The sequence below is a fragment of the Salminus brasiliensis genome, chromosome 1 (genome assembly GCF_030463535.1).
Source record: "Salminus brasiliensis chromosome 1, fSalBra1.hap2, whole genome shotgun sequence".
In the NCBI taxonomy this organism is placed as follows: domain Eukaryota; kingdom Metazoa; phylum Chordata; class Actinopteri; order Characiformes; family Bryconidae; genus Salminus; species Salminus brasiliensis.
The window spans coordinates 21,251,741-21,395,919 of NC_132878.1; the positions used below are offsets into that span (position 1 = coordinate 21,251,741).

General features: G+C 38.3%; 1 protein-coding gene across 2 annotated transcripts; it reads right to left on the minus strand.

Annotated features, from left to right (window-relative positions):
- Positions 1–53,624: 53,624 nt before the first annotated feature.
- drd2b (dopamine receptor D2b) lies at positions 53,625–108,282 on the minus strand. Of its 2 annotated transcripts, none has more exons than XM_072674372.1 (8): positions 108,008–108,282; positions 77,209–77,515; positions 65,715–65,824; positions 65,064–65,200; positions 63,549–63,748; positions 58,826–58,912; positions 58,148–58,493; positions 53,625–57,450 (listed from the first exon to the last, which is right to left on the minus strand). In XM_072674372.1, exons 2-8 carry the CDS (start codon positions 77,485–77,487, stop codon positions 57,254–57,256), a joined length of 1,356 nt encoding a protein of 451 aa, XP_072530473.1. In that variant the 5' UTR covers positions 77,488–77,515; positions 108,008–108,282; the 3' UTR covers positions 53,625–57,253. The 2 variants fall into 2 exon arrangements, with proteins under 2 accessions (XP_072530473.1, XP_072530471.1); XM_072674370.1 differs by having other exon boundaries at positions 58,148–58,496.
- Positions 108,283–144,179: the final 35,897 nt, after the last annotated feature.

Here is a 144,179-nt window from a genome sequence, read left to right on the forward strand (position 1 = left end):
TCACTTGTCATGTTAATACATTCATTGTCTAATACATAATAACTTAACGCAATTAAGTTTCAGGAACAACCACACAGAATTAAATGATAAATCATATACTACAACTGATGTTACAGAAACATTTGCAAATGTTGTGCTTTGTGATTTCTTAATAACTTTGAAATAAGAGTTACTCTGATTATTATTTGATTTAACTTCATTCTTCATGCTGTACATTTTATTATTTATTAATCCTCTTTTTGTTTTGTTTTGATTCCAAACCTTTGAACTGTAGTAGGTTTGGCAGGACAATGAAATGCTTTCTTGGTATGTTTGATCATTTACACAATGATCTCAAAATAGTGGAAATCCTTTTGGTGCTATATAGAACCATTAATGACAAGATTTATTTTATCATAGAGGAGAATAATTTAACCAAATAACCATAGTATTGTTCACTTTTTTTTTGAGTGTTCATGATTCTATATATAACCATTGCTTTTACTAAAATATAGGATAAAAGTTTGACCCTGTCCTGTTGTGATAATTGCATATTATATATTATATTCAAATCTGTCTGAACATTCAGAATAATGAAGGGTTTATTGCTTGTTAAAAGGGTGTAATTGCATTAGTGTGTTATTACATTATTATTATTTTAGAGGTGTAAAATTAAAATGACAATGTTGTATCACAATTATTGTAAATATCACACAGCAGTTCAGGTAAATGTTATAACATTTCTTGGGGTGCACTTTGGTAATGTATGTACAATTTCTATAAGATCTTGTTGCACACGTGATTATTCGGACCGAAGTTGTTGTTATCTTTTGTCATCTCACGACTTGACTACTGCAACTCCCTTTTGGCTAGTCTTCCTTTGCAGACCCTCAGGCCCTTGATACAGAACGTGGTGGCACGACTTGTGGCCAGCATTACCTGCCTAACTGACTGGCGCCCGGTTTCTTTAATCCCTGTCATAAGCAAGTGCTTTGAGAGGCTGGTTAGAGACTTCATATGCTCCTCATATTACCTGCCACCCTGGACCCACTGCAATTTGCATACAGGCGGAACAGATCCACTGATTATGCTATTGCCCTGACTCTGCATACTGCCCTCTCCCACCTGGACAAGAAGAACATGTATGTGAGGATGCTGTTTGTGGACTACAGTTCAGCATTCAACACCATCACCAAGCTCCGGGATCTGGGTCTGAACAGTTCTCTGTGCAGCTGGATTCTGAACTACTTGATGGGACGACAGCAGGTGGTAAGGATGGGCAGCATCACATCCTCCTCACTGACCCTCAACACTGGAGCCCCCCAGGGATGTGTGCTTGGAAAACATCCTGTACTCCCTCTACTCTTATGACTGCACAGCCAGACACAGCTCCTATAGTGGGGCAGTGGTGGCTCAGCGGTTAGAGCTCCGGGCTGTCGATAACAGGGTTGTGGGTTCGATTCCCGGGCTCGGCAAGCTGCCACTGTTGGGCCCTTGAGCAAGGCCCTTTACCCTCTCTGCTCCCCGGGCGCTGGAGTTGGCTGCCCACCGCTCTGGGTGTGTGTGTGTACTCACTGCCCCTAACACATGTGTGTGTGTGAGTGTGTTCACTACCAGATGGGTTAAATGCGGAGGACACATTTCGCTGTACACTGTACAGTGACAAATATGTGCACCTTAACCTTATTTGCTGATGACACAACTATCGTGGGCCTGATCGTGGTGTTAATCTCCATGATGGATAGAAGAGAGGCTACTTTCAGCTGTCCTCACTATTCTCTGGAGGGTCTTGCGGTCAGAGACGGTGTAGTTCCCAAACCAGGCAGTGATGCAGCTGCTCAGGATGCTTTCTTTGGTGCCTCTGTAGAAGATGGTGAGAATGAGTGGAGGAAGATGGGCCTCTCTCAGCTTCCGGAGGAAGTAGAGACACTACTGGGCTTTCTTGGCTGTAGAGCTGGTGTTCAGGCTCTCTGATGTGCTTTTAGCTGTGTTTTGCTGCACAGTCATGAGTCAACAGGGTGAACAGCAGAGGACTCAGAACACTGCCCTGGGGGGCCCCAGTGTGATGGGGTTGGAGATGCTGTTCCCAACCCTCCAGACTGACTGGGGCCTCTCAGTCAGGAAGTCCAGTACCCAGTTGCAGAGAGAGGTGTTGAGGCCCAGCAGCTTAGCTTTCAGATGAGGTTCTGTGGGACGATGGTGTTGAATGCTGAGCTAAAGTCAATGAACAGCATTCTGGCATAAGTGACCATCTTCTCCAGGTGAGAGAGAGAGAGATGAAGGGTAGTGGTGATGGCACCATCAGTGGAGCAGTTGGGACGATATGCAAATTGCAGTGAAGGGGGCAGTTAAGTCTTGATGTTCCTCAAGACTAGCCTCTGGAAGCATTTCATGATGATGGGAGTGAGTGCAACAGGACGGTAGTCATTAAGGCAGGACACAGTGGACTTCTTTGGTACTGGGATGATGGTGGTGGTTTTGAGGCACGTTGGGACAGTGGAGCTGCTCAGAGAAATGTTGAAAAATGTCTGTGAGAACATCCATCAGCCGTTCTGCACATTTCCGGAGCACTCTGCCGGGAATGTTGTCCGGTCCTGCAGCTTTCCATGGGTTGACTCTGTGCACAGTTTTTCTCACATCCACTGCAGTAAGACACAACAATTGCTCGTCTGGCTTGGGTGTGGTCTTCCTCTTCGACGTGTCATTTTGTGCCACAAACCGTGTATAGATGTCGTTCAGGGCAGCCGGGAGGGAGGCATCACTGTCACAGGACGGTGGCATTGTCCTGTAATTGGTGATTGCCTGGATGCCTTGCCATATGCGCCACATGTCAACTGTGTCCTTGAAATGGCCATTGATTCTCTTAGCGTGTGCGCGCTTTGCCTCTCTGATGGCTCGCGACAATTTTGCTCTTGCTTTTCTCAGGGCTACCTTGTCACCCGTGGGTTCTCAGCAGCGCACGTACCTCAGCAGTCATCCACGGCTTCTGGTTTGGGCGTGAGATGATGGTCCTGAAGATGTACACTTGCTGATGTTGCCAGTCACTGATGCTGTATACTCCTCCAGGTTAACTGTGTCACTGAGAGTTGCAGCCTCCCTGAACATGTCCCATGCGGTGCACTCGAAACAGTCCTGAAGGGCAGAGATGGCTCCTGCCGGCCAGGTTTTCACCTGCTTCTGAACTGCTTTGGAGCACCTGATGAGAGGCCTGTATGCTGGAGTCAGCCACACAGACATGTGATCCGAAAATGCGAGGTGGGGAAGGGGCTCCGCCAGGTACTCGCTGGGGATGTTTGTGTAAAGAAGATCCAGCGCGTTCGCTCCTTTCGTTGCGAAGTCCACATGCTGGTGGAATTTGGGGAGAACTAATTTGAGATTTGCATGGTTGAAATCTCTGGGGATAATGAACAGTCCGTCCTGGTGTTTGTTCTGCAGCTCGCTGATGGCCCCGTACAGTTCGCATAGTGTCTCCTTAGCATTAGCACTAGCGCTAGGTTAGCCTTCCATCTTAAACATTCAACTGCTTTTACCAGTGCAATATTGTAAATAGAGAGTATGTATAATGTTTGTATATAAACAAATCAAAAGCTTCCAAAGACATGACATCATCATATGTTTTAAGGCATAGTAATCTTAGTGTATTTAAACTTTTGACTTTGAAGAAAGTACTACAAATTGCCTTAAAAAATTCCCTCTCTCATTATTGTGGCATTTAGCAAATAGAAATAATTTTGGGAATCCTAAATGCCCTAAGACGGGAAAATTTTATTATACTTCATGTCAGACAGTGAGAAAAAAATGCATATGCACAAGCTTCCAGTCTTTTTCTGTCCTGGCACAGAACTTCTGACACAGAAGACGAACTTCGTTTGGGTGTCCGAACGACAGAGTCGCTTGCTGTCTTTAAACACTGACCCATCTCTTCTTCTTAAATCAGCACTTATCTTGCACTTATTAAGGCTTATGATTGCACTCCTGTCTTACTTGATTTTTTAGATAATTAGGCAAAGTGTAGTGTATGTTGAGGATTGTGTATCTAGGTATCCACACTGAGCAAAGCACTTTGTAAGTCGCTCTGGATAAGAGCGTCTGCTAAATGCTGTAAATGTAAATGTAAATGTAATCTTTAGATTTTGCAGCATCTAGCTTGAGGTATCATTTAGATTCAAGCCTATAAAGAATAGAAAATGTTCTGAGTGAAGCACTTTTGTAAGTCGCTCTGGATAAGACTATCTGCTACATGCCTTGTTGTACCCATGACCACTAGTGCAAAGTGTCAGTACACTGTCAGTCTATAGCCCCTGAGCCATTTCAAGGCATGTATGCCATGGAAGATCTAAAATGTTTAATAATGAAATTTCTGTTGCACGATAAAGGCTGGCAAACCAAATGCAAAATGGTCCGGCATGTCTCCTCTGATAATGCATTAGAAATCATTTCGGCAGATATTGCCAAGCATTCTTTACAGATGAGGAACAGGGAGATATGTTTGACAGGAAAGACCCTTCTATCACAGACCAGAATAGCTTGGAATGAAATGTCAGGTCTGTCAGCGGAAAGCTCTTGAGAAAACGAATAAAGAAGTACTTTCAGTCACTCTGGTTCATCTGGAGTTTATACGCTAAGGGGCTTAAATGAAGGCTCAAGAGCGATCTAGTATCACTTAGCTTTTCTATCACTCAATTCTAATGAGTCTTTCTCTGGTAAGAGAGCGCGAGAGCAAAACACAAACACTCCCTTTTCTTTCTGGAACATGTCCTTAAGCTGCCATTTGTGCTTGATCATACTAAGATTGTGCTGATATCAAGAAGCTGGAATCTTCAACCCCATGTGAATCATTTGTCTATGATCACTTTTAATTGGCTCCACTAATTGTTCCTTTAAAAGCTCCTACAGGTTAATTCTACCCAATGTCTCTGCGGAATCGCTGTGCTAGCAAAAGAGGTAAACAACGACTCAGGGCACAGACAAGGACACACACACACACACACACACACAAGCATCCTCTGCTCCATGCTGATCTCAGGGCTGTTTCTCAGGAGAGAGATTCGGTGTGTGTCTGTAGATGAAAGGTAAGGTTCACTGTGGGGCAAACTCTTGCTTGGTGGACGGTTAAAGATGCAGTGGCTAGCTTGTTTTTCATTTTGGTTGAGTGAACTGCATCTTTAGTGCTAAGGTCGTAACGAACCAAATCACACCAAACCATTCCCATCAGCAATGGAACCAGGCTTTGACCCAGCTGGATGTGTTCAACCAGTGTGGAGACTCTGCATTTTCACTGTCCATCGATCTCTAATTATAGCGCAGCTATTCTCCTTTCAGCTCCTTGATTTGTGCAGGTGTGAGATGGAGCCTTGACGTCCACTGGGTGCACCACTCCTCTAGAGCAAAGGAGAAGCTGCGGGTCAGTCCACTGTCATCAATCACAAATACCATTACAGGAGCTTTTGTAATTTGCTGTTACAAGGACAATATGGTTTTTTTTACGACAGTGAAAATCATGAGGACAGGGTTGAGGGCAAGAATAACATATTGGGAAAGTGTCAAGTGGAGACAACTTGCAATGCAATTTGCTCCTCTGTTACTTGGTTAACACAAAAACAATACTCAAAGGCTTAGGGAGTGTGTGTGACTGTGAGTATCGGTTGAGTAGAAATTAATGAGTGGTCCCAAAGTATGACTTTGTTGCTCATTTCTCAATTAAAAGCAGGACACTGTAAGTCAGCCAACACGGAAGAACACGGCAAAAGTCAGAGACTGGCTTTCATTCATTTTAAAGTAAGTAAATAAGTAAAAAATGTGTTTTAAAAGATGTAATAAAGTGATAGTTTTAATTTTCAAAGAAAAAAATGCAATACTCACAATTGAGCAAGACCTGGTAGACCAACAAAACTGTCCCCATTAGTAAACAGCACTTTCAAACTCCACTCTTGCCACAGATGTTTCTGTCCATCTGTCTATTTGCTGTAAGATTATGACAATACTGTGGTATCCTGGTGAGAGAAAACTTTACACATGTGACTAAAATACAATGTGTACTAAAGTGCAAAATAGACGTGCAGAAATCAAACAATTTGAACAGAGAAGAATACAAAGCAGCCAGTGAAATTGTATTACCTGAACCTACACCTCAAACTAAATGACTACAACTAAATTTCATTCTAACCTTAATGTAGGCTAAATTTAGGAATGTGTTGCTCAACACTAAGGTTTTTAAAGCAGAATCATTTTGGCTCCAAATGTGCTACTCCTTCAAAAGCCTCATTCGGCCCCTCCCCAGCTAAACATAACCCTACCTTTTACCCTAATCCTAACCCCAAACATAACCATTGTAGAATGTGAATTGACCATTTCTGCAGGAATTTATGTCCATTTATTTATATTTAAAAGCTCCATAACAGAGAAAAGCAGAATGCTGTGGCACCGCTGATTTCTCAGTTCTTCTTCAAGTATGTGACAGATTGGGTTGTTTGTATTTGGCAAAACAGTGCCACCAGAGCTCCTTGTGACTAGTAAAATATGTACACAATATCAGACAGGAGCTCATTGTGAAGCATAAAATATGTCCTAATATGAATTTATTGGGCTGCTTAGAGCTATTTATACTAAGTTTATGCAATCTTGTTGACTGTGATCCTAATCATATGGATGTGGAGATGATCAAGAAGCTCTTACTGAGAAAAAGAAACAAAACTAAAACATTTTATCAAATCAAACTGTTGAAAATGCTGCTGCTGTTTGAACAATGGACTGCATTCCCATTCAGTCCAGACCTCAATATCATGATGTTTGGGATGACTTGGATAGTGAGAAGCAGAAAATGCCCTTTTTTTGCCAGGAGTCATAGATCATGCTGTCTAAAACATATGTATGTTATGTTTGAAAAGGCATAAAAGCCTAAACAAGCAGATTATGCAGCATATACATCATGCATTTGATGGAGGATCCTTTAAAATGTGTAAAGATCTCGCAAAGAATGACTGGAGCTATCAGAAATGTACATATTCTGTTTAGTATGCAAAGGTTTCAGCAGCTAGTTTTGCATGAAGTTTCTCCAGCTCAGTGAAAATTAGTGGCATTGTCGCAAAAACATCTTACAGCAGTGACAGTGGGGTCATAACAGCTAGACAGAGATGTGGTAAAAGGAAAAACTGCATTTTAACCAGCTTGTTAATGGTTCCACTATTTCACTGCACTTTTTGAACCCTGCTCCTCACAAGCATAGTAGGTGGTCCTACTAGGGTGGTCCGCATTGTGTAGGAGTAGCTTAAGTCTTACTACGTGAAATGTTAAGTTCAAACGCTCTAAAGAAGCATATTTTCTCCTCACACACACACATACACATATGAAGATATATATATATATATATATATATATATATATACCTTCGTATACATATATACCTTCCCAATATATATATATATATATATATATATATATATATATATATATATATATATATATATATATATTTATTTTATTTTTTTTTTTTTGGAAGGTATTGGCAAAATGTCAGCACTCTTCCAGCACTCGTCCAGACATTACCTTTTCATCTTGATTGCTATGCCAGGATTAGCTGGGCTTACCTTGACTTCAGCCCAGAAACAATAACCCTTCGACCTAACAAAGGGGTTAATCCAAGCCTTTAAATTGATAATGAATTGTGCCATATCTGCAGAAAGATAATTGTGTTTGGATGGGGAAGGAGTTAGGTGATCATTAAGGATAATTGGCAATGGAGTACCCAATCCTATTCAAAATTTCAGTGAAGCAACTGAGCTGAAACACATCAATAAATGCCACCAGTTGAACAGAACTGAAGAGAACGATAATTCCTGACTGCCAAAAGTGACTGACACAGCAACCCCCACTTCTGCTAAGCCTTCTGTTGCTGGTTCCACTGCAGTGAAACCCTAAGCAATAAAGGATTGTACATTTTATACATGCTTCTCAGAGCGATCCTGCTCCAAGTGGACCCATGCTAACGTGATGTTGATCGCTTAAGACATGCCCATCAGTGATAGCCAGGGAGCTGAAAGGTGCCTCTGAGAAAGTGCACCTAATCTGTTTTCAACTATTGCATTGTTGCTGCCAGAAAAAATATATATTTGCAGGGTTACTAAGAGGAAGCTTCTCCCTGATGAAATTATGTGACAAAATGTAATCTTTACATGTTTGCTTGACTGGCCATGGTCTAATTCATTCTGAAAGTTTCTCTGGATATCTTGGGAGTTTTCCCTGTGAAAGGAAAAAATTAGGGGTAGCTGATGTAATTTTCTGCCATTCAGTAGTTTTTTTGCATTTGGTCAAGTTTTGACATCACATCTAGTATGAAGACCTGAAACAATTAAGAGTGACAGATGTACAAAATACGAGAAATTATGCTTTGCCATCAGCAACCAGAGTCTGAGACCATGCTCTCTCAGGGTGGGTAGATGGTGCTCTCTCCCCTCATCACTCTTAAGCAATGTTGACTGCCATTGGCGTCTGCTAGCTGTGGTGGTGGAGCTGGGGACCTGTCGCTGATATATAATAGAAGACTGAACTTCTTACCCCAGTCATCAGGTTATTTTTCCTAAATTATTTCCTTTTTTAAGGTTTTCTTTGTTTTTGTGCTACAATGGTTAAACTGCCTGCTGTTCTGGTTTATTTAGTTTGTGTAGATCCATGCATCATCATCACCATCCTCCTTTACACACTAAGCTTATACACACATAAGAAACCTGTTCTTAATAGGCCATCCCCCTACTTAGCACCATTGTACAGTTGTGTATTTACAGCATCTGTAGTAAAAATGATGGCAGAGAGATGCTGCAGTGTTTGTGCCCATATGAAATGTGCAGAAAAAACTCTCAAGCATTTACTGCTGCACTTGCCATCAACTTCAAAGGGGTGAAGGAATGTGCTTTACAAGCATAAAATGTCATAGTTGGATTTTCTTGCCTTCAAGAGTCCTCAGTGCTATTGCTACATCAATGGAAGAAAAAAAACACCATATGCTTTGTGATTTACCCCCCCCCTCTCTCTATTTCTCTCTCTATCTCTCTCACTCTCTCTCATACACACACACACACACACACAAGCACACATTTAGAAATGTCATTGCAACATCAGTTTTTAGGCCAGCAGCAGCCGTCTGGAGTGGTTATGAAAGCTTTGCTGTCAACAGCAATCCGACAAATGGCACCTCAATAATGAGGCCACTGAAAAATGGCTCCATTTTATGAGCAATCAACTTTACCTGACCCGAGGCATACAGCAAACATTTGCCTCTGCTTCAACTGTTCCATCAGAAGCATAACAACTACAGCTAGAAACTTTCTGTATGGAGTCGGAACTGGCTGTTCAATTACAATAAAAACATCCCCTAATCAGGAGCCGCCAGAGCCTAGCTCTGCTATTTTACAAACCTACTTTCACTCAAACATGAAATAAATGACTGAGAGCTGGTATTGGGACCTGATCGGGCTTTGAGAGCAGCGATAGATAATTATGTAACAGCAATTATCTGTAATCATCTCCTGTTCTTTTGAAGTTAATAATAATAATGCATACACCACTCACCTCTGAAATGAATAACTATATAAACAATAATAAATAAATAAATCAGGGAAATGAAGGAATACAGTGTATACAAAGTTAATTGGAGCAATGTGCCATCCTGCTGAAAAATAGGCACTGTGCACACTCTGTGCTTCGCACTAATCACTGTAATCACATTTCATGCAAACTAAAAAAAAAACCTTGCTTAATGCCTCTTTTGGGAAATCTCCACTGTTAATTAACCCACTTTGCAGAACACTGCAGTGTTGTAGCACTTCAGTCCAATCTTTGTCTCAAGGTTGCAAATGGATGGTTTTGGTTGTGTCTGGGTCTCTAGGTCTCTTGCATTATTTTGGTTTGGGGGAAGAAGACTTAAAAATGTACTTCACACCAGTCAAGTCAAGTGCTCATCTTTTTTGGACTGCCCTTTAAAAAATAAAAGTACATCCACAAGCACCTGGTTAGTTTACCCAGTGTTACGTTGGTTTCTGCTGTCCTCAGTCAGCATCAAATCAAGAAAGATAATAGTAATAATAATAATAATAATAATAACAAGTTGTTTTATATATTTTTATATTTATATAATACCTTTCTCAAAGGTAGGAGGCAGAGGGAAAAAGTCCCCACACCGTGGCCGTGAAGTCCTGAGTTGGCCCAGATACAGTTCTTATGAATGAAGAAAGGCGTCAGAGCAGCAATCCGAGAGCTGCAGAGAGGCCTCAGAGCTGCAATGCAGCCTTCCTCCAGTAACAGGCCAGGAAATAGCTCAGGAACACGATGTACAGTTACTTGCTCCAGCATCGGCCAGCAGGGAAACATCAAAATAAACAAACAAACAACAGACGACAGCACAAAAACAAAACAAACAAAAAACAATATAAAGCAGCAGCCCATTTGCATCAGAACAGACATGCATCAAAACACACACACACACACACAGACATACCAGAAATGTTCTTCGGGTCCTGTTTGATTTTATACAGTTGAACATTAACACAGAGGTATATTTTGTCATTTGCTGCTTGGTGTAGCACAACAGCTAACACCACTACCTGCCAGTGAGCTACCACACCACGTGGGAGACTGGGGTTTAATTCCCGGTCTGGGTGACTATGCCACGCTACGCCAATAAGAGTCCTTGGGCAAGACTCCTAACACTTGGTTGGCCCTCCTCTGTAATATGAGTAACCTTGTAAGTTGCTCTGCATAAGAGTGTCAGCTAAATGCCATAAATGTAAATTTGCTAAGTCAGAATATAACACTGAATTAAGACAGGTATATATGTTTTTTAATTACAATAATGAACATACAATTTGCTACCAGTAAATTTCAGTTATTGGTCGGTAATCAGTTTCACCTCTAATGGTCATGAATGCACCACTACGTCTTTGTTTGTATCTGGATATACTGGATAGACCAGTTTCTGTTTACACTTTTCATTAAAATACAGCCCCGGTTTATTTTTCAGTGTAAAAAACACACCAACGCATCTGTCATTTCGTTTTACCTGTAAACAGGTTCTACAACATCATGGAACAATAGATGGTTCTTGCATTCCTGTAACAGCTCTATCAGACATTAGTATCAAACTGTAATAATCTCATCTACCAGGAAATATGTAGAGCATGAACGCGTCAACACACACATAGCAAAATAGAGAGAAAAAAGGGGGAAAAGGCCAAGATCCACAGTAATAGTTAATATTAAAGTTTTTTTTTGACAGAGGTATTTCTGCTTGCCTGATAGAATCCAATCACACAAAATGCATTCCGTTTACACTTAAATGTGTTAAATGTTAATGTTAAATGTGGACGAGATTCGACCGAATGTGATTTAAGAGATTCGGTTGCAATCCATTCACAATGCGGCTTGTGGGTGTTTACATCTGCCTTTTCATGTGGACAAATGGAATCTGAATCTGTTCTGCGCACCAAAAACACACGTTAATGCCAGGTGTAAACAAGCTCTATGATTGTTTGTGTGAGGCAGCAGCACTGAAGGCACTTTCATTCTCATGTTTGCCTATTTTATATCATCTGTCATCCTCCACATGCAACAAATTACAGCCTTAAAACTGTCATAATATGGACAATCCTTTTTAATATGTTGTTTTTAAATAAAAGTTTGATGTGGTAGGCAAACATTTTAAGGGTTTGTAATGTGCCGTTCCTTTCACAGACTAAACAGTCCATTTTGAATTCATTGTTTTTATGATCACAAAACATTTATCCTACAGCAGTTAAGTTACAAGTTTAGATCTTGCAATGGAGCTATGATGCTAATGTAGATAACGAGTTATGAGAGCGTCGTACAGTCTGCATGTCTAAATCATCATATGCTTATGTAAAACCATGTCCAGACTCAAGCATGTGGTTTCTGACACTATGGGACATATTGTTATTTATACAAAAAGATCAAATTACATAGCATCACTAAATGCCAGATAATGCTCACTTTAAATGCAAGTAATGCTCACTTTAACTGAGTACAATAAGAGGTCTATAAACAACTTCAATAACACCAATATGCAAGTCTATTTGAGATTACCTAACAATTTCATGTGGTTTGAGGCAAGAGTGTGATGATTTTTGGCATACAGTCTGCACACTGCTAACTTGCTAACTGCTAACTTCTTCCATTACTCTTCAGTTACATTATCCTACGTAAGCTCCCCAAGGAAAAAACTAAACTCAGCAAGCATACCTTGGCCGATCGACTGCTTTTGACCTATGGCTGTAAATTTGATGTTTCACTGAACTATCCCTTTAAGCATGACAAAAAGAACCCTGGGAAAACTGGTTTCAGATCAGCAGCAGAGAGCAATTGTTACTTGCATTTCTCCCCATAGCCCTTAATCAGCCACAGAATGCAAGGAGCATGTGTTCATCCTTTAATACACTAAAATACATTCTGTTCACACAAATCATTAGCGCTCACAGCCAGGGCGTATATAGCTGCTGAAAATTCCCTTAGGAAAATGTCAGCTCAACAAGGTGGATGAAAGACTTAATTCCTGTAAGGGTTTTATAACCAAATTATAACCAGTAGGGGGTAGGACTTTTATGTTTAAAAAAAACAGCAGGAAACCATCATAACAAATGAGTCAATCTTCTATTGTATTTGAGTAGCATTTCTTTCCTTTTTTAACTAATGTCCAAAAACTTCTCGATACAAATATTCTTTAATGGCGGTGCTGTACTGTCTTTCATAGCAAGTGTCTGATAAACTCTATATTTTATATTTAATTCACTCCCCAGTGCTTGCCTGAAAAAAGGCCTACATCAATCATTTATGGAGATTATTTGGTGAACATGTCTCACTACAATTTTTTTACTGTATGCAAATTCATGTCTCAGAAGTTCTGCCAATCATTGTGTGAAATGAACAGTGGCCAGAGATTCTCACTCAAACATTTTATAACACCTCCTAAAACACCTGTAAGCACATATTCGCAGGTTGGGGTTCTGCCTTCAGGTTGCTCCCTAGTGAACAGATGATTACTGCAATCCATGGCCATTGACCCATTTCTGTATAGTCCTTTATCCTTTAATTATTGTAAAGAACTCCAAGGTTAATGGGACTGTCTGCTTATTTTGCTTTTTAACCATAGGCTCCTGCATGAATGTATTATTGACTGTCACAGACAGAACATCTCAAAAAATAAAATCCCAAATAACAGTGGTAAATCTACGCAAGAAGACATTTCGTCTTATGACTGGTTGGTGAATAAAGCCCATTGTTGGTCATTTTAATTAAGATTTTGGCCCTTTTTGTTGGCTCTGTTGGATTTAAGTTGGGAACGATGATACTGAAAGAGGTCAAACAATCACCACAGTTCTGCCCTTTAGTTGCAGACTAGTCATTGAACATAGTCACAGTTTTTTTTTCTAGCAGGCCAGTTGCTTTTACCTGTCCCTATATACACTATATGATATAGTCTATTTGTATGTGTGCTGATTTTTAATAGGTCTTCTGAGCTGCAGCAACATGGCAGGTGCATTCCATGAAAACAGGTTGCAGTTGCCATCATAATGAAAAGTAATGTTGTGCTCAATACTATTCAAAAGGGACTGCAAGTTTTTACTGCAAGTCATGCTTTATTTTTTAGCTGTTTTCAGGGCACAGGCACACTTTATAAAGGAGGGGCTTCTCTAACAACTTGACAATCTCACTGGCTTACATCCATTTCTTTATCCTCTGTAGTCTCCACACACAGACACAAACACCCAATCTGAATCTATACACAAATGAACCAAAGGAATAAAAACTGAAAAACATGCGCTGAACTAACATGGCAAACATTTTTGGAACACCCTATAGTATCTAGGATGCCAACACTCATTAAAAGTATTTAGCAGTCATTGCTGACAAAGATAGAAAGAGAAAACATGGCTGTCAGTGCAGAGAAGGTGCACAAAAGAAAGAAAATGGCTAGGTTGACATTGCAAAGTGTGCTAATATAATGGATTTATAAAAGCAGTCTAAAGAACATCCCCTACCCCACCCTCTCTATAGTTGTATATGGTCAACTACCTGTTTGCAAGCTAGCTAGCATTTAAAAATACCCTTGGCCATAGTAAAATAACTAACACACAGGTTAAAAACTGTATGTGTATACAGTGCCTACTTTATAAAAGATCAGTCCTAATTTCACTTTTACTAAGAGAATCTGGGCTTTGGAGAGCAGTTTGTTGGCAAAGCTGTACAGTTCCTTTTTTTTCTGCAATGTCAAGATCTTGGAGCTGCTATTATTTATTATATAAATGTATATTCTTCATAGTTTCTTGGCTTGCCAGACCTAACAAACACATGCTAATATTGCCTGAATGGTTTGCCACCTAGCCACAATGCTATATGCTAGCAACTGCTAACAGTGTTTGGATGATAAACCCTGTCACAAGAATTGCAATATAACTCCCAGTTAAGTGTCCACAATCTGATATCTCACACAAAAGCTTGAAAAAAATTAGATTAATAAGTGCTAGCTTAATTTACCGATAAGACTCAAGAAAGCCAAACCTAGGGATGCAAGTGGGGGCATGGCTAAAAGCTAACTGGCTACAATCTTACCAGGCTTGCTCAAAGCACATCATGCTAAAAGGATGATGGAACAGTAACACTATTTGAAGGACTCAGCAATTATTACAGTGCTTTGTTACAGTGTTAAAACAATGGTATAATATCCGGGTTTAGCAAGCTTTGCCAGTGCCATTAAAATAACAGTGTTGTAAACAGGCTTGTTAAATGTCAGTGGGTCATTCTTTGCTCCAACTGCTCCAATTGTTATTTATATGTCAAAGAACAACTAAAAATACTTAATAAACACATTCTGTGACACTTTTAAATAACAGAGAGTCAAATAGTGACAAAGTTTTGGTGTTTAAGATGATTTGGCTTTTCATGTTGGCATTCTGCTGGACATCAAATGTTGCTCTTAACCAATAATGGCCAACAGTTAGCACTATGCAAATAACATAATTCTAACTGATGGCTACTACCTTCCATTCAGTCGATTTATGGGGATTTATTCTCCTCACCTAAACATGTGCCTTTAAGCGTATTCCCTTGTCCTTCCTTGGTGAACAATGGCCAGATGATTACTGCAGTTAATTACCATTGACCCACTTCAGTACAGTCCTGTATTTATAATCAAGAGGACTAAAGTTAAGTACCATAGGTGACACCACATGGTGAGACAGTAGTGGTCTTATCAGTACTACAGTGTCATATATTGATATAGCAGTGGTCTGATATTAAGTACTAGAGAATCATATTAAGCATGGCCATCCATTTTTACTGTATGGCTGTATGTGTCACATGAGGTACCATGGGGCCTTTGGGAAGGGCAGAATTACCTGCAAACGGCTCTCCAGTGGAAGCAGTCATTACTCCTCCTCTATAGCCACATTTAGTTTGCTTATGAAGCCTGCGGAGAACTTGAGGAGCCGGTAGGTGTCTGGCTGTTACTCAGCCGACTGTCAGAAGGCGCCGGCACCATCATTAGTCACCGGCTGGTGATGAACGAGTGTGCACACTGTGTTCAACACCACTGCAAACGCTTAGGCCTAAGCCTAGAGGCCATGAACAAAGCGATAGAGGATTTCCACTCTGTGGTAGGGACCTGTCTCTGAAGTGTAGCTCACCTCAGTAGAATATACTGCACTGGGAATGTAGTGGATGTCTTCTGCTACTAAGTGTTTTGTAGTTAGGAGACCATGTGTGTTTATTTCTTTGAGTTTCTGTCTTTCTTTATGTTTGCTACCATAAGTATGTTTATAGTTAAGAGACAAGGTTTATGTTTTATGTTCCTGTCTGATTATGATCAAAGTTGTTATTTAGCAATATGTGTGCATGGTATGCAAGAGATGATTTGGTTTTGCTGTTTGACTCCCCATTCTATAGTTCCTGGAATTTCAAACCATTGGACAAAATCGGCAGAATGTCACTAGCAAACAAACAAGTAAATGCGGCCTAATATTGTATGTCAAAATTTAAACAGGTAACGTAATAAAGAACTAACCCGGACAAATAGCCAAAATATTCTAAATCCACCCTTTTGTTTCATCTCAGGACGTGGTCTGCAGTGACAGATGTATGGTCATTGATAATGCATGTGTGAATACTGCAGTGCTCAGCTAGCATAGTCACACTGAGTAGCACAGGCAATAGTAACTTGTTCTTACAGCCTTCAACACTGAGGCCTGGCAGTCAACCATTACATACAGTGGGGAAAAAGTATTTAGTCAGTCACCAATTGTGCAAGTTCTCCCACTTAAAAAGATGAGAGAGGCCTGAAATTGACATCATAGGTAGACCTCAACTATGAGAGACAAAATGAGAAAAAAAATCACATTGTCTGATTTTTAAAGAATTTATTTGCAAATAATGGTGGAAAATAAGTATTTGGTCACCTACAAACAAGCAAGATTTCTGGCTGTCACAGACCTGTAACTTTTTCTTTAAGAGGCTTCTCTGTCCTCCACTCATTACCTGTATTAATAGCACCTGTTTGAACTCGTTAACAGCATAAAAGACACCTGCCCACAACCTCAAACAGTCACACTCCAAACTCCACTATGGTGAAGACCAAAGAGCTGTTGAAGGACACCAGAAACAAAATAGTAGACCTGCACCAGGCTGGGAAGACTGAATCTGCAATAGGCAAGCAGCTTGGTGTGAAGAAATCTACTGTGGGAACTGCTAATCTCCCTCGATCAGGGGCTCCACGCAAGATCTCAGCCCGTGGGGTCAAAATGATCACAAGAACGGTGAACAAAAATCCCAAAGGCTACCGTCAGTAACACACTACACTGCCAGGGACTCAGATCTTGCAGTGCCAGACGTCTTCCCCTGCTTAAGCCAGTACATATCCGGGCGCGTCTAAAGTTTGCTAGAGAGCATTTGGATGTTCCGGAAGAGTATTGGGAGAATGTCTTATGGTCAGATGAAACCAAAGTAGAACTGTTCTGGTCCGTGTACATGAAAGAATGAATGGGGCCATGTATTGTGAGATTTTGAGTGCAAACCTCCTTCCATCAGCAAGGGCATTGAAGATGAAACATGGCTGGGTCTTTCAGCATGACAATGATCCCAAGCACACTGCCAGGGCAACAAAGGAGTGGCTTTGTAAGAAGCATTTCAAGGTCCTGGAGTGGCCTAGCCAGTCTCTAGATCTCAACCCCATAGAAAACCTTTGGAGGGAGTTGAAAGTCTGTGTTGCCTGCCGACAGCCCCAAAACATCACTGCTCTAGAGGAGATCTGCATGGAGGAATGGGCCAACATACCAGCAACGGTGTGTGCCAACCTTGTGAAGACTTACAGAAAATGTTTGACCTCTGTCATTGCCAACAAAGGATATATAACAAAGTATTGAGATGAACTTTTGTTATTGACCAAATACTTATTTTCCACCATTATTTGCAAATAAATTCTTTAAAAATCAGACAGTGTGTTTTTCTGATTTTTTTTTTCTCATTTTGTCTCTCATAGTTGAGGTCTACCTATGATGTCAATAACATACAACTCCATGCCTAAGAGAAGGCAGCTTGGGGGAATGACTACACTCTGACTGTGAGTAAAGGAGTGCGGAGACACAACCAATATGCAAATGCCAGGAGCCAATGGGAAAGTTTCAGGAACTGTATGTTGGAGCACTGTTTAAATCTCCTGGTGTGCAAAACTGAAATCCCTGATGCATCCGTCCATGTGCTTTAGTATGCATGTACAAAAGTTTAATCAACCAGCTATGTTGTGTAACATAAAATTGCATGTTCAGGTAAGAGAGAATCTTGTTGGCACAATATCCAAGAGAATGAAACAACGTTGCTTTTTTTACAGTATACATGCCCTGAACTGAGTGCCCTGAGTGCCTGTCCTTGCATGTAGTTTGCTATGTGTGCTACCTATGTGTGCTGACTTCACAACTTCCATTGTAAATATGAGCAACTTGAAGTGAGCACAGGGAAAAGTGCCATGCTTACCATGCTAATATTAAACTGAGGAAGGAATGCTTTTAAATGTTTTATATTTTATGCATAAATATTTTAAATGTAGCTGCTTTTGAAGAAAGTATGTGAACACTAAATGATGTTTATGGCGATAAACCAGCACTTTGTAAATAATAAAGTAATAAAAGCAGTGCTAGTTTCTGTTTGGGCAGTTTTGGCTTAGGCCAACCCACTTTTATCATAGGTCAATCAAAAATGACTGTTCAATTTACCTTAATCATTAAAATTGTTAGGAAAAACAAAAACATAACTCACTAAATGTATGACAATGAAATTTCATTTTTTGACCTATCGAAGTACCATTTTAACCAATTTCCAACTACATCACTCCCACCTCAGCCACCAACACACTCTCAACCTCAAAACTCTAGGCACATCTTATCATGGTGGTTTGAAGTATCTGAGTCCTGTTCTTTTAGCATTTTACTGGGAATTCCATTGGATTTTCCAGAGTCAGAATTGTTTACAGTTGTGGTGAATGGAAACAGATGTCCAAAGAGTTGAATTCCTCTTATGTGAAAGTGTAATGAATACACTGCCTGATGTCTGCAATATTCATTGTGGTAGTTTTGAGAAGGTTTATTCTTAACATCTTTTTGTTTAAAATCCATTTGTTGCAGAGTACATGTAGGCCAATGTAAGGTAAATATAGGGCTGTTTTACCATAATCAACAAAGACGTTTGTATAAATGCAAACTGAAATAAAACTTAGGAACCGTAGGTTCATTGGTGGTTTTTTATAGTAAACATATTGGACATTGCAACCTCTGGTTCCTATTACCACCACTGGCACACTTTTCAGCTTTTAGATCTGTATGTGTGTGTCCAGCTGTTTGCTTAAGTTGGAAGCTTTTGGAAACATTTCCAGTTTGCAAATATTGCAGAGAGGGTTGTCTACATCAGGTATCAGATAAAAAATGTAAGCATACTTGAGATCGCTTTTGGCTTGTCATTGCCTTGACTGTATGTTACGCTGGAAGCAAAATTTGGCACCGATTGATCTGAAGGGAGTCTGTACTCGGTAATACTGACATAATTTGGTCAGTACCCTTAAAATACCAACTTCCCCAGTCGCAGATGCCAGTCCAGAGTGTTTAAATCACTGAAAGCTGTTGACGGAAACTTTTTTTTGTGGAAGTTGTTTTGGAGGGGAATGAGGAGTCATTAAAATGCATGAGAAATGGCAGTGTGACGTAAGAGTGTGAGATTAGAGCTAATTGTGTGAGTTTCATGGCCACTTCCCATTTCATGACTTAAATGTTTAATACATCACAACGAGGATCTGCTTCCACATCTTTGTATGCTTCTAGTGTCGACTCTCATAAGCACTTTTCAGCAACAAGATGAACACGTCTCATTTCCTTTTCAATGTGCTTAATTAAAAGAAGCGATATGATTAGGAGTATCATGTGAAAAATGAGAATGTTCTTCTTAGCAAATGACTGCGTAATCACAGGGCGGATTTTTCTAAATATATCCGGCTTTTGTTTTATTTATTTCTTTATTTATTTTTTACAGAAGGCACCTTGTCAAGCTAGTTGAAGAGCCCTTCAGTAATTATTCCTTACTCTGTTTTTAATGCAGCTACTGCTGATTAGAGGAATAAAGCATGCAGAGTCTGCAATTACTCAAGCAAATAGAGATTCTGAAAGTGTTTTTTATGGCCTGTATCAGTGCTAAGTAATTTCCTGCTTCCCTCCGTTATTAATGTTGATCTCTACTGATCTGTGAAGCGGTGAGAGAGGAAGAGATGTGGGCAGAGGGAATGATGGGGGGGGGGGTTCTCTTCTAGCTAGATACAGAGGTTCCACCATCTCTCTGAGCTTGCCATCACTATCCTTCAGTCTTTGTTAGAAGAAAGGTTAGCCTCCGACACTCAATCCGACCAGAGTTTCACTCTGAGTGAGACATGCTTGATTTGATTCCAGGCGTTTCATTTCTTTTCGCTTCGACTCATCACAACTCTCCTTCCCCTTCTGACTTCCCTCTCATCCCCAAGATCACGTTTTGATCCTTTGATTCTTTTGGCTTGTTAATAACTATTCTTCTTCTTTCACAGTTCTGAGTCATTCAATGAAAGACCTGTGGCTTCCAAGGATTCCAGTGACGTTTTTCATATAAGGCCCATTATAGCGTCTTTCTCTGTGGTTTGGTGTCAAATGATTAATTGTAGAGAAATTTACCCATTTGGATTTCTTTAGAGTGGTAGTGATATAAGCTGGAACAAAATATAGCCATTTTATTTACCTCTCAAAACCACCAGTTAACCTTCACATGTTTTTTGACTTTTCATCTGTAATAATGATAAAACTGAAATAGAGGTAAAGGTGTGTGGGGCACTATTTTTCCAGTGAATGTTTGTTTAAAAATATATGTTTGGCCAAAAACTCACCACAACCTTATTATGGGTGTCTCAGGAATCAGACAACATACTTATCCCCATTTTCCTTCAGGAGCATTAAACATTCCAGATGTCTGGTTCGATTCACCATTACTGTAATATTTGAGCATAGAAGACGTCTGAGGTGTTCAATGAGTTATAATGTTAGCACTGGTTGGTGACCGTAAGTTGCATTTTAAGTACATTAACCTTGTTACTCTAGTGAAAGCAAACTTCTTAGACACTTCCTAGCTAATTGACTATGTTTGAAGCAGAGATGAAGACGTAAAGTGTACTTGACAAAGTATGGGTACTGTATTCATTAAAAAGAGGAAGTATGGATTATTTATCTAATATAAAATTTAAGTTGAGTTCATAGAGCAGATGTACTCAAATTATTAAAATTCAATAATAGGCAAGTAAACTTGAACTATGAAGTCAGAAATCCCTTTATATGGGATTTTCATATTTTCAAAAACGAATACAAAAGGCTGATAGCAAAATGTAAATACTAATATTAAGCAAGAAATCTCCCAATGAGGTAAGAAAATTCTGTTTAGTAAGATTTCTTAAAATAAGCAATACTATCTAGGCCTTTGTTTTACACTTTTATCTAGTAGACGAATATTTAAATAAAGCACTTAAAATATAACATAAGCATAAATAATTCAGTTTCCATGCACAATAATAAGACATATGGACTCAATATAAGTCTGTTCACTAAGATTTAGTTTTTTGCAGTGTAAACCAAAACGGCCGCTAAACATGAGTTAATCAGTGTATTCTACTCTTGTACTGTAAGAGAATGTAGCTCATCTACTGATGGACAATTTGTGTTACTCATGCTTTAGGCTTTAAAACTGGACAATTTCTGACCACAGAGCTACTCTTTACTTATTTTTGGGTGGTGGGCCCACTTTTAGAAGAACCTTAGAAGAACTTCCAACCATAGAAAACTTTTAGTGTATACCAAGAACCATGTTTGTAATAGAGATGTGTCAGTGTGAATAACCTTTACATTGGTAAAGAATGTTTATATCAATAAGGTGAAGGTTCTGCAGACCTATAAAATGTTCTCTACAGACACATCTCTATTATAAACATGGTTCGTTATTTATCCCCACTAGTATGTCAATTGTGAACACTCCACCACCCAAATAAAATCTGGGCAGTAACTGTTCTGTGGTCAGAGAAATGGCTAATTATTAATTGACATATTGTACATGATAACTAAGTAAGTAGTCTACAACTGTAATCCTCCAAAGAGGACCTATAAAGTAAGGGTAGATTATATAGTGGCCAGTGAATACAAGTACTAAGTAGATGACAAAGTGAGGTTGGCTGTTTTGTTAGCACTGACTCTCTACAGATCCTTAGTATAATGTTAACAACAGAATTAAAATAAGGAGGGGTGGGGGTTAATTAAACTCATTATCTGCTGTATTTTCCTTTGAGAAATCCTGGGCTAAAGACATTTTTAGCCTATTAACCTCCTAGAAGCAAGTAGCAAAGTATCTAGAAGCAAATGAGCCCAGTTATGCTTGCCCATTGTCTGATGACCATCCTAAGATGTAGCTGTGTTCTGAGGCAGAAAGAAAACCACTAATGATGTCATGTTAATGATGCTTTGGGCCAGCCCAGTAACTTAGACTAGTGAGGCAACTGGGAAATATTAAGTTTAACCCGTTCATGTCCACATAAGAAATGAATGATGGCGAAGGAATATGCCAAAGAACTTGTTCTGATTGATTTAAAGAAATTTCCTAAAATGTTCTAAAGCTTTACTTTGGATAATCGGCTGAAAGTATTTATCTACATACATGGAAATTTCATACCTTTTGTCACAGTCAAATAAATGTTTTCTGCTGTTTTGTTAAAAAATAGAATTCCGTATGACCAAAAGACTGACTTTAATGATGCATTCTGTGATACAAGTCCATCTTTTTAGCCATACAAAACAAGTTGATGAACCTTAACCCTTATTACCCTTTTGCAATGCTTTTGAAATGTCATTATGGAATGAATGATATAATTACATTTTGTGGTAAGTTATGCAGTAAGTTACATGCAATGTATATTTTGTATTAACAAGTCTGTCACTGCACTTTACTGTTTTTCCAATTGTTTTGATATCAAGTGATGATAAAAATGTCTCTAAAATGTATTTGCAAACACAGCAGTCATACTGATTGCAGGTTTAGAGTCCTTTAACAGAAGTCCTTTGCCTGTTTCAAGGAACTATAAGTGAGATTATAATTAGTATGCGCTACACTATGCTTTTGTTATTGCTAGTAATACCGCTGTCATCTTATTATTATGAGGCACCTTTAACACTGTCTTCTATTACACACATTATAACCCATAATGTGAAGCATACATATAAAACCTGAACATTGCCCCAGGCATAATCAAGCACTCTATCTATTCTAAGCTATTGTGCATGGGTGTTTTTCTCACCCGCGGTCTCTCCATTATGAAACAAAAATGCTGTAAGTATGAACACCCATCTTAAAAAAACACAGACCATATGATTGCTGCTAGATCTTGATTTCTAGCTTATTTTCACAGTCATCGTTGCTGCTTAAAAAAAAAACTGAACAGCAAATAAATATAGAACAAAACATCCACTTGGTTGATTTTGTTTAACCCATCAATAAATAACTGTGCCGTGAGTGGGTTTTTACACAATCTAAAGCAAGCCTCAACAACAAATTGTAGGGGTAGGAGTGTAACACAATGTCATTATCTGTAACTGTATCCGTTTAGTTGCCAAAAATATCCGAAGTGCAACTTTTCATTATGCCCATATAATTTTCCAGCAAGAACAAAGAGTGATGGAAAACAAGGGTGATGACTGTATATTTACTAAGTTTATGGAAATACATATGAGACAGAATTAAGGAAAGCAGGCAGGCAATGAATCTTAAGTAAAGTATTTGTATTTGACAGCAGCCACAGATCTCTGCATAAAATATATGTAAAATGTATACATCAGTGGTCTTCAACCTTGATCCTAAAGAGCTACCTTTCTATACACTTTGGATCCAACACAGACATTGGATACTGCCTGCACCTGATCCAACTAAATATTACCTTCAGAAGTCCTTGATAGGCTGAAAAAGGCGTGTTAGTTTTGGGTTGGAGTTCAAACCTGTAGGAACATAGTTCTCCAGAAGGAGGGTTGAAGACCACTTGCAGATTTTTTATTTAGCTTTCAAAAAACTCTTCACACCCACGTCTCATTTATAAAATGATTTACTAAAGAACCACCCACTGAAAGGTTCGTTAGGGAACCAAGATTGTTTTTTTTCTTGGCATCACTCTAAAGTACTCTTTTTGGCACCTTTCTATTTTAGAACAGAGTAATGAAGTACAAGTCTTTTCCATCCAAAATGAGGCCTACTGACAGCATCCTCTGCTCAGCAGGAGGTTCCTCTGTCAGATCCGTCTTCATTTCTGCCACTGACAGAAACCGTGATGACTAAATCTACCACACATATTTCCATCCACCTTTATGAAGCATCCGTATTGACATTCTACAACTCTACAAGCTACGAAAAAAAAGCAAAATCAAAAAATAAAAAAAAAACAAAAAAAAAAACACCATCTTATACTTTTTTGGAAGGGCCTATTTCTGGCCTTGGTAGGTGTCTTGTTGGTGGCTGATGGAGCTGACAGTGATAATGCACTGACTGTAGGTGTAGGCCTAATGATGATGATGGAGATGGCACAGCAGTCTACAACTCCTGGGGCGGTAATGTTAAAGTTCTCTCTCATACACGTAACTTGCTCACTCAATGCTCACATGTGGTTGATCTTGGCACCATGGGCTACCATGTGATTAATTGCCACATTGTCAAGGCCACATGTGCAGCTTCAAGGAAAACATGTGTGTCTGGTTGGGGGTTTACACTGTAGCTTACTGAAAAAGTCTTATTAATGTTTATTATTCAAATTGGCTACTTGCGCACTCTCTCCACCATATAAAGTAATGTAACAAATTATTTATTGTTATTATTATTTTTATGTAAATTATTTAATATTTGCACAGGTATAAATTAAATAATTGTTGGTGAGGTACTTTTATTGTGGTGTGACTGCATTCCCTGTCATTGTTCCTAGTTTTGATCATTGTCAGTGGTGGGGGAACTAACAGATACATTTTTAGTTGAAATATTACTAAAGTTATTTTAAACTTTTAAATCACACACAGGCACAGGACTGTCTGTGTTATAAAAAAATATCTGAAGTTCAACACTCAACACTAGTGCATATATGTGGACTGTGCTTTAATGGTTGGGTCCATGCCAGGAAATCCAATTTAATCTACTAAGAAGAGGTTAAAACATCAAACCAGAATTCTGCCAGAAGCTTGTTGCTGGCTACCAAAAGCTTTTTTTCTTTTTGAATGAATGTTTTTTTTCTTTAAACCATGGGTTTAAAGAGACCCATGGTGAGTGTATGCAAACTTCTGACCACAAATGTACATATGCATAAGATGATATGATATATTAGACATATAAAGACATTGTGAATATAGATTTTCATAGTAAGTTTTCCAACTATAAAACAAGACAAAAACTAAGTTTTAATTCATATGGATGGTGGAGTTTTAACAAAACATGATGAAGAAGTATAAACATGGCATTCTTTTGTTACTGCTAGAACTCAAGGCAAACATTATAATCATTAACAACTTTCAGTAAGGCCTGGTCCTACTTACTATGCATGAATCAATTAACTTAGGAGCTTTGCACTTTTGAAGCATACATATTTCAAAGTTGGAAAGCTGTGTCCAGGCATGCAGTGTACCATTAAGCTCCATTGTAAGTCTCCTAGTGAGACGCATAGCTGAGGAAAATTACTAAATACACCCTCAATCATCGAAATAAGTGTCAGGGTTGATCGACTTCATGCCATTAGTTTGGGGACAAAAACACATTTAGTGAGAAATACAGAGCTATTAGAATGTTGATGTCCATGGGAGGTACAGGACAATCTGTAGCAATCTGCAGCATGCTCCTTTTCTTGAGCTTGCAGGTCACTGAGTTAGTAGCTCTGGATCAATCCAGGGGTGAATTAAAAAAAAAATCAATTCCTCTTATGCCTTGAAATTTTTCAAAATCCTTTGCAGAAGCCAAACCCTTTATTATTCTCGCAAACCATTATGGCCATTGATCGTTCTGCATTTGGTTAACTTAAAACAATTGCTGGTGCCATTGCTTTTGGGCATTAAAGTTCTGGTTGTGAGACTGGTTCTGTATTTTATAATAATTGCTCAAACATTTAAATAGATATTTTTTACAAAACTTAATAAAAATATTATTGTTTTGATAATATGTGCAAAAAAAACCCAAACATATTTAGGTTTGTTGACCCGGCAAAGCCAACACAGGTAGCTAATTCTATTTAATTTTCCAGTGAAGGTTTCCTTTATATTGTATAAAAGATATATATTATGGACAAATTAATATAAACAGAAACATTATCAAAAATTTGATAAACAGAGTGCAGTGTGTTTCAGAAAGATCAGTGGATGTTATTTTCATTAATACAAAAATCAGATCATCCAACCATGAAAAATTACTTTTCATTAGTGAACCAGAACAATATAACTTGTATTTTATATTTTGTGTTGTATGTCAGACCAAATGAACCAAACTATGTATGAATTCACCCTTTAATAATAATATAACAGTGCGAAACATTTTTAGAACTACAATATGATATTAAGGTTTTATGCCTATTATTTTTTTTTTCTTTTCTAAGAATGTATGTGAAAGTCATACCTTTATTTACAACAGACATGTACATCTACCACTGTACCACTACTGCTGTAAATCCATTGGCTTTCCTTGAAAAAATAAATCTTGTCATTGAACTTTGCTGGTGGACAAGCCTTTGACATATTGCACTGGAGGTCGATTTCCACCTCAGCTGACTTTCTACAGTAAGGAGATAGCACGAGACTAAGGTGAAAAGAGAAATAACACAGATTAGTTTACCTTACCGTTAACAAAATAATTTTTAGTGTTATCTAAAGATTTAGGTAAACAAATCTGTGTGCTGTTATATCTAACTTACTGAAGGTATAACATGCCACCCAACCAGACTGGATGTTATTAACATATAAATATAAATCTTAAATTAAAACATATCTTGAAAATAGCTTGTAAATTATAAAGAATGACTGGGAAATGGGACATGTGACACTTAAGGTATGAAAGGTATAGGTTTTTAGTAAAATATATATAAAACATTGATGTACACATACAGGAAAGAACATTTGAATAGCTAATAAAGTAATGTGTGATCATTATTCATAATAATTATTAACCCATTAATGTTCGTATGTTAAACTTGTTTTTGGATTTTATCTAAACACAAACCTGAAGACTTTTTCAAATTGATAAAACTATATGACTTAAAAGTAAGTGGCATAAATAAAAGTAAACTCAAAAAATAAGTTATTCAAATGTTCTTTAGAAAAGGCCATGGTACTCAATAGAACCATAACAACTCAAAGAACCAGTTGAATACATAAATGGTTATTTGACTGGTTAAATGTTTATTTAAATGCAAGACACTACCTTATAGCACCAAAAAAGGTTACACTATTACTGTTCAAAGATCATATTTTCAGTACTAAGTCCAGTGCTCCAAATAAAGAACCACTTATACTGTAAAGTGTATGTGAAAATTACACATAATAGAAAAAAACATGCAATTGGTATGGATTTTATTTTTCCAGACCAATCAGAACAAACTCTGTGGCATTTTCCTTCATAATAGTAGGTTTAGTTGTTGGGCATGGATCAGCTAATAAATGTTTGACAAATATGAGCAGAAGACCACTGCATATCTTTTTGTTCTTAAACAATTCAGTAAAGCATCATTGTAGGAAAGATGTGTTTGTCTCTGTAAATCTCGAAATGAGAAATTATATCCTGCTAATGCATGACTGACAGTCAAACAACAGTGAAACACAATGCTAGCTTAAGGTTAAAAAATATCTCAGGCAAAACTTTAATATAATTTTCTTCTGGCTTCTGGATTTATTTATTGCCTCATGTTTTTTAAATAAAATTAGTTGTTGAGCTAATTGCTTAGTGACTGGATGCACGATATCCACATCTACACTCAACTTTTTTTAGTTTTTATTCATTAAAAATGTCAAAGAATAATATTCACAGAATTATAATTTTATAATTACAATTGCACACAAGAAATTAACAAATGTTGTTGCTTAAAATATTAAAGAAGTGCTCTAGAAGAATCATATTTAGAAATAGTTTTTTTTTAATGATATTTTTCATAGACCTTTAGAACGTTAGATGTTGTTGGCCATTAACAACAGTGGAATCCCTTTTTGGATGGTCCTAGAGAAGAACAATTAAAATGATAAAGAACCAAGTGTTCCCTTGAAAAAAAGTTTTTGGGTGTTATGAACCTGGATAATTACTTCTTCCTAATTCAAATATTTAATAAACATAACAAATCTTATAAAATCACAATGTAAAATATCCAACAACCTTTTCCATAAATGCTGTGTTCTTTATCCAGACTATTCTGAATATTATACCAATGTGGCATGCAAATTCCATTAAATTGTCTGACAAAAAAAAACCCATTACAAAATGAGTACACCACACTTTAGTTTAAATACAGGGTGTGAAAAATAAATTATTTATTAAATTATTCAAATAAATTCAATTAAATGGTTAGAAAAACATTATGTAATAAATTACATTAATATTCAATGTATATTCAGTAACAGTTTCAACACAGCTCTTCCAACATTTTAATCAAATTGAAATCTTAATAAAACAAATCCTGAGAATGATTTATTGGAAACTATTATGGGCAGCATGTTTTTGTTATCGCCTGCAATCACAGTGTCTTCTGTGTGTTAAATCAGATTTAATATAAAACAATGCATTTAATTTTAACGTTAATCAGGTTAGTAATGTAAAGTGACAGGCTTGTGTGTTTTGCAGCTTTTCTCAGTTCAAAAGTTCATTTTCATATGCAGTGCAGTCCTCATAATAACAGTGTATTCTTCTCTATGGAACACTCTCATTAATCATACACTATATTAAGTTGCCATTCAAGTGCATATGTTTCTGTCATTCCCTGCGAACAGCTCACTTGTGCCCGAATGAAACGTGAAATAAGAAAAATGCATCTTAGAGATCAAAACTGTAAGGAACACTTCATATTTCACATGCTATCCGCTTTCCTGATGGGTACACTTTAAATGATGGGTGCAATTTTAATCTAAATGATGTATTTTACTCACCGAACGATTTCCTTGTGAGCAGCTGTATGTCACTTGAAGACAACTGGGCATGGAGAGCTCTTCACAGATGGATTTTGCATGAAGCAACACACGTCTCTTCTACTAAGGGAAAACTCTAAACAGAAATCCATCAGGCACAAACACAGTGAGCTCCTCATTGAATACAATGGCCGGTGTTCAGAAGACATCCCTGAGATGCTTATCGCTTGCATTCAACAGATATTAAGAAATCTATCATTTAAAATACAGCACTGTGTAAAAGTCTTAGCCTGTCTGAGACATTACATCTAGAGGTATTTATCTAGGCTGGGTTTCCCATATTAAAACATCTTAATATGAAGATGATCCCTAAACGGTGGGGCAAGCACCACACTGAGCACTCTCACCAGTTCAAATAGTCGTAGCAATACCAGATTTGACACATGGTTAGACATGTGTTTGTTTATAATACTAAATATAAAAATTAGTGACGTGTAAGCTTCCATTACTGGTTCGCAACATCAGCATTTTGGACGTAGAAGCATAACTGACCTCGTTCTCTCTCTCTCTCTCTCGCTCTTTCTCTCTCTCTCTCTCTCTCTCTCTCTCTCTCTCTATGTGGGTAGGGTCTCTCCAGCCCCCCCCCCCCAGTGGCTGTCCATTATCTTAAGTGAGAGTACTGGCTGTCAGTGATCTCCTGCATAGGTGTTGAGCTCCCCACTGTCATTAAATTAACAGTGTAGCCTCTGTATATTTGTCAATGACGTTTTCTTTGCAATTGGCCGTCATTGACAAAGTCACACCTGCCTCCTGAAGAGTATTTCTGTTTTGTCAGACAGGTGTGTGTGGATTTTTCTTCATTACAATGAGAATTCATCTGTCAACAGCTGTGGAGGCCTACCAGTCTCTTTTATGATTACTAAGCTCACCGCTTCTCTACTGCTCTTTCTCAATAATGTACTAAATGGTTGATTTTGGTGAACTTGAGTTTGGTTCATGTCTTGTAATGTGAAGATGCCTTTCTCCCAGATATTATGGAGAACACTGTGTGTGTAAATTAGATTTTTATTAAATCCTATCCTAAACTTGTTTGTGCCAGACCTGAATCATTTATGACTTTGGCTACTGTCAGAGCACAGGTGTTGGTCCACGAGTTATCCTTAATGCATAATTAAGGCAACACTCAAGATGACTTAGTAGAGTGCTCGGATGAGTGGATGCTGTTGCAGTGGGCAAAACAAGTAAACTGGAGATGGCCAAGGCTGTGCAGTAGCATCTTTTTTTCTGAGTAGTGACTCTTCCAGTCTATCTAAATAATTGATTCTGGAACCCCAGCTTAAAAAAACGCAATTAGACAGATTCAATTATCTGTGGAGAATTACAGGGATGCAGAATGTGAGGTTAATTTGAAGATAACATCAGAAATGCTAGATTGCTTGACTGGTGAAAGATAAAAACACCACACATTGTCTTAAAGTAATTTCGCTTTTAGGATTGGTTTCCGATCCAAAACATGAATTACAAAGGCAACAGTGTACCAAAATGTATGCATTTTATTTGCCACCTTCAGATTGATGTCTCAATTTTCTTATTTATTTTCTTATATTCTTTTATTTCAGATTTTTTTTACTCATTTTCTCCCCAGTTTTGATCAACAATTACCCAACACATACAGATTCTCTGACAATGGGACGGTGAAGGCACATGCCTCCTCCGACATGTACGCAACAAGCCATGGGTTCTTTTTCCAAACTGCTGCCAATGCAAGGAAAAAAGGACTGTGCACCTGCTGATGCATCGGCCAGCAGACTACAGTGCTGGCCAGCATTACACTAGAATGATATGCAGTGATATGCAGAGATGCCTTGTTCTCTGTCATCTACAGAGAGCAAGAACATGTGTGCTTTCTCTGGGCCCCAGCTGCCAATGCTAGCATTTAGGCATTAGAGATTCCAGCAATCTTCTGGTCATAGTAACAGTGACTTATTCTATTGGACCACTCAAGCCCCCCTCAATACATATTCACCCATAAGCTATTTAGGTAGCAGATAGCACCCCTAACCTAATCTATGTGTTAAATAAATGATAAGTGGTCTCAGACATTTGCTTAATACTGTACCCCTTGGGGAACATTTCATCAATGCTTTGCAATGAATGACCAGGACCACTTTTTAATTAACAGTTGGAAATGGAAATACAGTTTGGAGACATATCATACATAAGCTTCGGTGAAGAGAGAAAACAGTGGATTTTTATCCAGGGAATGCACAATGACATGCTTCAATTTTTGGTCAAGGCATGCCCTGTGAACAAAACTGTTCTGAATTATCAGGCCATCACAAGCAAATGTGCATGAGAATGCAATTTCAAGACTGTCTGTTGGGCAATAAATCATAGGTAATCCACATCTCCTGGCATGTCTATTGACCTGAGGAACTTAGTGGAGATTGTGTTGCTTTACTAAAAAATAGACAGCTTTCCAGTATTGCTACTATTTAAACTATTGGATATATGGTGTAAGTAGGAATGGGCAAACTTTGGTGAAATAACAACTGCAGTGGAAGTTTGGATGTTTTCTATAATACAATGCAAGAACTCAAAAATGAAGAAAGATTTGCACATGCAACTGACATGATAATCATGAATAAAGCTTCCTCATAATCAAATTTTCACAAATGACTGATTATGCAATGTAATACCAGGCCCTATAACACAGCAACTTTAAACAGTTTGTAAATGAGTGTAAATAGGTATATAATGGTTGCATAAGCATTAATAAAAGCTTATTTGAATTATTAACCATTTACTTAGTCATGAAAGGAATATTCATTAGTTATTTCCAAACCCTGCCTTCTTGGAATGTTTGAAAAATGCATGGTAGGGGGATGATAACGAGTGTGGAGATCTTAGTGGGATGCAGAAAGGGAAAAACGAAGCCAGACATAGGCTTTTCTGTTTTGTACATTGCTGTGGCAACCAGTAGGAGCATCAATATATTGAAGGTCGCCGCTCATCACTGCATAATGGTGGGAAACATTCTGTCTATTTCATAAGTAATAGAGGAGGAGTGATGAACACAGCCAAACTGCATTTTCAGCCTTTTGGGGGAGCACTTGCCAGATTATAAACAGCAAAAGTGTAGTTAATAAATAAATAAAATAGCATTTCTTGGACAAACCACTTGATTTATTGGTTTAGATTTGTTTCTAAATAGAAATACTTTCCAACACTGCAGGCAGTTATTTCTAGTCATACAAAACCAGGACCCTTGGGAGAGACAAATTACTGTTTCAACAAAATCTCTGATAAAATCGGACAAAAAAAATAGCTAGTAATAGTTTGTTATGTCTGATTCTGCTAGTTCTAGCTAATGCACTTACACAAATCTCCACATGGAGGGCTGGGGATTTTCCCACTTGCATGTTGATCCTCCACCATTTGTGGCGTAATCACAAGCCAATTAGCTTTTTTTGTTGTAGGATGGGACTTTATCAATAAACTGACATCATGTTGTCCCAATTATATAACACTGGTAATTCAACCAGTGACTGTTCTTCTCATTTACAATGTCTCTGTAGAGACGCAGACATAAACATATCAACATTACAGACAGATACACTTATTTGCATTTATTTACATTTATCATCAATATAGCTGATCTGAGCAAATAATTAAAATTCATTAATGAGTAATGTGAACGTAGCCTAATTTGCACCTGAAACAAGCTCTAAAGGGTTAGTATGGCTGTTGATGTCAAACGATCATAATCATAAAGTCTAAATGTTGTGGAAAAAACTATTTGGTTGTGCTCCAGAATTTAGAGATCTGTTAAAAGCAATATCTCTCACATGTCTTTACAAAAAATAATAATAATAATAAATACTGCAAGATGCTACACAGCAGGCTCTTTCAAGCCATGAATTACAGGACGATTTTGAGTTCATCTTTCATCTCAACAGTTAGCTTAAGGCTCAAATGTCTCTCCACACTCCTTTAATTTTGGGTTAAGAGGCTTTAAAGTTCATTAGCACCGTTGCTGGTGCTTCAGCTTAGCATTTCGTGCTGTGATTACAGACAACGTGAGCACGAGTGATGTCACTGCCCACTGCTATTTTTGCGCTGGCCTTGTTGGTTTTTTTCAGATCCAGCCAAAAGAAGAAGCAAGTGTTGTGGCATTTGCATCATCTTGCATAAGAAGTGCTGCAGTTCCTTCTTCTCCCTTGACCATTAGTGCCATAAAGTAAACTGGTCACACAGGGAAACACCCTTTGGCTATTGTTTTGAGGGGGGTAAAGTAGGCTATGTTTGGAAAACATTTTTATGTTTGGCTGTATGCTATCACATTTTGCTGAACTACATTTATTTTTACATTATTTTTATTTTATATTATTCATACTTTATATTATTTCATATTTTATGACATCATTATTTTATGACAAAAGATGTCAAGTTCAGACTTACCACAGTCCATGTTGGCTGCATTGGTATGAAGGCTATCCTTGAGTGAGCATGTGGATACTGTATATAAGGTGAGCAAATATGTTCCATGTAAAAGGAATGGCTCAAACATTCACATACAATGTCTAAGTTGTAGGCCTATGTTACATTCAAAAATGGTAGGTACACTTTGGACTATTTAGGAAGGAAAGCAATGCAAGAAACAAAAAGAGAAAGCAGGACTGCTCTGTCTCTCTGTGATCTGCACGTAGCCACTTAACACTACTAGAAAAGTTATGAAACGCTTGCATGACCTTTATCAGTGTTTTCATCAACTTTTGTACTGCGCCAATTTTTAAATACGGCATGACTCTCTCGCAGCACACTGCACAAAACTAACGTGTCCCTCACCATGTACTGAGCAAACAGTGATTATTATTAAAATATTTATTAAATTGCTCAGTTTTTACAGCTTTCTGTCAGCATGACTGCAGTTCACAGACAGCAAGCTGCGCATTTAATGATGTCTAAAATTGCTCTCCCACTTCACCTCTGAACCCCTGGTTGGGAATGTCACCACAGCAAACAGTTCTGATTGGGTAGAATGCCAAACACGCTTTATTAGCACTACTTCGCACTACCATTCATCCAAACCAAGGTGTAAAAACCTTTATTTTTAGGTATTAAATTTTCTTACAATTTCCTTTTTTTCATGCACATTTTCAAAATGTACAAAAAAAGGGTGGATGGAAAATTTACCATAGTGTTGGCAATTATGTACACACAAAAACAAACAGAAAGGGGTGACAGGAGGGGTGAAATGGTCAAATCAATAGGTTTTTATACAGTGGAGCATTATTACTTTACTTCAGACCCCGGAACTTATCTACTTCATATGTACCTCTAGTTGAGGGGTGCTCTGGACAGGTTGAGCTAACCAAGGTTGAGCATTCATTAATCTTGCTTGGAGGGTTGTGGGAGGTCTGGAGCCTTGGATGCAAGTCCAGTACAGTCCATTGTCAGTTACCTCTCACAAATAGTGGAAGCTTAGTGTAGCTAATTCACCTACCAGGTGTTTTTGAATAGAAATCCATGGACACGAGGAGAATATTCAGTAAATCGAGGATCAAAGCCACAACCCCAGCCCACTGGAGCTGTACGGCATACCTGCTGTGCCACCCTGCTGCTTTACCGATAGTTAAAAATTCAGTTTTTAGTAGAAAATGGCTTTAGGATGTAATTACTTTTACAAACAAAGGTGCCAGAATGAGTTCTTTGCGCAGTGCCATAAAAGAACCACTTTTATTACTCCTTAAAGAACCATTTTTGTAAATGTAAGCTGTGTTTACTCACTAACCTGTTCACTACCCACTAAATAGTGTTTACTAATGCAGAACTCTGCTACATGTTTTGCCACACCATATAGTGCACTAGTTGTGCAACGATGAACAATTTCAGAAACTCAACTTTGTCCGTTTGACATTTTCTAAAAGCTGAGAAATGTGTACTGATGCGACGTGGCTCTTCAGACATTTACTTCAAGCTTCATAGTAAAGTAGGGGAAAAAAGATTCAAATTCATGTTCCACTCCCCCTAACAATTGTGCTTTTGTTGAATAGCTGAATGTGACAACAAAATGTATGTCTATGTTACCCTGAAAAGCATGTGTAACTGCTCAGTTGAGTTGCCTATTTAGGGTAAATAGAATAAGATGCTTGCATTAGCTCAGCGTAAAATGTGCACAAGATCATATCACCAAATTTCTTTGATAGACTAAACTGTAAAGTGTTTTACCTTCAGACTGACATATTGGTAAAGCCATTTACTTTGCACATAAGATCTAAAGCTAGAGAGTAAATAGTACTTATTATTTCTGCCATAGCCATCATAGGTAAGCTTTATTGAAAGACTTAGCTATAGCTAAGGCTATCTACATAAGTAGGTAAATAGGTATAAACATTACTTTTTACTTTTCACAGTGAACCTGATTTCAATCTATTGTTTTCTGTATGTTTGACTATAGATATTCCATTTCTATTGTAGTTATGTTACAAAAAAAAAATGCTAGATTAATTTGAGCATATCTCTTTTTCAGTATATTATTATAATGATGGTTTTGTCATTTTGGTTAGTTCATCCCTAGAATTACCCTAACTGGGCAAGTCAAACAGCGGTTGACTTGTGTATCCATTTTCTGAATGGATCATCTAGAAAACAACAACAACAACAACAACAACATATATAATATATATACAATATACAATATATTTATTTCAATAAATAAACAAATGAATTGTAACTGTACTTGTAGTTTGATCTGACAGTCCATTGTTGACTACATAAAATGCTTATATAACTGCACATCATTGCTGTCCAAAAAAAACATGTATCTCCAAAATAGCAACTTTACAGGAGGAGGTAAAAACCTTAACTTTTAATGGAAGTCAAAGTAAAAAGATTGCGTTTCAAGTCAATTTGTCCATTACTATTGGTCTATTCCAGAATTATTTACACAGAGTACAAGGCAGCCACAGAGTTCAAAAGATGGAAACAAATAAAAATGGACAAAAATGGAGAGACATGTTTTTCATTGGACAGCAGTGATTTGATAAAACTAGGTAATCACAATATAGAGGATATGACACTGAATCATAATGCGGGTTAGACATAATGATGTTCTCTAACCAGACCCATTACTTTACTTACTTTTTCACAGGGCGAGCAGATAAATCTATTATAAGGGTATCCCATGCTGTAGGTACTATTTCATCTGTGTATATATATTTGTATTTTTATTATTATTATTTTTTTGCTTATATTTCTATATTTCTATATTTTCATATTTTTATATTTTATTTTTTAACTTAAATGTAACTTATTCTATTTTTATTTTATTTTTCTTTTGCACTTTTGCACTTTACTTCATTAAGTTAAGGTTTAGTTAAGTTTAAATGTAGATCTTTATTGGATAGCTTGATGTGGGCAGACTGTCATAAAAGCATTTCACTGCAAGTTATACTGTGTATGACTATGTATGTGACAAATAAAATTTGATTTGATTTGATTTTTTTGAGGTATGTAGTAGTAATGACTTCGACAAACCTTTTGTTTTTTGTATAGCAGTGTTTGACTATACTGTGTGTCAGAACACCTTTACAACATTCTTGGAATTCAACACGTTTGAAATATCCAGTATTCAGTTACAACAAAATGTAAGTAAATATAAATTAGCAAATATTTTGTCCCCATGTTTTCTCTGGGTAGGTAGTCTCAGCTCCTGTCTCCATCCCTGATGTAGGTACGTGGCAGCAATGACTCCCTTGAGAATTTTTCAGATAGCTTCTTATGAATAACAATGTTTTCTCGTCCTGTGCTTCAGAACACCTCTATTGAAATTCTGGCTGCTTCAGAACATTCTGGAACGCAGTAGTGCCCTATTAGGGACCCGCTGGGCTTTTGGTCACTAGCTCTTGATTCCAGCAGGTCTTTTTAATTCCAAACGGTCTCTGGGGAGCGTATCTCCAGCCTGAGAAAGGGGAGGAAAGAAACAGTAGGGAATGACTAATTATGGCGTCCTTGCCACCTTTCCTCGCTCGCTGTCAGAGCCTCTGCAGATTCATGTGGAGCGAGAGCTTCAAGCCGCTGTCCAGATGGGCTCCAATCAAATACAGTTACGCCTCCAAAGAAGATAGCGAGGGGGCTTGTGAGGGGGGTGGGGGGTGGGGTGGTTTGGATGAAGCAGGGATGGGGGGCATTGTGGGGAGAGCTGGGGTAATAAATCAAACCACAGAGCCGTGCGGCAAGGAGGAAGTCTCAGACAAGCCTTTCACCACCTCTTCAGAAGGGAAGCCAAACTTCTTTATTCATTCTCCATGAGTGTGTTACAGCACACTGGCTTTATCTCAGCTGAGAGAAGTGAAATCGATGAGGAGCTTTGCTTTTAGATATGGTTAACCCTTAACACCTCCCCTTTCAGTAAAGGTATAAAAACTCAACGGATGGGACAAGATTTACATCCAGTTCATACTTGTGAGACACTTGAGTTGAAATGAAAGGAAATCATTTTGCTACATAGGCTATTAAAGCTATATATTAATTTTGATAATTATTATTGTATTATTATAAGTATTATTGTTCATTAACATTTAGAGATTTTCCAGCCCTCACACACACAGTGCCATGGTCTGAGTACAAGATCTTTAAGGAACTATTGGAAGTTTGGTAGGTTTCTAGAAGGTTCCTCAAAGCTCCTTAAGAGGTTCCTCCATTGTTTCAAACTGAAGAACCTCCAAAAGCTCCTCAGGGATATTTTACTTTTAACAGTATGCAACATAGGTCTGCCTAAGCCCCTCGGCCACAGCATCCCAATCACAATGTGTGTCTGTGGCATCTTCTTTTTAGAAAACCAAAATATGCTCACCCTAGTAAAAGTACATGTTGCATTATTTTAACCATGGCAGTTCAGATTGGAATGAAATGTTTTTATGTCAATATTATCTCATCCACAAATGACAAAGGGTGCATTTTAAAATGTTGGTTGTTTTGCTTGTTTAGTTGTTTGTGTTCTGTGTGGTGCATGTGGCTATTCTGTAGCTGTAGCACTACTTTAGTGCTGTTATTGTGACGTGTAGGTCGCAGATGTGCCCCAACCAAAGCCGAGTAATTTGCTGTAAAATTACAAAAAAGCTCTGTTTCTGTTATTAAATTAGTGGTGTGATTAATCCACAGCAAAAAAAAAATTGCATGTATGTGTCAGACTGTTGGTTTTTAATTTTGTAGATAAAATCCAGACCCCTAACATTAAAGTGCCCCTCCTGTTTCTGAATCACTCCTACGTCTCTGGTAGAACCGAATAAAGCAGTTGTTGGAGGCTTGTAGATAAATAGAATGTGTTTAAGCACCGTTAAATCCGTGCCTAGAGAAAGCATATGACGTCCAAAGCAAGTGTACATTGCCAATGCACCCTGTGATGAAATATGAGTAATACTGATAACAATCATTCATAGAAGTAATTTAATATTCATCTGTTAACACATGGACAAGGGCACATTGACGCATGCACATGTTTTCTTCATATGCAACAAATAGATGGAATGTGAACTGTCAAGGCCACCATTCATCACTGTCATCATCAGTTGGTTAAGAAGTGCTTCAGTACTGTTGCTTTGATTTTGCTGGACTTATGTTCAGTGCCATTGAGAACTGGCAATGACTACCACACATTATAAAGCTCAAGGCACACACTCAAGTATTCCACAGATAGAAATTACAGAGTTTAACAGGTATTGCATTGGGTTAATGAGACCGGTGGTGGTACTACGTTAAAAGGTTGATTAAGTCGCTGGCCGTAAATGTCACTTCCATAATATATGGGGATAAGATGGTGGTGTTATTGCACTTTCAAAAGCAGTGCACTACACTCTTTAAAAAGAGGTTCTTCAAGGGTTCTTTTGAAAAGAAATTGGTTATATGCACTAATAAAAATTCTTAACATGGACATAGTTTGAGGAAAACCTTTCATTGGTATAGAGCCGTTATATTAGGTGGATCCTCGTAACATTAAAAAAGGGAAATCCATAATAAGAACCATAACAAGGGAAATTGAAAGACTCCAGTGTCATTCACCCACTAATCATAACCATCCACTCCAGGTGGAATATCTCATGCAAGATTGCATTGGCAAGGTCATTCATGACATCTGTCTTGTGTCAAATTTTGTAATGCGACTCTTCAATTTTGCATTAAGGTGGTATTTAATCAGGTGAATGAGGGAAAGGGAGTGGGGGGGGGGTAGGTTGTCGAGTGGAGGGTGGATGGGAAGTAAAAAAAAAAGCAAAGCAAATTACATGGCACACTCTAAAGGTCATCACTCTGTTAATCAGCACTGCCTTCCTACATCAGCCACATGATGGTTCTCCAAAACGAAACATTTTTGTGTGTCTGCAGGGCAAAACTTTTGGCATATCGCTCAATACCAATCGCCCCTCACAGAGGTAGATACTTTAATCACTCGATATCCAATTAGAATGCCATTTACCATCCTGCTTTTCAAAGACCACGCTCACTAATTGAAGCTAAACGGTGGTGCTTTATTGCATTTGGGGTGCTTCTAAAGGCCCAGATTAGAGGCAAGCGAAAGCAAGAGCTGACATTATGAATGGAAGCGATGGGGGTGGAGGGGATAATACAAGTGGAGAGAGAACAGAACACTGAATGGGTGACATTTAAGCGGGCGATTTGGATCATTGGACTTCTCTGAGCCGGTGTGTACGCAAGTAAACAAAATTTCCCCAAATCCCCACTGCACAGTTTTTAGAGTGCACTCAGGCAAACATTGGGCTGGTACAACGTGCACATGTTCGGCTTGTGCGTTCTTTCTCAGGGAAGCAGCTCTACAAAAATAAGGGTTTCCACATGTTTGTTGGCTAGGACATGAAGTCTTGTGCAAAAGTTTGGACACTCATGTTGAAATGAAATGTTTTGATGATTTACTGCATTAAAACTTTAGTCTGACATATTGGAAGAAAACAAAACATAACATACCTTATGTGGCCAAAAGTTTGTGGACATCCATTATTTCTGTCAAAATGGACAGTGTTATTAGAAAGCCTTTTCCCTCTCTGCTTAATAACAGTCTCTACTCTTTGGAGAGGTCAGGTCCAGATGTTGGATGATTAGTTCTGGAGCAAAAATGCCACTTTAACATTTGGCACTGGGCATGTACTTTAGCTTCATATATTTTAATTTCATAGAGATTTGAACACCTTAATGCATCTGAATGCACTGAAAAAAGGTGTCTGCAAACTTTTGGATGTTTAATGTATAACGTGCCACATTTTAGGTTCTATATTTCCCCCCGATGTTTTACATTTACCAAATAAACAATAACTGTGTGTTAAGGTATATATAATTGTGTTTTCTGTAGAGGATTTGAAAACATCTTTTCACTTCTTAAGAAAATTAAGAAAACATTTTATATTTGACCAATGTCAATGTCATGATTGTATGGTTCTAGTAAAAACCTTTAAACCATAGAACCTTCACATTATGTGGAGACTCTCTAAGGAATGGTTAAGTCAATAATGCTAATGGTGCTAACATTTAATGAAAGTGAAAGAGCATTGCTGAAATTACATTATGTAAACTGATGACTACTATCTTTTATTTATTGTAAGCAACAACCTAACCTGGCCTAACAACTCCTTCAAAAACTTTGCACTTGCATTTCTCATTACCAAAAACATTTCTTTTAAGAACTTTGAGGAATCACAATTTTGTGATTTTTTTGCTTTTGTATTATTCGGTATTATTATTTTTAAGTATAGCTGGTAATGGCCTCCAGCTCTCACAGCCAAGCACAGAAAACAACAGAAAATTCCAGCATTAGTTTTGGGCAGAGCTGTATAACAAATGATTAATCAGCTTCATTCACAGAGACATGCCCTATAGACTATCCATTATCCCACACTGTTTTCTCCATTACAAAAGGATAACGTCAGTGTTTGCATGGTAGTTGGCTTGTTATTACGTGGCTGATATAATGCAGTGCTTTGGGCAAGGCTGACGAAGGTTTGCAAAGAAAGCAATGAGCATTTAATTACAGCAGGGTAAGTGTGGTGGAGAGGCTTCAGGGAGGGACCAGCTTTGCTTTGCTTGAGTAGGGGACATGGAGAGCACAAAGCAGACACAAGACCCATACTGATCAGAAAGCTCATGCTAAGACCACCAGCTTGCCTTGACCTCCCAGACTCTCTCTCTCTCTGGGTTCTGTCTCTAAAACACAGTCTTTCTTCTCACACTGTAGGAGCACCAGCTGAAGAACTAATAAACAGTCTCTGCTAGGTGTGGCCCTGATATTAAATATTGATACTACTGAGAAAAACAGAAGTTACAAGTTTTTGTTTTCAGTGGAAGAGGTGGTAGAGCACCCTCACAACATCCTCAAGTAGAAGTCTTGTAGTATCAATGGAATAACCAAGTACTTCTACTCAAGACAACAGCTTGAGTAAAAATGTATGAGGTCCAAAATAACTGCAGTAGAAGTTCATAGTACACCAAGCAATGATCAACATGTGTTTTTAGAAGGATTATTCTTCTATTTTGGTCTAAAATTAATGCTTGAATGTAAGCAACAGCAAAGAACACAATTAAATAGCCTTTTGTCACAGATACTTTTGCTTAAATTACGAACAATTATGAACTGCAAGTCGTAATTACGAACTGCAAGTCCTTTAACGTTGAATATAGGACTGAGTAAATGAATCTAGTCACTAACCACCTCTGCTAAACAGTGACATTGAAGATAAAGCACCATAGTGTTTCCCACAGGTCTTGGGGGAAGCACAGTAAAGGGTGGTTGAGGTCATTTGAATGTATGAATGTCCAGACTCAAAAAACATTTGTTAATAGTATTTAAATAGCTTACAATAATTCATTTCCATTTTCAGATGTGAGGCAGCTTTGGGGACAGGTGAAGGTTTAGGTCATGTTGTCAGGAAAATGACCACAGCTAAAAAGAGTGATTTATTGCTAACTTTCCTAAACAATAAGTTAAAAAATTAACTTTCAAATCCAGACAGCTTCAGTAATATGACATCTGTCTAATTTAACACATACAGTGCAGAGTGGACATAGAATAAGGTTTGACAGTGACTAAGTGACTCTTATATGTAGCCTCTTGTTGCCCTTTAGTTTCTATGTTGCCCCTTAGTTTTGTTATATTAATAATTCAGTAGTATTTGAAATGCTACAAAGGCTGTAGGAATTTTTGTCTCACTAACAAGCTAAGCCAATGAAGATGGATTACACCTAGGCCTACCTCTTTTCAACATTAAACAACACTAAAACTAAACGTGAAACTGAAGTAAGCATTAATACCGTACACTGTGTGCACAACCTGCCTCCATAAATCTCAAGGCAACATTAGCTTATCTTTCTGTAAATTTCTGTAAAGTGAACCTGAAATCAATATGGACTTTGTTAGTTCATGTTCATGTGTTATTTGATTTAAAAGACATTGTTTCCCTGTAACCTCTGACTGTGCTATAGTAATTTTTCTAGTGACTCACGTTCTGTGTTGTGTTTTACTTTCACAAAAAGTGTTTAGTCTGCTGTTGTGGTAAGTTAAAATTTGTAGCCCTCAGTACAAGTTCAGTCATTAGCATGAATCTAAGTTACGATTTATGTTGACTTGTAAGCTTTCTATTACTAAAGAAAGTGTGTGTTCTTCCTTCCCGATAAAATAGCAGTAATGCATGGCTAATTGCTTTTAGAATGCCGGTCAACATAAAATATGGTAAAATACAACAATGTTCAATTTATTAACGCATTTACTTAGAATAAACTATAATCCACCACACAATGTAGTCTGTTGTCAATGTAGTTTCAGTTAAATCGCAGACTACACTTTTGAAACGCTCCCACACACTTTCAAAGCAAATATTAACAGTAAGATCAGATTGTATGAAGCACATGAGGAAAAAAAGAATTATCACATCAAAACAACTGTTCAATTTGGGTAGCTAGCTAAGGTAGCTAACTAGGGATATAAGACCACAGCCCTCACACACAGAAAACGATGTGTCAGGGAAATGGCAGTCAGTGAGGGACATGTTTAGCATAATTAAACATTAGAGGTTCGCTCACTGTGACACTGGCTAACATCAGAACCACTGGGATACAGCTCTGGTAAACGTTAGCTGAAGTTTACGTCCAATGTGTCAAAAGCATTGAATGTGAATATGTACTGCAACCTAATAAACTTGACAAAAGATAGCTGTGGTTACTGTGGTTACTGTGGTTACTGTGTTGAAACTAACTTAAGCAAACTTAAGCAAACTTAACAAACATAACATGATTATAACATTTGATTAACTTTATGTAATATTAAAACAACACAAATAATTTCCTAAATGTAAATAATCATTCTGTTTATACATTCCTATTAACTTGGTTAAATATTGCATTTAGTGTAGCACCTCTGCTAGTACCCTGAAAATATATTTTTTGTGTAAGTGTAAATATATAATTATTTATGTATTTAAAAACAGAATTGTAAAGCCTGCCATGGATATACTTGAATATGAATGTACTATTTGTCAAGTATTTTTGTAAGAAAACTCTAGGTACACCTCCTTGTCCGTTTCATCAGCTCTGTTTATCATATAGGTTTTTTGCTGTTCTGTAATCACTGATTGTAGTCCTTCTGTTTCTCTGCATAATTTATTACAGAAAGTATCCTATATGATCTAAAGCCATTATTCTAAACAATAATGGGTATAGAAACAAGTGTAACTAATAACATCTAGTGGCCAGTGAATGTGTGTGTGTGTACATATACCCATATATAGTGTGTGTTCTTGAGCGTTTACTTTATCACACAAAAGGGTCCAGAGAACTCAGGGGAAGTATGATTATGGACATTTAGGCTAAGCCCCCAATGTTAAAAATGTTCGGCTCTGCCCCTGCCTGGGGCTGTGTTTTTAGCCTTTAGCTGAAGAAGTAGCATTAGCTTAACCGAGCAATCTTTAGCACTGTAGTTCTCTCCTGATATTACACTGTTTAGGGAGAATTCAATTAAATGGTTAAAACAAACGTGAGACTTCTGTATTTAATGATAAAATAACATTATAAATTACATATGTGAATAATATTGGTAGTAATCATTTCTTCACCAGTCACTGTTAACTCTGGTAGTTAAGCAATCTAACAGGGAAAGTTAGACACTATTTAAATCGTTTAAAACATTTTGATTTTTAAAGGGTTTAAAACAGTGGGGCATTAATATGGAATTGAAATGTTGTAGTCATATGTATGAACACGGCTCAGATGCTTTTATCCAGAGCGACTTACAAAAGTGCTTCACTGTTTACTTAGAAAATTTCCTTAGCTAGTTTTTATTTTTTTACTGTATGGAGACGACAGTACTCTACACCACACTTTGCCCAAGTATTCTCAGAAGAGGTGGGTCTTCAGTCGTTTGAACACCCAGGGTAAGTTCGTTCCACCACTTCTGTGCCAGAACAGAAATAAAGTCTGGTTTAGTCAAGCCATACATAAATCTTGAAGCTTGAAGGGAAATAAGACTGGAACTATCCATTTAACAATTAATTTTAGTTTTTTGAAAGAGTGTCAGCCCAAATTCAATACTATTTTATAAAAATGCTAATATATATATATATATATATATATATATATATATATATATATATATATATATATATCACCATTTTTATAAAATAGTATTTCAAAAAACTATATATATATATATACACTAAAATATATCAATTTAACAGTTTCATCTTTTCTTTTCTTTCATTCCTTTTTATTTTCTTTTAAGACCTGTAGCTCCAGCAAATACAGCATGTGCCTTAACTACATTATTTTAACCTCAGGTCCTTTGGTATGACCTGGAGTGGGAACTATTTAATGTTTCAGTAATAGCCTTTCCTTTCTAAGCTGCTCTCTTTTGTTACTTGACACTATTCTCATCTGTATCTCTGGAGAAAATGACATTTGAGTATTCGTGTCCCTGCTCACAAAGCATACATGGACTCCCAATCTATTACCACAAGCCACATTTTTCACCTGAATGAACTGACTGAAGCGCTTTGGAGCATTAGGAAGAACCTTGACTTTGATGCGGCTTTAAAAAGATTGCAATCAGCTTTTGACATACCATTTTGAGAAACGGCGTACCAGTGGTGCACTATTGACTCATGGGTTGTTTGAACAGATTTTGCTGGATGAATTAAGGATTAGACCGTCATCTCCAAAGAGTGATCCCTTCAGAATACATATCAGGGGTATTTGTTGAGCTTGGTTTATAAAGGATGCGTATCTCCTTGTAGATTGTGTAGGGACTATCACGGTTTCATTGTCTCTCACTCGCTTTCTCAGAGTTAATCTCACCGCACCACTCCTGGGAATTCACAACATGACAAGGCCAACGATTGCACAGGAAATGAGCATCAACTACTCCATCACTCGGGCAGGCGTGACACTCTCAGGAAGCCGCAGGAGAGTTTGATTGGGTGAGTGGGATTCGGTGCTAAGACTCTGTTTGTCCCTGTTTGTAATGACTTCATGAGCAGGATATGTAGACTTATGTATGCACTTTGACTGGATTTCCATGGTTATTTCTGACCACTATTGCTACAGGAACTGCAGCAGGATGCAAATCCTCCTGAAGGAAATGGAAAATTATACATTAAAAGGAAAACACAGGAGAAAACACCCCATGGTCTAAGGTTATTCTGACCACCTCCAAAAGATATGAAAAGCAGATGCTGTCAATACTGTGAAACAAAAGACCCTAGAAGTAATTAACGTGTGGGAGTTATTGGAGGAGAATTTTATTTTGAGGCATGCCCTATAATTTACATGTCTTGATCCATCAGAAAAAAATATGTGTGTAGTGTGGTAGAGTAGGCTGTAATTATTAGCTGTCTCAGTAAGTTCTTTCTATTTCTGTTGTAATGTTAGCTGTTCCTGGTGCTTGCTAAAGCCTCATCTGCATTTTCTAAGACAGGCCTGATCTCACTTGTTTCATCTGATCATGGTCAAAAATGAGTCCCTGAAGCAAACAATGTTCTTTATATGATTATTTGTAGTGGAGAATCATCAGGGCCTTCTAAGCCCTCTAGAACAGGCTTAATGATATCTAGGCAACATTCATAATATCTGTAATTGTACTTAATTCATATTCATTAGAATTGTGCTTGTATTTAATTCTGCAGTCTTAATGCATTGATACACATTGGTTGGCATCAAAATGGTTAAATAGAACCATAGAAGTGTCCTATCAGAATTACTTATTAATCGGTATCTAGTTAGAGATAGCAAAATGAACTCTCCAATTGGTTAAGAATGAATGATCAGAGATAAAGGCTTAACAACTACCGTAATGTAGAACTGACAGAGGAATCAGTCATATTCCGACTTCCAGTGGGTGGGTCCAGTCTTCTTAGAGAAATGTTACTCTATGCTACTCAAGAAAGTGAACTCAGTGAACTGTTACAAGTGACTGCAGCTTAGGGCCACAACTCTTTAAAAGACACTGATACATTAGGGTAAAACACATGCCAATGTCTGTTGAAAGTTCTTTCCTAATCTTCAGAACAGATCAGTGTGTTGCTGTTAGCATAGCGCTAACATAGTAATAGAAAATATTCTTTTTTCAAATTTTATGAGCAACATTTATGGCCCAAACTGAAGGCCTGCTAATTAACTATTAAAACATATATATCAGGAAAGCAGGTTTGTAAAATATTCCTTGCATAAAAAGTGACGAAAAATATAGAATATTCAGGAGCTCTGAAATGCTCATTGCTGGGGCCTCCAAACACAAGACTGTGCTATACCTGGGATCATTAAGCTGCCACTGTTGGGCACTTGAGCAAAGTCTGTAACTCTTCCCGCTTCAGGCAGTAGGGCCTGCAGGAATCAATTTTATAGTATGCACAGGAACCCCCCGGTATGTAGACTACCTGCAAGGTTCCAACATACACACCTACGACTACTCAGAGAGCGAGTGATGAGCTAGAGAGAGATTGCTTCAGGGATTTTTTTGCATGTCACCTATACAACAACACCATAAATCTTTGATTACCCTAACCTGCCATGCATTTCAAAGACCAACCAACAGGCCTGAAAAACAACAGCAGCCAGCAAAATAATAGGCTGCAATACACCAAATTATTATCCACTATATTAAATCTCTAACACAGACAGATGTGCAGTAAATGTTGACAGAAAACAGAAAACAACATTTAACAGCATCATCATAAGAACAGTTCGACATAAAGTAACAACAAAATGCAACCGCAAAATCAAACCAAGCTACTATAGGATCAACAGTGGGAATATTTAAAACAGGTAATTAAAAACATGGATTCTAATGGGAATAAAGCAGGGATAAAGTATATGGAATAAAGAATATGGAATATGACCTGAGAATTGAACTCTACACTAGCCTTTATGCACAACCAAATGATTATATACTGTAATACTGAAAAACAAACTACAATATTAAGCGAGCTAGAAATATTACTATACAATTTTTTTATTCTGACCCTCTGACATATGAGAAGATTGAACAGCCAGATGAGACAATGAACTAGTACCAGAATTACCTACTTGCAATTGTTTCTGTTTCCCTGGTTTAAGAATTGTTTAACAATAGAATTGTTTATTGTATTGTGTCAGGATTGACAACAATCCTGATTAAGTGGCAGAAATGTTGCACTTGCAATGGCCTATTGTCAGCCCTGCGGTGCCGCGCCCCCCCCAGGGGCGGCTTCGGGCCGCGGTCCACAGGCTCCTCGGAACTTTTCAGTCAATGTTGGGTTAATTTCTATGTTCACGTACTTTCTGTTCCTCCCGTGGGTTTTTTCACTAAGGACTTTTATGTTGACAGCGGTAAGGCGCCATGTTTTCTGTTTACGTCTGATTTGTTTCACCTGAGTGCTGGGGTACAAAGGGAGCAAATGCAGATGCCTCGGCGCCGAGAATTACTCTTGCAATGCCAAGCTGTAAGGTTGGCTTCAAGGTCTGGAGACTTCTAGGAAGTTCTACAAGTTCTAGTAGTATATGCGCTATCGGAGCGGTTTCACGTTCCGGAGTTCGCTGTCTGGTTCACCGGTTGGTCGCCAGGGTGATTTGGCATCCGGTTCCCTAGCAACTGAGTCGAGTAAGTTCATCAGCGCCTGACGAGCGCGGTTTGTGATTTGTCCCCTCTTGCTTTGCTCCTGGACTGCTTTCCAGCCTCAGGTGGTTTTCCAGGTTTCTCCCCGTTCAGTTGTCCCCTGTTTGTTTTCTGTTTCTGTTTATTGGACCCTGTACTTTGCTGCCTCGTTTTGTTGGTGTTTGTTCATTTTGGTTTGGTCATTAAAGACTGTTTTCTCTGCATTGCTCTGTCCCTGCGAGTGTTCCCTTGTCTCGCCTAGCCAGCATGACAGAATTCTCGGCCGACACCCTCCGAACAGCGGGGATGGACGCCTTGGATCACGCTGTTCGCACCCAAGGTCAATTCTTGGGGCAGCAGCAACACACTCTGTTGAGCGTGTCAGAGACTGTGGACCACCTAGCGCAGCAACAGGTGGGCCAGCAGCACCAAGTCACCCAACTAGTGGGTGACGTTCAGGGGCTCACGAATCTAGTAAAGACTTTGTTGGAGCCTGCTAGCTCTCCCCGTCCCGTCTACACACCCCATAGCGGCAATCAGTGGCAATCCGGAACTTTGCGAGGGGTTCTTGCTTCAGTGTGAGGTCTTCTTTAAGAACTCCCCGACCGGCACTGACCAGGCGAAGATCGCCTTTATAGTATCGCAGGGAAGGCTCTGGGATTGGGCCACTGCCACCTGGAGGGAGCTCAGCGAAGGATCCCTCTCGGAATACCTTAAACATTTTAAGGCGGTGTTTCTACACCCCCGAGAGGGACTCACCAAGGGCGACCTGCTGCTGCGCATGGAGCAGGGCTCCCAGTCGGCGGCTCAATACTCCCTGGAGTTCCGTACTCTGGCGGCAGGGAGCGGATGGAATCAGCCGGCCCTCTTGGCCCTGTTTCGTAACGGGTTGAACCCCCGTCTGCAGCGGGAGCTTGCCTGTCGGGGCGAGACGTTGGAGCTGGACGACTTCATCGCGCTCGCGATCCGGCTGGACCAGCTCCTAGGTCGCCCTACTCACCTCAGACCCCACGGAGCTGGGGGATCGGTCGCCTGCCCCAAGAAGCAGGCCAGCCAAGGTGCACCAGGGAGTATTGGACTCTCCTGTTCAGCAGGTACGGCGGCCCCCGCCTCACCAAGTACACCGGAGAGTGACTGCCGGACTGCCGGAGGAGGATCCTGATGGCTTCTCGCCCTAACACCGATGGGCGCGGGGAGGGGACTCCTCGCGCTAATGCGGTGATTCTGCCCGTTCCAGGGCTAGTGTCTAGGTCGATCACGTTGCCGGTATTAGTGACCTACCGGTCTCAGTGTGTGTGTGTTGCAGCGTTGATTGACTGCGGCGCGGAGGGGAGCTTCCTGAGGGCCGACATCGTGGAGCGTCTGGGAATCCCGGTGGAGGAACTCCAGAGACCTCTCCGCATCACCGCCCTGGACAGGCAGCCCATGGGTCCTCGCCCCATTACCCACATGACCGCTGGGGTCCACCTGGCCGCGAGTTTCCTGCACCAGGAGGAGGCCTCACTGCTGGTACTCCCGGCCTCCGAGCATGCTCTGATACTAGGTCTGCCATGGCTTGGTAAACACAACCCTCACATCTCCTGGCCAGACAGGGAGATAGTATCTTGGTCCTCGTATTGCTGTACACACTGCCTCAATCTCGCCCCCCTTAGCGTCGGATCCACCTCGGTGGAGAGCCCTGAACCCGAAACCCTAGTCGTCTTGCCGTCCGAGTATGAGGACCTTGCTGATGTCTTCTCCAAGTCCGGTGCTGCTATGCTTCCCCCCCACCACCCGTACAATTGCGCCATCGACCTAGTAGAGGGAGCGGTCTTACCTAAAGCACGAGTTTACCCCCTCACTAGGGAGGAGGAACGGGCGATGGAGGATTATATAGACGAAGCCTTAGCACAGGGGTACATCACGCCGTCTAAGTCTCCCGTAGCGTCAGGGTTTTTCTTCATTCAGAAGAAAGGGGGGGGTTGAGGCCGTGTATAGACTACCGGGCACTTAACGCTATTACCAGGCGCTTCCCCTATCCCATACCGTTGGTCCCGTCTGCCCTCGAACAGTTGCGGGGGTCCCGAGTGTTTAGCAAGCTGGATTTGCGCAGCGCGTATAATCTCATGCGGATCAGGGAGGGGGACGAGTGGAAGACGGCATTTATGACCACCAGGGGGCATTACCAGTATCGGGTCATGCCGTATGGCCTAGCCAACGACGCCACGGCGCATCACTTGGACGCCGGCCGCAGAGGACTCGTTCCAAGCACTCAAGCGTGCTTTCACGTCGGCCCCGTTGTTACGACACCCCGATCCCCGTAGGCCGTTCGTGGTGGAGGTGGATGCCTCCGGTACAGGGGTGGGGGCCGTCCTGTCACAGAGACAGGAGGTAAGCGACCGCTTACACCCCATTGTGTTCTATTCCAAGAAGCTCACAGGAGCAGAGAGGAACTACGGGGTAGGGGATCGGGAGCTCCTGGCGGTTAAGATGGCACTGTCCGAGTGGCGTCATTGGTTGGAGGGAGCTGCCCACCCATTCCTAGTCCTTACCGACCATAAGAACCTCGAGTATCTCCGGCAAGCTAAGTGTCTGAACCCCAGACAAGCCAGGTGGTCCCTGTTTTTCGCCAGGTTCCAGTTCCACATCACATACAGGCCGGGCTCCCGTAACACTAAGGCGGATGCCCTCTCCCGCATCCACCAAACGGCGGAGGGGGGGGGAGGTCGACCCGGTACCCTTGTTACCACCGTCGGTCTCAGTCGCGGCGATTCAATGGGACCTAGATACGGAGATAGCCGAGGCACTTTCCCGCACCGTCGTTCCCACAGTGTGCCCCCCAGACAAGGTCTACATACTGAGCACGTTCCGGGAGAGGCTCATTGGCTGGGCCCACGCCTCTCCAACAGCCGGCCACCCAGGTGAGACCCGTACTTTCCACCTACTGGCGGCCAAGTACTGGTGGGAAGGGATGCGGGCAGACATTCACAGTATAATTGCTTCATGTAGCACCTGCGCCCTGTGCAAAACCCCCAAGACACTCCCTTCGGGGAAGCTCATGCCTCTGCCCGTCCCCGACCGCCCGTGGTCTCACCTGGCGGTAGACTTTGTCACGGATCTGCCCGAATCCGGGGGTTACACGGTGGTGATGACGGTGGTGGATCGTTTCTCGAGGGGGGATTTCGGAATCCCGGAGGACATAGTATCAGACCGAGGGGCCCAGTTCACATCCCGGGTGTGGGGTGCGTTTTGCGAGCACCTGGGGGTGAGTGTAAGTCTTTCCTCAGGATACCACCCTCAGACCAATGGCCAGTGCGAGCGCACTAACCAGGAGCTGGGGAAGTTTCTGCGAATCTACTGTCACAACTACCCCAGCGACTGGTCGCGGTATCTGGTTTGGGCCGAGATGGCCCAGAACTCGCTGAGGTGCGCGACCACTGGCCTCACCCCCTATCAGTGCATGTTAGGCTACCAACCCCCGTTGGCCCCTTGGACTGCTGCGGAGACCCAGGTACCAGCAGTAGATGCATGGATGCGCCGCAGCGAAGACGTCTGGACCAAGACCCATCAGCACATCCAGACCTTCCTGCGGCGCTACAAGACACAGGCGGATAGGAAGCGTGGGGAGACCCCGTCATACGCGCCTGGAGATCGCGTATGGGTCTCCACACGTCAAACATGTCAATGAGGTTTCTGTTAAGGTTCGTTTACCCCCACACTCACGAATGCATCCTGTGTTTCATGTTTCGCAGCTCAAGCCTGTGGTGTCAGGGCCCCTGGACGAGGCCACCCCGGCGGACACGCCGCCGGAGCCTATAGAGGTGGATGGGACGCCCGCTTACACGGTGCGGCGAGTACTGGACTCCCGACGGCGCGGGGGCCGACGGCAGTATCTGCTGGACTGGGAAGGGTATGGTCCGGAGGAACGCTCCTGGTAACCGGCTAGTAACGTTCTGGACCCGGCATTGGTCCAGGAGTTTCATGAACGCTATCCGTACAAGCCGGCTCCCAGGCCTCGCGGTCGCCCCAAGAAGTCGCGGGCCCCCGCCCGTGGAGGGCTCTCCAGTCGGCAGGTGCCACGGGCCCGCTCCCGGACGTTCTGGGCTCTCAGGCATCTGGCCGGCGACCGGCCGCCTCGGGGGGGGGGGGGGGGTACTGTCAGCCCTGTGGCGCCGCGCCCCCCCCAGGGGCGGCTTTGGGCCGCGGTCCACAGGCTCCTCGGAACTTTTCAGTCAATGTTGGGTTGATTTCTATGTCGAGTAAGTTCATCAGCGCCTGACGAGCGCGGTTTTTGATTTGTCCCCTCTTGCTTTGCTCCCGGACTGCTTTCCAGCCTCAGGTGGTTTTCCAGGTTTCTCCCCGTTCAGTTGTCCCCTGTTTGTTTTCTGTTTCTGTTTATTGGACCCTGTACTTTGCTGCCTCGTTTTGTTGGTGTTTGTTCATTTTGGTTTGGTCATTAAAGACTGTTTTCTCTGCATTGCTCTGTCCCTGCGAGTGTTCCCTTGTCTCGCCTAGCCAGCATTACACCCATAGCTAGGGACATTAACATCAATCACCAGCTTTCAAATTAAATTTGAGTCATAACGTTTTGAGTAGAGAGTGGATGCAGCCAAAAATGCATCTCATTCTTGAGCACATTATTTAGTATAAATACAAATTGATCTGCTGTTGAAATTTTATTTCATGATAGGATAAGATAATCCTTTATTAGTCCCACAGGAAATCCACAGTGTCACAGCAGCAAAGGAATAGCAAGACATAAATTAGATAGATTACCAATGTAAATACAATATAAATAATCAAGTAAGTAAAAATAAAAAACTCATTATTTTAGAAAATGCTGAGCTAAAGAAGAAAGTGCTGCTCTCCAGTGATTTCTGCCTGTCATTTGCACCAGAGAACAGTTGTTCTGAGTGGTTTGGTGTAAAATGCTCCAGCATAGTTACGCAGCAGACCTCTGTAGTGTTTAATGCTTCTAATGGTGGCATCATTGGGGTGGTTTTAAGATAAGGTTTTGTTATGTTTTCTAGCAAGATCATTTTGGAGGGATGCAGGGTTGTTATGTTCTTCATTTGTGACATATTTTGAGACTTTTTAAGAATTATCTCACTTTTTAAGAATTATGTTGACAGACATTTAAAAATGAAATGGATAAAGCAAGAAACAAAAAGGCCATACAACTGCATATTTTTAATGTGTTTCTGTGTTCCATTTCAATGAAATGGACTTTCCTGTTCAAACAGTTTTACATATTAACAGCTGTGATGTACGCTGTGCCCCTGACCAAAATACATTTCTTGTACTTGTGGACTGAATGGTAGCCATGTTCATTTGTGGCTGGTCTGAACGCTGTTGAAGGATTCAGAGGTCCAAATTGTGTATTATGTCCAGCAGAAACAAAACCAGCCACAGAGATCTGACCAACAACACTGGATCATTTTAAGGGCAACATTCTAGCTGAACAGAAGTCCTATTATATAATACATAAAGCACAAGTTTCCCACTGGCGGGAAATTATTGATAGTTTATTTGTCGACTGTCTCCTAGAACTTTATGCCAGTTGACATTCAGCTCTGCACTAAGCCAAGCAATGACCTTTTCCAGCATTAGCCTTATTTTTAGCTAATGGAACACCATTTAAAGGACAATACATGATCAATGTATGCCAGGCCCGATTCCTTCCAAATTCACAGCAGCCATTTCAAAGCCACACATATACCCTTTGACATAAATATCAAACTGGTGATACTAATGCATGTGATCTAAAAGCCTAATGAATACCAGCCACAGAGACAAGAACGGCTGCAGCGCATGACATGTATTTTATTCATCCAACATTTACAGTAGTATTACAAAATATAAGACATACCATAAACTTACAGTTACTTACAATGTAAAAGTGGTCCCTTTTGGAAAATGTCCATCCTCATGTGTTTGCACACACAGATTTTGAAATGCATATGAATGTTGGAATGAAAATCTACACAGACAAGACCACATAAAACATCTGTATTTGCTTAAATACATACACATATATATATTTACATCATTTTTGTGATCAAAATTGTGTATGTCAGATCTTATCGCTCCACATTTACATTCCTTTATTTTTATACAAAAACATATTGCAAAAATCAAGTGTCAAATAGACCTGGGGAACATTGTGATAGGTACACTGTATAAATAAACATAATACAAAATAAACACCTCAAAGGAAAACAATTATTCACCTGATTCAAAGCAGATTTTGCTGCTTTCAATCAGTAAATAAGCACATACATATATAGTTAAATAAATAGAGAAATAAATTAACATATGTATAAATAAATAAATACGTTTAAATAAAAACATCAGTATTTAATTTGCAATATCACATACAAAGAAAAGTGTAACAAAAATTTTGAATTGCACTTGTTGCAGGTTTGCCGTTGTGATAATTTCACGTTTTCAAACTAAAAAGGCTAATGGAGGCACGTTTTAATCTCTTGTTGAAACCCATTTCAGTGTCCAAAGAAGAAAAAAAGGACCCAAATGAAATACTCGCTTGTCAAGATATGACTGAGACAGAGGAACAGCAGTTTCTAAGACAGAACAAAGGCTTATAAATGCACCAATTATTTATTTTCCCAAAACATATAGAAAAAGAACCTCCCTTAGGCATAACAAAGAAAGCTGAAAGAAGCGGTTATTGTAAATTTGGTAAGCTTGCTATTTAAGTATGGTACTAAGTATCAATTATTGTAATCTTGCTATTTTCTTCTTCACAGTGGAGCAACATCAGTGTAGGATGGAATGTATTCTGCAGTACACAGCTAATGCTGGCTAGCTAGTCTCATTCATTCAGTGTAAATGTAATTTACAAGTGAGAGAGAAACACTTTCTCAGTTTAATTTCTTTGTTTTTCAGAAAGAAGAGACCATGGCCTGCCCTTGCTTCTATTAGTGCACACTTCACACTTTCCTGGTTTGCGAATTTGTGGGTTAAAGATTATCTAGACACAAAGCGAAAGTGACTGCTACTGTAAGCCAATTCCTTGTTCCTGTGTCCAAAACCAATAAATTGTATTCCTGTTCAGTCTGACTGTGGCTTCAGACTACTGTAATAATCTTCCACCCAAATGGAAAACCTTTCTATAATCCTAACCTGAAGTCTAGACATGTTTAGTCTCACCGTATCGCCTTATCTTTAGACACACAGATGGGTGTATATGCCTCATAGCACATGTAGTCACAAGTGCAATAGTTTAATAAAGATTACAAATCGTTGCTTAAAGCCAATCTTTGCACGTTTGCTAAAGCAAATAATTCTGTGTCCAAACTGGGTTCTTTGTTAAACAGTGGTGATTACACTACTGTTTACTTGGTCCATATTTACTACTATTTAACACAACTGTTATTTGTCTTCTCTGCAGTATAATAACTGTACAGGTGTGCGACTGCCTCAGGTAGGTATATAATTTATGCTATAAATAAGAAGTGAGTTTTGAGAATTGTTTTGCGACATTTCTGTTGACTTTTTGAAGAAATTACATTGGATAAAATGTAAATGTCATAATGACTGATTGCATTTCTTACTGGTCATAGAGCTTTTCTTAAATACCATTTGCTGCATGTGTGGTCACCAGCTTTGCTTTATTGATATAAAAAAATGTGGTTTACATCTTTCTGTCTCCAATTTTAGTCTGTCTTTCCTGATGTTTATAAAATCTACATATTTAGGATGAGACATCCCATTCATCTACTGTCAAGAGCTGTTTGAGAACTTTCCTCAGTGAAGCTTCACCTCTCCACCATGCTGCTTATATATTGTCATCATATATTAAATAGTACTGACAATTTTCATTTCCATAGCCTACATCAACAAACTGTTATAAGCTTTTGTTGTGCAAAATGACTTGGATGGAAATGTAGCTGCTGATGCGGTTCCAATTTTTTATGTAATGTCATTGGGAATGTCCAGATCTGATCCAATGAATTATCGGCTATTGATTATATTAATTCCAATTCATGCTTTGATCCTATGTCTGGACTACTGTGGCTGTTACACAGCTATTTGAAATAAATTCCAGAACATGGATCGGGACATTCCTATCTGGTGCATTCTCTGGAATAGAGAATAATAAATCCATACAACTAAGAAACAGACAGCAAGTCTCCAGCTAAAAAAAAAAAATCATGACTTAAGGTTTGACCCATGCTGAAGTAAACACATTTTACATGGGTTCAGTTGCTTTGGCCCTTTTCAGGAATACTATCAATATTGTTAAAGACAACCTTCTTAGATATTTGTAGGTATTAATGAACACAGCATTTCTTCCTGCATATTTTTTGGTGTTGCATTAAAAAAAAAACAATTTTTTTAATTAAAAAATTATTAAATCAAATGTATTGATCTAAAGTAACAATAAGATTTTCACTTTGTTGTTGATTCTTTTAAAACCACATGCCAAAAAAACCCCAAAAAAACAAACAAACAAAAAAACATTCCCACATGTTCCCTCAGCACAACATAATCCATCCATTGGATCATTCAAATACATGTATTCAAATACCTATGAGTTGCCTCTCAAATGTGAATAACATAAAACAGAAAAATGCAGATACTCCTTTACAAAGATTAGATAAGTCTGTATTGTATATCTGAAGTACAGTAGACCTATATTGTATGTAGTGAAGTATCAATGTCACATGCATGGTCATTTTTGTCATGGGCTTCAATTAAATTGCACTATTTACAATTAACTGTCCTTCAAGGTCGGTCAAAGTCAAAGGCATTCGTTTCTGTGTGTGGGAGATCTTTCCTATGGCTTTGTTTGGCCATCCTGTTTTCCACTCGTTCATTTCATGGACTGCAGCTCTTCTTTGTATTCACATATTCACGTATAAATAAACCGAGCAGCAAGTAAATAAATCCATAAACAAATAAAGATATAGAGAACAGACTTGTCAATACTGGTTCTTTTGTGGGCTTGATGCAAAAAACACCTAGATAACCACATTCTAAATAAAAAGAACTGTGGTAGTCTATTTAAGTTCAGGCTTCTTTTGATGGAACCAGAACTTGCCCTTTAAACTCATACACTATTTATCATCAGAACATTAGGAACTCCTTTATGAAAATAGCATCCGTTAGTGACCTATTCATCGAAGCCCACATCTACACATGATGACGATAAGAAATAGCTTCTCTTCAAAGCGGTCACAAAGCATAATTTGCTGCAGTTCCTCCATTCTGTGATCTGCAATTCATCACACATACACATATGTACATACTCACACAGTTTGCCAGCAGCATCTTTCAGAAACCTACAAATAAACCTCTGCATTTACATTCGTTTGAATCGAGCCAAAAAGCCTCAGCGTCTGCTGTGAGTATTAAGAGTCTGTCCTTTTAGAAAAAACATTGAGTGAAAGATGGCACTAAAACCCAAACACACACACACACTCATACATACGAGCACCTGCAGTCAGCAGTGCAAGATCTTCATGAACGCCTTGCGGAACTCCACATTGAAGGTGGTGTAAATGATGGGGTTCACGGCGCTGTTCACGTAGCCCAGCCACGTGAAGGCGTTGTACATTTCCAGAGGCACATAACAGCTTGTGCAGTGAGTCTTCAGGATGTGAGTAATGAAGAAGGGCAGCCAGCATATAATGAAAACACCTGAAAGAAAGATGCTAATGCTTACAAGTCCTGCCACAAGGGAACAGGGTTACAACTGATGTGTTTGTGAGGCGTAGCTATTAGGCAGGCAGGCTGTTAGCATTACAGACCAGTGTGGGGACATAAGAGGTTTCTAAATGAAAATGAATGAAGATTTAATCTGTTTTTCATTGTTGCACAGACAATAATAAGATTAGGGTGGGTTGGGGGATTGCTTAGGATCACCACATGTTTAGAAATGGCCCTGACTCTGATACTACTGATAATGGTATAATTCTTTTGTGTATAAGTAATTTTTAAAATAATTTAAAATAAATAAACAATACATTCATTAAATTTAATTATATAATTAAATACATTTGGTTTCATTTGTGGAAAAGCAGATATTTACTTATGGTTTCAGTTTTATGAAAATGAAATTCAACATGTACAGTGTTGTTCTGCAATAACATTTGCTTTCTGTTCTTTATGTTTTGATGCTGAAATTTACAGAAAAACAGCAGATGTTCAGACTCAAAGCTACTGGTACTGAAAATCAATAAGCAATTCATTGTGTAACTGAATATGTTCATGTATTGCATCCTTAAATAGCATGACAAAACAAAAGTCTTTACTCAACTTCAAAGGATTAAACATCTTTGTGCCTTCTAGCAACAACTGATCTTTAAAAGTACATTTTCATCTAATCTTTACCCACCTAGAACGATGGCTAACATCTGTGTGGCCTTCTTCTCTTTGTGCTGTGACATCTTCCTCTTACTCATGGTCTTGGTGACAGTGGTGCGGGTTTTGCCATTTGGTAAGGCCTGTGTTTCGAAGGGTTTGGCCTCTTTAGGGGTCTGGGCATCCTTGGCATGGCCATTTTTCTCATCTCCGTGGGGCTGCCACTCCTCATGTGAAGGTGTGGCATGACTGGGGCTCTGGCTGGCCAGAAGGTTTCCTGCAGAGGTGGCTGCCAGCTTCATTTTCTCTGGAGGACTTGTGCTGGCAATCAACCCCATTTCTACACCGGTACCCTGCTGCACCACATCTTTAATCAGCAACTGCTGAGGAAATAGTAGACATCATGCATACAGGATGATATATACTGAAAATGAAACTTTTCTGAACAGCATATATACAGTGATGAGCCTAAACATTACGGCTACTCATAGAATAGGGAGTTATGTTGAATATTGTGTAACAATAGAGCATATTCAGGGTCTTGTTAGTAAGATGATAACTAAACAAACGGTTCTTATACTCAACGTGATGGACAAGGAGAAAAAAATCATTTGACTTCCATTGAAAGTACATTTTGGAAATGCAAAGTTTTTGTGTTACAGCAAGATATAAATGTGTGTATGCAAAAAAAAGTTGATATAAGCCGACTTACTGCTTTTTTGTTTTTGGCAGGCAAACTCCCATTGGTTTTAACAATAACTGTGCAGAGTTTCACATCCTCTGGGTGAGTGCACTTTTCCTACGGCAAGGAAAACAACAGAAGGTTCAGCATGTGTTTGATATTATGGAGAATATTTGCAGGATGCTCCAATGCCCTTTGGTGATGACCAGACCAAGTGCTTCCGCCAAACCACCAAATTTCCTCCAAAAAGAGAAAGAGAGAGAGAGAGAGAGAAAGAGAGAGAGAGAGAGAGAGAAAACAATGGTGTGCTTGGAAGTTAATTGGATGTAGTGTACCATGAAAAATCTCAGACCTTTCGAACCAGCCAAAAAGAAAAAAAAGACAAGACGCATGAACTCATTGATCTGGAAAGGCAATTATAAAACAGATGGGCCAAAAAAAAAAAAAAAAAAAAAAAGAAATCAATAAGTAAACTGTGCAAGGATTAGGTCAACCTGATCGTTAAAAGTTCTCTTGTGCAATAAGGCCAACAGAATTTGAAAAAACAGCTAATTGTATGCCTAACCTTCCATTAAGTGAATGCACCTTGCTTTTATTGCTTCTCATGAAAGATCTCTTACTAGCCTTCAGGGAGCAAACCATCAAACCAGCTGCTTGTGAAACTCAAGGGAGTTGTGTTAATTTCACTTTGTTCTATCTTTTTATCCCTTACATTTTTTCCCTTAAAAAGCAGGTAGAGCTAGTTTAGTCCCGGTTCAGAATATAAAGAGAATAATGTTAAACAATATGCCATGAAGGGAAATTGCTTCTAATTGTTCATGTGGCGGCATTTCCCGGCTTTAATGGCTGTACTTTCAGAGCCGTCCGCTGGGTAATGCATATTCAGCATGTGTGAAGCCGAAGACCTCATAAACAAATAACGAACACACAAGGGAGGCGTTAAACCAAGAGCATCCAAACACATCAATGGCCTTCCTGATGCACATTGCCCATCTATTTATTCGGCTCAATCAAGCACTGTGTTTAACATGGATGAAGACTCTAAACTGTCTCTTGGGTTTTAACGTTTTGCGTCAGTGCAGCCTTTCTATATCTCCAGCCATATTCACCTTTTCACTGATGACAATGATCGGTAATGATTTATCTTTGCTACTAGAAAAAGTGACTAAAAAGGACACCTAGTACTCTTCAATTTTCCTCATTAACATTCACAACATCTATCACTATTTATTATCTTTCACTATGGATTGTACAGTGAATATCTATGATTTTGATTAGATAAAATGAAATATGCATAAATACATCAAAGAATAAAAAAGTGCCCTGTAATTGCATTTACTGAGTATTTACATTCTTTGATGTATTTATGCATCTATTTAAAATCCTGTTATTCTGCCTCAGAATGAAACATGCTGACCTTTCTTTTATGAAAGCTTTTTTTCAGAAAAGAAAAAATCAATAATTTCTGCTTTTATTGGCTGGTTTACATCACCAGTGAAAGCTCACATATCCCACATATTATAGCATAATCTTAACACTATAATCCAAGCACTCCAATTATGCCCAAGTCTTACCAGATGGTTTTGCTGTCCCCTCATTGTGTCTTCTCAACACAGTGTGTCGAGACTGTTGCTAGGTTATCTTTTAGCTTTGACCCTTTTCTGGGTTTGGTTTACTCAAGTCCTTCTGGTAAGAAATAATATTTGTATTTGAGCTTTGTAGCTCTATTTATATCACTTTCACAAGTACGCCACTTCCATTAACTGAACTCTTATTATCCAGCTTACAGTTTGAAGTTCTAGGTTCTGAGCAAAAAATAATAATAACATCACCAAAAAAGCACACATGAGTGAGTGAAACTGACATTTGGTCTGTGCTGGCACATCTGCACCAGGTTTGACACTCAAATTTAGACCCACCCAGCTTCATAACAGTGATTAGCTCAAACACACTAACAAGGACAGACATTCCACTAATTAACATTTAACAAGGCACACACATTAATTAGAATGATGCTAATGAGAAAGTTTTCAAACATTCAAGTCAGTAAAGTTCTAAAAGGAACTGGAACAAGTCAAACTGAAAAGTCAGAAGTGAACCCTGTACCTGATATAGCTTTCATTCACTGTGAGAAGAATTCAGTCTAGCCAATTGCACTGTTGCGTTGTTTGCTGGTAACCATCTGGAGAGCAAGTCGTGAAGACAAGGAAGTAGCTGAAGTGATTGTGGAACTTTATTCTTTTGCATAAAAATCCCAATTTTGTCACTTTTTTCACTTTAGTAATTTTCATTTCCACCCACCATCCAGGTCTCCCCCCCATCTTTCCAAACTGCTGCTAACGCAACATCATTAGACAGCTGAATGCGCTTGGAGGAGAGCGCAACCTGTCAATTCTGTTACATCAGCTAACAGACGTCTGTGTTGGGCAGCATTGCTCTGAGTGATGGAGAGAGGCAGGACCATCCTACCCACCCAGAAAGAGGACAATTATGCTCTCTTGGATTCCCAGTCACAGATGCCATCGATGACTCGCACCCCTCCAATGATAGGAAATGTGTTTAGATATCTGTGCACTCAAGAGACCCCAGAAATAGGTTTCCAACAATTCCAAATAAGAATAAACTCAGACAACCAGCCACCCTTAAGATGATACAAATTTTTATTAAATCATGCACGTTTGACTAATACTGTAAGTCTGAAGAAGGATACACTGATAATATTACCTTAATACATTTGTCTATTTGTATATATACAGTGGGGAAAAAAGTATTTAGTCAGTCACCAATTGTGCAAGTTCTCCCACTTAAAAAGATGAGAGAGGCCTGAAATTGACATCATAGGTAGACCTCAACTATGAGACAAAATGAGAAAAAAAATTCAGAAAATCACATTGTCTGATTTTTAAAGAATTTATTTGCAAATAATGGTGGAAAATAAGTATTTGGTCAATAACAAAAGTTCATCTCAATACTTTGTTATATATCCTTTGTTGGCAATGACAGAGGTCAAACGTTTTCTGTAAGTCTTCACAAGGTTGGCACGTTTCTGGTATGTTGGCCCATTCCTCCATGCAGATCTCCTCTAGAGCAGTGATGTTTTGGGGCTGTCTGCGGGCAACACAGACTTTCAACTCCTTCCAAAGGTTTTCTATGGGGTTGAGATCTGGAGACTGGCTTGGCCACTCCAGGACCTTGAAATACGTCTTAAGAAGCCACTCCTTTGTTGCCCTGGCAGTGTGCTTGGGATCATTGTCATGCTGAAAGACCCAGCCACGTTTCATCTTCAATGCCCTTGCTGATGGAAGGAGGTTTTGCACTCAAAATCTCACAATACATGGCCCCATTCATTCTTTCATGTACATGGACCAGTCATCCTAGTCCCTTTGCAGAGAAACAGCCCCAAAGCATGATGTTGCCACCCCCATGCTTCACAGTTGGTATGGTGTTCTTTGGATGCAACTCAGCATTTACTCTCCTCCAAACACAACGAGTTGTTTGTACCAAACAGTTTTACTTTGGTTTCATCTGACCATAAGACATTCTCCCAATACTCTTCCGGAACATCCAAATGCTCTCTAGCAAACTTCAGACGCGCCCGGATATGTACTGGCTTAAGCAGGGGAACACGTCTGGCACTGCAAGATCCCTGGCGGCGTAGTGTGTTACTGACGGTAGCCTTTGTAACGTTGGTCCCAGCTTTCTGCAGGTCATTCACTAGGTCCCCCCATGTGGTTCTTGGATTTTTGCTTACCGTTCTTGTGATCATTTTGACCCCACGGGCTGAGATCTTGCGTGGAGAATCATTTTCTGATTATTGCTCCCACAGTAGATTTCTTTACACCAAGCTGCTTGCAGATTCAGTCTTCCCAGCCTGGTGCAGGTCTACAATTTTATTTTCTCTCTTTTCTATTAGCTCTTTGGTCTTCACCATAGTTTGGAGTGTGACTGTTTGAGGTTGTGGGCAGGTGTCTTTTTTACTGTTAACGACTTCAAACAGGTGCCATGAATACAGGTAATGAGTGGAGGACAGAGAAGCCTCTTAAAGAAGAAGTTACAGGTCTGTGACAGCCAGAAATCTTGCTTGTTTGTAGGTGACCAAATACTTATTTTCCACCATTATTTGCAAATAAATTCTTTAAAAATGTGCCTCATAGTTGAGGTCTACCTATGATGTCAATTACAGGCCTCTCTCATTTTTTTTAAGTGGGAGAACTTGCACAATTGGTGACTGACTAAATACTTTTTTCCCCACTGTATCAGTATATCACACAGTATCAGAAACCACATCAGGATTTGAGTTGACCTAACTTGCTTGCTATATTAGCCTTGTAGCGTAAGTGCAAACTTAAGCAAACTCTAGACAACCGAAGTAAGCTAGATGAACAGGATGGAATGATAAGTTATGGAGGATTTAGGTTTCCATAAACATCAAACATGTCTTGGCTGCTGGACTGCAGAGTAAAAATACACACGTCTGAATGTCAGCCAGATCACCAGTTTATGATCTTCAGCTAAATGACAAAATGTAAAAGAACAAAACTGGAGGGCCATTTTAGTTCAAACAAGTGTGTGAAAAGCAACTTGCTCCAAAATTCCTTCTAGAAATAGCTCTTGGCATTAGCTACAGTTGCTGAAATAATTAATCTGAGCAGCTGCTCATCAGGTTCCCAGGCAGTAAGTGTAATCTTTCTGACAGCCTTTTGATGCACAGTGTACTGACAGGTAGGTATTTCTTTGTGAGTGGTGTGTTCACCTTGAGTGGAAGCTGGGGCTCAGCGTCGGCCTTCTGACAACTGCGCTTGGTGTTGACTCGTTTCCGACGCTTGCGCAGCACCACGTAGATCTGCACGTACACAAGGAGCGTGATAATGAAGGGCACGTAGAACGACATGATGGAGGAGTAGACTACGAAGGCCGGGTTGGCGATCTCGCACACAGAATCGTCGCGTGTTGCTGGGAAATGAAAAGACAGTGTTTGTGTTATGAATGTCACAATCCAATATTTTGCCCCTGAACCCAATCCAGGTCCCTCGGTAAGTTCTAGTGCATTAGAGTTTGCTAAACTAATGGAATTTAGGTAAGACATGCCTGATTTTATTTTTTTATAAACAGGGTTATTAGATTTTTTTCTTTTAATGTTCTCTTTTTTTTTTTTACTTTACATTATTTATTTATTTACTTATTGTTAGATTCATTATGTTTAGTTTTAGGACTGCACTGATAGTTTTTAGTTTTTTTTTGTTTGTTTGTTTTTTAAGTTTTTATTTAGTTTAGTTTAAATTCCAAATTGGACAAATTTTTTCTAAAAGAAAATAAATACAAAAAAGCTGTATTAAAAGACTATGCTCAGGTCTAGGTCACACAAATAAATCACCAAAGACATCACCTGCGTAAGTCTCCTTTGCCCAGGTGACCTCTCCTTTGCTCAGACCTAGATCTCTTGAAAGCTGTTTTGTGAAAACATCCGTTGTGAAAATTGATGTACATGTATGTAATTTGTTCTCTTTTGGTTTTTATATATTTTGTTATATTAAGTGTTTATTTTACAGAGGTGATTATTCTTAACCAAATGATTGCAACTGTAACAATTGTAAAGTATTTCTGTAAAGTAATTGTAAAGTATTTCTGTTTCTGATTCTGAAAAGCGCTGTACAAATAATTATTTATTATAGAATCTAGAATATTACATAATTATTTCTTATAATAGAACTGAAACACCATGATTACTAAAAGACACAGCCATTTCTTAAAGATTTCTTAAAGAATCCACTTCTGGACCATCTTTCATTCACTGGAAACTAAAAGGTTGTTTCTACCAACATTAGCAGGTTTTATTCTATAATTTAATTTTGATTCATTCATTTCTATTCATTATGATATCTAATGCAACTGCATTGTTTGGACACCAAGATTGTCAAACAGTCTGCATCAGTCAAAACTCTACTACAGTACACTCATTTGATGCACCACATTCTTCCCGCCTCCCAGCTCTATTTTAATTTTAGATTATTTTAGAACATGGACGCAGTAAGAATGGGCAAGATCAACAAGTAACAAGTGTATTGTTAAACCTCTACTAGTCAAAGAAACTGGAATCATTAGAAATGTAGCTTGTTCCTCTACTCTTGCTTACATCAGTAAGCAAAGCAGTCCAATGGGTGTTCTGAATCTTGGGCAGATGTTGCGGCTGTAAATGGAGGGCATGGTCGAGACTATCTGGTGATTGGTCAACAGGCGGGAAAGAAGAACAGCTGTTTTTTTTAATTACCTGTGTTGTTTAACCCAAACAACAGGGGGCAGGAGATGGCGAAAGACAGAACCCAAACCACTGAGATCATTACTGTGACGCGCCGCTTCGAGCTGTACCTCGTGTTGTACAACATCGGCATGGCAACAGCTGTGTACCTGCAGGAACAACCCAGTATAGAGTAGGAGTAGAAAGAGTGAGTGAGAGAGAGAGAGAGAGAGAGAGAGAGAGAGAGAGAGAGAGAGAGAGTTACAGGAAACACAACAACAGAGATGATAGTTACAACAGCTAATCCAGTATTTATCATCATTATGATTAAAAACATCATGATCCACATTATGATCCTTTACACATCAGGGTGTTTTCTCCATATAACAGACTATATTACTCTAGGAAGTGTACTCTAAAGAACTACGATGAACTCAAATCCATACAGTAAACCCTTTGCAAAGTCACCTAAAATCTTTTGCTGTTTTCATGGACTACCCAAGAAACCTTTAGAGTACAAGATGACACTTTTATATACTCAGCAAACGGAGACTCTCTCTCCATCCTTGCTCTCCCTCACTCTCTCTGACAAACAAAATCTCATCGATCTACAGTATGCATGTCATTTAGTCAGGCCATTTCTCAGTCCTCTCTGGATTGATGGCAATTTCATGGTAGGCCTACCTGTCAATACTAATAGCACACAGATTAAGGATGCTGGCTGTGCACATCATGACGTCCAGAGTGACAAAGATGTCACAGTGGATTTTACTAAACCGCCATTCTCCCACAACCTGCAACACAGATTGGAAAAATCAGATTAGAAAAGTTCAAATGCAAAAGAAGATAAAACTGGGAATTAAAAAAATAGTATTACTATTAGAGATGTGCATCCTGAGAAATTTTGATATTCAAATATTCACAAGAGTTAACAAATCGATATCAGGTTAGGCTTACTTATTCGATAGTATTACTGATATTAGGGGGCAAAACTGGAAAACACATTTAATAACCTAATAAGCTAACAGCAATAACCATTACTGTATTGGATGATGAAGAGGATTTGACATCTTCTGCACAAAATATAATCTGCCTAGCGGCCAACATGCCAGTGAACAATGTGCCAGTAAAAGATATCTTTTTTCTATTCCAGGGCTACAAACTTTTACAGTTTTGGAGTGATGTTGTGTGGAACAAAGGGGAAAGGGTGCTGTCCCTAACAGAAGGCCTTCAAAAGTGTTTAATCGGTGAAATCTGAAACGGCAGCTGTATGAAAACTTTATCAGTAGTGACATTAATCTTAAGGCTGTTTTGGGGGAGAAAGAAAGTAGTTTAGATTAGTTAAGATTAGAGAAAGAGACTCACGGTGGCCCATGCATGGGAGTTGGCAGCCCTGTTCTAGACATAGCTAACATCAGCTAGAGTAGATAACCTAAATTAGGAAAGCAAAAATACTATATGGACAATAATGTCTAGACTTCACAGATTATCTAAAATCTAGTTTTCTCAGTGCTTAGTTTCACTTTTTTTTTAAATAGCAATGTATAATTTACATACAAGCGCAAACCCTGATTCTCTATTAAACTCAAGTATATCTTGCTTAGTTCCACTGGGACTAAATGTGCACTGTACCTTAAACTAGGTACTAAGTAACACTAAGGTTAAGCTACAACACCTAGGCTGCAAAACTGCTAAAATAATATAGTTATTGCTTAAAATAGTATCTCCACCACCTGACCTGTAGTACTGATTATACACATTTTGCACTTACTGTATATGCACATATTGATCTCTTACCCATTGTCTTTAAGCTAAGGTTTTTGTTTACTGTCTCTGCACCGAGGAGACAAACAGTGTTTTGTTATACTGTACAATTTAGTATTGGTTTAATAACAATAAAGTTGAATGGTAAAACATTGAATTTTTATCAGGTATATGGACTGTCACCCCAAGATCAACGCTCTTATATAATTTTTTTCTACTTGTATACTCACACCCTAAATGTTTTACCAATTTCTTGAGTACCCGTACACAATCCTTATCCCTAATGTGTCGTCATAATAATACTGCATGTCAAAGGTTTGTAGAATATTTCTAAATCCTGCGCTTGTTTAAAAACACCAACTAGCCTTGAGTAACAGAGAAAACAGTTGCAGTCTGCTGTGTATGTGTGTGTATGTATGTATGAAGGTGCTGTTATTGATGCCTTGATCAATGCATGGCTGACTAAAATATTGGTGATGTTCATTCTTATGTAGACAACTACACGTGTAAACTCAAAGGACAATACAGAAGTCAACAAAAAATACTCAGATCATATTCAATTATTGTACAATAAATCAGTAACGCAATTCATGTTACAGACCTATTTGTGAGTTCAAGAAGCAAGGTTTGAATATAAGCTTCCTTTAAGCCTCTGAGCCTTAACATAATTTTTGCAAACCCTGACAGGATATTATAGCTGATGTGTTGTTTGAGATGCTGATACATAGATCAATTAGATCGTTGCACTTGACATCCATACATCAACTGAAAGAACAGGTACTTAGAAGGACGTGTTGATGGATGGATGGATGAATGGATGGATTGATGGATGGATGAATAGATGAATTGAGGGATGGATGAATGGATGAATGGATGGATGCATAGATAGAACTAAATGATTGAAAAGATAAACTTACATATGAATGTACTTAAAAAGCCTATTTACAAGCTCAGTTTGCTTGTTAAAAAATCAAGGTACTGAAAAGGGTTCTTACAGAGGTGTCAGAGCCTTTGTTTTTAAAAGTGTGCATTTATTGAGTATTCTCACTGTAAAGCTTTTTTCAGACATTTGAAACTGCTGCAAAAATGTATTGTAAACAAATTCATAAGTTAAGACACTGTGACAGCACTTTGGTTTTTATTTATAGCATCTATATGGCAAATAAATGTTCAAAAATCATAAACTGCCCTGTATTCTCATGTACTTCAGACAATCAGATTCTTTGTCATTTCAACCTGTCAAGGTGGGTCTACCTGTCAGAGTCCTACAAGAATCGCACCACTGAGGGAAGTCTATCAAACTGACAGCCACCTGTCCTGAAAACTGGCTTTGTGTTGTTCCATATCACTTCCCTACCACCTTTCCATTTTTGTATCAAAGAAAGGTATGCCATCTTACAGACATTTATGCATGATTTAAAATTGATTTGTTTTGACATTTTGTACATTTTACTTAGCTGTTATACCACTTTTCCACTAAAGACAATGAGTACCGGTCAACACCAATATACCAGACTGACATTTTATCTATTAAAACTAAACCATTGTTGACACACTTAATGTTAGATTAGCACTTAAAAGTAGACTTATGTGCTCAAACTATCCCACAGAAAGAAAACCGTAGATAACACTACATCATACAGCGTGTGTGTTGTTTCAGGCTTGTTGTTTTAGATTTGTTGCAAGATTGAAACTTTGGATACCCTTTAAAATCCAATCTGATGTCGGCTGAATGCTGATAATTATTAATGATGATATGCATTTTATTTTTTATTTCAATGATTTAGTTAATGTTTCCAATACTGTATATGGTTCCATTGAGTAGGATTTTAAGAGAATGAAATAAAACAGTCCAATCAAAATAATGTCAGGTTTATAAGATATTATTTAATATAATTTAAACTGCAACATGATATATTTGGAAAATACTGTGATATAAAATGTTATTAATATTGCCCAGTCCTAGTGAATTTACTCTATTTATATAGTGAAGAATGCTCTTTAAGTGTGGTGTTTGTCTTACTGTATCTCCTAGGCTTACCTAAGCTTTGAGTAATGCCATGGAAGAATTCTTTTTACAAACATGGTTCATAAGGAAACCAAAACTGGTTCTTCTGTTGCATTGCTCAAATATAGTTACTGGACCCTCCACAGACTAAATAGGAAAAGCAGATTCATGTTAAGCACCTTCAACTGTAGCTTCCATAGCCGTTTATAACAGCAGGCATGCACTTTACCAAATATTAGACAATCAAAAGCAGATCGGGAGGAGGTCATAATCAATAAGAGTGGAGCATTAGTGGCACAGCCAGGACTTAACACCACATAACAACATTCCCTGCATTTTCCAATAATTGCCCTTGTTGATATCTCATCCGAGGGATAGAAACTTTCAGTTGAAACCACAGTCTCCCCCTGCTGAATCCACCAACACCATCTCCAACAGCAACCAGACTTTTCTACCTTCCCCCTCTCTCCTATCCAGCACAAACCTGAAGTGATTCAATACTGGCAGTAAACAGCAGGACAGCATGGCAACTGGTATAATATAAGATTACTAGGAGATATGCTGCAATGTTCTGCAATGCTTAGAATACCATCATCATGGTGCCAAATCAGATGAAGTGGTTCATCAAAAATCAATGGCAAAGAGCATTTTAAGAACCTTAGTTTGGCACTACTCGTTTTTCTCTACATGTGTTCGTGCGACTCAGTTAAGAGTCTCTGAACAACTGCTAAATTAGGACCAATTCCTTCTCGTCTCCTCATTCTCAAATTGCCAAATCAATGTGAGAAAACTCAGAGCACTTCTCATCCATTATTTAAACAGAAAAATGACCAGATGTGTTTCAGCATTCTTTGGCAAGAGAGTAGGGCTTTCCTGGCATATTGCCTGTGACCTTTAGAGTCAGCAAGGTTGAGCTATCTAAACACAGATTTTAGAGGCACTACAGCAGAGACTCGCTTAGAAATGAATGAATCATTATTGCTGTGTTCTGTCTAGAGCTGTGGTTTCTCAGGCCAAATGCTCCTTACATTATTAGTTAGTCCTTTTCTAAATTCACAGACATTTGCAGTTTGTGTGCTTATTGTGAAACAAGCAAGGACCATTAAGTAATTATTTTCATTTCATCTGTGGCTGGAGATGTTGTGGAGACGGTGATGAAACTGTCCATGTTGGTTGCTTTCAGGTTTGCTAACTCACTAACTATGTACAGTGCAAACACAAAAATATTACATCATCTAATTTAGCCCGACTCAAGGTGTATCATGCTGCCTCTCTCTTCATACTTAATTCGAGATCAATTATATAAACTGCCATGTCTGCACTGTTTAAAGAAATTGTCTGGAAAAATAAAATTAATGATGAATTTTAATGTGACACACTCTATGACAGCCTGTTTAGTGCCTTCATGACGAAAGGCAACCTACAAAATTTAGTTCAAGATCTCGTAATGTGATTGCTGAAATGACTAAAGCTTACTTTTCATCAGCCAATAAAGGCTCTGTACTTTCCCTCTTTGCTAATATGTGTAAGACTTGTAAAAGGCCCTGAAAAAGTAAGATAGTAGGTACAGCACAATGTCAATTTTTGTTCTGTATTGTAATTCTGTACCATGTAATCAAGGAAATATTTACCACATTCTTTTACCATGCAATCTGAACTACAGCATTACTGAAATTACACATCTGTCCGCCAAAGATTTTGGCCAAGACTTTGTTTTGATAATTGTTTATGATAATGTTCAGTTACAGTGTGTGCTTTCTAGTGCAGAAATGTGAGAGGAGTAGACAGTGAATCATGCATAGCAGTGAAACATATTGTGAAAACATATTCTAATATGTAATTAGAGGTTTCACAATTGACACTATATCACAGCAATTTGTACAAATGATCTGAAGCTGTGGGACTGCTATATATAATAGAGTCAGTGAAAATAGTCTCAGCTCTTTTAATGCACTAACAGAGAATTTTCATTAGTTATTTGGCGCAAGAATTCTTGGACGTGTACAATCACACATTTGTAAGTACATATTGTTGCTGTTACGCAAAAAATCTCTGTTTAGTCACTTTTCACTTTTTGACATAACTTGAATCTGGCAGTTGAAAAGAAATTGACAAATTTTGACTTTCCCATTTTGAAATAAAGATTTGTCCAGCAACAATATATTTAAAAAGAACCAAGTGTTTCTGACAATCAGCAACATTAGAGGCCATGCACTGACATGTAGACTAATTGCAGGCAGGTAGGAGGTCTAAGTACAAAACATGGTAATTAGGAGTTTGTTAGAACATAGGAACTCAACCTACTGCATAAGTTAGACCAGAAAAAATGCTGCTTTGTGACATAACCATGCACTGTATTTTTCCAGTGGATTTGCCCACAGAAGATGCATTATTTCACCTTGTAGCTACTTACTATGTTGCAAAAAGAGCATGAAGCCTGAAGTGAATACTATGTAAAGAGAACAAATTATGAATATATTTTAATGAGTCTAATGATAACAGAGCAGCATTTATGAACTAAAAGGTGTCATCTGGTAAACATAATGAGCAGCTCCTTAAAATAATTTACCATGATATCATTTAAGTATATTAATTTTTAGCTTTGTTTTGAAGTGTGAGTAGTAGAGTTTTGGAACAGTTTCTTTTAACAGGGTAGATATTTCAAAGAGTTCCTTCCTCTTTGCTGGATCTTTTGTGCTGCTAATGATACTGATCTCCTCTCAAAGGTCAGTGCAGTCAAAAATAGGTGTGTCCCTGGTGTGCAATACAAAACTCCTAATCACTGCAATTAATAGTGAAAAGAACGCAACATTGTTATTAGTCATTTTCCGCTGTTAAAATGCTAGTGTAGCTAGAGCATAACATACTTGGCCAGCACATGAGGGGCTTGTCAATTACATAATGAGTTAAATCAACCATGTGTTCAATAGGCTGTATTAGGATGTACAGTAAACTTGGGTTGGGTTGGGATGCACAGTAAATATGGGCTGGATTAGGATATACAGTAAACCTGAACTGGATTAGGATATACAGTAAATATGGGCTGGATTAGGATATACAGAAAACTTGGGCTAGGTTAGGATATACAGTAAATATGGGCTGGAATAGGATATACAGTAAACTTGGACTGGGTTAGAATATACAGTAAACTTGGACTGGGTTAGGATATACAGTAAATATGAGCTGGATTGGGATATACAGTAAACTTGGTCTGGGTTAGGATTTACAGTAAATATGGGCTGGATTAGGATATACAGAAAACTTGGACTGGGTTAGGATATGCAGTAAATATGGGCTGGGTTAAAATGTGCAGGTTTACCCAGAACTTGTATCTTACTAGAAAGCTCTATTACCTTTAATGGAAAGATGAAATAATGCTCACAAACAGCATGTGGAACATCATTAAGCATCTCTCCTGTCACCTTGCCTCAATCTCCTTTGTTTATGAATTGAATAAAAGTTCTTTCCTTGCCTCAGCATTACTGTTTGCTTGCAGGGATGCAATTATTGTCCTGTTAATCCAATCAGAATTTATCTGTGTCTATATCAAGAAAGTTGAATTAGCAAGGTACACTCCATGGCAACTACGGGGTAACGCAGGTGGTCCGCTCTGTGAAATGTAGTCAAACAAAGCCAAACCAGCATGAACTTGAGTCATGATGAATCAGCCATTTTCATTTGCACCAGCAAGGTGCCTGTGGGCTTTAGTAAATAAGGCAACCAAAATAGCTTCCACTCCAACAGTAATGTCAGCTAAGCACACACAAAGAAAACACTGCTTACCTGCAGCTCTAGGTATTCTCAGAATTTGAATTTCAATTAGCGGCTTGGCTGCTACATGATGCGATTTCAATTAGACGCCAAAGGCAAAGGCATCTTCATACCATGCTTATAAGCATACGATGATTCTATGCTTCGTTCTCTCATAATTATGGATAAGCAACAAACACCATAGTGTCTTATTTGAATAATTTTCAGTAATAACCATATTTGTTATTTTGGTTTATTTATTTATTGCAATTATTTGTGCTTTCATCATTTCCAGCACTCACAGCCCCAAACACATGCTCAGACAAGCAGAAAAAACATGTCAGAAACGCTTCAAAAAATGACTGTGCTAGTTACCAGCTCCCATACTTCCCTTGTGCAAAACGTTTGCATTATAAATGGTTGTCTTGGCTGTCAGGGCTTATAATTAAAAGATGCATTACACTGGAAGACTGACTCAGCAGCAAAATCACCAGCAAGACAAGTGGAATTCCGTATCATAAGGAATGGTCTGTCAGACAGACTTCTGAGCGTGCGACAGCAGATGAAAATATTTGAATAAATGTCCTCAGTCATCCAGCCTCTTGAGCTTTTGCTAAATCTCCAAAAAACTTTAAAAGAAAAAAACTGTTTCCCAATTTTAGGGTATTAAAAGGTATTTAGATAACAGTTTCAGGGAATGGTTAGTTTTTTGTCCCCTGATCCAATCTAAAACCTTACGTAGAACATTGGCCACCAATCTGATCTGACATTCTGACATTCAATTTGCAATGCAACCATTCATTTCAGGGAAGATATACTAGTCTGCTTATCATACCACAATAAACCTACTTTTTAACCCCTTAAAAGCTTTTTGCCCTATTACTAAAGAATAGCACCACCAGTTTGTAAATACGTCCCTGTAGTTACTGAAAAATACACCTTAGTGTGTGATAAGCCTTGCTGCGTTAAGGGCTTTATGTGTGTATTATTTGACAAATTTACACTGCGTTTTTTTTTTGGTCAAATTTGTTTGTATTTCATAGTGTGTTTAAAATTAGTTACCTGAAATCATGCAGAGAAATCACTTTAATTTTGATTGTTTTGTGGAATACTGATACCAAATACCAAATTACCAAAAGTTGCAGGGAGGTATTAAAAGATGCAATTTGTAGGTGGTGATTATAAGATAATTATAATTATAAGATGATAATTGTTAGTCTCGAGAACTATTTTTTTCTGTATTGTCATGTATCTGCTGATACCTGATCCACATTATTCATTCTTTATTCTTGATTCTTTATTATTGTGCTCCGGTTAGGTTTCAAATGCATGCTTTTTACATTTATTTATTGTATTACTGTGTTGTATTATTATATTACTGTGCTGTATTGAGTAAATGCTACTGGCTGCTTAATTTTCTTCGAGATCAATAAAGTGTCTATCTATCTATCTATCTATCTATCTATCTATCTATCTATCTATCTAATAGCCGTTCATTCATTTTCTCTAGTCAAGGCGACAGATCAACAGTATGCTGATGTCAGAAGCAATGTCAAGTATAGGGACATGCATCCCACGTAGATGATGATGACGGGTTGTAGGTATATCATGCAACGTTGTGTGCTTGCTAAATTGCAACGTGAAACCAAAACAGACAGGCTCAAATGTGTACAATTTAACAAAAACATAAACCTTGGTTTGGATATTGGTCCGCGCTTTAATGTGTACAAATGGCCTTATTAGCACCACCTCACGTCCATCATTAGTTAGTGGAAACGCAGGGCTGCAGCTAATAACATGCTTTAATTTTGAACATAGTTCCATTGTAGACATTAAAACTACTTTGTTTTCCTGAAAATGTTTCTTGCTTGGTCACATTCATTTGCATAACCTCTACTACAGTGGCATAAACACCACAAAACACAAAACATTAAAAACAAAAAAACTGCGACAGTGGATTTAATTTCAAGTGGATTTAATAAAAACAATATCTAGTCCATCAAAATATGCACTGGGTTGGCCCTGATTTCAATCTACTGTATCAACTAGTGTTTACTGTTCACATTATAACCCTGTAAAACCTAATACACAAAAAGCAACACAAAACATACAACAACATACAATATATACAGCATATGCCAGTCATACAGGTTATCAGCAGTTTGATTATTATTGCATTTTTTAATTACATAACATGATACACCATAAAAACTGGTCATCATTCCTTCCATAGACTAACTATTCGCCAGTCACCTGTGCAAGCCATCAAACCAAAGATGTAGAGTGCAAACTGAGAGCTGTTTTTGCCAGCTGAAGTGGCCCGAGATGCCCGGAGCCATTATCCTGCGTTGTTGCATGACACGGCAGTGACCCTCAGTGGGTGTGCCACAGGGGTGTAGACACTCATTCATCCATTTTCCTTTCAACTGCACCGCGCCTCTGTCCTTTTCTTTTGACCTACGCTACACAGAAAGTCAATTGTGTCTAGCCATAGGATTTTTTTTTCAGGGGAGAACAATGGAAATATCAGCAGAAAGACTTCACTTTGATTTTAAACTATGATATGGAGGCTCATGCAAGTTTCATAGAGCAGCTGCTAAGGTACTCATTTAGGCTTTAAGAAGCGGAGAGTCTGGAGGAGCCCTGAAATCTGATGGAACCCAGGTGACGTGAACATTCAAGTGAGAGAACTTTCAAGTCTTGAGCCACAGAAGGCAGGTGTTGTGTGTGGTTAAACTAAATGCATCAGGACATCTCTTCTATTTTTAAGGAGAGTGCCTTCCTCTCTCACAGGCAATTTGAGGATACTCAAGTTGTGTTTTAGCTCTTCTTTATCTTTGAGGAAAAAGCATTCCTATGCAACCATTTTATTCACGTCTAAGAGCTCCCTTCATCCTCCATCTCCATCAGAGCCTTCAGTGGCTTCAGTGGCTTATCAGTGGCTTATCTTCAGCTAAAGACTACACTTACAGGGCTTATTTAGAATCAAATTTGATTTTGTTTCACATATCTGACATGGTCAATAAACCAGTGCATTCTGTTTTCTGTTATAATGACGGGTATTTATGCAAAGGATCCTGTGTACAGCGTAGCATCTCACATTACCATCTCACCTTGCGTACTATGGCGAAAATCCTATCCATCTTTAGACTCTGTGAAAAGACTCTACAGTACATGTGCAGTTATTGAAAATGTCCTTTCTGTGTCTCCTAGCTTGCAGTTCAGGTTTGTTGAGTACAGGTTGTTTTGGAATTTACTGGACTCACAGTTTGCAGGCTAAGGTACAGCATGTTTCAAGGACAAAGGACACAAATGCCTACCCTGGAGCTGCCAAACACAGCTAGTACAACAATTACTTTAGGCAGCATGCATTACCACTAGTGCTGCAACAGTCCAGCTTACTAAAGCCTTTGGATTGTGTTCCTCACAACATTCTATCCAATCAAATAACACCAATAAAGCACAGAAGCTGAGTAGGCAGGTTGTGTTAGCTCTGCAATTCTGTGGGATAACAGAAACTACTTGGTTTGGAGCACCTGAGCTAGCCGTTCTCTGTTCACGAATGCGTTGTTTCTAAACAGTTTCTGGTTCCAGTAAGAAACAACAACACATTTGCCATTATGCTAAGATCCATTACAAAAAAAACAAAAAACACCAGATTTAACCCAACAATGTGACTTTTCACAAGATTACAAAAAAAGACTCTGACCTAACCTTTTTAATGCTATTCTTGGCAGTCCTGTGAGGGACAAGCATATGAGCAATTCTCTTCAAGACTCTTCTTGTGCTTTTAGATCTCATACTGACCTCCATACTTCCCCTGAATGGTCATTTCTTAATAACACAGTAGAAACCGCAAGCTGAAAATACATGGCTATCCATGGCCATTGATTACTTTCAATTTCAGATATTTTGACCGTTGATTACAAGAGCCAATGGTTGCAAAGTGTTAGCACACGTTTTGAGCACAAGAGTAAGAGAACTTAGAAAGTTTTCATTCGAATCTGAATCACCTGATAATTCAGAATTACCTGATAGTCAGTCTTCTGAGCTTGTGTTCAACTCTGCTTTGTTTGTTTGTGCTTTTGTTTTGTGTAAATTTCAAATGCAAACCCAGGAGCAATTGTACTTTCTGCTGCTGTTTTGCTGTATCCTCAGTGAAAACACCAAGCTAAAGTTAGATCTGTCAGTTAGAATTCAGTTACAGTTGATAAGACACCCTTTATTGATCTGCTGCGTAACGTAAGTTGGAATTAGAAGCCTTCAGAAGAAGCTTCAGTACTGTATTAGAAACTTCAGAAAGATGCTGGGACAGCAATGCCTATAAAAGCCTTGTTTATATGGCAGGTTATCTGTGGAATCATATGCTTCTCTAAAATGTCTTTCTGAAATGCAGCAAATTCTTGCATCTGTCAGAAAGAAATGGCCCCAAAAATAAGATTTTTATAATTATTATTTTTATTTTGTGCAACTGTATGTTCTGCTAATATATATCTATATATGTTACATGCTATTTTTCTCACTGTTTTTCTTTTCAAAAGCAACAAAAATACATTGTAGGCAGAGCATGATACATTCATAAATAAATCTCCTATCTCAACTGATCTCTCTCACATGGTTTAGCATAACAGACTATAGGGGAAAAAGGGTTCTTACCTCCAGATACACTACCCAGGGCATAACCAACGTAGCCACCAGAAGATCTGCCACTGCCAGGCTCACGATCAGGTAATTAGTGGTGGTCTGCAGGGCCTTCTCTCGGGAGACAGCCATGCACACCAGCACATTGCCGAAGACAATGACGAAGATGAGCAGTGTCAAGAGCATAGCATAATAGTTATACTGGTGCTTGGCTTCACAGCCCGTGCTGTTGAAGGCCTCTGTCCCGTTGTCATGGTACGTCTCGTTGTTGGCATACTCCACGAGGAAATCCATGAGCTGCTGCCAGAGAAGACGCCTGAAACTGAGAGAATGAGAGAGATCTGTCAGTCATCTTGCCCCACAAGAGAGAGAAGCACACAATATATTGCTAAATTTCACAAAAGCACTCGGCTCTTCAAAGAACATTAAGTGGTGTGAGCAGTCTTGTATTCATACCTTGCCATTAGTCACTACATTGCTCTTGAGTAACTATAAAGCCTAGGGGCAGTATGTTTGATATAGTTTTAATCACAGCTATGTACCGAGTAAAAATAAATTAATGGGAAAATGCGATCAAGTGCTTTCAATGGTGTGGGTGGCACAGGGCACAATGAGAACAAGCACTGAATTCAAACAATGTTGTCAAGCTTCACACCAATCTTCATTTGCAGGGGATAATGGCTGAGACACCCACATCGTGCCAATGCACCTTTCCCATTCCGCCTTTCCTTTCAAGCCCATAACACGCATTGAACGGCAAAATAAAAAGCATTGATTCGTCGCCAGGGGAAGCGCAAGGGCTGTATTTTATTGATTGGGAAATTTGCACATTTTTTATCTTCTTTAAAATCAACACCTCAGAGTGATGAGAAATGGAAGAAATAATGCATACATAGCAAGCCCCTACTTTCTTTTTTCAATTAGTATATTCTACGCCTGGGTAATGGAGCACATGGAGAGAATATTCAACCTTTATGACTTCATGAGAAAGTGTTATTTTCTGTGTACATTTATCAACATCTCATAAAACTAAATTGTCACTTGAGAAGGAGCTAAAATGCATACTCTTGCCACAGCTAAGAAGAGCAGTATGTCAAAATTCTAACTTTGTAGAGGTTTTGACCAATTATTTCAGAATAATGGCTTATTTTCTAACACTGTGATTCAGTATGACAAAATCAATTATTGTATCCAGATTTTGATCATTTACTTTGACATAATGACCTACGTTTTTTGACATTTTGATCAATTATGTCAAAATGATGGCTTAAAATCTTGGGATTTTGACCAATTATGTCAAAATAATGGCTTATTTCTTCAGAGATTTTGACTATGCCAAAATGATGGCTCATTTTATCGATATTTTGACTATTTTTGTCAAAATAATTTAGATCTATTTTCTAATAATCTGATTTCTGGTTGCATTTCATTTCATTTTGGTTATTTCCCTGCACCACATGTCTCTTTCCACAAGCAAACAATATTTGTGGAAGATGGACACAAGCATCATGATCCTCATGATCATCATCATCACTGTCAAGGTCTGAGAATAAAAATCAGTACCAATATGGACTCTAATGTATGGTTCTCATAGACATACAAGAACCCTTGTGCACCTCCAAGCCCCAAGTACTTACCCCCCATAATACCGTATATCGCAGTAATACTCTGCATGAAAAATGAAAGACATTCTATTAATTGAACCTACATCTGTTTTGCTTCAACACTTTCAGTTTATTAGTAGCATTTATCAGTTACACAATTATCCATTACACCCATATATCAATAATTATACCTAGGGTTTAATAGTTTGCACATTTTCCTTTAGAATATCTCTTTAATTTTTTTCTGACAGCAGTCTTTCCGAACATTGGAATTAGATACGCTCGTAGGTGTGGAATTTCAGCCTAATCTGTGCTCAGGATCAATCATACGCCTCATGCTCATGAAGGACAGGGGATGTAATCCAGCATGTCACTTTCCCCATTGCGTTTATCCTCCCCAGTACAGCTGGTTTTCTCTAAATGGATAAAAAAGGCACCTCGAGCAACACAGACAACCTTCCCTTTAGAGGGCAATCTCCCTCGATTAACAGATTACTTCTCAGCATAATTACTTGAGAATATTGAAATGTCTTTGCATCAGTTTTTTGTTCCATATTTAAGCCTATATTTGATTAAGTGCTAAGTGGTGAGGAACTATGCCAATGACTAAATAAAGTAAAGCACATTTTTTGGCATTTCTTTCAGCATTGCAAATCATTAAATGCACTATTTTTAGACTGGGGATAGCTCTTAGGCTAAGATAGCTCTACAGTATGCTAAAGAATGCAGTGCTTACTAACCAACTAATAAAACGAAGGCTTCATTATCCACTCAGTTAAATCCAAGCAGTTAAAGTAAACAGTGGTTTGAGTGTCATCATCAAATTTGATTACAATTAGTTTTCTGACACTTTTCTGACAAGCTGTTTTAAAATCCAAATAAAATGTTTAAAAAACCTAAAACCCAGTACACGTCCAGGCCCCAGTTTCTAATAAGACTTTAAGGTCAATGGGGGAAAGCATAAATCCATGAATATCAGTTTTGATTATAATTTGCTGAAAGTCTAATTTCCACTCAAGTCTCTCGGTGGGTCATCTGGTCAACTGTGAGGAGACCCATCATCCCCACAGTAATGAACCATGGCAACAATTTCGTCACGATGAAATCTGTTCTAGGTACATATTGATTAAAGATACAGTAAGTATTGATATGCTTTGTGGATCTCCCTCAGGTTATAAAATAAATGCTGTCCTGTCACCCTCTCACAAGCTGTGCGATGCTATGATACCCAGTCCTCTGTGAGAACCGATGTCTTATTTCTCATTACCTAGATGCAATTTTAAGAAGCTTCAAGAGCTTCTGGTTAAAAGCAACCAATTCAGTGTTTTTTACTGGGCTAATAGGAATGGACGATGTGTAAAAATAATCACAATATTTTTTTAAAAATCTTACAATATTGAAAAAATTAAACCCATCCATCAACCCCACCAACTTGAGAGATTTTGTCATACAGTGCTTCACACTCTTGAAAACCCCTAGAAGAGACAGTGTTCTACCACATCTTAACGGCTTATTAATATCCATTTGTAATCCACTTTAATCCACTATAATTAAATCAGATCTCTCTATTTTCTCCATTAATTCTCTTTCCCAGTACACAGATGATTGCTTTAGAGGGTCATGTTTCAGTCATTGCTGATATCAGATTACATCACCCTATCGCTCAGGCCTAGATGCAACATGTCTTGTGTACAGTTGGGGTCGGAGGTTTTCATCACTCATTGTGAACCAAAATGTCACGGGTATATTGGGCTTTCAATCACTTACTTTGAACTGTTCTGTTCTGAGTGAGTGGACAAAATTCATCTTTAAAAGACAATTGAAGGCGTTTCTAAAATCAATGCAGTCAAAATTATACATACAGTGTGAAAACTTGGTAAAGTGCAAGGCGTTCAGTGCAGGTCTTAGAAGGATTGTAGACTTGCACAAGTTAGGAACTGGGAGTTCTTGCCATTTTTCACAGTTCTGAAAAAATAAGGCCCAAACTGTCACCCTAAGCAGAGAGGAAACTGGTTTAGATGGTCAAAAACAATCCAAGCAGTGGTGTTGGTAAAATAGCACAACGTGGATAGAATAATGAAGGAGAAGGAGAACAACTTCTGAAATTGTGAGCATAACTTTAAATCATCAGCTGGACAGTTAAAACTTGGAAACAATTGGGTATTACAACAGTACAATGACCCAAATGACCTATCAGAGGTGTTTTGTGGAATGGTTTAAGCTGGTTAACATTAGAACCTTTGAAATAGCCGTTCCTGACATCAATCCAATCAGAAATATGTGGACTGTACTTAAAAGTCGGCCTGTGACAGGAAACCATCATTTGTGGCATATTTGAATCTTTCTGGCTTGGAAGGCACAGTATGCTTCACCAAGAAGAGACCTTTGACAAGTCTAATAATATTGTATTTGTCAGCCAAATGCCATAAATGTCAATTTTCTGTACTCATTCTACTCTAAAAAAAAAAAACAGTTCAAGGAAATCATTGGAAGTCCAATAAAGCCATGACATTCATGTTCAAGATTAATGTGTGTAAACTTCAGATCACAAATGTGATATTTATATATATAAATATGAGCAATGAAAAACAGATCTACTCCACCAGTGCCAGTTTTTCAGGGTGAACAACAACACAGAATTGCCTGCAAAGTATTCACAAAGTACTGCATTGTTGTGCTAGAAATAGCTACATGAGTAGCAATTGTTCTTAATAGGGTCACCCACCAAGAGTGGCAACTAGGGACATTGTTCTAGGTCCAGGCTTGAGAGGGAGCCCAAGCAGTAGAAGAAAATGTATCCATCATGGGAAATATTACAAATTTCTATTCCAGAGTGAAAACCTGTAGTACATACAGTGAGTCCAAGAAGTATTTGATCCCTTGCTGATTTTCTTTGTTTGCCCACTAATAAAGACACTATCCTTCTGCACTTTTAATGGTAGATATATTCTAACATGGAGAGACAGAATATCAAGACAAAAATCCAGAATATAATTTTAAAGAATATATTTTAATTAATTTGTATTTCAATGAGGAAAATAAGTATTTGATCCCTCTTGCCAAACACACTCAATACTTAGTGGCAAAGCCTTTGTTTGCAAGCACAGCGGTGAGACGTTTGTTGTAGTTAACCACAAGTTTAGCACACACACCAGGGGGAATTTTGGCCCACTCTTCTTTGCAGATCCTCTCTAAATCATGAAGGTTGGTGGGCTGTCGCTTGGCAACTCTGACCTTCAGCTCCCTCCATAGATTTTCGATCGGATTGAGGTCTGGCGACTGGCTGGGCCACTCCATGACCTTAATGTGATTTTTCTTGAGCCAATCCTTTGTTGCCTTTGCTGTATGTTTAGGGTCGTTATCATGTTGGAAGACCCAACCACGGCCCATTTTCAGATCCCTGGCAGAGGGGAGGAGGTTGTCCCTCAGGATTGTGCGGTACATGGCTCCATCCATCTTCCCAGTGATGCGGTGAAGTAGCCCTGTACCCTTGGCAGAGAAACACCCCCAAAACATTATGCTTCCACCTCCATGCTTGACGGTGGGCACAGTGTTCTTGGGGTCATAGGCAGCATTTTTCTTCCTCCACACATGGCGGGTGGAGTTGAGGCCAAAAAGTTCAATTTTGGTCTCGTCTGACCACAAAACCTTCTCCCAATAACTTGGTTCATCTTTCAAATGATCATTGGCATACTTGAGGCGCGCCTCCACATGTGCTCTCTTCAGCAGGGGTACCTTTCGGGCACTGCAGGATGTGAATCCATTGTTGCGCAAAGTGTTGCCAATTGTTTCCTTGCAAACTGTGGTCCCAGCTGCCTTCAGGTCATTTGCTAACTCCTGCCGAGTGGTTGCAGGACGATTTCTGACTGTTCTCAGCATCATTGCCACCCCACGAGGCGAAATCTTCTTTGGAGCACCGGGCCGAGGTCTGTTGATTGTCATGTTATACTCTTTAAACTTTCTGATAATTGCACCAATAGTTGTTACTTTCACATCCAACACCTTACTAATCTTTTTGTAGCCCATTCCAGCTTTGTGAAGGTCAACAATTCTGACTCTGAGGTCCTGTGACAGCTCTTTGGTTTTACCCATGTTGGAGACTTGAAATCTGTGTGATCTGTCTGATTCTGTGGACAGGTGTTTTTCACACAAGTGATTAGTGAGAACAGGTGGCTTCAGGTCAGGTAACAAGTTGATTGGGAGTGTCTAACTGGTCTGTAAAAGCCAGAACTGCTAATGAATACTAAGGGATCAAATACTTATTTCACTCCATGAAATACAAATCAATTAATATATATTCCTTAGATTTATTTTCTGGATTTTCTTTTTAATATTCTGTCTCTCCATGTAAGAATACATCTACCATTAAAAGTATAGAATGATCATGTCTTTATTAGTGGGCCAACGAAGAAAATCAGCAAGGGATCAAATACTTCTTGGACTCACTGTAGGAAGGAAAGTATGAAAAATGAATACTAATGTTCAGTGCAGTGGGACTATACCAAGATAGACTGTGAACATCTGGTGTAGGCTTGTGCTTGCTTGGTGTAATATAAGCAAATAAATGCACTAAAATGGTAAATAACAGCATCCAGAATTACACCAAACAGCTTGGTAATAAAAACTGCAATATTTACAGTAGAAATATTTGAATTGCTAGCAACATCAGACATTATTCTTATTTGCAAATTCAATCCTACTACAGTTGTCTATGGGTTTTCCTAGCCACTTTCTTCAAGAAAAGTGCTTCCACCATGCTTGTTATGAAACAAGCTAGGTAAAGGGGCTTTTACATTCAAGGGTCAGATTTCTCTCCAAATGTCTAGATACTGGTGCCTCAATGACTGTTTGATAGGGACTTCAGCACAAACAGACACAAACAGATATTCCCCAAGGAACAGAAGGCTGTGTTCAAATGAGAGACACAACAGAGTAACGTCCATACTCTATGAAGCTATGAAACAGTGAATTGGTTTCCAGTTTCGTTATGAGGAGCAAATAATTTTCACAAAATCTATTTCTAAGAGTGAGGGCAATTTGCAAGAGGGGCCAACTACAGCACTACCTCAATGGCACAATTACCTGAAAATCTGTGTGCGAGTACAAAAGCTTGCTCTGTGGACACAGTGGTGCTCCAGAGAGTCCATGATTGATGCAAACAGCCTGACAAAATGATGTGTGTGTCAGAGCCTGCAATAAGCGCCTCCCCTCTGCTTGGACAACTCACAATCAATGCATAATTTAAAAACACTGTGGCTTCTTCTATTTCTCTCTGTCAAGGTTTATTCATTTAAACAGCTCAATATGGTTTTTGAGAGACATTTTGCACATTGCTAATGAGCCAACTTTAGGTATAGATTTCACATTGGAGTATATTGGACAATATGGAGTAATAGAATGAGCATTTTTCATTTGAATGACCTTGCCCTATGTAATGGACATATAGAATTATAAAAACAACACGCCTCTAAAGGGCATGAACCTGTACTACATTTGTAAATTATGCTAAACCTCCAAATCAATCTAGGGCTACTGTTTGCATGTGAGGTATTTTCAAGTGGTGTAGGGGTTTATAAAAAATCTATTGTGCAGTAATTAAGCTCACCATTTGTTACTCCACACCAGTCTGGAGCCTGGAGAAATTGTTTCTTTTAAGACTGCTGCAATTACTGCTCTATCATAAAGATGATTATGATGACTGAGAAATGTAATTAGACTGCTAGTTTTTAATTATATTCACTTAAGGTATGAATCAGTCTTGCCCAAGGAGACTAAAATATTGCTAAATGATGCATTCATAATAGGTACATTAAAAATAATTTAACCATAATCAATAAGAGTTAAGATCCCAGCTCCATGATTTGTCTTACACATGCTGCTATGAAATACACAATGAAATAAAACTATGAAATGCACTGAATTACCAACAATTAAAACTTACCTCCGACAGAGAGTGGAGAACAAAATTAAGTAGAATGAAATACTGGATTGGCAAATATTATTGAGGTCATGTCCATGAATTGCACCAATGAGAAGCTTTTACAGATAAATTTTAATTTTAGAATTAGCAAGAGAAATGTACGAGTCAAATGAAAGCAAAAGTCAGAGGTTCCAGACTAATGCAGCAGCTTATGGTCAAAATTACAGGTGTTGACTGTGTGCAGTCTAGACGTTTACCTTCTTCATTTTATCAGGTAATAAATAAACACATAAAAATAATTCTTATATTTGTGTTCCTGACATTTATTATGACTTATATAAAAAGTCCTTATTTTTTGTGTGTTATTTTGAAACACAGAAATCACACAGTGTAAAATCACACAGTGTAAAATCACACAGTGTAAAAACCACCACAGTTGTTCTGGTAGTGATGGAATCTCAGGCCTTTCTAGTGTTAACAAGGTTTAGATTTTGCTCGTATTCGCTTATAGTATATGTTGCTACTGGGAACCATGAGTGCCTTAACATGAGTGCAGAGACAGTGCTTCTGTGCTGGCTTTAGTGTGGCTTTTAAAACTTAACTTTAGGCCTTTAATTCACATTGACTTTATCAAAAACAATTCCTTACGGCCCTCTTGAATACATATGGGAAAATTAGCTTTTTTGGCCATATTAGATAGACAAATTTGACACACCATACATGTCATATTTCTGAAATACCGGCATTATTTTATGTACGTACTGTAATGTAATGTATGTATGTATGTACTAATGTATGTACCAGTACATAAACAGAAACAGTTTTAGGGAGTAGAATGTTTTGTCAATATAATGCTTGTTATCTACCAACACCTCTAAGACAAAAAAAGTGATTGTTGTGGTATACTGGAGCAAAAAATATATCATCCCACTCTTAACTGTGTTTGTCTTCTAGTATTTATTAATACTAACTAGCTACAACAAAGAATGGTGTGTTTACATGTTAGGAATGTAGGCAATTCTTCTAGAACACTTCTCTATTTCCTCCCTGGAGAAATCTGGGATATTGTCAGAGAGGGATTAGGGCCTTGCTGAGGGAGGAATGAGCAGGTTTCAACATGAGCCAGGTAACAATTATGCACTGGCATCCTGTGTAAATCAATGGAGCATGACACTTTAATGAGCTTAATGAAGGTACGTTTCCCCCTACTTACTGGTATTCTCTGTTCACCTCCTACCCTCGATAACCTACCCTATCCATCCATCTTAATCTGCTTTGATTTTCCTTTTCCTTCCCTTGTGTGGTTTTCTGATCTTGTGTGGTGAGATTAGCTGTTTTTTGTTTTTGTTTTTTTGCTAGGGTGAACAGCTTTGGCAGAGTCGTTATCAAGGTATCACAGTTTCTCAGACAGCCAGAAAGCTGACACAATAGCAAACATCTGACAATTCAGCATGTTGAAAAGGGTACTGAGCAAGAGTAAGTGTAATTTTAGGAACATTACACATGTTCTCTTGTTAAGGTATGCCTTTTATTTCTCTTGCCGTTATGCACCTCCATGCCGTGCCCCCAAAAAACAGGCTGCACAGCAATTTCTACAGCAATTGCCTTGATCAGTTATGTCTGAAAGGAGACTTCACACACACTTTTCTGATGTATAATAAGTGACACATCAGAGAAGGGCATCTCACTCTAATACTAACCTAGAAAACATGATGGTCTGCTTCTAATGTTAGTAAAAGAGAGCATTTCATTATAGTAAGTATATTAAACATGCTTTCATCATAATGACAAAGAAACCAGGAAATCCCACAGAATTAGCACTTCCACATATTTCAGCTTGTGTTTATAATATATAAAACACAAAGGGATTGCTTGAATCTAGACAAAAACACAACAAGCACCACTCAATTTAGCGGCACAGGTCGTCTTCAAGGTTTCTAAATTCAGCCATGTCACTCCACTGCTGCGTTCTCTTCACTGGCTTCCTGTAGCTTCCTGCATCAGATTCAAAACCTTGACGCTGGCCTACAAAGTCATGAACAGACCAGCCCCTCCATACTTGATGGCAATGGTCAAAAGCCAATCCGCACCCAGAGCCCTTCGAGCTTCAAGTACAGCTCGGCTTGACCTGCCATCCCTCAAAATCCACGGAAGACAAGCGTCCAGGCTTCCCCTGGGTGTCCGAACGGCAGAGTCGCTCGCTGTCTTCAAACGCAGACTGAAAACCCCCCTTATCCGAGAGTACTTGGGCAAATAGCAGAGTGGTCTCCATGTCTAAACTTGAATTTTTAGTCTATTCAAACTAGTTGAGGTTATTCTTGGGTAAATAGCAAAGCACTTTTGTAAGTTGCTCTGGAGAAGAGTGTCTGCTAAATGCCTTAAATGTAAATGTAAATGTAATGACTGGAGCATTTCATGCTTATTATGACCAACGTAAGTAGCGGTGCGGCCCATAAGCCTTCATCAAGGTTGAAAACAATTAGTGATTTCATTGATGTTTAAATATACAAAGAGCAGGCATACGAGTCAAAACACATTATAAAGTGTAGAATTTGCTAGGCAGCAGGTGCTGCTGGTTTGGTAACACTTTGTTCTGAGTGGTCCTTTGTAGATGATGAATAAACACTTAACAGAGTATCAGTACCTTATCAACAGCATTTCAGTGCAGTAGCAGCAGTGAAGCATCTGAATACACTGAGTAGATTTAATATGTTACTTCCTTCCCTAATCATAACCCTGACCCTAATCATAACCTTAACCTCAACCAAAATCATATTCTTAACCCTCACCCTGGCCCCTTAGCAACAGGTCTAGGACAACTTGTTAAGGATGTTAAGATGCTGAGTCTGCATTAGAGCAGTTAAATGATCAGTGATTTCTCAGGTGAACATCTACAGAGCTGAACTTAGACACTTCAAATAAAGTGAAAAACACCTAACTAGTAGAAGTCTTCAGTAAAAAAAATCTCTTACATGAATCTACTAAATGTTCAGATGCTGCAACATTATTCATATGTTATATTTTATGTGTCACTGAGAGTCTGTGTTTATCCAATCCAAAAATCCTCTCCAACTAAAGTTTTTTCAGATTTCTTTTACAGTTTGTGTTGTTCACTTTCTTGGACAATGAACAACCAAACTGTACCAGAACATTCTTACTAATGCCATACCAACCTAGACAGTATGTGTACTGTTTATAATGAAGAATTGAACAACCTTTGCTTTAATCTCTTGAAAAGTCTAGGCCAAATGTGTTCATACAAACTTCTATTACCAAAGAATAACCCCACCACAGAGATCCCTGTAGGTAGCCCTGTCATGAGACATATTTTTTGGGGATGATAAATTACCCCAGAAATAATTTTGATAAACGATATTATTGTCATTTAAAGACCATTTCATGCCAGTGGTTTAATGATAATGTAATAGCATAATAATGCAATTACACCCATTTAAAAAACAATGATCATTAAGAATATTCAGATATTGGAAATATAATGTAAAACATGACTAAAATAGCACCAATCTTTTAAGATCTATTGTCTTGTTAATGGACTTAAAGCCAAAATGTTCCCACACCAGACCAGTGGAATGCAACTTTTGGACTTACTCCTTCAAACCTTCTGGCTGGAATTAAGCAGAATTAAGTAGTCCTCAGGAGGGATAAAACAGCTATTAGCTTTGATTTACATGTCTTCACCTGTGGCTAGGGGTGTTATGGATCACGGTTTTTGCGTTAGAAATTCATTCATTATTTTGGAATAAGCTCTCCAGTGAAACAGCCAAGTGATGTCACTTCAAATGTGTGACCATGCTCGGTGTATTACTATTGTCATATAAAGACAGGCTAATCGTTCTTTTGCATGGTGCTTCTGCCGCTGCGTGCAAGGTCAGGCGTGGCGCACATGATGGTGTGGAACCTTTCCGTGGTGCTTATTATACAGCAGACATAACACACACGTGTCTTGCGTTGGAATACAAGCTACAAATGTCTGAGTATTGCTTGAATCAATATTGTGAAAGACCAGTAGTAAACTGTATTCCACACTTTTATGGTTAAGCCATTGCATTTAATGTGTGCCGAACTGTGTGGGAGTGGGTGGGGGGGGGGGGGGGGTGTGATGTGTTGATCTGTTACACAACTACCTGTCACAGTGTGTATAGAGGTGCCATTATTGATGCACTGGTCATTGCGCACACTGCACTCTTTTCCTACACGATAGATGTCGCTGTCTGCTCCCAGACCCGAACTTAATGGGAAATATCAAGAACAACAAAAATGGTCATGTCCATATATTGTACGATATGTCGAGGTCTACCTGTAGTTAATGAATAATACACTTAGTGTGTTATAACCCTTGCTGTGTTAAGGGTTTAAAAGGCATTTAATTTGTTGATGTTGGAATACTCCATCGCCATTCTCAAAAGTTTTATAATCTATAGATTTTTCAATTAAAATGACCGAATAACTGGATGTTTTAGGTTTGTAGAGATTTTGCTGAAGTCCTGGGTGACAGGGCATATTTTCAATCTCAGTTATATAAGTGGAGCTCAAAGCTTAGTATTATGCTTAAATACCACAACTGTGCTTACCTTCGTGGTTACACGAGATGTGCTTTTATTCTTGGGTTTGTACCAAGTCCAGCTGCTGAAAGGACAAATGTGTATAATAAAGCAGTGACCTTTCTTGGGTTTATATGCTAAAGAATGCTTTAAGCATGCTGTAAATTTGCCCTTTCATACTGATCTGAGACCTGCTTGCTATTTTTCTTTAAAACGGTCAAAGGTTAGCACACAGTAAGGAGAAGCAGATCAGATCAGCATGAAAGAGCGACCTCAGCAAAGAACACGTCGGATCGCCTCTACCGCTGAGCTAATCTGAGGTACCATGAGGGCAGCGGCATGCTTAATTCTTAGGTGCATGATGTGGTGGAAAAGGAGTCCTGATGACAGCTTCTCAGAGTGGGTTTGCAGAGATGACACTGGAGCCTCCTAAAACGCCACTGCCTTGAGTCATAGAGACGGCATTGGCTGGGCCACCGCACGGAACTGCAAGACAGCCACGTCCTTATTATGTCCCTGCTGGTGAAACTTTTATCGAGCTACAGCGGCCTTCCACAAGCGTGTAGAAGCACTACAGCACAGTAGTGCCAGGAACAGTGACAGTGGGCCAGCAAAGGCATCAGAAAGAACAGGTAAATGTGCCAGACTATTTTAGTTTCAAAAGAACACAAGACATCTGCCTCTCAGACTTACAAAAAGTTAAAACTGTCAACATCCTTTGCAGTTTATCCTCAAAGTGTAAATGCTGAATGCTCAGACAGGAACAATGTGAACAGCACGCAGTGTGAGCACAAAGGCAACAAAATCAATGTACAGATACCCTCAACAAGCCTCTTATGTAAGTCGACCTTTTATGACAATGTTTAATTCAAGATACAAAAGCCCTTAGCTGAAAAACATTATTATTCATGTATTTATAAAGATTTTGGCCTCTCGTGAAATAATAGTGCGCTAAAAATACTGTATACGACTCCTCTGACCTGCTGCTGCAGTCAGATAGCATTTCCTATTCACCATGACTCCTGTAATTAATCACATGCAGCAAACCACTAATAAAACACACAAGCGTAATAAGAATTCTATGCAGGCAGGCTGCAATATAAGGGCCATATTGTTTGCAGTATGTACACGGTCTCAATTAAAAAAGGAGAGCAGTTCAATTGGGACTTGAGGGCAGGTAACCTGCATCCAAACCAGATAATGCGCCTCCCCTGCAGCCCCCGGGTGACTCAGGGGCTCATCCAGGGCTTGTGGTTGCATCACAAAGTAGCAGTTAACTGAGGGAACCTCTCACTCTCGCCTACTGTCTCCCTCCTCTCTCTCTCTCTCTCTCTCTTTCTGCCAATACGGTCGAATCTGCCAGTTGCGCCTGAGGCAAGCAGAGCGCTGGCTCTGCCTGGCTGACGCCCCTGCTCTGTCTCATCTCATTTGTGAGCAGGGATGCCTGTGAGGAGGCGAGGAGAAGAGAAGATGAAAAGAGAAGAAGGGAAGAAAAGATGAGAGATGATAAGAGAAGACAAAATAAAATGAGGGAAGAAGAGAAGAGAAGAGAAGAGAAGAGAAAATTAGAAAATTTGAAAATAAAGGGGAAAGAGAAGAGAGGAGGAGATGAAGAGATAAAATAAGAAATGGAAGAAGAGAAGAAAAAAGTGATAACAAGAGAAGAAATAAAAGAGAAGAGAAGAATAAAGAAATTAAGAGAAGAGATGAGAGAACAGAAGATAACAGAAAATATGACAAAAGAAGGAGAAAAAAGAAGAGGAGAACAACAGAACATAAAAGATATAAACACAAGGCGAGAAGAGAAGACATGTATCTGTCCATTTCAATGGCGATTTTCATAGGGACCAGCAGAAAGGCCCTGTGACTTTCTGTCTGTCTGACCACTCCTAAGCACATATGTAGGACTTTTTCCTCAGTTTTAATGACCAGATATCTTCCCCAGAGCTGAACTGCCTTCTGAAGGGAGACACACGCTGCCTATAAAACATGCCTTACTATCAGCTGAGGCAGCAGAAACACAGTACGTTCTACCCCAGGTAATAATGCCAAAGGGTAGGGTGGGCAATTATCGATCAGGCCAATTGCTATTGCGAATGCCATGTCTATGAAGAGATTCATTCAACTGAAGTGCAGAACATATCCATAATTTGCATGTAATAAGCATGAAACTGTGATTCAGTCCTAAACTCTCTCGATCAACACAAGGTATACCAACAGAGCAAGACAGGGGGAATTTTTGCAATATGGCTACAATCAGAACTACAACAGACTGCTACGATGTGAAATGTGTCAGACCTATGACACTCCATCAACATGAGTCAAAACTACACAGGCCATCTCACAGATTAACCTGGACATGGGACATCACTGCACTGCAGACAGTGTCATCTACAATAAGATCACTTCCAAAAACAACACAATAAAAACATGTTTGAGTTTTTGTGAGATTTTTTTTTCTGCCCCAGAAAGAAGCACAGAGATGGCATCATATACACTGTCATATATCATCTAACTCCAGTAGTAACATTGAGAACAGTCTGTCTTTGCTGCTGAAATGAATATAGAATTTCAATGAAAAAAAATACTGAAAATTACAGATTGAAGGCTTTTATGTTTTTCAGACCAAAGCCGTGATTGGCTGATAGTTTAGCCGATCCTGAGAGCAGGTCAGATCATATGATCTATATTATGTGAGTTGCCGCAGCTCTCTTTGGGATCACAAGACGCTGCAGTTCCAAATTCAATCGCTAGATGGTAATACAAAAACCTCACTCATGGCTGCAGAACCCTGTTGAGGCCAGTTTTGAAATCCCCATTGTGAGTGCAGTTTTACCATATCTAACACAAACTCAAATCTCTGCAGAATGTGTAATACTAACATTCCTCATTAGGGAATTAGAGTAAAGATGTTTAATACCACTAACCGGATGCCACTCTCGAGAGCTCATCACCCAGTCTAGTACAGTGAGTAGCAACAAAGCTAGAAAAAACAACACTAACATCACTTTAAACTCCACAGTGTAATTCCGCATGGGGATTTCATGTTGCATGGAACAGTACAGCTGTACATGATGAGCTGAAAAAATATCAATGATCAGGATCAGCCCCAAAACCACTATTCAGTCCATCTCTACTGAATGTGCTTGCAATAAGCTTGAATTACAAGAAGATTTATGTGGATTGGAAAATAGACTAGAAACTTCTTCAAATGGTTCTTTGAGCGATGCCACAAAAGAACCACTTTCGGTTCAATACAGAATCATAAGTAATGTGTGAAAAAAGTAAAGTGTGAGCATGACGAAACTTTAAATGGTTACATCAAGTGAAGGTTCTGTAGACCTTAAAAAGTTCTTCACACTCAAGATAGATCAAAATTTATAAATGAAAACTTTATCACACTCACTCAGCATTGTTCTTTATGGAACCAAAAGTGTTTTTTTCTATGGCATAATTTCAAAAATATTTTAAATAGCTTTATAATTAGGAATGTCTGACTCCAAACCTTGCCTTACAACCTGACTAGACTGCAATTTCTGTAGCTATCGCATTATTCAGTTCAAAAGCATAATGAGCGGATATAGACAGTAACAGTAAGGCTACTTTCACACCTAGTTTGCTTGCTAAGGTCCACACCAAAGTCAGCATAGCATTCTGTAACATAGCTTTGTTTGATATATCATATTATAATTACTTTGGGCAATTATCCCTGCGCCATACCAGGGTCCTCTCCGTGCGGAGAGAGATGAAAAAACTGTCAGCTAGGGCTAGCTTTTAGCCAGGAACAATTTTTTGGTAACTATCAGGGTCTGGCAATGCATGCCCTCTAGTGTTACTGGTGCACAATTGTGGCAAATATTGTCTGAGAAAACTAACTACAAGTATTAAACACACTTTGTCAAAACTACTGTTGTGTTTGACTGCATTTTCAGGTTTTGGTGCCAAAAGGCTTTTGCTAGTGGACAGGGTGTGTGTAAATATAATAAGACTTTTACTTACAAGACTTTTACTAACAGTTTGACAGTTTTGGCCAATGAAACGCCAGGAAATGAAATGCAGACAACAGCAGCCTTGCAATCCACATTAGATTTAATTGTCCACCATCTTCACTCTGATGGAAGCTTCACTCTTAATTGGCTTTGAAAAGATGGATGTTGCTCAAAAGACGGCAATCTGCAAACTTTGTAAGAAAAAGTGGTTCTTATTAAAGACAACTTGACAACAAACTTGTTTCCCTATCTGAGAAAAAACGCCCACCCAGAATAAGCTGTTCAAGAGTCAGCTGTCCAAGACAAACCTAAACCAGCCAAGGTACCAGCACAAAGACACACAACAACCTTTAGTGGAAGCAGTCTGTAGAAAGGTGTCTTATAACAGGAAAAGCAACAGATGGCAAGACATAACAAACACAGTCAGCAGTTACATTACAAAATGTGTCAGTTGAGAGAGATGCTTTTAAATGACTTTTACTAATACTTTAGACTCAAGATACACATATATCCAAATAGTTGTGGATACCCCCTCTAATGAATGCAGTCAGCTACTTTAAGCCAAATCTGTTGGCACCATGTATAATGCCAGGTGTGGGCTACAGGGGTATAAAGTCTCCCAGCATGGAGCTCTGGAGCAGTGGAATGGTGTTCTCTGGAATAATACTTTTGGAATGAGTTGGGGAGCTGGGGTGGTAAATATCCAACCCAAAAATATTTCAGTCAAGCAGCTTTTGCCATTTAAAGGTTCGTTCAGATTCATGATTGATGTGTACTTTACTTTCTTTCGATTCATGTCTTATTTACCTAAAGGGGAAGTGCCTGTTTAAAATGATCTTGTAATTAAGTATTTGTTGGTTGTTGTGCAAATATTTACAATGTTGTGTAGGGTACTTTGAAATTGTTTACACATACTAAAGTTCTATCTGTTAATTTCTATAAAACCAGAGACACGTAATTGTGGCAAACACTGACTCATAAAACTGAAAGTATCAACAGCTAAAAATATTACATTTAATTGTGGTATATATGCTGTTATTAACCACTGGTGCAGCAGGATCAACATGCAGATTGTGTGGACATCATTCCAACTGCTGTGCACCTTCTCATAAAACAAAATAGCAAACTAAACAATAGTTCTCATGGGACGGTTTAAAGTCCTGTGATTTATATTGGACCACAGTCTCTTGTTTTATGCCACCTGAGTACAGGTGGACTGTTCCCACCTGCCAAAACAGCCCAAACTAAAGCAGGGCTTGATAGGTCTGTACCAAACAAGGTGGCAATGCTCTGACTATGTTCGTGCCAAGTTAGGTTCCAGGAAAGTATGCAGCTACAGATCAACTGACTTATCTATGCCCTGTCCACAAATGCAGTCTTCCGTTAAAAAAAAAATAATAAAAAAAGAAGTGAGAATAAGGATAGAAAAGGTGTGGCTTCTCTGTTGTGTAATTGAGCTAACATGCACAGCTCCAATTAACTAAGTTTCAATTAATATACAATTTGCGTTTGGTAGTGAATCTATATTCCAACCTAATCTAATTTGGTTGAATGGGATTTTTGCCATGTCTGTATTATTCTCTGTAGAACCTGCAGAGAGTTTCTTAATATTGACATGAAAACAAGCACACAGCAGCACAATGGCTTGGGTTTGGGTTTGCCTTTACCTTTCCTGAGATTTCAAAGGATCAATGATTCTTTCAGTGGCTCACAGTGCAGGGGACAGGCTTTGAATTCAAGTTTATTTACACCAGTGAGTGTGTGATTCAGCGGAAAGTGAAGAGTTTCAAAAGGGCGAAATTTGCGGGATGTGTTCAGGAACACAGCAGAAGGGTCTTTTTTCCCCAGCAACTTGATCGAGTCACATAGCATAAAATTCTAGATCAATATCAATCCCCAAACTGCAACTACAAACAAAAGCCCCATCTGAGTTGTTGAAATGCTTCAGCATCACAAAGGACAGGCCGGCCATGAGGCTTGAGTTCCATACTGAGATTGAAATTGGCTTGCGGATTACCTTGCGATTCTTGATCTATGCAACATGAGAGTTCTTGGTAAGTCAGGTCTCTTTTCAAAGTGCTTGCCAACGTTGTAGTTCCGTTTGTTTTTCAATTCTCCATTCCATTTCTGGATGATCATTTCAGGAAATACATCCATGTAAATGTTAATGTTGATAGTTTGTAATCATCTCAACAAAAGCTTGCTCAAGCTGCCAGACATGCCCAATTAGATGTGAACTGACTTGAGGAGTTATCATACATTCATGACTCTCATTATACTAATCCGCACACAATCAGTTTTTAATTATGTGTCTTATTTGCTGATCGGCTGATCGGCCCTTATCTCGTAAGTCTTTCTACACAGCAGTGTTACAGTCCACCATTACACACGTTCTCTGTCTCCACTGTTCATCCCAGGTGGATTAAGTTTCCAGTCCCTTCGTTATTTAAGCCTTTCCACAGAAACAGGTGTGTCAAATTATGGCGTTCTGCATAAACAGACTAGAAGGCCCAGAAAAGGGTAATTCCGGAGGTGCTAAGCCCTACCGGATGAAGGAAGAAGGGAAGCGTCGCTTCAAGCGGGTTGATAGAGTATACCCCCTTAAACGCATTGTCAACTTCTATCCAAAAGTGAATGACAAGCCTTGGGGAGATTAGAGTGCTCGTATTTCTTTAGCTGTCTGCTCTGTCAGCTCCCTCAGACGCATGGTTGGGAAAACACACACACACACATACACAGCAGTAATGGGCAACAGCAACCTTTAAAATTCCTGCTCCAAAAAACAGAGGCCTCACAGTTCCTTAAAAGAGCACTTTTAAGTCACAACACTGCTGGATATAACTTCACAAGTGCAACGGGTCAAAAACATTGCCTTTTCAAATAAGCTGACATTTCAAACTCAGGTAGAAGGCTTCAGTATTAGAGTGGCATATTCTGTGTGCAGAATTTACTTTTTCATAACTGAAAGAGAAAATGGCCCAGTCTACTTTTTTGCATCCAGTGAAAGAAAAGGTGCCCAAATTAGTTTCACCACCAGATGTAGCCTGCCACACACAGCTTCAGCAGATCACATTATCATGTACCACTGTGACTTACATCTGAAAACAGGCTGGCCCTGCTTGAATACAAGAAGATCACAGCATTGACTTCTATTCATCTGCAAAGCTCTTATTCAGAAACAACCACTCTGAAACACTGTCACATGTTTTCAGAGATGGCTAGCTCTGGAAATCCTCTCTGACCCTGCTGACCTTGGGGAAACGGCTTTTAGTTACTAAGCACCTCAATGCTAGATTGAATTTCAGGGCACTTGTCACCTACACAGCCTTGTGTCCCCTAATGCATTTTAAACTGCTGATAAGAGAACTGAGCACCAAAAATGATTCTGATACCACTGCTGCTGTGCTGATGCTTGTATTTACTGTCGGTTTGTCTTGTTTTTATATTGTACAGATTTTGAACAATAGGGAACTGCTGATTGGTGCAATGTTGTAATATACAGTAGTACTAACCTTAAAATTGTCTATATTTTGCAGTATTTAGGTTTGAGGACACATTAGCGAGATACTGTATCTGGATTACTGATCACAGGGTTGTAGATCTGATACCTGGGTCCGTTAAATTGCCACTGTTGGACCCTTAAGTAAGGTTCTTACCCCTTTCTGCTCCAGGAGTGCATTTTTCTAAGCTAAGCTGGGATGTGCAAGACTTTTGTTACACTATACAAGTTAGTAATATCTAAATATAATGGAGATAAAGGTACTTAACCTATGTTAAAAAATTAGATATGCCCTGAAACCAAAAATCAAGACACATTTGGCTGAAAATTGTAAACTGAAAATCAAGATCTATTTTGATGAGTTATTATTTTTTGGTCATTTTAGTCAAGCATTTGAATTAGCATACTGTACTACAAGATAATAAATGTATTTTCTTATTGATCATTTTCTTATTGATATTAGAATCAGAAATACTTTACTGATCCCAGAAGGGAAATTGCAGTTGTTACATGTAAGAATAAACACATAAAAAATAAAAACTCTATAAAATGAAAATAAAATGTAAAACAAAATGAGAAAGAATTAAATATGTATATTTTTAGAAATTACATGAATATAATAAAGTGGCAAAGTGTATAAATAAAATAAATATAAATATAGAACATGCTGTAAAGCAGTTCAAATATTGCACCTATGAAACTATTGCACATATGAACAGTAACAGATGTTTCTTTCATTGTACAATAAACAAGGAAACAAATAACAAAAATATATAAATAAACATAAACATACTAATATTGTTAAGTAGGCTTTAGAATGTGCTTTTGGAATACAGCGTTCTTAATAACTTAATAACAGTTGGTAATTTAAGGCAATAATAATTGTTTTAATAAATGTTTTTTAGCTATACTGTTTTCTGTTGTTTTTGAAATTGCCTATAATTTCTTAACTTTGTGTCTACAGTGCCAGTGTGCTAACAGTGACTTCCCTTTTTGTTTCTGTTGTTTTGCTTTACTCTGTGACTATCAAGTGGGATGTTGTGTTTTCAAGTGTAATCACCTGTAGTTGAGGGGTTCTTAAGATCTTAAGCCTCTCTTGAACAGTGATTACCAATTGCATGTCTGATGTCCCTCGCAGAAACTGTAAACACATTTTTCCCCACAGTTTATCTACTCCGACTCACTGTTTGAACTTGTTTACACTGATCATGCGGGAACAAATATTGTTTACTCATTTTCATTCTCATGAATATAATTTATCACGTTTTAGATTGTGCTATTTCAATGTAGTCCTGTTTAATCTTTTAAAAAGTGTTCAAACCTTAATACCTAGATTGACAGTATAACTAGAACAATCTTTCATGTAAGGTTTTGTCCCTGTAAAAATAAATCTTAAATAATCATAGAAAAAATCCAGTTTCTAAGTTTCTAAATCTAAAAATCCTACTTAGATCAGCCCCACCGTCTAAATGCCATAAATGATTGTCATTCTTTCAAGCAATACCATAATCGTAACATAGCTTGTGCATTTCTATGTGTGTGCACAGCACGCTCCATCGGCACTGTCTGTGATTTGTTGGGCTGTGAACAACAGTGTGGCATCTCAGAGTGTTTTCTGTGGTTCGCTGGAGTGCTCGTTTTGTTAGTGCTGGCCAACAGGACATGTCTAGATTTGACAGCAGAAGGAACACCAAGATATGGAATGCATCCATTCATCCTTTTCAAGAGGCCAAAATAGCAAAAATCACAATCTAGTGGAGCATGGCGGCTTATGTAGAAGCCAAGCATGACATTTTCTTTAGGCTTTCTAAAGAATTACATCTCTTTAAACAGTGGAAGTATATTGGTTAGATACAAGTTATTCAACATTGAAAATGAAAAGGATTGTTTAAAAAGTATAATTATCATTATTTTAAAAAGTCTTCTGTAGTGTTCTACAATAATCTTTCATCAACCTTAAATCATAAACATAAAATATCTCCTCCTCTACTAACAACTGAGGTATTGACTGAAACTGTAAAATCTGCATTTTCAACAAAAATTCTCATCATGCTTCAATGAGCTACAGGTGATAAATAATTCAAGAAGAAGCCTTTCAAGGTGAGTTTGCTGTTGAGGATTAATGATTAAAGGTCTTTGCTATCTAATGAGTGTAAATCAGTGAACACAGCAGCTGCTTAATATCAATGTCAGTGTTTTCTTCCACCATACAATGTTGATCACTGTGCTGTCATGCTTTTCAGAAACAACCCCTGACCTGTTAACATTTGTATTCAAGTGTTCTCATTACTATGTTGATGGGAAAAGAAACAAAAGATCAGTTTTATCCAGCACGGCCCCAGAACTTCACTCCAGATTCATTATGTTTCTAATTTCTCATTCACTATCAAAGACCTTTTGCCTAATGTGACTTACACTATACAAGTAGTAGTGTGCAATATTACACTCAAATATCAGGCCAGTTGAGTTAATCACTCAATTTAAACTCACAATTTAGCAGGTTTTTATCAAAGGTTCTTTGCATCAGGCAATTTGTTTCACACTTCAATAGACAGCTCTGATTTTAGCAGTTTTAAAGGCTGTCCATCAGCAATTCACAATTTTTCACTATTCTCCCTGACAAGAACTACAGCAAGCTTCTGGTCTCCTCTCTTCCTCAACCTTTTTCTATTGACATTCATGCACAGTTGTTATTTCAACTGAAGAAGGGCAGGTTTTGACAACAGAATGTGTCCTGTCAACATAAATAATAAAATAATGTATGTCTCAGTTGTGTTCCTTCTTCTGAAGCCCATACTCTTGTAGTTGCAGAAGTACAAGCTTTACACAACTTGTAAAGGATTCTGTGTGTAAATATAGAGCCATTGTTTAATCAATAAAACACAATTGAAGGTGGCAGATGGATAGGCAAGCTAAAAGTAGCACAACACATTGATGTCTGTGAATGCGCAAAATAGGTTTTTCATTTTAGAGTAATTTATGGGATTTGGAAAGTGCCATGTGATACCGACTGTGCTTGGTAGCTTTACAACTGTACATACGGCAATAATGAAACATGTACAGTTGTGGTCAGAGGTTTACATGCTGATCAACATGAGAGTTATTGCAATATTGGGCTTCAGTGTTTTACTGGGGGGTAAAATAAGTGTACAACATGTATGTTTCTTAAAAAACAAGAATTTGGTGGGCAACATTTTTTTTTTGGTTTGGGGTGGGGGGGGGTGGGGGGGTTACCAAAACAACACCTGATAGGGACATGCCTGTTTATCTATAACTGGCCAATTTGACTCAACCTCTGAAGATCCTGCAAGGAATCCCAAGACTAGTGGCTGACACAGAAGGCATGTGTGCTAACAGATGAAAAAAACAGATAAGACACATAATGTTGTGGGAACTTCAGGACTCATATATCATAGTTATCTTTAATGTCATACATCCACTGATCATTAATTTACAATAAGTCCACACCGGTGTATTAGTAAAATGACCACCATTCATTTTCATGCAAAACCCCAATTATAAGTAAAGCATTATAGCACATTTCTACAGTTGCATAACACATTACAGTATAATGTATCTAAGAGGAATCTAATGATGTGTTCAGACTAGGCCGGATTAGACTTGCCATGCACACTCTGGTGCGTGCCAGATAAGCGGACTCTGGTGCAATATAAATATGAATGCAACACAGATAAAAGACAGCAAATCTTTGGGCTATGTTAAAGACGAGTTCCTGGCACTTTTTTTGTGCATGCGTGTATTAGAATCAGTAATAATAGAATTAGTAATAATGATGGTTTTAAAACAAGGCCGAGACCAATTAAATGCTGCTAAAATACTGCACACATGTACTCACTCACAATATCATGTTTTGATGAACTTTACAATGTTTTCAAAAGAGGTCAATAAGGTCATGAGTTAGACTGAACTCACACTGCTTGGTGCCGTGTCAAACCATGGTAACACTCGGCTTCAGATGGCAGATTGTTTTGAAATACCAGACAGATGAAACAGAACATGCGTAAAACCCAGGAGCTCAGTTTAATCAAAGTACAGAGTACAATTATTGTGGCCAAATTTAAATCATTAAATCTGCACGATCAATTGTGACTTTTTATCCAATATGACTTTTGTTTTACTGATATGTCCAACATACTAATGTAAATGCTCAAATGAACCATGACTAAAATGCAGCAATGTATCATTTTCTGCTTTAGGCCAGACCTACAAGGGAACCCAACTACAGGTTTGATTTTTTATTAAGCGTGAATGCAATTTTCTCCAATTGTACAAGAAAATAGACTAATCTGAAACAGCATGACAGGGCATGACCTAAATTCAGACAAGAAGAATAAGAGATGTGTCTGAATGTGTTATTTTCTTTACAGCCAATTTCAGTCTGATGCTGTCACCAAAAACATTTGTTTTACCAATAATGGAAGATTGTGGTTTCTATGGTAATGACAGTCTAAAACACCAAAAGGGTGGACCTGACAGAGTACAGGGTGGTTTTGTCCACAATACTAATAATCACTGGAAAAAGATAAATTTGTGGTATGATCTTGCAGGACTTTATCCAATCATCTGCTCATTCATTTGCCCTCAAAAAGCAGACTGCCCAGAACTGGAAATGTCAAAGACAGTTAAATCAGTTCATAAGAAGCATAAGAAGGGCTTGGTGAGGAAGGCTGGGAAGAAAGGAGCCAATCAGAGTCTTTTTTGCTTCATCTGTCACTGCACCAACCAATGGGAGCATCAACATTTGGAAGCACGCCACCCTCCGCTACGTGATAAAGTTAACAAAAAAACTTGAAATAGAATTTTCAACCAGCTGGGGGTAAAAACCTGGTTGGGAACAGCAAAACTTGTTTATCAGCATGATAAATCAGCAAAATGATACAAGGGGTATTTGTGTGTAAATGTTCTTTGATCAACAAATATAGTACATGTTAAGTTTATTCACACTTTAATACCATGAAATGGTGGTATTTTTGGAATAGATTAGCACACGGTGAACATTTCACCCTAAGCACCCCTAATATAAATATTGTAGATTATTGCTGACATAAGTTCAAGTTGCAATTCAGTTTAAATAATATTTGTAAAATAATTTGTAAAGATGTCATACTATAGATGTCTCACCTGGAAAAACGAAATGAGCACATAGGCTATTAACAGCCTCGAATAAATTCCTTTATTCAACATTTTACACATTTACAATATAGAAAACTATGTTTTTCTATAGAAGAGGGACATTGTGTCATAAATATGTTCTGTATAATGTGTATATACAGCGTGATATAACATAAATAGTATGATCTATGCTCTTATGCTTCAAATAAAATAAATAAAAAAGGCAGGCCATGGCTCCAGTTATAGATTTTCCTTAATATTCTCTATGGACTCACTCAAAGCCTTCATGGCTTCCATGAAAGAAGGGCACTTTAACATGATGAGCCACATTGAGCATCACTAAGCCAACCTTGCGTGAGCTGGGCCAGGGCAGTGCAGCGGTGGTTGTGTGTCATCCACCGCATTATCCAGCGTTCTAGTTCTGTCTGTTCCAGCAATCTCTCACTCTCAGCCAGCCATTAGGGAAAGTGTGGACCGGCTGCTTCTTGGAGAGCAGAGGAGCACTGTAACAAGCCTCCAATGAGCTCATTAAGGCTGTGTGCCACGGCGGTCTCCTAACAACCAGTGATGTTTCTGCCCCGCCCCTTTGCCTGCCTCCCTCCTGTATAAGTGTTGTGTCGCACAATCCATCTGAAGCCATAATTCCAGTCCTCCCCTGGCAAACACTGGATGGGGTAGAAGATAGCCAGCGGCGTGATGTAGTGGCCCTGGTGACTTCCTGCTCAACACTATATTAGATTAAATTTTTTTCTTCTGCCTTCTGGTCATTTGGTGGTCTCAGTGTTATTGATGAAATGAAATTAAAAGCTGAGCAGGACTGCAAAATGTAACATAGCACAGTATCATGATGCTATTCTGATTTAAACAATTAAAGATTGCATTATTAATCAAGTATCTATTCCATTCTTCATTAAAAATACCACAAACTCCATAATTACATTTTATACAACATGGTGGTATCTCTGTTTCATACATTTTTGATACTGTAAAAAGCTTGATAATCTGCCAAACATTAAAGTCATTAGATTGGGCAATAAGCTAATATGTTAGCGGTCAGTTAATATGCTCTTGACTTAGAGGTAGGCATTGATCAAATGATGAGATTCCCTTGAATCACCTACATAACAAGTCTTTGAAATCCTATAGTTTTTTTGCAGGGGCATACAATAAGAGTATGATTGTGGATCATGAAGGCCAAATGATTGCATATACTTTGAATTAAGTTTGCATTAAATGAGTTTATGATTACCCCTTATCGCTGGCATTGTATGCTGTAGGAAAGTTTCACAAAATTCATAATTCACGTCAATAAGGTTACATTTTATGATACCTTTTCGACAAAGCAAGAAGGAGTAACTGAACATCTTCTGTACATTGACATTGACGATGGGAGCATCCAACATTATTAGGTGCAATATTCCACAATAAAAAGCTAGCTAATAAGTCTACTCTGCTATTGAAGAGTATGCTTATCTTCCTGTACCTGATGTGAAAAAAAAGGTTATTTTATTTAGAAAAGGAATGGTCTGCCCTCGGTTTTGGCTTGTTGCTTAAATTTTGTTACACTTGAGCATATTATGTGCTGTACTGAACTCTACAAATAGCTTGTTTTACTGGACTGTTTTGTTCTATTTAGCTTGTATAAAAGTTATACCAAGGAAGAGGAAAATCTTAAAGGTGACTTAAAGAGTTGATTTTTTTGAGTATCTTAAGTTTAATGTATAAATAGTAAGTATCTGCAAAATGGCCAGATGCAGTTTTAGACGCCCAGTAAAAAAAGGGTTAGAGAGATGAGATTGCAAAATCAGGTTGTCTAGGGTTAGCTTTTAACCTAGAGTGTAAAACATTATATTCTCCCCTTTTAATGCTAAAGTTAAATACAGGTTTTCTTTCTAGGTCACCAGATATAAATCACATTTCCAGAAAAAAAAACCTAAATCGCTACCATGTACTTTAAACTCGATACAACATGTAAACTAGGGTAACCAAAACTGGATTTTAAACGACATGCTAAACCAGACAATCAATACTATTCTGTGACAGCAGTTCTATATATTAGATTACATTAGAATACACAATTTATCACCAAGCACTACTTCTAACCTGGTTCTTTCTAAGATGGTTCATTCTGTGTTCCAAGAAACAGATGGATAGAAATGCACCCAATTGAGTATGCATTCAGCTTGCAGTCTTCAAGGACAGAGGCAGGTTTTATTCATGAAGAGACAGGAGTGTGAGAAATACTGAATCTCAACATGGAACAAGCTGGAACATCAAGATAAATGCTGCGCAGGGTAATCTTATATGGTATGTATATCACACTATTAGCATGTGTGTTTTATTAGATCCATTAATCAGAGGTTTTAAAAACAAGCACCCATACAAGCTGTGTGTGTTTTGTTTTTTTTTTTCATGTCAGGTGTGCTCCAGACTATCAAGAGTGATTATGGCATGGAGAATTACCAACAGACCAGAAACAAATTGCTCTTATCTGTGACCACATTCATTCTGTTCTGTGATTAAATTCTAGCCCATAAAGCCACAATAGCCATGCTAACAAGCAACAGCAGCTCACAGTGTACCATGCAGCACCGTTCTCGCAAAATTTCTCAAAGCAAGCTGTGCTCACACAGCCACTGTAATCCCTCATAATCACTTACACGACCCTAAACCTCAGCTGGGCCTCAAGTAGACTCACATCTCAAGCCAGAAGACTTCTAAACCGTTCTTAAGCAGCCACAGCACCCACTGGTGCATGCATATTTTGAGGACACTATTTATTTACGCATATGATTACAATCAGGTGTTAGTCACGGTCTGAAGCCCCTGCAATTTCTGCAACGGCTGCAAGGCAGAATTGCGCAGCGGGCCCCAGGAAGGAGGAGGGGGGTGAGAAAAAAATAACAGTATAGCTAAAAGGCATTGTGGGTCAAATGCATTAAAATCAGTCTTCGCTCTGTGGAAGCTGGGTGAAGTACCAGTCAAGTTCTTTGCTACCGGGTGCAAACAAGGGGCATATGATATAAATGTAATACAGCCTGACATGAGTAGACCTGTTGCACACAGAAATAGTTCAGTATCTGACAACAGCTTGTGATTTCTCTTTATGACTTTTTTATGACTTTTTATTGGCTTATAGAAAACGCACGAGTGGAACACATTCATTTTTAATTTTTCACTGTGTATTGGTAAAAACCTGGTGTTACGATATGTATCACGATAAATGGGTTATGATTCAATATATTGCAATATATTGTGATACTAAAAGAATCAATATATTGAGATTTTTTTGTTAAAATTTGTTGAAACCACGCCACCATATGCATAAAATCTGAGTAAAAAGAAAGTTGTTTTTTTATGCAGTCAGAAGAGTGGTATCTGAACACAGAATACAACGCTACTATCTCCTGAAAAATAAACAAAATTAACATCTTTCTGACACAAATCTTTACTTGTTAACTATTAATTTAAAAAAAAGTATACTGTGTTTTTGAGAATCAATACAGCAGTGTAAACATATTACCCCAATACTTCAATATATTATTATATATTGAAGTAAAACTACTGGAACATACAAGTATATAACAAGCTGTATCCAAATACTGATTCCTAAATTCTGCCTGATCTGGTAACCATCTGAATGTATGGGATGTATTTGAGTTTCAGATATGTGGCCTTTATAGTTTAGTTAAGCAAATACCCTTATTGTCATTACATTTCAAAAGTACAATGAAATTATTCTCTTTGCACATCCCAGCTTAGAAAGCCAGTGTCAGAGTGTATGGTCAGCCTTAATACTGCACCCTAGAGCAAAGAGGCCAGTTAAGTCCCAACTCCCCCCTAAGTCCCCTAAAAAGTCCCCTAAATCAAGCTCATTAGCACAAAAATACTGCCTCGACTCCAGCGTTACAAATAATGGTGATCTAAACACATAGCTGTTGTCAGTGGTGGACAGAAAAGAAGTATGTGTACTTTGTCACTGAACTTAAGTACTTTTTCCCCAGTAAATAAAAGGTATATGGACTATTAATTATAATACAGCAACATGCAGTTGATTCCAGTTTTAGAAATTCTTAATGCTACTTCCGATATGCATGGCTGGAGACTAGAATGTCTGCTGAATAATGTAAAATATCTACATAAAGCAACATAAAACATTAAAAGAGCTCAACGAAAAGAATTAAATAGAATGATCAGTTATTGGTGTATATGTATACCATGATGTATTCAATTATTGGTTATCATATCAGACAAGGAATTTTCATTTTTGTTCATTGCAAGATAAGCATCTGCTAATACTGTTATGATCCCACATCCCCAGTTACATCAGCTAAATTCTGGCAGAAAAGCCTGGAAGACCAACCAACTGTGTTGATGTAACATGCTTTGTTCATGGGCAACCGATCAATGCATTTTTGATGTAGGACAAAGCAACATTAAAAATACAAAGAACAAGACCATCCTGTGCATGCTAACAAATAGAGAGTGATAAAAGCAGCTGTTCAATTGTTTACAGGTCGTTCATTAATAATTGACCATCATTCTCAACCTGCAGTTTCTTCACACTGGGGTGTCAAGACTTCAGGTTGTGATCTCTAAAAGGGTGTGTGTCAATTTTAAAAAATGTCTTGTGTCAACCTGGAGTGGGGTTTTCTTAGGCTGGCACAAATATTAAATGTTGCTGTCATCACCCACCATTTGGTACGGAGGTGCGAAACGCATAACTGGAGGGTGCAGCCGGAATGTGGCCATGATTGCTGTTCCAGCTGCATCTATCAAGAGGTGATGGACTTGCTGTCATGTGAGGAAAATCAGTGGTCACGCAGCAAAATTGGACGGAGAGAAAGCACATCTGAAACTGAAAAGGTCAAATAATAGCTATTGTTTCTGAAGGCTGCACCAGGACTGTGCGTCAGCCAGTATTAATCGTTGGGTTTGGTTGTTGACATTTAAAGCCTGAAATATGCTATATGACTGTGCATGTTTTAGACAGGCGCTGATATGCAGTCCATTGGAGAGATGTCTGCATTTAGAATGACCTTTCAGGCGGTTTAAGATGGTTTCAATCCAACAAGAGGGCACTTGAATTCCCAGCAATTACACACTGCATAAGTGGCAGTGGACGGTAATCCTGTCATTACTCAATTATATATTTGTAAATATCTTATGTGGCCTCAGGCTGGTAGACTCTGGTTAACACTGACCCCTGAAATACATTTTTCTTTGAAACCAAAAAGAGAGAGAGAGAGAGAAGGACCGAGGTGAAGAGAAGCAGGGATGGATGGGGAATAGAAAAGGGTAATGTCTTAAATGTCTTAAATTTTCCAAGAAATATCAACTTCCCTGAAACTTAGAGTGAAAATGACCACTTTTGACATTTTAAGGGCTTATCAAAACACACTCAACAGACAAAATGTGAAGATTTCCTTCCTTCACATTTACTGTGAAGAGACTTAGATTGTAGCTCTGGATTGGGTCCAGCACCTCACAGACCATCATATCGTCTGTCACGCAAAAACCTCATACCTTGTAACAACCCATTCATCATGACATTTTGACACAATGTTAGGAAGTACTGCCATATTCAAATTATGTCAAAACGGATAAACCTTAAAAATGGAGAAACAAGGTTTTTGTGACTTTATATTTGATTGTTAGCGTGTCAGTGATGTTTGGCTCTTTCTGCTAAAATCCCATTCACTGTTATATTTACATCAACACATAGCTACCTTTGTTCCAGGTCCATATTATAATATAAAAAGAAATAATTCTCTATATGAAGCTATAATTCCAGAGTCCAATCTGAAGTAGTCTCATAGTTAACATCTGTTCAGTTTTGAATTTTATTTAATGAAATTATTCCATTAATTAGTCTTTAGTACTAAACTCAGTGCTGTGATTATCCTCACCTCGAATAAGTCTGAAGATCTGCCTCTTTAAACTTGATCCTTTCACTCACAACCAAGACTGAGCCTCAACGCGTCCAGCTTTACCCGGCTCAGCCTGGAGCGCATTTGAGGCGCGCGCGCATTTATTTTTGGAATAAAATATACCTAATATATTTATTTTATTATCAGTTTTTTTTTTATCATATCGTGATGCCTTACCTTCAAGCCATAGGATTTGAGGACTGTCTGGTGTCTCTCCCGTGTGTCCGGGCTGCTCTCCTGCCGTTTACATCCTTAATCTCCACACACTCCAGCTGCCCATCCTCGCCCCACACTAACGGCGTTTATAACGGTCACCGAGAGGAGCGACGCTGAGCTGTGAGACCGGGTTAACTTCTGAAAACACTTCGCAAGTGAACAGAGAAGCGTCTGCTGACCAACATGACCCGTTTCTCGCGACTGGAAATCGAGCGAGTTGGGGATGCTTGCTCAACTGATTCCAACTTGTGAGTGAAACGCTGACAGGAGCCAAAAACCCAGCAGCTCCCTGTATCAGAGCGAGCGCAGGTGCAGGAGGGGGCGGGGCCTGAAAGAGAGAGAGAGAGAGAGAGAGAGAGAGAGAGAGAGAGAGAGAGAGAGAGAGAATGGACAGATATAGAGAATGGGAAGAGAGGAAGAGGACAAGGAGACAGGGATAGAGTGAGAACTAGGCTGAGTTAGAGAGATAGGGGGATAGGGGAGTGTAAAAGTGAGAGACGCAAGAAAGGTGGAAGAGATGGGAGCAAGACACGAGAAGGAAAGGTCGGGGTGGGGGGGCATAGGAGAGAGACTGTAAGAGAGAGGGAGATGAAGAGAAGTACAGAGAGGGAGTAGGAGATAGAGAGAAAGTGATGGGTGTGATAAAAGAGACAGAGAGAGAGAGAGAGAAGGGTGAGTGACAAGAGATGGAGAGGGAGGTGAAAAAAAGATGGGAGTGGGAATAGATGGAGAAGCAAAGAGAGACCATAAGAGAGAGAAACGCAGTGAGAGAGGGGAGTGAGAAAGAAGAGCGAGAGAACGGAAGAAAGACAGGAAAGTGATAAAGAGAGGGAGAGGGAGAGAGAGACTGAAAAGGGAAAGAAAAGGTGAGAGAACGGGGAAGAGAGAGAGAGAGAGAGAGAGAGAGAGAGAGAGAGAGATGTAATAGGGACAATTCAGTAACAAGGGACATCTTTCTTTCCAGTTTAAGGCGATGCTCAATGATGTATTCTTTCTAAAAGAGCAAAATGAAATATAGGGAAAAAAGTAATTACATTTATTTCTGTCGACAAATAATAAAACAAAGCCATAGCTTTGTCGTTCAGGACGGATGACATGAATATTACCCTGCATAATTTACAAATACAGTTTAGTACAGCTGGGTGATAGACCTTATTCAAACATTATAGCTTAAATGATCATTCAGGCAACTCCCTACTTTCAAACTTGCGACTCTGAATGTCACAGAATAATAGCACTGAGATGGAAGATCCAAAACATTATGACCAGCTCATTCTACAAGACCTGAAGGTGTCCTGTGGAATCTTAAAACTAAGATGCTCACAACAGATCCTTTATCCCTTGAGGATCCACTCATCCCACAGGTAAGCATCACATGCATCCCTGGCTATCCAAGTGATGTAGGCACTTTAGACGATGGATCGGGGTTAGCATGCACATACTTGAATGGTCTGCAGTCTGTCAGTTCTGGCCAGATAGAATAGTCTTTGTTACCTTTACACATCTATGGTCACATCTTGATTGACCTCACCACCACCACCACTGATGAGGAGCACCCAACTGGCATTGCTGTTTTAATGATGTTTTGCCCCAGAAGTCAGAGTACTACATGAACCGACTGTCTAGTTACTGTCTAACATATTCCAAACTTTAACCCTTGAACCCTTGTTACGGGATGATCAATGTTATTTGTTTCACCAATGACTGGACTGGATGTTTTGTCTCATCTGTATATTGTGCCAGGGAACAATAAGGCTCCTGTTACTCAAGTTGCCCAATCTTTCAGCTCTTTTGCTTTTACACTACATTAAACCACACCATGTTCTGAAACAAATAGATTTGTCCATGAAAAACAGATGTGAATATGTTTCTAGCTGGTTGAAACACATTTTTTGCATGAATTTACATATTTGCATTGGTTACAGTATGAGGCCAGTATTTGTTAGCAATGATAGCCTAGCATCTTCCATTGTAAACTGATTAAACTATGAAACACACCTCAGATATTAAACATGTCTTAGCTGATTCACTGCGTCCTAGTAAGTAATTAATCATATTCATTTGGTTTTATTTGCCAAATTATTATTTTAAGACATATTAGGTCATATCAAAATATTTTGGCCACCTACCTAATAGTGGGAATAACCACATTTGGCTCACAGGACACCTGGGAGACGTCATGGCATAGAATGTATTAGATGACATCCCACAAAGTTAGTGGTTTCCGAGATGCTACCACCCTTCACCCGGTACCCTATTATTAGGTCCTTTTACACTCTGCTACAACCAACTGGTGTGCTTGCTTATTTAGTATATGTGCAGCAAAGCCTGTCACGTGGCACCTGGCAGTCAAAACCAGGGGTGGTCATAATATTCTGATATGACTGTATATTGTCAACAGCACCAGTGACAGCAGCCCAAAACATCTTTATGTTATGCCCACAAAAAAAGATTTAACTCAGTGTAGATCATGCTCTCTTTCTGAAACTGGTTAATCCAGCAGGGCTGTATAAAGTGAGAGAGCTGCCCTTTCTTTGACCCGTCTAATTACTATGTCTTCAGGGCAGGGCAACATTCCTGCAAGTCAGCAGCTAACCCTACATATGTGATGTGTCAACCCAGCAAAGCCTGGAAACCAGCATGGATCTGTCATCACCAGTGTTTTTTTTTTTTGTGGCTGTTCTTTAATAAACCTAAACAGCTGACCTGTCCATGCTTATGTGCTCCATAACATATGTGTTTTTTGTAGATACTGTTAAAAGGTTGGACCAGCTTTACAGAATGCTGGCAAAACACCATCCATGCTGTAACATCAAGCAAAAATATCTGAATTTGAAGCTATTCGTTTTCAATGCTGTTTATTTAATTCTATTTGAATTAAATTTGAAATCTCAGCAGCTAGTCTTAGCAGCTACATTTTGATTGACTTTGCATTTAATTACAAGCAATTCAATAAAAGATATTATGTAATGATGTCAAGTGTTTTGTTGTGTAATGTTTGGTGTGGGAGGACATTATGTGGTTGATTGTATAGTTCCAGTTTTAACCCTTTTTAAAAGTGTGAATCATGTTTTTGTAGCTTATCAGAAAATGTGTCAAAAAAAAATTAAAAACAGATTTTGGGCCATCTTTGGTGACAGCCTCAGTCCGGTGTCTGTTAGCAACCTTAGCATAGCATCTCCTGTACTAAACTAACCAAGCACACATCAGATATCAAACATGTCTTGGCTAATTGACTGCATCTGGGGTCAGAGATAAATCATGGTTATTTGATTTTTTTTTTCCACAAACCTTTCCTTTAAAGGGGTGTCTGGGCATACATTACTCTGTTTACTATAAGGTAGTTGGTGGATGTTTGTTCAGATAGTATGTCCACGTAACACACTGTGCATTCAAATAATGTACACGGTGTAATGTCCATTCTGGGAGTAATTAGCTGAAGCACTGCTGAGGCATATTTGTGTCATTACCGTGGGACACCTCCTAGTCCCTCTAGACAAATCAAAACAAGAACAGAACATGTGCAGTGAGCTATGAATGAGCTATGGCTGTGTTGTAGTGTGTAGGTTCCAGAGTGTCTCCAGATCTGCTTTCTTTATTACTTAAAGTTTTGTCATTATCTTATTCAATTCTGATGTCCAGAAGCCTATATCCATTATTCTATACATACATCATTATTGAACCCTTTAATGAGATTTTAAGTAATAATAGACTTACCCATTGTAAAGGAAATTGGACAAAAAATTGAGTGACCAGAGAGGGCTCGGTTTGTTATTCAATAAGGCGGTTGGCAAAAGATGGTCATGAAAGCCATTATAGTACAGCTAGCAATATCCATGCCACAAAAACGCAGGTCCCTGGCGACAAGTATTCATTCCCTTCCTCATGCATCCCCAGTGGTAGCCATTCTCATCCCATTACTGCTGGAAAAACGAAGTGTCTCAACATCTCAGATAGTCGGCTCTTTGCTGTAATCACAATTCCTCAATTCAGGCACTATGCACTATATTCCTGCACTATACAATGTAGAGATTAAGCAGTGGGAAACCCTCAGGGCCTTCTTGGCCTTAAGAGAAGGCCTAATGATTTCTGGATCTTAAACTCTACAAATATTACAGAAATAGTCTTGTTTCATTTACTTTCAGATGTGTAAAACTAAATGGAAAATTGAATAGAATTTTTATTAAATTTGATTACATTTTTCAGAATTCAAAATCAGATTAATTTGTTTCATTACTATCCAGGTTCATACAGCTAAATAAGATCTCCTATTGTTCCCATTAGTTAACCGCCAATACGCTTAGGTACAGCATTGTTGGCATGCAGTAACCGTATATATATATATATATATATATATATATATATATATATATATATATATATATTCTTATAGAATTATTTTCATAGAGGTCTTTTGTCACAGAACTTAAAATTTTGAATGTTAGATACGTGTATATCTTATAATATAGACATAAGAATTATTTTTCTGTCGGGCCGGGTTGACGCCCAAAGACCAATATAAGGACTTCCTCCTTGTTTGTGTTAATTTTGTGTTCATGTGTTGCACCTGGGACTGGGAGCATTTAAGGAGCCTCATTCTAGCCTGTAGGTGCCATGAATTGGCCTCCTTGCCCTCTAGGTGGTGTTGTCCTGCAGGTTGGAATCTTGTCATTGTCAAAATATCTTCAAGTCTGGTTCTCGATGCAGTCTTGTTACATCACCAGTTCATGCTCCCCGTCGGCTCCAGCTCACAAGTCTCTTTTCAACGGCGCATTTGTGTTTGGTGCTTGCCCAGTTATCTCGTTCATGTAGCCATTTTTCCAGTTAACCCTTGATTCACGTAGATCGTTGATCTAGTACTCAGTTTCCCCCTATTATCGCTCAAGCTCGGCTTGTGGCTGTTTTGAGTTCTCCCTTTTGTTTTCCCAAGCTAGGCTTGCGGTTTATGTTTCCTCGCTATTTTCCTGTATCCCAAGCTAGGCTTGTGGTTTTCGTTTCTCCCCTTCCCTCGTCCTAATTTCAACATATCACGGCTCATTCCCCTTCGCTCCCTGCCCCTCACAGTCCCAGGTCTGTTATGTTTGCCATTTAGTTTGTCACATTCTGTTTGAGTTCCAGTGTTGTCCGTTAGGTTGCTGCACCTTGTTTGTTCCATTCCTTGTTTTGTTCTTCCTTTGTGTTTGAATAAATATTGTTTAGTGTTCACCTTGTCTCTGTCTTGCCGTACACACCATGAGAGGGCCAAATAGTAATATTTCCAAAAGAAACAAAAACATAAACAATGTGTTATAAACAATGAAGTCACATTTTCACATAATCATAATAGCAAATATAAATGTATTTTTTACAGCACATATCTTAAAACATTATACAATTCTTAACTTTCTATTGAAATAGCTTAACATTAATTATTATATTATATATATATAATAACATTATAAAAGAACATATAGAAAGACAAATATTCACATCTCATTCACATCTGTTCTAGAACATCATGCAGGTATTGACAATACACTGTACACTACGTCCTGCTTCATTTTCTAGTGTGAGCACATTACTTGTACTAAAAGTGTCTACAAGTTGAGGCAGTGATCATATATTACTTATGTTATTTTTTTGAATGACATCTAATTATGCTACAGTTGCCTCCTCAAGATTATATTTTTATTAATTCATTATTATTATTATTATTTTTTCCACACTTGACATAAAATGTAGAAACATATAAACTTACTTTATTAAAACATTTATTAAAAAAGTACTTTGAACAAAGGGGCATGTCTTGTTTCATCATTGTGTCCCAAGTGTACAGTTGTATGTGTAGAAAAATAGCCCTAAAGATTAACCTTGTATCCTGTCCAATTAAAAGATGAATGGGACCCCTGTCAGGAAGCTAAAAATGTTCAAGGTTGTGTGGCTGAAGAGCAGAAAACATCCAGATAAGTTTAGACAGACCTTGTCAAAGTCACTTCAGGTACCTTACTAATTTTATAGTGGGTAATTCCTCCCATGAGGAGTTGCGCTTTGAAGGAGTGCATCTCAAGCTAACTTGCTTTGGGCGGATGGATGTGACTTGACTGACAGCTGAATCAGTCATGGTGTTAGATTTAGTAGAGGCTCTTCCATGTCATGGTGAACAGATAGAGTCTGTTATCTACTTCAGGCGACACACGAATCACTTGCATGCCCACCAGCTAACCTTCATCCTCCACAAGTCTGAACTGCACAAACAATGAGACTTGGACGGTGCTGTGGTAAACTGGATATTTCAGAAGATCAAGTTAATTGATGATCTGAATCATAAACAAATTAGAGCAGACCAAGTGGCATCTGAAAGGGGTTTCGCAGTCCTTCCAGTGGGCCTCTGTCATTATTTTATTATATATATATATATATATATATATATATATATATATATATATATCTACTCATTGAGATTTTCAAACAGTATGATTACACACCCATCCCCATCCCCATTACTTATATTTTTATACATTATTGCCTTTATTGTTCTTGCATTTCATTAATATTTACATAAAAATAAGATTTAGTTAAATGTAATCAAATGTAATATGAAAGTCAATAAATATCGATAAAGTCAATAAATCCATTTGAGTCCAGCATACTTAAGCAAACATGGTTTTATAGAACCTAATGGTTCTATGAAGAATAAGTAATAAATAATTATTTTAAAATGGCCCTTTATAGCACCAACATGGTTCTACTACACTCCTAAAAAGAGAAGTTTCTTAGTTAACAATTGTTCTTTGCTCTTTGTCTAGTTAAATAGATTTTCAAGTGCAAGAAAAAAATGAAAAAAAAGAACTGTTTTAAAATGGTTGACAATCAAAAAGGGTAACTCTCCACTCTAAGAAACAAGGGTTTCATCTAAAACTGGGAAAGGGTTCTTTGACAATTTTGGTGCTACACAGAACAATTATTTTAAAAGTTATATAAGAGACCATCTACATGAGTATTTTCTTATTTGAAAAACCATTCAACATTCAAATGGTTCTTTGAGTATTCATGGTTCTATACAGAACCATTGCCCTCCATATGTCCTTTAAAAACAATTAAGGTGAAATATATTGAGTCAAAGAAACTCTTTTCTGTGCTATACTATTATTTTTTGTTAAAAGTGTACTTACAGGAAAAATAGCTTCGATTTAAATGGTCCTGATTAAATTTCTTATGCAAAAGCTGCAATCTTCCAATTAGCATTTTGCATCATGTTAATTGCTGGCTATAACATTTCTCTTTTTATTAGCCATGTTTGCATTTTTATAATTATTCCTTGAACACTGTGATTAGTAGTGTGTTCTGATTAGAATACTAATTAAGTTGTGCAGCTGAGGGGGCTGAGTTGTTTAATTTTATAGGAAAGGGGTCAAATTTGGGTTCTTGGCTAAATTACAGGGGGAAATTAGCAAGATAGTCATGTGAGAAGTCACTTAATTCTGATAACAGATGAGAGACTTCATTTACTTTGACTATTTGAAGTAATTGGTAAGCCAATGAACTTGCATTTGGAAAATGTAAAACTGTTTTTCTCCCACGTGTTACAGAAATAATGTCTTACTTCACACATCAAAGTTGCTAGTATGATGATAGACCTGCTTGCATGTCTCAGCTGCAATGTGTTCCAAATGAAGACGCTAAGATGCAAGGTGATGTACTGTTAAAATACATATGCCAAAGATCTGTGGAGCAATGCCTTAGAAGACCTTTTGGTTCCCATAAGTATCTTTCAATGCATGCTTTTTTAGAGAACCATTTTTGTGAATTAGATGTTTGATTTTGAAGAACCTTTTTGAAGTTTAAAGAACCTAAACCAAGCCATACTTGAAGCTCGAAGGGCTCTATGTACTGATTGCTACACCATTGCCATCAAGTTTGGAGGGGCTGGTCTATTCTTGGCTTTGTAGGCCATCGTCAGGGTTTTTGAAATGTAATGATCTTAAAGTATTTTTTCTAGTGCATTGCTCAAAGAACACTGTATGGGACCGTTTATTAAAGAGTGTAATTAGAAAACTTTATTTTTAAGAGATCTTTAAGAGTGTACCCACATCATTCAGTATGTAGCATATCGAGGCAGTGCTACAAGGTTATGCGTCTACTCCTGAAACAAACTGCACTCTGTCCATCTTTGATATGCACTGGCTAACATTCCATTCTAGCACTACCATGATGAAGTCTCCGCTGTGGTAATGCTTCTGTCCGAAAGATATACGACAGAAGCTTTATCTCCATTTCATCGCTTTTTGGTTTTCTCGCTTCAAAGCGTCCAGAGAATAGCTCATGGTTAATCTGTGGCTCAGCTGGTGAAATGGGATTTATTAAAATCTGAAGAAAGTAGCTCAAAGATAACCATGCTTCACCATCCATGCAGACACATGAGGTGGAAATGTACCACCCAGGCAATAATGAAGATTGTATACAGTGTCTGATTTGAATTCTAGCATTGTATCATGTAATTTTATTGTTTATGCAAATCTGTTTTATCCACACAGCACATGCTATGTGGGAGCAGCATAGGAAAGTGTGTCAAGGACACTGCCACATCAGTAGCAGTGCCATTAATCATTTTCTGTTTGGAAATGCTTTCGATTAATTAAGTAAACAAAAAAATGTGATCACTTTCAAACAAGCTCTACTGGAGGCAAAGATGTATTATCTTGTCCTTTCCAAGTGGCTCTCTTGACATTTTTTATTAAACAAACATCAAGAAGTACAATTAAAAAATCACACTTCTTAGCCATGGACCTTTAGCACAAATAAGAAACAAAGTAGAGTTACTTTAAAATGCATTCTGGGACAGATTATTATAATATAGTAACATGATCTGATTTGTCTGATACAATGGATTAATTGTCTTTTTAAAGTGAAAAAATTAAATAATGACAAAAGAAAAACAATTTTAACAAGATTACTTTTACTTCACACAAAACCAATCAATAAATCAAATTGTACATTTTTGCTTGGTATATGATGTACGTACAACTACAGAGAAGGTAGGGACAAAATTTAACACATTAACAATAACAATAACGTATCTCAAACAAATGGTTACTGGCATAATGTTTAAGAAATGGCAAATGGTCACTCACAGTTACTCACAGAACTGTACTCACTGTACTGAACTTTCAATTCCTGACCTCACGTGTGTTAGTGTGGCGCACCAGATAACACTTCTACCTGCCAGTAAGCTATTACAGCATGTGGGAGACAGGGGTTTGATTCCTAGTATGACTGTGCTGTGCTACACCAATATAAGTCCTTGGGCAAGACTCCTAACACTACTTTGGCCTAACTCTATAATTCCCTGTAATTGATCATGTTGCTTGCCATCAGCAGCTGGAGTCTGAAAGAGCACAATTGGCCTTTCTCTTAGAAGCTATGAGCTGTAATTTGTAGACATTCCCTTTTAGCAGCTATGAGAAGTAATATGTAGATGATCTCTTCCAGTTTTGAAATGTAATTTGCAGACCATCTTTTTCAGATATCGTAAGATGTCATTTGCAGACAGTCTGTTTTGGAAGCCATGAGATCTCATTTGTAGACAATCTCTTTCAGAAGCTATGAGATGTAATTTGTTATCAGGGGGTTATTTACCAAAAATATCAATAAATAATATAAATAAGCAATTTTTATTTTACCATATTCCAGCCTTTTTCAGCCAGAGTATGTGTACACCCAAACATCGCATCTGTATGAGCATCTTATTCCAAAACAATGGGCAGTTCGTTCCCATTTGCAGCATTAACAAGCTCCACTCTTCTGGAAAGGTTTTACACTAGAAGACAACCTTTGTTTACATTGAGCCACAACAACATTAATGAGGTCAGGCACAGCTGTTGGGCAAAAAGGCCTGGCTCACAGTCGACAACTTTCCAATTCATGTCAAAGGTCTTGGATGAGGTTGAGGTCAGAGCTATGTGCAGATCCATCAAGATCTGCCAGGAATGGACTTCCCCTAAACTGACAGAAAATCTCCGGAATTACATACCTTGTAACATCAAGATTCATCCTCCTCCACCAACTTTACATTTGTATTTGACTGCCTTGTATTGTGCCTCATTCAAAAAGCAGAATGATTGCAACACTGACTTCATAAACAATGAAATTGCCTGTTTTTGCAGCTCAGTTTCCATATATGGACTCTATAAACCAGGAAGTGGTGTGTACATTTTAAAACGTTATCAATATTTACAAAATACGTTAACATTTAATTACTTTTTACTTTTTATATTTATACATTTATATCATTTGTTTTCAGAAGTGAAGTTTTCTTTGATGACATGGGTCCCTTTGGGTAACAATGAATTCTGTGAGTTAGTGAGAGTCAGTAAATCATGCTTAATATTAAATCTGGCTGGTAGCCACAATCCATCAGACTACATTAGCAGCACATGGCTGAAAGGTAAATGGAGGCTGCTCACTTTGAACCGTTCTGTATTAGCATGGCACGTATCCCCCTGCACATCGACCTGCAGGAATGCTGTTGGCAGGTAGCCATAAACTCCCCAGCAGATCCACTGACAGCCAGAGGAAGTCAATGAGCTCTGGCTAATGACTTCAAAATGGGATTCCGTTAGTAAATACAGTGGTGTCAAACCTGAGTTAAGGCCATTTTCAAGGAGAACAGGTGACTTTGTTCACAGCTGCTACATTTGCACAATCGTGTTACCTTAAACACTTTCGACCAAATGAATAAATAATGGTGGCATATTGGATGTAGATTAATGGTAATATTTCAGCAGGAGCATACATGCCTCCTGATCCTATTAAGATAAAGATGGATGAGCAAAAAGAAACAACCAAAATGCAGAATAATAGATACTGTCATAATCTGTTGGGTTTTACTCTTTTTGGTGGAAGTTAGTTGAAGCTAGCTCTTCCAAAGCTCAGCAGTATATAAAGAAAGCGTCCCTTAGGTTTTCCGTCCAAAGCACATTAAAACACGTGCACATGCTCTGTCCAGTATACTGGTGGTACCAGGGTTTGTGCATCTACAACACAAATACAGCCATTTTAAATTTTGAAAAATTACCAGTGAACCATGTAGTGGCCTGCATGTACCTCAATAAAACACACACTTAAACATTTTAAGCATTAGACAAAATTTGCATGACCATTTCACAGAAAAGCTTTTAAAGCCTGTAAATGCCTCTTACATCTGGTTCCTATCATCCCTGCCGAGTGACCACAGTTCTTACTCTGTAAATTTCTCTAAAATGGTACACTGCAAATTAATCAACTTAGTCATGCAGAAATTCTGTAAAATTAGCTAAACTTACTTTTTTAAATAATAAGGCTAGGTTGTTGCTTCCGGTTCTATGCTGTGGATGCACAACATGACTGACAGGCAAATAGACATGACTCCTCATCCTGATTGACTGAATGCTGGTGTTTGGTGGTTTGTTCTCTTCTTTCGTTTGCAGGGCCTGGGGCAATCTTTGGGGGCAGATTTTTTCTTTCTGTGAGTGTATTTTTTTTATTGACAGCTGCTGGAACATGAGGAGAATTTCAGCAGTTGTTGAAAAACTGTTCTTTTAAAAATGTTTAAAAATAAAAAAATAAACTTTTTTAAGGTGGCAGTACCAGCTGAGGTTACACATTCATCCCTTATGGACAAGCTAATATAACCACACTACCAGAATGCTAGTTACCAGTACGCTAGTTAGTGTTAGTCTTAGTGATAGTGCTTAATTTGTACTGGTTGGTTTTAAAAGGCTCTTCTCACTTTCAAGATATTTCATCAAAACAGGCCTGTAGTCTTTAAACTGGAAAATGTCACTTTAAGAACATGCTAATACTTATTTAATACTGTGTATTCTTTATTTACTTAAAGAGTGCAGGGTGATCATTCTAAGATAATTTTAAGATGTTATGCTAAACAATGTGGGTAAAATGATCTGAAGTGGTTTTCTGTAGGGGTGGATGACACAATACACCTGGGGTTAACATAGCTTGTACCTCCAGAGTGGGAAATGTGGTGCTGTAAATGTGTTTCCCGTAAATGATTTCTCTCTGCACTTCAGAATTTGTCGTGTGTTTTTCTCCCCAGTCCATTTGTCATGGTGAAGTGTCTGCAGCTGAAGTGAGAAAAGGTGTGTTGGTGTAAAATGTGGGCTTTATAAGAGCAGTCGCCACTATTCTCCAGAGGGGGATGAAGAATGGAGGAGTAATGACTAAAGCATTAGGTTGTACATTTTAAGGGCCAGAGGGCAAGAAAAAGAAGGATTTTTGTTTTTCATTTCAGATTAAAGATATGTGATTTCTACTGAAACAGTAAAGGAAATACTTAACACTGAACTCAGGGTTTGTAGTTCCCTTTATCACTGTTTTCTGATGATGTGCCATTCCTCACCTTTCAATACAGTGAACTGAAATACTTAATTCTGAGAAGGATTACATTTGAATATATCTGTAGTTACTATGGCATAGATGTATAATGAGAGTTCAGTACATGAAAATGACATACTGTAAACCTCACATTGTTGCATCCTCATATAAAAGAAAATATAACAAACAAAACAAGTTTTTTTTTAAAACACAGACTGTTATGTAACAGTTTTTTATTTACACTCAAAATGTACACTCAGCCTACTAACAAAAGCTATTTGAGGCTAAACACAACTGTTCTACTTTGGGAGAATATAGCAGCAAGGCTAAAAATACTTAAAGCTAATGTTAAAGCCATCTGAGAAAATGCTGCTGTGGGAATCTATGCATGTGAAAACTGGGGGAGCAGATGAAAAGGCTGAAAATACCAGGCTGATTGTAGAAAGGAAAGGGTCCAACATGAGTACTGCCACGCACCACGGGAAGTCTGTAAAGCACGGAAGCGCTAGGCTAAAAGCTAACCAAGCCAAAGGGCTACTTTTAGCTAGCTAAGCACACACCCAAGAGGACACAACCCTACATTAAAGGACAATCAGTGTGTTTCACTCTAAGGCAAAAAAAACAAGGTTGTAAATAGATTTTTCATTGGTGATTATATAATTACATTTAAAAGACAAAAAATCCTTCATATTTTTGACTTCCATTAAAAAAAAAATACAATATCTATCATTGACAAAAATTCACTGCTAGCTCATAAACCCTCCCTTATACATTTTACTCAGAAACACGTCATGGAATGCATACATATAATTTACACAATTACCAGCACACCAAGACATGCACACTTAACCAAAACTATATTACTGATAGATCCTACAAAATCGAACCATCTGACATGTCACCACTCAAATTCATTATCTGGAATATCTATGGGCTCACAGACCAAATCTACTGTATTCAAATGTTAAAACCCACCTTTCCAGGTATGGACATCATAAAACAAAATCACTGCGCTTCTGACCTTTTTTCTGCAAATTCTTACTTTGCAAATAAGTGTGTCTATTCGAATAAGTCAGAAAATCTCCTTAATCACAATACCACTACAATAGATCCCAAAGAGCAATTTCAACCATTGATATCAACATCAATAGTCTTGCCTTTATCTATGCCATGTTTTCCAACCTCTCTGATCCTTCTGTTATAATTGGTGATACTTTCAATACAGGTTTTGATCCATATCTAGACAGAGCAGCTTATTCATAAACACACACAACTGGCAAAAACAAAAACACAGAAACACTAAAACAATACACGTCCGACTTCACAGACTTGGTAATGGTTGGCCTGACTTCAAAAAGATTTCTTGTTTTCCTCCTCCTATCACTCACACTCATACACTCTTTGTCATCAGCTATCATGCTTCTGTTTTACTCTTGTGGAATATAAAGCATTAACAGAAACCTGAATTTAGATGAAACTCAAACTGAATTACAAAAATGCAAAACACAATATTATAATAATATAATAATAAGACCTGATAGCTAAAAAAAAAATCTACTACATTGACTCGACATTAACATTCTGAATACAGAAATAAGCAAATTTCAATTAACTTTATAAAGAAAAATCAAAGCAATCAAATACCCAGTAGGGAGCACTAGGACACACCAGTGGAGATAAACAATGTGAAATGTTTTTTTAAACAAAACAAAAAAATGCACTGGACAAATCAATAACACCATAGGAGTTCCATAATGGCCTTAACCACATGCCCAATGAGCCAATAAGGCCTGATGGCTTTCCCACAGAGTTCTATAAAAATCCATGTGATCATACTAGCTCCCCTTTTCAACATATTGTTAGCAAAAATGAAAATATCTTATCTTATAAAATATATTATTCCACTACAACAACCCTTCATACTCAGGATGTTCTACACCTGTACTGTGGAAAGTATTCTGACGGGCTGTGTCACCACCTGGTACAGCAACTGCACCGCTCAAGAGCGGAAAGATCTGCAGAGGGTGATGCGCACAGCCTAGTGCACTATTGGGGTTCAGCTGCCAAACCTTCTGGATGTATACACCAGTGGCTGTCTGAGGAAGTTAAGGAGGATTGTCAAGGGCTCCACCCACCCAAGTCACTGCCTGTTGTCACAGCTGCCCAGCGGCAGGAGGTACAGAAGCTTGAAGACCAGAACCAGTCAGTTCAGAGACAGCTTCTATCCTCAAGCAATTAGGCTGCTGAATGAACAATAGCATGTGGACTATGGACCTCATCTGTATCAATACCCACCTCCTCCCCATACAAACACTCTGCACCCTGCACTTATGACTGGAAACCCTATGCACAGTCAGACACAAGACTTTTCCACACCTACACTGCACCTAAACTCACACCCATCCAGTGCCTTTTGTAAGTAATGTAAACATTCAGATGATATCAAACCTGCACATTTAACTGCTTTTACCAGTGTAATATTGTAAATAGAGAATACCTTTATGTGTATATATGTATGATATGAGTTAATGTGTAAATATTCAGTATTTCTATTTGTGTAAATATTCAGTTTTTCTATTTGTGTAAATATTCAGAATTTCTATTTGTAAATTTGTATTCTTTTTTGTACTTTTGTACAAGTTTTTCACTCACCTGTACACCTGTGTAATGTGACGTGACAATAAAAGTGATTTGATTTGATTTGAAAACCCAATATAGACCCCCATTCACCCTCATGTTATTGTCTATTATCACTCATTAACACAGACACAGCAATCATTAGCAAAACTGCAGACATTAGGATAGAGGTTATTATCCCATTGCTCATATAGCATGATTAAAATGTTAAATGAAATGTTAAAACTCAGCCACTAACATGCTCAGACTACTTACACTTATACATTACTCATCCTGCCAAATAGCAGAAACAGCAATAGTTACACTGGAAGAAGTGTCAGATTGATTTTTTTTTTATTTAACATATTATGTAATCTATGGCAATGATTAAAATTCCATAAATTAAAATTCTTTAATCTTATCCCATGGCTACTGATCATACTAATGGAGACATATCACATGTCAGTCTTTACAGGGGTGCTAGGCAAGGATGCCCCCTCTCACTCTTCCTATTTGCAGTTATAGTCAAACTATTAGTCAAAGCTATATGTCAAAACACACATTAATCAAATATATTCAGACAGCCAACATAGCTTATATGCAGACCAAACATCCATGAACTAGACCAACTCATCCTTCCACTAAACATGACCTTACCCATCCCTCTTAGCACCCAGCACATCACATACTTCATCATTTTTTTCTCCCAGTTGTCACATGTGCCCAAACTCCATTTCTATAAATGACAACCTTCAACATTGCTGAACACTCTACTCTCTCTCACACAGGCAGAATATCCACTATAAAATGTAAATTTTACAATAAAACAAAACCTTATTCTTAGTGGTCCAACCCTCTTTCACCTGGTTACATGTTTTAGAACTTCTAGATCTTTCCAGCAACCCACCAACCATATACAGTACATAATCCAATAAACAAAGAGCAAATATTAAACATTAAGAAATTAAAATGTGAGTTTTATACAGAACTGCAGTGGGACATTTGTCAGTGTGGCTTCTATAGGTCTTAGTCTTGTTATTCCTTTTTTGGAATATTTCCCTTTTGTACAAAATAAAATGCTAAAGCTTGATGTGAAAGGATGAGCAGTCATAGCAACAGCATAGCAATCCACAATAACATACGTATCAACAGAATAGAAAGTAATAATAATATACAAGTATATAACAATAATACAAAAGAATTTGAAAACAAAATGTGAGAGACTAAAGAGTAATAGGGGGTATGTAGATTGCATTGTATTACTTGAGTATACTGTGATATTCAGAAAGTTGCAAATCCATGAACTTACTTTCAAAATGTTGTTTACATCAATATAGTAGCCAGAGGAATATGCTTTCCCTAGAGACTGAGGATTCCATAGCGACTTCAAAACAGGAATGCTCTGTATATAACTACATAAACATACAGTCACATGCAAATGTTTGGCCCTCCTTGACAGAGAGCACACATATTGGCAGTTTTCTGTAAAATTTTAAACTCTATTTTTGTTTGTTGCATTTAGCACATACAGAAATGTGTTGGGTGTCCGAACGGCAGAGTCGCTCGCTGTCTTCAAACACAGACTGAAGACCCACCTCTTCAGAGAGTACTTGGACGAATAGTTCTATGGTCGCCTTATTGTATTGTGTTTAGCGATGTCTAAAGCTTAGAGGTATCTTTTGAATTATTAGTCTATTCTAACTAGCTAAGGCTTTTCTTGGGTAAATAGCAAAGCACTTTGTAAGTCGCTCTGGATAAGAGCGTCTGCTAAATGCCGTAAATGTAAATGTAAATGTAAATGTTGTCTATAGAGGATTTGTGCTTAGTTCAATCAACAGAACATGTCATTTGAACAGTGTGTCCAAACATTTGCACAAAACTGTACTGTACACATGACTGTGAGTCTCTAAATAAATGGAAGCTGTAAACAAAAAAAAAATGGAAAACTTTAGAAAAAAGAAAAACATCTGATATATTTTGTTTCATTTTCTGTTAAATATGTTACCTTTTTCACCAAACATTAATACCGTGCACTTAATAGCCATTTTAACTGGAAGTGATGAAGGGTGGTCTCAGAATTCTTAAAAGGTTGAAGGTTAGAGCTTTATTGCCTAGTCAGTACAACCAGTGTGAGGGTGCAGAAACCTAATATGAAACCTTAATCTAATCTTAAAAAGCTTTAAAAAATCATTAGTGCACTCTGGCGAGGTTGTTAACCTTTAGAGAATTACATTGTGGGAGGCAGTACTGCCATCTCCTGAAGACAAACATAACTCTTTCACCTCAAGATTTCAATACGCTAAAAATATGTTGCATTTGTATGAACAGTATATTAGTCTATTACTCAATTTAGAGGCTGTTTTATCACTGCAATAGAAGCAAGTTAAAACCTATGACGCTCTATATCTACAAATGCTTCTGCTGTTCACCCTCTTTCAACAATCTGTCTTGCAAATGTTTTAAGTGAGTTGGTGGATCCTGTGGAAGTTAATAACTGCTGGATAAAAGTGGTGTAACTATATGAGGAAAAATAATAAAATATTTTATACATTACCTTCAACAAAAAAGACTTTTAATTAAGTATTATTAAGTATCCTAGTCATGGGTCAAGCATAGGTAGCTATTAAGGTGGTGCAGTAAAGACATTAGGGTGCCCCTGGAAATATGTTTTGTTTGTAATTACTAAACATAATTCTTATGATGCAACAAAAGTATAAGTTTAAGAGGTTACTTTTCAATATACTCAACGCATCTCCTTGTATTTAACAATATCATAAACAATGACATATGATACATAGCAACTATAATCTCAATAAATGCTTAAGAAATTGCATTACTTAATGTTAAGTTAATATTACAGAATATCAACACGAAGACATCAGCGCTCTAAGGAATGTAGACGACTCAAATGGACTTTTTCTACATGGAGGTCAGAAGCCTCCAAACTCTTTATTTTGTGTCTTCCATTTCCTCTGGACTTAATAAAGCAGTTTATTTTCACACACATGAGCTTTTTTCATTTTCTGGAATCTAAAGCATTACATTATTCATTTAATACAGTAAGATTTTTTTTGAGGACTGTAGACATACAAACAGTATTCGTAACTTTCCATCTCAACTCACCTCTGCCTTTCTGACCCAACCGCTGACGCCAAACATAGACTATCTTAATAACAAATCTGCAAAAACCACTGTAGCATGGACTGCAAGATTTATGGAAGTGTTCTCCTCACAAATACGTTCTGTTTGAGTAATGAACTCCGTGGCGTAACTCACCAGCACATCTTCAAACAGTAATAGATAGATCTGGCCTGCGTGTTTATCTTATCCCCCAAACTGCTTTGCTAGTGTCTTGGGCCTGTGCAAAACTTTTACGGCAGTTTTGAAACAAGCCCTCAGCTATGATCAATGACATGAAGCATGATAAGAAGAGGAGGCATTTTCCTGACTGTTCTCCTTGGGCCAGGGAATGAGGGCATGTCCTGAAAAGGCTCTGCGTGGCATAGCCATAATATTTTGATAGTGCGACAGCATGATGAATCGCCTATCTTTGATAGAGGACCTGCATAATATATTTACTGTTTCCCCCCCTGCAACTACTCTGCAAGCCAAAATGCCCTCTTTAAAACGACGAAAGCCACTGTGTTCCCAGCGCCGATCAATCATAAGGGACAGCTCAGATCCAGAGACAAGTACAGAACAAAGCAATCAAACCTTCAGTGGGCCTCTGAACGGTTAAAGCATTTGAGAGGGGCATTTCTGTTTTGGCTGTAGTTCAGCATGGCCCGACGAGACATATTTCTGTTGATGTCTGTCTAGCTTAGAACCCCAGTCTATCCGAAGGCTTTGTTGAATGAACTCTGAATATGTCAAGGGATGAGAAGCATAGCATAGCCTGAGCCAAACATCTGTCAATTAGCTGATCTTTCAAGCAAAGAGGCGTGTGATGAAAGATTCATTTAGGGACTTGGGATAAAGAGGACGATGTAAGGCTTTTGTCTATGCAAACAAAGTGGATTTAAGATGGGTTACACAAACAAGAGCTAAATGCACTTGACCTTCTGACTCAGGTGCTTTGGTGAGCTTTTTCATTTTAGCATGAAGGTCAAAATAATGTGCCCACATTTTGCCTCCATGAACTGGTAACAACAGGGGCTTCTGATATAACACCAACATAACCACCAATATGGCAAATAGTCATTACTTATAGATTGTGCATTGTAGCACTTTCCACTATGTATATAATGCTTCATTATATACATTACCCTGGTAACAAACTACCACAGATTACCTCAGAAATTATGGTCTGGTCTGTTATGTATTGTCAGTGGCATCATTTTGTAACATTATACTGCTGGATAGATAGTGTTAGTGTCTTTGTGTAGCCTATCTAATGATAATAATGTATAGCAAAATGCACTGCCTGTGGAGTAATGGTGGGGTGGGTGGATTTAATGTTTCCAAAGAGCAACTTTGAAGAGCTGACTACTCAGAGATTCATTTGAGCCATTTTGAGGAGCTGCCTTTCGCTGGAAATGCTTTTGTCAGAGCAGCTAAGGTCAATGTTGAATGTATAAAGTTTCTAAAGACTGATAACAGGATATTTTAAAAAGTAGCTTAGACTGAGCCTCATACACAGATCATACTCATGAAGAATTTTTTTAATTAAAACCCAGTTATGCAGTTTTTACGAAGATTCTGCCATTTATGAGTCCCACATCTGAAGCTGGCAACTGGACATTCTGAAAGACAGGAATTGGGAAGAAATTGGGATTGAATAGCAAAGTCCTCAACAAATACATGGAAACCCGACCGCAAATATATTAGCCAAGGTTACTGAAACAGCAACAGCCACTCTTATGATGAAGTGATTCTTGAGCTCCCCGAAACACCATTCAAATGCAGTGTGTGTGTGTGTGCACGAGCCAGATTGATTGACGATAGCATGCGAAAAAACGCTCCTTTGATCCCTCCTCTGTGGCTGCGGCTGGAACACCTGGTCTGGAGCACATTATCAGCTGTCGTGGGAGCGCTCCGTAATGAAAGGCATTATCACTTGATCACAGTGCGCTCTGCTCACAGCCACAGTGTCTGCACATGGCCTGTCTCAGAGGGGTGTCTTAGCAACTGGCACAGCATCCAGATCACATGGTTCCTTTAAAAAAAAGAAGAAACAAATAGAGGAAGCCATGGCCATTGGAGATGTCATCTGTCCAGTCGACATTGCTGTTGACAGCAGCCGTATATGCCTGCCGCGTTTTCCCTGTTGATAACTGTCTATGAAGCACAACAACAACTTCAAGACACAACAGAGTACTGGATCACTGGGCACTTAGAACACACTCAAGCTTTGTTCCAGATCAGCTGTCGGCAAGTACCAGCACATGTCAGTGCTTGTCATCCCTACAGAATCTAGTTAGACAAAATGATTGGTGTAGTGTAGTGGATAACAACACCAGCTTTCCTGTGGCAGACTAGGGTTCAATTTCTTGGACAGGTAAGCGCACCTCACTACACCTATCATTGACCAAGACTCCTAACGCTACATTCTCCTACCTGTGTAACATCATTTGAATGAAACTGACTTCATTGGCTAAGTTGTTGTTGTGACACATTCAATTAGCCATTTAACCCAGGGGCTATCTAAAATATATTTATAGATGTTAATATCACAATGTCTGTCATTTTAGATATTTGCTTTAAAAAATCATCCATCAGACAAAGCTAGTATTTGGTGAGGTATTTACTGAACTCCAGAACTGCAGAAATTGCCCTTAAATGTCTGCATTTTGTTTAATGTACTAATTTTAACTTTTAATAAATGTTTATGCATTGATATAGACACGGCATATATAGCAGAAATGCTTGAGTGAGGTAAGTGACACTTTTCTTCATTTAACACAGGACACACCACTACACTGTGTATACTGTATATACATCAATCATCCATTATATTACAACCACCTCTCTAATACTGTTTAACAGCTCTGACATATTGAGGCATGAACTACCTAAGTCATAGCCAGCATTAACTTTTACAAAAAAGTTGTGCTACAGTAGCTATGGGATCCGACCAGGCTACTCTTTCCAAGTCTCCAAGCTCCATCACAAACTGGCCATTGTCAAAGTGTTTCAGATATTTACGCTTGCCAATACATTCTATGTTAAATAGAAATATACAGTTTTGCTATGATTTTTATGTGAAACAAAACACAATTCTCTTAATAGTCAGTAGCAAAACATCCTCTATCTTTCATGGACGTGTACGTACTAGTTCCTGTCAGTCGTGACTCCGCGCTGCTACTGTATGAGAAGCTGTTAACCGACTGTTCTTTTCCTCCTGTACTGTACTGTTAATTAATTCTGAAAATTGACAGATTGACTGGGTTATTGTTGTGACATGGTGAGTAACCCAGAAGCAAAAACTACCCACCACTGTGGTAATACAAATAATAGACTCAACCCAGGATTTGGACAGAAAAAAACAACCCAGCAGTTTTTGGAGTGTATTACCTCTGTGTCTGGGTGACCTTTTTTTGCTGAGATCAATATTGGGCCTCTTTTTTATCTCCAAATACTTTGTCCTCCAGAAAGCATTTGAAGCAAACCACAGTAAAAACTTTTCAGCATGGCAGTAGGGCGGAATGGGTCGCTTCTCATTTCACCTGCACTGCACAACAGACCGCAAGCTATTATCTGTTGTTATATATAGCCAGAAAATTACACACCACTGGATACAAGTAGTGCAAGATTAGCAAATTTGAGAAAAGTGAATCTCAGTCAGATGTGCACTTATGTCTCCCCGCATGCATTACGCCAATAGAATTCATTACAGCTGAGTCACACCTTGAGCAGATTTAAAGTCCGCATCAGGAATCACAGCAGTTGGCAGGACAGTTTATAAATACAACAACAATATAAATACTGGCAATCTATTCCCTGTTAGAGGTGAATACAGTAGAACAGCTTATGTATACACGCATTTTAATGTTAATTTTCCCTTATCTAATTACATACATATATCTCTAGCATGAGCTATAAGCTAAAGCAGCATTTTTCTCTAATGTATTTACATGTGTAATGGGGTGAGAATCTTTTTTAAACAAGACATTTCTGATTCTAACTAGATAATGTAATTTATGTGTTTTTAGATGTGTGTGTAGTTAACTACAATATGAGAGTAATTACACCGCTTGTGCTTATCAGATGGCAACTTTGTCTGCATTTAGCAGTAGGTTGTGCTGTACTGAACCAGGGTTCTGGATATAACCCGATCTGAATGTGATGGTTCATACACAGCTACAACAGTGACACATTTGTGTAATTATGGCAGAATATTTGTTCCTAAACATGGTATTACAGATAGAATCTACGCAGCACTAATTAAATCTATGTAATACACAGTTACTGGCCACTTTGTTGTACCACCTTGTATGAACATGCATTGTTAATTTTCAATTCAATTCAATGCAATTGTACTGTCATTATACTAATACAGGGTTGTGCAGTATAACGAAACACTGTTAGGCTAAATCTCTGGTGCAGTTATAAAAGACCGGGGACAATGCAATGACAAGATGCATAGACAATGAGTACAATAGACAATAAAAACAATACAGTGATTACAAATATGTTAATGTGCACATTTGTGCATAAGAAATAAATAAATACATACATACATAAATAAGTGGTGTGATTTAAGGTGCAAACTATGTTATCATACTAATAAAATAAATTGAAATATTTAGTCCAGCGATTACAATTGGGTGTTTGTGTGTACTAATGGAAGAGTGCAATATGTTCAGGTGTAGTGTGTTGAGGTAGACCAGGTCTGGTCTAAGCAAATTGAAAGTAATAAGTATAGCTTTACAGGTAAAGAATACAGTACACAGCTTAGGTACAGTAGAGGGAGGTTCAGTTAAGTGCACAGTTTATACCGTACACTGAGCTAGTGGAGCTCAGATTTGATATGTTGAGTTAGCAGGATAAGTCTATATGTGTTCAAGTTGTGTGTGTGGAGTTAATCAAAAAAAAAAAAAAACCAATGGTCCCAGAAATAAAGAAAAGAGCTGTCTCAGGAGATTAGAAGGAAAATTATAGACAAGCATGTTAAAGGTAAAGGTTATAAGACAATCTCCAAGTAGCTTGATGTTCCTGTGACTACATATTATTCAGAAATTTAAGATCCATGGGACTGTAGCCAACCTCCATGGACGTGGCCGCAGGAGGAAAATTTATGACAAATCAAAGAGAGAGAGATAAATATGAATGGTGACAAAAGAGCCCAGAAAAACTTCTAAAGAGATTAAAGGTGAACTTCAAGCTCAAGGAACATCAGTGTCAGATCGCACCATCCATCGTTGTTTGAGCCAAAGTGGACAATGGGAGACGACCAAGGAGGACACCATTGGTAAAAACAAATCATAAAAAAGCGAGATGGGAATTTGTCAAGCTACATACTGACAAGCTACATACTGGCACAGGGTGTCTTGAATCTGTGCAGGGTACAATGAAATCTCAAGACTATCAAGGGATTCTAGAAAGAAATATGCTGCCCACTGTCAGAAAGCCTGGTGTCAGTCACAGGTCACGGGTCTTGCAACAGGATAATGACCCAAAACACACAACTAAAAACACCCAAGAATGGCTAAGAGGAAAACATTGGCCACTTCACTATTCTGAAGTGGCCTTCTATGAGCCCTGACCTAAATCCTATTTAGCATCTTTGGAAGGAGCTGAAACATGCCATCTTAAAAAGGCACCCTTCAAACCTAAGGAAACTGGAGCTCATGAGCAGTGGGCTAAAATGCGAAGTCTCATTGAAAGTTACAGGAGTCGTTTGATTGCAGTGATTGCCTCAAAAGGTTGTGCAACAAAATATTAAGTTAAGGGTACCATCATTTCTGTCCAGGCCTGTTTAATGAGTTTATTTTTTAAAATAATTCTGTTGAAGCATGGTTGAAAAGCAATGTCTGACTTTCACTGGTTAATTTTCATAACATTGTTATTCATTATTACTTTTGTCAGATTCAAGTTATTTCTGTGACCATTGTGGATTTTTCTTTCATTAACCAAAAATTGTACCAACAATTTTGTCCATGTGTGTATTTCAGTTATACATTATTTATGTATACAAAATACATTTGGAAAGTCTTCAGACCCTTTTTTCACATTTTTTATGTTGGGGCCTTGTGCTTGAAAAAAAATAAATAAATAAAAATGATTGAAAAAGAAAATCTAAAATATTTAATTGACAAAAGTATTCAGACCATTTACTTAGGTGAATTTACCAATTACTTAGGTGAAACACCTTAGTGTGTTTACAGCTTCCGGTCTTCTTGGGTATGATGCCACAAGGTTTGCACATCTGGGTTTGGAGCTTTTTCACCATTCTTCTCTGCAGATCCTCTCAAGCTCTGTCAGATTTGATGGGGACCTTTGGTTGGCAGCCATTTTCGGATCTTTCCAGAGATGTTTAAATAGATAAAAGTCAAGGCTCTAGCTGGGCCACTCAAGGATATTCACAGAGCTGTCCCTAAGCCCCTAAATATTAAATTACACTACTTCATTTTTGCAAAGCTTATAGAATTGAATATTTTGGCAACCTGGCTCATGAATTAAATATCTCCCAAATCTATAAACATCCCCAAAAGTGCACTGCGTTTTACACCCGTTGTTCTCAATCTGCAGACGTGAGATGGCTGTCTAAAAAGGTACGTAAGCTTCTATTTTTTTAGAAAATGACTTTTTCATATAAGTAAATATATAATTCACCGGCTACATGAATGAAAAAGTCTTCAGCATTACGTAGTCAAACCAGCTGCTTCATTTGTGTATGAACAATAGCATGATTATGAGCTTACTGCATTTTAGAGCACATTTGGGAGTGATGGTTTCTGAGGAAAAAGTCTGCCATCTAAAGCAGATCATAAAGTGCCTTAGATGCTAAATAGCTAAAAAGTTTGAGGATATTCCTATACATTTAAATAACAACTTAAAGCTGGAATAGATTCTTTTTATTTTATTTCTGTTCAGCAGTGAGACACTTTTCCATGTTTTTGAAGGCTGATCTGATCTAAAAGATGCTAGGGGTGGCTGCAGAGGAAGCTTTATACATTTAAATTGACATTCTCTATATTCCAGTGTGCATTTTGTTTATGATTAATAAAATCTGGTATTCCCTCTAAAACAACTACATATATTTTTTAGTTTTACTAGCATACTATGGAATCCCAAAACAGAGGAATTGCACCATGCTGTGATGACTATCTATATTGATTTCATCTCTCTCTGCCACTGCTATCATTTGCAGCTCTGCCTATGCCACAAACTAGCACATTTTTTTTGATGGAAGAATACATCTGAAGCCTTACTTCCCCTGACTAGTTGCATAGAGTGTATTGCAATCTGTCACATTCAAGGCAACGTTATGTAGCATTTTTACCATAAAATGCTTCACTTAATTGTGATAAGTCAAATAGAGAACAGTTTTGCCTGTACTGCAACTGTGGCAAAGTAGGCAGGACAAAAAGTACTACACAATGTTGCATAACCCAAGTCATATTCATGTAAAATTCTCTCAGCTTGTCCAGAAATCTTTGCTTGAGGTCAAAAGAAACCTAGCATGCCTTATACTTGGTCATACACCTTGTGACCACATACTAGGTCACACATTCACACATAGTTGTTAGTGATGTTAGTGATATTTGTTTTACAAATATTCTAAATCATAGCTGTAATTTGTTAGGCAGTCTTTTCATTTTTATTTTCTGTTTTGGTCTTTTCTGTGTTAAGGTGATGAATTAAAAGAGGAATGGGGGTGGGTGTTGTTACAATATATATATATATATCATTGTCACAAAGCGGTTTTACAGAGTCCCTGGTCCAAGCCCCTAGTGAGCAAGCCAGGAGCGACCAGATAAGGAAAAACTCTCCTCAAGCTAGGAGAAGAAACCTTAAGATGAGCTAAGAATCAGAAGGGGGACATGCCTCCTCTGGTCGACACTGGATAGCAAAACAAACAGCACAACAAAAGCATGAAATGAATAAACAACGAATGGACATACTGTGGCACACAAAAGATGAATGGGTTTCTGGTACAATTTTAAAGTGAAAATAAGGAAAGGAGCGCCCCTACAGCTTTAAGGTTTCAAAGAACATTTTCCATGGATTTGCCTTAATTAGCCTGTTAGGGCCATGACTTGTTTACAATCATCATTAGGAGAAGCCCAAAATGGCATTTAACTAGGACTGTGGTCAAGATGTCTAAAAAAACACTTTGACTGCAAAAGAGAAATAGAAAAGTGTTGGTGCACTGTTCTACTGTACAGCTGCATAAATATAACCTTCACAGAAGAGTCATAAGAAGAAAACCTTTCCTGCATCGTAATCACACAATTTAGCATCAGAACTTCTGAAAGGAAGATCTAAACAAACCAGATGCACTTTGTAAATAAGTCCTTTAAACTAATGAATTTGAAATAGAACTTTCTGGCGGTTATGAGCAGTGGTACCTTTGGAGAAAAGGGGTGCAGAGTTGGATCAACCATGCTTTGGGCTTGTGTTGCAGCAAGTTGCTATTCAATAACTTTATCTGGCAGGGGGAATATCAGATCTAATTGAATACCAGCAAATTCTAAAAGCAAACAATACTGTCTGAAATAACATTGAAGATGAAAAGAGGATGGCTTCTACAGCAAGGAGTGTTATTAAGTACTGGCCATACATGATGCCCAAACTTTTGCTTCAAATCATTCTGCTTTTTGTTATTTTAAACTTGTAAAAACTCAAATAAAAAGTAATCTTGCTTAAAATATAAAATAAATTGCCTTTAAATAATGTCATCTTGTACTCCTTTAGTTATTCATAGTAGCAGACATTTTGGCTAGGGGTGCACAAAATTTGCCATGCTTCTTTACAGTAGTGAAAATGAATAAAGAAATAGACATGAGCCTAATACTACATAGAAGCTCTCAGAAAGATTATTGTTAGAGGTCTTATCAAGAGAGAAGAATAATTCTACTGTATATATAATTGACATGATTGGCATGTTAACATTAATATTTTAGGAATACTGTATAAAGAATTTATATTAGCAGTAATGGCTTTAGTATTTGTGCAGGGATCAGTCTGGACTGGGTGTAAAGGTATAGATTTCTGATAAATGGAACAGTATCATGTATAACAAAAACATACAATAACTACTGTATAAAATAATTACAGCTAGCTACATCTTTGTAAAATTGACATTAAATGTGCAAAAACATTGCAATTACTCTCATAATATGGTCAATTACACAGTTAGACTTCTCATTAGACTTCTCATTATGTTATAACTATCAAGATACACTTGTGTAAATACATGAGTGGAAACTAAAGTTGATATACACTTGTATTTACACAAGCTATTCCACTGTAATGTATCTGTAACACTGAATAGATTAACAGTACCTATGTTGTTATTGCATAGATTAATAGATGTTAATGTGTTAGTAAAGTTATTAGAAACACTAAATATAAAGTGAGACCAAAAACTCCCAATGGGAGCTTAAAGTTCAGACCAGAAACTGCAGATACAAAAGACCTTTCCAGTCAGAGGTCATACTGTAGGCAGGTGGTAGACATAACACATCAATCACTGTCATTGAAGTGAGTAAGGTCAAGCACCATGAAGAGAATACTGGAGAACAGGCTTAATTAGGCTTTGCAGAAGTTCTGTAGATGTTAATGTGCAATTAAACAGTCATGGTCTACTTTATTTGAAACACTTAACATGTAGTTTCACTCATTGTCCACTTTATAAGGCTCTACGCACAAAAGCAAAGCTCCAAAACAGAGAATGGACCACCACCAAACCACCTATTCTTAGACACATCTGAAAGAACCATTTTCCATATTAACAGCAAATAGCTACAGTTATGTGACAAAAAAAGTACACCCTCTTTGAATTCTATCATTTACATATAAGAAAATATTCATCCGAGAGACCCTGCGAACCTCTTGAGACCTTTCGTGCTCATATGGGAACATTAAATTTCTGCTTCTCTGCACCATGATACAATTTTTTTTTTTAAACTTTGACCCTTTGGGCTATATGAGGACTATGTTGTTACTAATCCCAAGAGGATAAATTAAAAATACACACTAAGCAAAAGTCTAAAATAAGTTAATTACTTAGATGAACAACACCACAAAAAAGCAATGTGTGAATAATGATGTACATATTCTTCAGGCTCCTCAAGAAGTAAAAAGACCTATCAAAATGATTGGTTGACCAATGATTGGGACAGGAGAGTGTGTGCAGTCTTTTTCTGGTTCTCTTTGGTCTTTTTGTGGAAGAGGTTGTTTGATGAACATCATACTACCAGGTGCTGGATCACTGTGGTCTCGTCTGCAAACTTGGCGATGATCTATGCAGAGGCACGCAGTTATGGATGAACAGGGAGAAGATCAGAGGGCTCAACTCACAGCCCTGTGGCACTCTGGTGTTCAGGGTGAGGCTGGAGCACATATGACTGACCTATCTCACATACTGGGGTCTGTTTGCCACATAGTCCAAAATCCAGTAACATATAAAGGTACTAATATCTAGGTCACATAGCTTGGTAACCAGCCTGGTGGGGATGACAGTGTTGAAGTTAGAGCAATGAGTTATGAAACAGCATTTGCAAATAGGTATTTCTATTGACCAGGTGAGCGAGGGCAGAATGGAGGGCTGTAAAAATGGCATCCTCTGTCAATCTGTACGAGCAGCATGCTGACGCTGGTGAGATGACTCAACCATTTTAGCTTAAATAGCTGATGCTTTGTGTTCATGTAGTATAGCGCATATGGGGCTAAGACTAGGGAATGGCTAATTGCACAACAGATAAGCTAAAGTCTTTAAATGTGGAAGTACATGGTTGAGTTTTCTAATGAAGTGGCCAGTAAACATAGGGCACCAGAATTGTTTGTCAGAGCACATTTTTCAGAGAATCTGATTGCCAACAGAAGATTTCACTTTATAATTGTCTTATTTGCAAAGGATCAGCCCAGCAGCTGCTGCATCTTCTTGAAATTATGCTAAAACCATTAAAGTGGCTTGCAAGAGTAATGTGATCTGATTTTGTGGCTCATTTAAGTGTCTTAAGCTGTTTGCTCGTGTGGAGTAAATACAGTATCAGAGAGTGATGAAGCTGCTGAAAATAAAAACTGATTCAACATCTGGAGAAATGCATACTGGCACACAAGCATTCACAATAATAGCTGCCCACGGATTACCATTGGGCCATTTACAGATGGAGTATGCGTGAAAATGCAAAAGAGGCATTACAAAAGCACAAGAGAAGTTTAATCTAATGCATTTCAGCTCATATGTAACACGACAAGGCTTTTCAATTACAGAACCATTATGGTCAGATGTGCAGCCTTTTACTGGTTGCTGTGCTGTAATTTCATGTCTTCAGTTTTTATAATGCGCCTCCAGCAACTTTAAACAGGGGTCATGAGGTGCTAATGAGAACGAAGCTAAAAAATAGTAATAACATTCAAAGACTCAATCTACAGCGTCTTTCTAGTTCTGTCTGATGTGTCGCACCGAAGAAAAGAGGTGATTTAGAACGCTTTTTCTACAATTTCTAGATTAATTTGCATCAGCTCACAAAGCTTGCGGATTTGCAGGCAATTATTCCATTTTATATTACACTGAAGAATGGCCCAGAGGGTTGATGATCCGTGGGATTTTTGTGTGAAAACAAAACTTGACTGTATCGTCAACTTTAATAGGTTTTTTCAAATTTTAATTTATTAGAGGGTTTATCCCAAAAAAAATGGGAAAAATCCACCAATTTATAATCTCCCAAGAGCTACAGCTTTTCTGTTGCCTGCTCTTAATTTTGTTGCACGCAAAATAAACAATGATTCACATGGTGATCAGAATGACTAAAATACATATCATGTCATTCCTATGACCTTCAATCTTTCCAGATAATAATAATGAGCATATATGGTCATTTATACTGGTACTCCTCTCTTTGCATTTCTTGGAAAGCTTGGAAAGATGGGATTAGAGCACAGGGACAGCCCTGCTACAGCACCCGTGTAGTAGACAGATTAAGGGTTTTGCTCAAGGGGTCAACAGTAGCAGCTTAATAGATAAATGATGATGAATTATTGAATGTAGCATTTGTCATTTATCCGAAAACATGGAGCTCATGAGAATACACATCCTTCTTAGTTAGAGTAAAAAGTACATAAAGTAACACATCACATAAGAAACAGTGATTATATTGGAGATAAATGAGGCTGTGTTCAGGTCTGGTAAGCAAAAAAGAGATCAGGTTGATCAAGAGCATTCCTGGAGGATAATTCCATGTTAACTGAAACTAATGAACGGTTGGTGAGCTGTGGGATATTTGCATCAAACTTGAAACAAAACAGGTCTGATTTATAGCTCATGTATTGTCACCTTTAATAGCTTTTTCCATGCTTTCATTTATTTGTAGTTCTCCAGTTATGAGCTCATTTGCATTCTTGAACTTTCTAATTAAAATCTTCAACAAAGGGCAACACTTAATATAATTCAGCCTAAAATTCAGAATGGAACAAAATGGGCAGTTAAACACTATAGACAAACGTCAGGAAAATATCACACTGCCATTCAACAAGAAGAGCTGTCGCTCAGATATAAAAAGCCTTTTAGAAATTGAGATACAATTACTGAAAATTGTCAGTTTAAAATTACCTCTCCTTGGGAAGGATGGACTCGTTTGGAGAAATGAAAGATCTGTCTGCAGCGTTGATCCTTCTGACACTTTTCTTCCACTTTGGGAGCAAATTTTCACCAGCCTGGTATAGTCAGCTAATAGCTGGTCAAGGTTAAGTCCATAATGATCGTCATCTCCCTGAGTCCCATCACTGTCAGCGGCATGATGGTGTCTGGCGGAGGGACAAACTTAAAATAGGTAGGAGCATTTTAGAAACATTTATCAGTGTAAATACTCTAGGGGGTGCGACTGAACAAACTACATCATTTAGAAGAGACAAACACTTTAAACTGATACGAGTAAAGAGAAGAACAGACTCTACGGATGCATGTCATGACACAGGAAATATATATATATATATATATATATATATATATATATATATATATATATATATATATATATATATATATATATATATAAAATACTTTTGCATTTAGGATTTAGGACTTTGCAATGCAATACTTTTGATACCCTTTGTATTAGAGCTGAAAGTCTACACAGTATGTGATGCCATTGTCCACATACTTGTGGACCTGACCATGCTAAAGGATAGTATCAAATGTATATCAAATATATAAATGCACAGAACAAAACATGTTTACTACTAACAAAAGCAGCACATTTAGCATCAGCAAACAAGATTCCTGGTAATTCCACACACTTTTAGGATAAAGTAAACACCACTGTGTTACATCCTAACATTAGGGTTGTAACACAGTGGCTTTATCTGTATTATTGTTTATATATATATATATATTTAATGCTAAGTATGTTAGATGTTGGAACATGGACAGAAAGAAGTTCAATATGAGTTAAAAGCAATGTTTTGTTGCATCATGTTACATTTTTACTTTATTTTTATTTTATTTCCTTCAGGATCAATAAAGAGCTACCTGATATTAAAATAACAGCATCACTGACTTGTAGTAGAGAGAATAGCATCTCTAGTGTTGCTACTCGGCATATTTGTATAAAATCCTGTAATATTACTGTGCCGCCTCAGTCATCTTATTTAACTTTAGATGTCAGTTCTCACTGCTTGTCTGGAATGTATGTGTAAAGCATGTCCTTTAGGTATGGCTCAAAGCATGAATTCCACTTCCCCATTGTAGGAGGGCCCAGGAGCAGGAAAAACTATATAATGCAGAATGTCCTCACCTCTCAGCACCCCAAGGTTGTGTCCTGAGCCCTGCTGTACTAACTGTACACTAATAACTGCATGGCAACTTCCAGCTCTACCTCCATTGTCAAGTTTGTTGACGACAGTGTTGTGGTGGGTCTGAGGTCTAGGTCTTTAAACACAGGTGCAGGCTGGTGACTGGTAGAACTTTTGCTAAAGCTTTCATTTATCATGTCACCTAGACTCTGACTGCTTTTCCACTTCAATTCTAATAGCCTTCTATTCCTCATACTTTTAGTTACTGTATATTTCTAGAATTCAGGTGAGAGATTAACAAAAAGATCGTTATAATAATGATGAAAATCATTATTCATTAAATCAAATGGATATTTTGCATTGTATTGAATTACAGTCTTTGATCTTACTCATAGTTCTTCTGGGTTTGCACTGCAGTATTAGGGCAAGATTAGCATTTATTGTATGTCACAACCATCAATGGCAAGTTAAAATGTGTTAGTTGACATTTATGTGTTGTTGAAGTCAGAGGCAAAGGGAGAACTAAAAGACCTTATCAACAGCAGCCTGTCACATTTGGTCAGAGATGTCAGCTCTTTGTTCTCCTGTGATGAGGGGAACTGATATTTTGAAACTGTCCCTGTAAAGAAGCTACATATATTGGCCTTATTCAAATGTAAATTCCTCTGGATAACATCAACCAAATCTGTTTGATCAGAGGATAGCCAATGTGTTGGTGATCCTCTCATTATTCTGTTTCTGACAATGGACAATGGACCACCCTAAAACGCAGCAGTGACAAAACACAGTTTGTAAAAAAAACAGCAACACTGCTGTGCCACTCCTATCAGCACCACACACAACCATGGCAGTGTCCCTGCTGTGCTGAGAATGGTCCACCACCCAAGTAATTTCTATTCAGTGGTGGTTCTACACCTATATAGTGCACCTGTATGATGGGTGTTTCTACTAAAATGGCAAATGAGTGTAGATGCACAAAGTTGATGCACCACGTAAACTCGCACAGAACCTCCTATTATCCTTTTGGTCTCTGAAGAACACTAAAAAGGAGTTTATTATCATAAAGTACATTAGAAATAGATTTAGGTCCTTATCCTTGTCCTTTTGAGATAATTGAAAATAATGCAGCAGGTCAGACAAGGGGAAGATAAATGTTTTGGCATAAGGGCAGTCCTCCTCTCAGGTCAAACATGATTTATGAATGGTTTAGTTTTGTAAGGAGCTTTAGTATTAGGTGTCACTGTGTGGAAGATTGGACTTTAGCACTGCCCACATGCAAGGTGCATTGTTTTGCAACTGCGGGCCTGGAATTGTGACTGTGTAGAGTTTGGTTGCACAAAACATTAGCATTTTATTCCTCCGGAAATGCTTTATGTAATCTGGGTCCCTTTATACAGATTGGGTCAAATTCATTTAATGCACCACCAGTTGTAAATTGATGTAAAAGCCCCTGTCTACCAGCTTTAAATATCCCATTTTTAATTTATTTTAATTCTAAGGCCTAATTTCTCCATGTTATGTTTAATATATATTAATATATTAATGCAGTTTAATCCTAATTCCCCGGGGTGATCCCGAGCCACCGCCCACAGGCCCAAATAAGGACTTAATCTTCAGTTCCGCCTTGTTTGTGTTCGGTTCTGTTCACTTGTGTTGATTCATGTTCATTTGTGATCGTTCATTGTTCATTGGTTTTGTTAATGTGTTGCACCTGGGACTGGGAGTACTTAAGGAGCTTTACCACCTTTGTTCACTACCGTGAATTGATTGATTCATTTGGAATCTCTAGGATGCCCTTAGGTTCCTCACACCTCACACCAACGCGTGTCTAGTTCTGGACTCACGTTCAGGAGTAGGTCTCCCATCAACTCTCATGGCAAGCGAGGCAGGTTTTTAGGCAATCCACATTCAAGCTGATTCATGTATTTGTTGGATCTGATATAAAATGTTTTGAAAATTTAATTAGAAAGAAATAAACAACAAAGAAAAGTTTACCATGTGATTATCTCACAGCATGAAGCGGGAATTCCACCATAAAACAGCGCTGCAGTTACATTCTGTTTCCTTTTTTTGTAATGTTCTGCACCATTTAAGGTGGAAAGTAAAATTCCAGTAAGAAGACGGAGAATAACTCCAGCCTTGTTGGTGCAGCCATGTTTGTTTACATAAATCACCACTTTTTGAATTTCAATTAAATTCAATTAAATTCAAATGTATTTCTATAGAGCTGTTTCCAACGAATGTTGTCACAAAGCAGCTTTTCAGAGATCTGGGTCCGAGCTTCTTTTGAGCAAGGTAGTGTCGAGATTAAGAAACCTTGAGAAGAACCAAGACTTAAAAGGGGAACCCATCCTCCTCTGATCCACAACGACTGACAAAACAATACATGACATGCTGTTTTACTGGAAAATGAGAGAAAGACATTACAGGAGAGTATGCTGAGCTTAAACTAGCACACAGGTGCTGTTGTTTTGTAAGGAGGCACTGTGTGCTTGGGAAAGCAGGTTAGATGAACTATTGGAAAATCTAGTAGCACTGAGGTAGGTGACATTCACATATTGCTAACTCTGATCTGATGTGAGATGGACCAAATATATTCCCACTCAACTTAAATCCAACAGAGAAAAGATCCACAGTCTTTCCACATAAAGGACCAATGTATTTTTTTCTTTGCCAGTTGACAGTAAATGCATCACACCTACAGATAATAGTTAAAAGAGAATCATGAAAATTAGTACACCGGGGCAAATAACTTTCATATACATGGAATAGGGATCTTTTTTCTGTATCTGCATAAAATGTGGCACTAAAGCCCTTTCCCTTTAAATGTGCCTATAAATATTTAGAACAGAATTCCTCTACTCAAACAATACCACCAGTACACCCAATAAGAAGTTGAGAACTGAAAATTTTTTGCTCTGCTGTGTTTTTATACATACAGTGGCATGCAAAAGGTTAGAGACCTCAAGTCAAAAATAAGGAAGAGATAAACTGATCACCAAATGGCATACAGTTAAACATTTCAAGATTAAACATTTGAAGCTAAATTAATCTTATTTTTATTTTATCATTTTAGACTGAAAATGGAATAAAGACACCCCAAAAGATTTTAGCTCTCAGATATTTTTTTTTCTTAATTAGCTAGTTAGGGCTATGACTTGTTCACAGTCATTATTAGGAAAGGCCTGGTAATGCAAATTTCAAAGCTTTATAAAGACTTATCAAACGTGCCAACAATCAGCAGCCATGGGCTCTTCAAAGCAGCTCCCTATAACTTTAAACATAAAATTAATGAATGCCCACAAAGGAGGAGAAATCTAGGAGTGGATATCAAAGAGTTTTAACGTAGCCAATTTTTTGGTTCATAATGAAATTAAGAAAGGGCAGTTAACAAGGACAGAGATAAAGCTGATATGTGGAAGATCAAGAAAACTTTAAGAGAGAACTGCTTACAGGATAACTAAAAAGGCAACTGCGAAAGACCTGAAGGAAGATTTAGAAGGTTTCGAGTGCTTTTCGAGAAGCACTTTTCTACTGTGCAGCAACACCTGTACAAATACGACCTGGATCAGAAGAAAACCCTCTGCATCCGCACCACAAAATTAATATAAGGAATAAAGGAATAACTAAATAAGTCTGATGCATTTTGAAAACAGGTCCCAGGGAGTTATAAGTATTTGGCCACAGCAAAGGTATGTTTGGAGAAAAAAAGAGTGTAGCACACTCTGGAAGCTGAATACTACAGACCAGAGGTCACTAATAGATGTACCAAGCCTATAACCGATAAGCTATTGAAAATGACATAATTTTGACAAAGCATGAAAATTTTTTCTGGCATAACTTTTCTAGCTTTGACTGTACAGCTTTAGTGGCACAGGAAACTAACAGAACAATGGCAAGCGTTGTAAATATCACATGTGACACTGCTCAGCCAATCAGATCTGTGAATTACGATGAGCAAAGCGACTGCAAGAGCGAGTCAGAGAAAAGTTTATTCACATGGCGGCTCTAAAAAAATTAAAGTTGAGCGTGAAAATCTGGCTTTTAATGAAGAATTGACTGGTACAGACTGGTACATGTTCATTCTTCCCATGGACAGTTCTAAACCAGTATGTCTCATATGTTCTGATGTAGCAAGTATTAAAAGCAGTTATGTCAAGCGCCACTATGACATTTTTAAATTGTACTTGAAATTAAAAAATAACATTTATTTATTAGAGTGTTTGTAATTTGTCCAGTTCAATGTAAAAAAAAACAGATTGGAGTC

Bases quoted from the DNA above. Each gene is read 5' to 3' on its own strand.
- drd2b (XM_072674370.1), bottom strand. From the start codon at position 77,487: ATGGATTTCCTCGTGGAGTATGCCAACAACGAGACGTACCATGACAAC. The intron at 63,749-65,063 runs GTAATTAAAAAA...TTCATTTCCCAG, and splicing joins GTTTGGGTTAAACAACACAG to CAACACGCGACGATTCTGTG. The intron at 58,913-63,548 runs GTGAACACACCA...TCCTTGCCGTAG, and splicing joins AGCCCCAGCTTCCACTCAAG to GAAAAGTGCACTCACCCAGA.